General features: G+C 44.5%; 1 protein-coding gene across 16 annotated transcripts; it reads right to left on the bottom strand.

The window, feature by feature from the left end:
- Positions 1–21,542: 21,542 nt before the first annotated feature.
- Ikzf1 (IKAROS family zinc finger 1) lies at positions 21,543–110,269 on the bottom strand. Of its 16 annotated transcripts, none has more exons than XM_052198064.1 (8): positions 110,100–110,269; positions 93,921–93,974; positions 86,125–86,244; positions 44,901–45,161; positions 39,883–40,050; positions 35,148–35,270; positions 32,097–32,231; positions 21,543–25,485 (listed from the first exon to the last, which is right to left on the bottom strand). In XM_052198064.1, exons 2-8 carry the CDS (start codon positions 93,958–93,960, stop codon positions 24,782–24,784), a joined length of 1,551 nt encoding a protein of 516 aa, XP_052054024.1. In that variant the 5' UTR covers positions 93,961–93,974; positions 110,100–110,269; the 3' UTR covers positions 21,543–24,781. The 16 variants fall into 16 exon arrangements, with proteins under 16 accessions (XP_052054024.1, XP_052054019.1, XP_052054017.1 ...); XM_052198059.1 differs by having other exon boundaries at positions 110,077–110,268; XM_052198057.1 differs by lacking the exon at positions 110,100–110,269 and adding an exon at positions 109,531–109,655.
- Positions 110,270–133,940: the final 23,671 nt, after the last annotated feature.

Genomic DNA, 133,940 nt, shown 5'->3' with positions numbered 1-133,940 from the left:
ACCTTGGATCCTTAGGTATTAATATGAAGGAGTTAAATATAATTTTTCTTATCTGGAGTTAATTCTCTTTAGAGACCATTTCAATACTCTTGGTTCTTAAAGTTTCCATGGTGTTGTAGACAGTTACTAACTGACCATTGGTGTTTTGATATTTTTCTATTATTTGATACTTTGATTGTTTGTTTGTTTGCTTACTTGCTTGCTTGCTTTTTCAAGACAGGGTTTCTCTGTGTAGCCATGGCTATCCAGGAACTCATTTTATAGATCAGGATGGTCTTGAACTTGGAGATCTGCCTGCCTCTGCCTCCTGAGTGCTGGGATTAAGGCATGTGCCACCATCACCCAGCTGATTTCATTTAACGGTCTTAATTTTATAATTATTTTTATTTCCATCTACAACACCTGTCAATACCGACTTTTTACTATTAGTCACCAACCAGAGGCCATTCCCCTCTGTGAAGCTTAGTTTAGTTTGAGTCTGGGAGAAATATTGTTCAAATATGTCAAAAATATACACCAGAAAGAATAAAACAGCATTTTCAACAGTGGTGTGAGGAAAACTGATATATCCACATACAGAGGATGTTCTTCTCATTCTGCACAAAACTCTAAATGGACTAAGGACAACGTAAGACCTGAGACCCCCAAACTGCTTTTAAAAAAAGACATGCTTCAATTTATAAGCATAGGTAAACAATTTCTGAATGAGAATTCCAGAGGCACAGGAAATAAAGTTTAACAATCAATACATGAGATTTAATGAGAAAAAAAAAAGCTTCTGTTCAGTATAGAGGATTGTAGATTAGCAGTCCACAGAATGGAAAGATGAGTGTAAATGTGTTACAATACCAGAAAAGGGAAGAAAGATTGGTCTTGTGTCTTAGGTGTTTCTGTATTGGATTGTTGGAGTTCCCAGACTATACTTGTTGTCTGCCTGTGGAAAGGCCAGCTGAGATAAGTCTCATAGGGCTCAGGCAGCAGAGCAGGCAGTGGCAGTCTTCAATGAAGAAATTGCAGAAACTGGACCTGCAGAGTTCATAGTCCACTAAGATCCATTAGGAAGTGGAGCTCCCTACATGAGAGTGATTTACAGTAGTCTGTTTTTTTTGTGAGCCTGTGACCTAAAAAGTGAGTTCATGCTGCCACTTTATTCCTTATTTGGCAAAACAGTGAGTTTCAGGATACTTAAGAGTTTAGTTCTGTTTTTACTTTGAAACTTGTTTATTAATTCATTTTTCAAGACCAAAACTCCCTACAGTCTATGAAGAGAAGTCTTTTCTCTACATCCCTCTCACTAGCACATAGGGGCAATTACTTGGGCCCACATGTTCACCTCACAGTTAACATACGTTCACTGCTGAGCAAGCGAAAGACACTGTAAGCAGTGTTAACCCATGCCATTTTAAAGTATAAATTGATTTGTGTCCCCTATAAGAAAATGCTCCAATGGTTTTTCCATTGAAATGAAAATAAAATTCCAATTGTCCCTAGCCTCAAATATTTTATTCTTTCCTACTTTGCTGCATTCCTTTGGCCAGATGTGATGGCACATGCCTTTATTCTCCTAGCATTACCCTGGAGGCAAAGGTAAGCAGATTGACTTAGATGCTACCCTGATCTACATATAAGTTTCTAGGATGGCCAGACCTAAATAGAGTGTCTCCAAAAAAAAAAAAAATGTTTCTTGAGGAAGAATAGTGGACAGAATTCTGAAAATGTACCAAAATCCTTACACCAAATTCCAACACAGATCTAGGTACTGCTGGAAAGGGCTTTGCAGGTACAGTTTTAGTGGACCTAAAGATAGAAAAATTATTCTGAATTATTTATATCAAACCAATCTAGTTCCATGAATCCTTAAAGTAGATGTTTCCTGGTTGGTGGGGAAAGAGATAGGTCGATTCTAAGCTCACTCCACAGTGTAAAGCCAGGGTTTGAGAGAGGCCTCAGAGCTGACCATAGGTCTTACACTCAAAACAAAACTAAACAATACCTCAGGCCTAAAATGTGATGCTTAAGGCAATACTTTCAGCTACCTCCAGTGACTGTAGACTAGTTTAAAGCAGAGAAAGCAACAGAGCTACCAGTATTGTGTTTTGCAGAACTGCAGAACTGAGATAGCACTGTGTTGTGCAATGTACTAGACTTGTGGTAATTTCTTAGAGCAGTATAGTGTTAATGAAAATGTCCCTCATAGGGTAAGATGTTTGAATTCTTGGTCCCCAATTGGTGCTGTTTGGGGAGGCTTAGGAGGTACTGCCTTGTTGAAGGAATTATGTCATTGAAAGTGAGCTTTGAGTTAAAAAAGTCTATATCGTATCCATTTCTGTCTGGCTTGCAATTTACAGACACAAGCTCTCAGCTTACTGTTCTAATCTTCCTTGCTTCCACTCTGCCATCATGAATTCTTATCCCTTTGAAACCATAAGCCAAAATAAATTCTTTAGTTGTCTTGGTCATTCTATTTTATCATAGCAACAAAAAATGTAATACTTGTAATTGTGAGAATAACAACTAACAGGCACCAACTCCCAGAATCAAGGGAGGGTCAGAAGTGTTTATAATTTCTTTTATGTGTGTGCGTTGTGAATGATTGCTGCCAAAAATGATCATCCTTCTCTCCAACTCTGTTAGCAGATCTTGGAAACTGCCTTTGTAGTTAGCACTTCACCACCCTTTCATTTCGTGAGGCCAGGGCCATTGAGGAGACATTTAATGTACACAGTGAGAAATACATATATAATTTAAAATTTTCTAGGTGCCACATGAACAAGTAAAAAGAAAGAGGTAAAATTAGCATGCCAATGATTTCAGCAGACAGTGAATATAAAAACAACTTACACAATACGGGATCTTTTCCTAATTCTGGGTATTAGAAGCACAGTGAATGCTTACATTTCCAGAGCATCCTCATCGTAAGTCACTCTGTTTTAGGCACTCCTTCATCTGCATATTGGCCAGGGTGGCCAAAAACTTACCAGCAGGAGCTGGAGAGGTGACTCACTGGGTAAGGGCCACTGGTTGGTAGTTCAGAGTGTTCAGGTTTGATCCCTAGCACCCACATGACTGCGAATACTATCAGCAATTCCAGTTCCAGGGGAACCCTGGCCTCTTGGCAGTATTAGGCAGGCAAGTGGTACAGACATACATGAAAGCAAAACATCCATATCCATCTAAAGCAACCCCCCCCCCAAAAAAAACCCAGTATTTATAAATGAGGCAAAGTGGTTTCCTTTTGTTTCACTTACAGTGAGGCAGTCTTTTTGAGGAAGAGTTAGAGGGACATAGTCAATAAAGAAAGTGAGATGGTCATTGCTTATTCCCAGAGGGCATTGCAAAGAAAAATGGTGAGTAGGCATGGGCTGGTAGTGGGGATCCAAACAGGACCAATAGAGGAAAGGGGAGAATCCAAGGGTATACAGTATCTAACCCAGCTGGGTGTGGTGGTGCACTGCACACCTTTAGTCTCTGAGGGTGCAGGCAGGTGGATCCTTAAGTTTGAGGCCAGGGCAGTTAACAGAAAAACCCTGTCTCAAACAAAAGCCAAAAACAACCCCAAACCAAACCAAACAACTTCTCCCTTGTAACCATCCAACCCAGAGTCAGTTTACTAAACTTGTAGTCTGAAGGCCCCACCCTCCTGGAAGAGAAAAACCTTTGTTGTTATCCAGTAGTCTCCTGGTTTTAGCAGACATTCATTCATTCAGTTGTTTGTCCATCCCAAAAAGTGAGCTTGGGGATTCCTAGGGGATCTCTATCACCATACCCTGTTACATTCAACTAAGAAATCATTTTTGGACCTATGAAGTGCAAGTTCGGATACTTCTCTCTAGAACTGAACTTCACGGGAACAGGCCGGCTTCTGCAGAGCTGCCTCATGTCAGAAGGCTCTCCATCTTGGCATTTCTACAGAGTTGGGCACTGACATTTAAAATTTAGCCACCATCATTAAGCGCTGGGCTGCAGCCGGGGTGCATTTTATACTAGACTAAGATTATGAGGCAACAGGAGTGGTACAGGCCTTGAATCTAAGCACTAGGGAGTCAGTATTTGGGTTTACACATACAGTGTAGTTATTGTTCACAATGGTAATGCACCCCATTTAATTTAAAAAGAAAACAACACAAGGTTGTTTTTAAGCCATTGGACATAAATAATTATTTTTTAAAATGAAAGGCATTGAATGTTGATACGTAAGGGAAAAGTGAGGTTGAAGTGAGCATCCTGTCAGAAATTTCTCTTAGAAAACATTTCACATTACATATAGGAAACAGGGCTGAAAAAATGATGACCAAAGTCAAGATGAATCTTTTTTAAAAACAGGTTAAAAGTCTCCATGTTTTGCACATATATACTATTGTCTTTCAGAGTAAACCTCAGAATCAGAATCCATAGCAAAAAGTCATTCATCCAGTTCCAAACCGAACAAAGCAATCAAAATCAAACCCACTTTAAAAAGTAGCTGTGAGGCAAATATGGATTTCATCTGCATTTTAAGAAATTGAATGTTCACAAACCCATTTTACAAAGGAATCTTTGAGCAAGCAACATATATGCATAACATTACATCTGTGACTACAGAAGTGGATAAATTCTATTTCATCCAAGTTTGGGTACCGATTTCTGTGAGCTCTCACGCCTCTAAGAAATGTCTTGACTGTATGCACGCTTCTGACCCAGAGCAACAACACGATCCCTAATGCATGATAAGTATCTGTGTACATAATTTCACAGAATATCAAAAATTGCTATAAAACGAGGGCATTATTACAATTTAAAGGAAATGATGCAGATAAATCTATTTTAATGGATAAGCTTAGGAGATGCAAAATAAGTATGTCAGTGCTTCATTATTTATTCCTCTCAACTTGACAAAATTAGAGTGGAAAAATTCACACTATCTACCCTAACATTGTATACAAAGAAGTGAAAAGTGAACAATTGTTTTCCTAGCCATGCTTTACCTTGGAAAAGCAGTCCTATGTGTAGCTGATTTCAAAGGCTCTGTTGTATTCCTTTAGTCGTGCCACAGAATCTCATCTATTGTAAGGTGAATCAAAGGCACCATAGGAGTCCCCCATGATGGCTACCAAGGAATCCAGCAGCATTCTTAGTAAAACTCCCAAAATGGAAATTTCAAAATAATTTAATCCCAGACATCTTAAAGTTTAAAATAGCTTTATCAAGATAAAATGGAAGTACAATAATCACACATATTTGGAGTATACAATTTAATTACTTTTTAAAAAAGATTTATTTATTTATTTATTTATTTATTTATTTATATGAGTACACTGCAGCTGTCTTCAGACACACCGGAAGAAGGCATCAGATCCCATTACAGATGATTGTGAGCCACCATGTGGTTGCTGGGAATTGAACTCAGGTCCTCTAGAAGAGCAGTCAGTGCTCTTAACTTCTCCAGCCCAATTTAATTACTTTTAATAGATGTATACGTAGCCAATGAAAGAAATAGTCTCACTTTCAATGAATAAAAGATACTGTTTATTCTAGAGGCAAATATGAATGAATGACTGGGAACATAATAAACTTGATCCCTCCAAATACCATGAACTTTTTACAATAATTAAAGAAAGCCATACATGAAGGCACATCAATACATTAGTAGGTACATCAGGTAGGGGTCTTATAGCAAGGTGGGAGAATGCTGCTATAGGTCATGAAATTGATCTGATAATGCTTTTAACCCTTTGAGTGCTCGAGTGTTAAAGATCACCCAGGAAAAATTGTCATCAGCATTTACAAATAGCAAAAAGTCTAATTTCTTCACACCATTTAGATTTTATCCAGTCAATCAGCCTTTGCAGACTTTCTTCCCAGTAGGATTTCTTTTGTAGGAATTCTCACACACACACTAGTCAGACTGCCTGTCACTGTGACCAGATACCTGCACATGAAAGATTTATTTTGATAATAGTTTCAGACATCTCTACTGTGGCAGCAAGGACACCGTGAAGAGCAGGTCATCTTGTGGTGGCCAGGATGCAGAGAGAAGGAATACCTGCAAAGCAGCTTTTTTTCTCCTGGCCCCTAGCCTATCCATCCACCGTTCAGGGGTGGCTTGACCCCTCTTTGTTTATATCTTGGACATGCCTTCAAAGATGCACCAAGAAGTGTTTGTTCATCATTAATCTCTTAAATGATTCTAAATCCAGTCAAGCTAACAGTTATATCACCACAGTGTCTTAACTCTGAAAACACCATTGTCTTCTTTTGTGATTCTACATACTGTACCTGACCCTCAAGCAACACCAGGGAACTACTGAATTGCCTTTTTAAAAAAAAAAAAAAAAAACCATAAATACTAGTTTGCATTTGCTAGAATTCTCATAAACCACCCATTGTAATCTCTTAGTTGATTTCATCAAGGGAATGTAACTACTTACTGTGTTGGTGCAAATGTAGTAGGGATTTTTCTTTCTTTTTTAGTATCCATGATATGAATATACCACAGTGGGTTTTTTTGTTGTTGTTTTTAATCCATCCACATTTAAAGGATATTTGGAGTTTTCTAGCTTGCAAACATAACTGGTAAACATAGAGCTGAACAGTTAGTGTTAATTTAGGGGCCGATTCAAAAAAATGCACAAACCCAGCAATGGGTTGAGCTTTGATTCACAGAGACATGACGTGAAAATGCTTCTAGCACATAGGTCGGTATTATATATCCATGTGGATGTTCATTTTCTTCATAGCTCTGAGTCTGTCTCACAGTGAAGTTAATCTTGATAGCTAGATGGCAGGCTCTAAACAGGGCCGAGGCTGTGTGTGTGTTTGTGTGTGTGTGTGTGTGAGAGATAGGACCTCAGGGACTTCTGGAAGGTATCTACCTCATCTAAGATTTGCTCACTTGGAATTTGAGCTCAGATCTGTTAACATCTCGTCATTTTCTGTCATTCTCATGAGTTGGTCAGTGTCACTGACCCCAGTGTGGTGAGCAGCCAGCTCTTAGAATTTGCATTCTGAGCTAAGTTTTTGAGGTAGGGAGGCTCCACCTGTTCTGACCAGCAGAGGTCAGGAGTGTCCATTGGAGCAGCTGGAGGGTTCTGGGCTTCAGAGTGAGGGCGTCCCCATAGTCCTTGTGGGCTTAGCAGTAACAGTATTTATACAAGAATTGGTTTCAGTAGGCATAGTCGTTGAGTTCTTAAGGCCAATTTAAAAAGCAAGGTTTTAATTTCAAAATTAACCCACAAGTAAAGGACACTAACAAAGCATATTTAACTAGGTGGTAAGCCTGTGCCAGGCCTTAGCCCGCCGCTGCTTTCCCAGCCTCCCTTTAAGACCAGTGAAATCCACTTCCCTATCTTGCCTTCTGTTGCCACTAGGGGGCGAGCGCCTCTCAGATTTTCCTCGGGGCTTCCCCAAGGACTCTATCCTGTGGAAAAAAGTTTGAGTTTTCGTACCCTTGCAAAGAATTCCAACCTAGATGTTAGAAATTTTCAGACTATTGATTTGCTAAAAAAGCTCAGGTTTGAGGGTTGTTTTGTATTTTAACAACGATTTTAGGTGCTTAAAAACTCTCATAACTTTTTAAAAATGATAATTTTATCCTTTCAAAATTTTATACTTTTAAATAATGCATTTTAATCATATCGATCTACCGTTACCACCCTCCACTCTCCCAGAGGCCTTTACCCCATCACCCTACTCCTTTTTTATTTTTTGACAGCATCCGAGTCCACTTAATGTTGTCCAAATGTAATGGGTATGGGTCTGTAGACGGTTTCTACCCTCAGGAGCCATCAACTGCAAATAACTTCTCTGCTAATGGGACCTGCAAGGGGGGGGGGGCGTCTTCCTCATTCACGCTGGAAGTTTTACTGGCTTAATCTTGGGCAGGTCTTGCACAGTGTACACAGCTGCTGTGAGTCTATGTGTTTGGCAGCCGTGCGTGGCATGTCCAAAAGCTAACATCTCACAGCTCACCCAGCAACTCTTACATTCTCTCTGTTCACTCTTCTGTGCTGGTTCCTGAGCCTTGGATGGAGGAGGCTGAGATAGACGTTCATCCGCAGCTGAGCCTGAGTTCATCATCCTTGGCACTTGGACGAGAGCTTTCACTCACTACTACTTACTGCATAAAAAAATCGAAGTTGAGAGCACTGCAGATCTATGGGTCTCGGATTGTGTCCTCTTGATTCTTTTGTTCTTTAATGAGTGTGGAGTGGCCCTCCTTATCTGACTAGATTTGGTTTGAGGTCCTTTTGTCAAATAAAAGAATAGTGTGCCTATGTTTCTTAGTTCTATTTCCTTGGAATTCCCCTTTCCATAAATAAATTGCTTTATTCTATGGTACTGTTGTCCACCTCCTACCTGCCTGAGACAGGGCTTCTCTGTGTAGCCCTGCCTGTCCTAAAACTCTTTGTAGACCAGGATGGCCTCCAACTGGGATAGCCTCCACCTTTTGCCTCCTGAGCACTACAGTTAAGGGCATGTGCTCCCACACTCAGCTTGAGACTGTTTTTACTTGATGGTAAGATGCATTTATTGGACTACAGTATTCCTCCCAGTACCCTTTGCAGAGCTGGTTTTGTGATCATGTCTTCCTTTAAAATGTTTTTATCAGCCAGGCAGTGGTGGTGCACGCCTTTAATCCCTACTTGGGAGGCAGTGGCCAGCCTGGTCTACAGAGTGAGTTCTAACCAACCAACTAAACAAACAAACAAACAAACAAACAAACAAAAGCCATATATATGCTCTTATTATAGAAAGTTTTAGAAAGTATTTTATATTCTTTAATTAGCTTATAAACTAGTGGACTTCCCTAAGGTTTCCTCATGCATCCTTCTCCCCTCTCCCTGATCTCCCCATCACCCTCTTCCCATCCCCACGAAAAATGTTAACCTGGAATATCCGCCTGTTCTCTTATGCTATCCTAGGCTTATTATCTCTCTGATTATATATATTTTTTTCTTTTTGAAATAGGATCTCACTATGGAGCCTTAGCTGGCCTAGAACTTGTTATACAGACCAGGCTGGCCAAACACTCACACAGATCCTCCTATCCCTAACCCTAACCTAACCCCTAACCCTAACCCTAACCCTAACCTAATCTAGCCTCCCAAGGGCTAGATTAAATGTATGCACCATCACACTGGGCTTAATGGTATTTTTTTCACTTGACTCGTAAAGTCACAGATTTCCATATGGCTTTTTCATTCATCCTTCATTTTGGTGAATGTTTAAGTGTCTGGTGACATAGGCCTGTAATTACAGTTGCTTGTTAGGCTTGAGGCAGAGTGACTGCTTCACCTATGACAATACAGCTCAGGTAATAAGATGCTTAAAGCCTAAAACCACACTCCTTGTGTTTGCTGGGTGTGAGACTTCCCGCAGATGGGCTTCCTCTGCAGGTTGTCTCTATAGCTGTGACATGTGCTTTGAATCCAGCCTGAGTAAACTGTTCTCTACCAGGTCCAAGGGGTATAGTGGGATTGTGGAGATAGGGGAGGGAGGGAGTGGCCAGCTCATTCAGCAAACACAAGTTTAAGGGCTCTGTGGAAGCATAGTCCTCAGCACAGAGAAACTTCACTGCATTACCCTTGCTGGGTACTTTACCAGCACTTCCTTCACACCTGAGAGCTGGAAGGATCCTATTCTCCATAGCCTGACTGTATTCAGTGTGTTTTGGTCCATGAAAGAGGTGAGGGTTTTATTAGTTACACAGGTACTCCCTGCAGACCACAGGCTATCCAGGCTTGGGGTTAGGGAACAGACTCTACTGAGGTGTACTGAGTGTGAGGATGGCTTTGACTTTCTCAAATCCCTTTGCTACAGGGACCCTGAGAAACCAGTGGCACTCGGGACTGTGCAGCGTGGCCATACTAGGAGGGCTTGGGCCTTAGGATGGATGCTTCCAAAGCTCCTTCCTGTCCACCTCTGCAGTCCAGTGGAGCTAGAATGCTCTGGAAGGACCTGCTGACTGCAGTTAGTGTGAGTTGCTCTTGGTTTCTGTCATCAAGCAGAGAGCTTCCGGGGACAGCTGAAGTTGCTGGGACAGAGGAGAGTGGAAATGCAAATACCTCTGGGAGGCCCGTGGAGTCCACAGAGTTTGAATGTGTGGAAATAGTGGCTTTCACAAGGAACATTTCTCTAGCTGCAGAGGAAATTAGGCAAGCAGTTTCTTTAGGAGAAGCAGAAGCAAGTGGAAAGTGATTTGCCTTCCTTTCCTCTTTCTCTCCTGGGAGGAGGATGATCCTGCAAGAACTGGCTAAGAGGGCGTTGCTCGTCCTTCCCTATTTCTAGATATCCCACCCCCTGCCTGCTGTCCCTTAGAGTTTCTGTTTTGCAGGTTGCTTGCTGGTGGGAGGGACCAGAGGTCACAGGAACCCACCAGGGCTCAAACTTAAAGGGAGATGCAGCACTCTGAGCTACCAGGCTCACCTCCACCATCAGCACTTTGAATGAGATCAGTGTGAACACTCTGGCTGAGGCAGAGGATCTTAATTAAGCAAATGCTATTTTCCTCCCAGGCAGAGTGAAAGGTCTGTTCATACACAGAAGTGAAAGTTGCTGCACCCTTAAACAATGCTTTAGGATTAAAACATTTGGATCCAGTAGTCCAGCATGGCTTTCTGGGAATCTTATCATTGCGAGGGTGTGGTTTACTTTGGGAGAAAAGTCAGGCTTGACGGGTACACACCTTCTGTGCCCTGTACTGTGCTAGACACTGGGGAGTCCCAAGGAACAAGGCAAACAGCTGCCGATCAGCTCTACCTCACAGAACTTGCTACATGGATGGGAATGCTCCTGGTTTGTGTGATCCAATATGGATGGCATCCAGAGCCAGAGCCAGAGCCAAATCCAGCTTATTGAATATCCAGAATGTTTGCAACCAAGAGGTTGAATTTCCCATTCTAATTAATTTTAATTAAGTTTAAATAGCTATACTTAGTTTATTGCCTATAGCACAGCATTGTTAAAAAAATTTCTATGAGGGGAATGAAATAAATGTTGTTCCCTGTCCTTCTGGCTGGCATCCCACGTTACAGTGATTGGATGCATAGCCTCCCTGTCTCCCAGCATGAAGTAAACAAGTAGGACTGCTGTTTGCTTCTGCCAGCTGAGTCTTACTGAGCTCTCTATATTTTATTTTTCCATGGCCTCAGACTATCCCAGAGGGCATGTGTATACCTTGTATGTACTATTGTTATGGTGAGATTTATCACTCCTCCCCCTTTTAATGCTCAGTATAGTCCTGCTGATATTATCCTGTGTCAGGCTGCTCACTGAGTCCTTGGGGTGGTGAAAGGTGTAGCTTCCACTAGATGGGTGATCTCAGGTGTGATCCACTTTTCTCTAAGGAGCAAGGGTAATAACTCCTTTGTCAGATGTTATTGTCATCACAACAATATTACATTGTTCTCTGTGCTTGTCCCATGCAAATGTTCCTTGAGGACTGCATATCTGTGTTCTTGAGGAAGCATTCTGATCCTTCAGAGGATAAGAGCCAGTTGATCCCTGGGTAAGGCTCTATAAGGAAGGTGAGGCAGTGACAAAGGCTGAGTGGTCACTTGTAGCAGAGGTCAGGCAGTTGGCTTTTTCCCATCATGAACGGTAGGGCAAAATCTGTCTGGTCCTCAGTATGACTTTGTTTGCAGCCACACTTTTTAGTACACAACATTGAGACTAACAGAAAAACCAATTCTAGGATATGATTTAGGAAACACTGATAGCAATTTTATTCTGTATAAAGCTGAAGTCAGGTGTAATGGCTTACAAGGACACAGGGAAGAATTCTGGTGTCTTTGTGGTTCCGAACAAGTTTGAAAGTTGAAGTATGTTTTGACTTGTGATTGACACATAGGACTTGTACCTGTTGATAGGATGCAGTATGACATTCTAGTGCATGTATAACCCATATAAGGATCAGAGTAGGCTTCAGACACTTGTCACATCTGTTCTGGGACCATTCAAACTGCTCTTTACTGGCTATCTTGAAATGGTCACATTTGTATGATTTTTACAGTGTGGATGTTGTCATGAGCAGAAGAGAACTAGTTTTATCCTAAGGTTAGGTAAAAGGTTTTATTTAATATAATGTAGGCCTTTTCAAAGAAATTGCTCCTTAAATTTCTGAACCTTACTTCAATGGGAAGATGAATTCTTGACATCTTGTGCTGTATTTCATTTGATACTTGGCTGAGACTTCAAACATAGTCACTGTAGTCTAACAAATATAGTAGTGCTAAAGCTTCTCTGTGTTGTTTTTCCATCTAAAACATTGCTTCTACTCTATCTGGTGTTCCATCTGAGTGATCACTGTCAGTTTGCCTTTGGTTGTTAGGACAAACATGAGGACAAAATTCAACTGGAGTGGGGAGAGGCCTTATCTGGCTTCTACATCCTTATCATAGGCAGTTGTTAATGGGAGTCAGGGCAAGAACTCAAGACCACAGTCTGGAGGCAGGGACCAAAGTGGTGGAGGTGAGGAGCACTGTTTACTGGCTGCCTCTGGGGCTTACCCAGTTAGCTTTTTTAGATAACCTAGATGCACAGGGTTCGCACCAACCACAGTGGATTGGTCCCTCTCACGGTCAATCACTCATCAAGAACATGCCCGACAGACTTGTTTACAGGCCAGTCTGACTGAGGCATTTTCTTATTGAGATTCTCTCTTCCCAGACAACAGCAGTTTGTGTCAAGTTGACTAAAAACTAGCCAGTACACCCGTCCTTACCTCTCAGCGCTTTCCTCCTTCATCTGTTAAAGCTCAGACACACACTACACACTATGTAAACACATCGCCCAACCCAGTCACAGGGCATAGGTATCTGGGACACTTCTCATGTAGAAACACACAATTCTTTACCATGTTTCTGTTTCCCTGGACCAGTCTGTTCTCCCCTGCTGCAACTCTCACACATACAGTATTGTAAGTAGGCTTGGCACCATCCAAGTGAAACGGTTTTGAGGATTCATCTTCATGATTTGAAACCATTAACTCTACATTAACTCTGCTGCTACAACTAAACCCAAACACTCACTCAAGGCATCAAGTTATAAGGAATAGTATTTGAAAAAGAGAAAAGTGATTGGCACAGCTGATACTGTTTGTTCTCTAAATGTAACTTTAGAGATACCATTTATATCTTAATACCATCTCAGTGCTGATATACTGGCTTTTTGTTTGTTTGCTTTTCTTTTTGTTATTATAAATGGTATTACCTTGACTATCAAGGAGTCTCTGTTGGGGGGAAATAGCTTGTCCTGTCTGAGCCTTATAAGCCCATTTGTAAGTGAGTAAAATAAATTCTTATGGATAGGTTCCAGCCTGGTGCAGCTCTTCATTTTATTCTAATCTCTAAGCATATCTAATGATAGTCTCACTAAGTGTAGACTAGAAGACGTATGTAGAGATGGTATGTTGGTGCTTCTTGTGGCCAGCTCGGATAATTAAAATTTAGATCTGTTTTGAGCTAGTCAATCCCTAGGTCAGGTCTTCAGTTTCAATGGCAAGTCCACATATAGGTACGCTCCATCTCTTATTTCCTGTCATAAGGAGAACCAACCTTAGGAGCTTCCCAGTGGATATTGTCTCAGCTTTGAACTATCCCAGCTTTCTCACTGTGGGCTGACAAATGGGCCCTAGAAAGCAGGAGGCAGGTACATCTTGAACCACTTGAGAACAGAAATGTCAAGTGGCCTACAGATAGTAAGTAAGTCAAGGGTAATTTGGCCTTACCCCACCATTGGCCAAGCCATTCTTTGAACAGAACCTATCTTCATTCATGATTTAGGGCCTGGTGCTCCAGAAAAGGAGCAGCAGTGGGGTGCATGATGGGAGGGGGAAATCTATGTCCTGAGGGCAGCAGTGTAGGACTATGCCAGGCTTGGGAGAGTTGGGGTCAGGCTGCTTTTAGTTTGTCATAGATCAGGGCTCTTCCTCTAGGGCCCCATTTACCTCAGTTGTTTCCTGCCTATAGTGACATACATGTTGAAAACAATTTAAAAAACGGTCTTAGGGACTTTTCAGGTTAGAAACATTTGTGGAAGGCTGCATTACTATGTCAGTCCGTTCTCCTCAGGCTTTCACAGGGACATGTGGAGCTCTATGAGGGACAAGAGTGTAGGACTTTTCCTGAGACATTTGGCCTCATTCCTCTTTTTTTTTTTTTTTTGTATTGTGCATAATGAACTTTAGGAAATGTGGCTTGAGGGCGACTCCCTGTGACCTTGACCAAGGCTCTCCTCTTCCGTGGCCTTAGTTTCACTACCTGAAATCAGAGACCACACCCATTTCCACCCTTACTCAGGGGTTGGGGAGGTGGGGGGTGAAGGGGAGGGGGTGGGGAATTGGGGAGGTGGGGGGTGAGGGTGAGGGGGTGAGGGGGTTGGGGAGGGGAGGGGAGGCTGTGCCTGCCAGAGCAAAACAACTGTCAGGGGCCCATCTTTGTCTGGGATGCTAATAGGAGCTGCTGTAGCTGAGTGGTGGCTACCTCTTCTGGTCTTGTCAGTAGCACCGAGCAAGGCTGGCAGGCCTGGGACTGGGATGTGTACCTGCTCCAACTCTCCTCCCTTGTTTACTGCAGTGCCATAGTCCAGGTCCAAGCGGAGAGGTCCAGGTTCTTGCTGGCCCCTCTGCCTAAAAGTTTCTCACCATCTTTCTTTGCCTAAGTTATTCTTATTTTTCAGATTAACTACATCCTTAGTGACTTTCTGGCTTCTTAATCTGTTACTTCTTTATAAGAAAAAGATTTGAGTTGGGTGGTGGTGGCACACACCTTTACTCCCAGTGCCAGGGAGGTAGAGTCAGGTAGATCTCTGAGTTCAAGGCCAGCCTGGTCTGAGGAGCTAATACCAGGACAGCCAAGGCTACACAAAGAAACTCTGTCTCAAAACAAAACAAATGCGTGTAGTTGTGGCACATGCCTTTAATCCCAGCACTTGGGAGGCAGAGGCAGGTGGATTTCTGAGTTCAAGGCCAACTTGGTCTACAGAGTGAGTTCCAGGACAGCCAGGGCTACACAGAGAAACCCTGTCTTGAAAACCCAAATCGAACCAAACCAAACCAACCAACAAACAAAATAACAGCAAATCAAACATGTTCAAACAATGCTCACCCCCACAAAACCATTTCCTTTTCTTTTTTCCTTTAGTGTGTGTATGTGTGTGTGTGTGTGTGTGTGTTTTCTTCTTCTATTAAGTGGGTGGCTGGGATGGAATTCAGTTCCAGATAGATCCTCAGACTTGGCAGTGGGGAGCTGAGCCATCTTGCTGACCTATATTTTTTATAGAAGGCATGAGAAATAGTTTATGTATTTTTGTTTTCTATTATGTATTTTGAGGATCTGTTGCAAGGCATATACATATTCAGGACTGTTACATTTTCTAGAAGTGTTGACTACCTGTTCATTACATAATGCCCCTCCCAACTCCCAATATCTTGCCTGACTCTGAAGTTAGCTCTTTATGACATTAATGTAATTACTCTTGCTTTTCATTTATGTTTTCAAATTAACATCATCATCCTCTCTCTTTTGAGAGCCCATGCTTTTATTAACAAGTAGAAGGTACAGTGAAAATGAACATGCTAACATGACTGAGCTGAATTAACGCAAAGGTCTAATACATTGCTGTGATGCTCTCTAGCTTTTGATGTTCTAATGTATATAGGATTTTATTAGCTTAAGGTCAACACCTTTCTTTTAAAATTTGAATGCTTTCCTTTTTATCATGTATTCATTCACAACTCTAAGTACTGTGTTCATATTTGTACTTCATATTTCCCTTGTTTTCTTCTTACTCCCTCTCAGTCACTCAACCCCTTTGTTCACAACAAGTCCTCCTATTTTCATGGCTTCTCTGCGCCATGAAAATGTATGCGTGATCCCTGCATTTCATTAGGGTTGCTTGCACAGACATAGGTGGGGATTGTCAACTTGAGCAAGGGCGATTTAGAGGGTACACCACCGAGAAACATGACTCCCCCTCTCTTGGCAATCATTAATTGCCTATTGTTCCTCAGGGAGAGAGGGGCCTTATGAGCCCTCCCGACTCCATGTCAGGAGCAGCTCTTGTGCAGGTTAAGCACTACTTCAATAGCCCTGATATTCCAGAAGAGAGTTTCATAGCACTCCTCTGCAGTGTGCGAAGACTTTCAACAGGTGGGTTGGGAACAGTACTGTCATGGAGGGAATGCTTTTTACCTGTAGACACCCGCACTTCATGGTCCATGGGGCCATGGGATTGAACTCATAGGAAAGTTTGCTTTACTTTTGTATTCTGAGATATATTAAATTAAATTAAATGTTTAAAAAACGGAGTGAGGAAAGACAAGAAGTCCATTTTAACACATTTAAACCCACACTGAAGTCAGCAGCTGCAACAAGAAAAGAGGCTTCAGTTTAGAACTGAAGCATCTGTGTGTGCTGAGCCGCCATCGAGGCCATTTCACATTTTGCTTTTGGAACCAGCCAACCAGGAAGAGGGCGAAGCCCGCTCTAGACCTAACCTTCTGTCATAGGCTGTGCCTTTTTCACATTGTCCTGTCCATATTGATATAAAGCACACTGGTTACTGTGTGTGTGTGTGTGTGTGTGTGTGTATGTGTGTGCTTTAACAACAGTCTGGCTATCTTTCTGGTGGCTTAGGGAATTTTTCTCAGGCTAGTCTTTCCTTTGACTAGCATCTGTACAGATCTACGCATGGTTTATTTTAGAGTATTTGTCACCTAAAATTTGGTAACAGTATCAGTGGATATAAATGCACAATGGCCTTCCTGTGAGGTATTATAAAACTAATGATAAAAATAGCTCCTGATGCTTGAAGAAGTGGGAATTTATGGGGGCAATAGGGAGTCCCTGGAAGGGTTAGAGAAGGGCTGTGCCTCTGTGGGTGGGAATCAGGGTGGTACCACGAAAGGAGCCCTGAAAGGGGAATGAAACTGGGGAGCCCTGAAACCACACACCCTTTGTGCTCTGGGACTGGTCCACCCTCTGCCCACAGAAAGCCACAGGGATAATGTCAATGAGGAAGCTCAGGCAGGCTCTAGGGAAGCAGAAGAGTGAGGTAGCATTGGTCAAGAACACCAGCAGAGAGGCAGATGACCACCAATGTTTGTAAATCTGGAATACCACATGGTTGTGTGCAGGGTAAGAACATTTCGGTGACCTCACATGGCATGTGCCTGGGAGAGGTCTCTGAGAGAGCTCAGAAACTCACTTTGGCACAAGGGAGTGATAGGACTGACATATGAAGGGAGACAATAATAAAAATAAAACAACACCCCCAAACCTTTGGACAAGACGCACATGCTACCTCATATTTAGTTGGTGTGAGAAAACATGGGAAAGAAGAAGTGAAATTTGTTGAACTATACCGAGATCCATGCAGTTCACTTCAGGGGACAGTTTTGGTACCAAATTATCCCTATTATGCAAATGTCTTCCTCTAGTGGCTGGTTCCTGGTTGTGCCTGAGGACCATGGCGAGCACATCTGCTTCCCTTGGTGCCGATTGACTGAGTCTCCAGGGCTCATCTGCTCTGCCCCAGGTCAAGGGCCTACTGCAAATGGAATATGGGCCAGGGACTCATTGTTGTACAAGGAGCCACCAGACTTGTTCTTTGAGCTGGAGCTTAAGACATCCTGCAATAAGCAGCCCTCACCCGAGACATGCAGAGTCTGTAGTCATTGGAGGAGTCAGAGGCCAAAGGATGTCCACTTTGCTCTTGCTCTTAGCCTTGTCAAAAAGTGGAAAAAGCCAAGAGACATATCAATGAGGGTCTTCTTCCTTTTTTTGTATAATCTGGCCAAGAACTTGAGACCAGCTGAACTTTGGCACTGTGTTGCTGAAGCCCGTGTCTTCTCTTAGGTAGGCCTGAGGTCAGAAAAGCCTACCTCTGCTGTATGACCTCTTCCTACTCATGATTGACCTTCAAGGTCATTGGGAGCAACCTAGATATCAGGCTCAGAGGCTTTCTTCAGTTGCCTTCCTCATCTGGCCTTTTTTGGACTTGTAATTGGTCTCTTATTTTGTAGATAAAAATTGGGATGCCTGCTCAGCTGGCTTTCCTTCCTTCATGCACACATATTGTCTTTTCCTTTGCCAGCTCTTCTTGTTCCTCTTCCCTCTCCACGAACTGTGTTTTCTACCCCACAGAGCAGCTACAGTACAGCTCACAGCTTCCATTAAGTCTTGGGTGGACAATGCTGCCCAAGCCCACTTACCATGCACTGGGCTCTAGAGTTATCCACAGCTGTCATATTTAAACAAGATCTGGCTCCCTACGCTTGGCTCTACCCATGTCCTTTTTTCCTATTTGGCTCTGGATCCTGGCCCTGTGTTACTTGCCTTGTTGCTCTGGGGCAAGTCTTGGGAATAGTGACTCTTTGTGAGGGCAAGGCTGAGAAACTGATGTGACATGCAACCTGTGGATCAATATGGCAATGACCAGGCTGAGGGTTGCTTTGAAGGCAGGCTTATAGGTACAGGTATTTTCCTCCCTTTCTGAGAGTGACACTGTAGCTCAAGAGGATCATATCCACTTTTCCTCAAAAGGAACATTCCAGAATGAAGCAGGAGCCAAGTGAAGAAGGGGCCTAGGCCAGGGCCTACAGCCGTATCTACCTCTGTGCAGCACCATCTTTTTGTGGGATTTGGCCTCCCAGGTGCTGTCTTTCATGTGTCCAATGGGGCATGATCCTGCAGCTCCCAGGGAAATTGTCAAGGTTGGGGACTTATCAGCGTGGCTGGTGTTACAAGGGAGGAGAGCTTGCTGCTTCCCCACTACAGCTATCTGGTCTCTGAGATGGGAATACAGATGAACTGCTGGCTTGCCTGGTTGTCATAGAGATAAAATAGGAGAGGATAGTATATGTATAAAAAGAAAGAATGGAATAATTGAATGAACCAGGCCCAGTGCTCACATTTTATCAGATGTTACTAGCTTTAGCCTCCAGCTCTCCAGCCATCAGTGATGGGAAAAGGGGTCTTGGAAAGGTTAGGCCACAGTAATGAGGAAAGGTGTCTTGGAAAGGTTAGATCACGGTTCCACTGTTGCATACCTTTAGAGTGTAATGCATACATTCAAACACAGACTTAGTGGTCCCCAGAATCCTGTTCTTAAGGACTAGACCATACTTTTAGGAGCATGCCCAGAGGGACACCTTCTGAGGCAAAGCAACCTCAACCCCCATGTTCTCAGTTGAGGAAACTATACTCTGCTTTGAAACTTCAGTGCAACAACTGATGATCTGTGGGTAAAGACAGTAACTTGATCAGGTCCCATTTTCACAAATCACTTTTGAAACCCCAAAATGGTTGGGCCATAGTAACAGGACTCAGGAAGCAGGAGGCCTGCAAGGACAGTCACAGAAAAATCACATCGTCTACAATGGAGTCGCTAGGGAAACCCACTGTGGTTGGCATATGGCCTTCTTCTGTCTTTGTAGTGTACATAAGCCAGGTAGAATGTCAAAGCTGTTCACCAGAGGAACTGCTGAGGAACTGAGGGTTAGCCTATGTGAGGGGAACTGCTGAGGTACTGAGGGTTAGGCTATGTGCATCTTTCATTGTGGTTGCTTTTGCAGGGGGGGGGGGGGTCACACGTGGAAGCTGGCCTTTTGAGAGTAGCAAAATGAACATCTCAACTTCTCACCTGATTCCTTTGTCTGTGTCTAAGCTGTTTTAGACCATTTGTGGGAAGACACTGTTCCTCTATCCAGACAACTGTGAGCCCAGGCTCAGGAGTGTCACAGATCTAACTGGCCCTCAGTGAACTAGCATTGACTGATGATTTGCTTCATGTACTGGAGGGACTGGTCACACATGGCTGGGGGGGTTGTCCCATGAATTCTTTATACTCCAGAATATTCAGTAAGTGACCTGTGGAAGCTGCAACTGAACAATAGGGGTGAGATAGGGTGGAGCTTGAGATGCTTCTGAAATACCAGTTCTGGGACACAGTCCTGATACCCCGCAGGGCTGTAGTTGATGAACTGGAGGCTGGGCCTCTTGTGTGCCAATGCCAGAGTGGGTTTGCTCAGGGTGGAGGTTAATAGTGGAATAGAGAAACCAAAGGGTTTGGGGTTGCTAAAAGCAGTGCTATTCTAGGGGCCATGGGTAACACTTTGGGTTTCCCGAGAGGTGGTATGTGTGCTGGGTGGAGGGAGTAGCCTGGGAAAAGATACAAGTGGCGGATGCTATGTGTGGCAACAGCAACACTTGACCTCCCCTCTGCATGGGGGATGTGCCAGCTGCTTGCTGCTTTGGGTACTGGTGCAGAGAAAGAGCCAAAAGTTTCCAGAATGATGGAGGAACATGGAGTTCCCACTTTGGTCATCTGAGAACTTCCTCCGAGCCTTTCACTAATTGCTCAATTTTCTATCTCTCTTGCTCCTAGCTCTGTGTCTTAGTTGAAGCCATGGCAAAAGGCAACTTTCAGAAACGGCCAAAGTTGTTTTTTTTTTTTTTCTTTCTTTTTATGAAATAGGGTGTCAGGTATCCAAGGCTGCTCTTGAACTCCCTGTGGAGCCAAAGACCTTCAACTCCTCCCTCTTCCTCAAAATACTAAGATTATAAGTATTGCTACCACGCCCAGTGTGTGGGGATTGCACCCCAGGGCATTGGGCATTTGAGATGAACACTCTACCAGCTGAGCCAGATCTGTAGTGCCCAAAGCTTTGTTTCTTGAGAATTGGAATGGGTTCAAAGACGGCAAGGAGGCTTAACGAGGAGTCACAGAGCTTCCACGTCATTTTCTGCTGGTAGATATCTGAGTTCTGTTTGTCAAAATATGACTGGGAAATACTGGAAATGGGGTTGGGGACCTCGGGCCTCCCTCCTATCACTCAATGCTCGTTCCAGGCTCACGTGGGAAACAGAGCCAAGTGTTTACATTTACAGACTCCTTAGAAGTGAAGTCTGCAGCAGTTTTCTGGCAATCTCTTCCAAACTGAAGCAGATAAATGAATAAGAAAGCCTTGCTCCACGATGTCAGAAAATCATGCTGAAAATAATTCTTGTGCTTATTTAAATGGAAAGGAATAAAAGGCAGGGCATGAAAGCTGTCACTTCACCCACCATTTTGTCTTTGATGCTCCTCTTCTGCCACTGCTTCACCATGATGCTGACATCCAGAGGCTTACCAGTGACTCCCTAGCTGGCCAGCTGAGCTAACCTGCTGTGCCCCTTCCTGTGTATCTGCTCACACTTCTTGTATTAAGACCTGAGCTCCTCACCTCCCGGTCTCAGAGAGGCTACAGCAGACTCTGACACTAGCTGGGGCTTATTTTATGCTTGTGTTTGGACTTCACTAGATGGGGCAGACAGAGTATTTGTAGAATTTATTTGTTCTGTAATGATCTTCTGTAGTGATCTAAGGCAAATTGTGTACAAAAGGATTCTCTGTGCTCCCAGTGGAAACCACTTGTGCTTAGCTAAACAAAGCAGTTAACATCATGCTAGAGTCAGGGCTGCAGAGATGGCTGCATTTTCTTACTCACACTTCCACGTACCTGTCAGCAAAGAGGTGAATATCTGAAGTGGTAGTGATATAGGAAGATTTAACCACACACAACATCGTAAAAAAGTGTATTAGAAAGGACTGGAAACAATATAGCATGTTAATATCTGGTCACACTTATTCACAGTGAGTGCCGTAGCACGAGATGCACATGAGCTTCCTGAATGGCTCTACGTCTCAAGTCTAGTTGTGGCTCACCATAAAAAAGAACCATAGAAAGAACATGGATGTTCAATGTGGGAGATCTGGATTTTAGAGCTTATCCAATCTTATTGCTATAACTGATGGCGAAATAGATGGTACGTCATGATATGTCTGCATAAAATCAATTCAATTTTTTTTTGTCAAGATGATGTTACAATTCAGTCAAAACCAAACAAAAGAAAAGAGCATAAAATGTGACAAAGGCTAAGCCTCATCTTTATAACAAGCACCCCTGTTTCTTCCTGAAGACTCCAACGTTTTATTATGTGGTTGTATGTAAACTGGAAACAGAGCATGTTGGTATCTGAAGCAACTGGTGCTAGGCCATGCTCTTGGCGATAATGTAATGGTAACATAGCGATGCTCCTGACTCACCAGGACAGATGCACACGCACACTGAGGCACGAATTACAGAAGGGACCTGGGACAGGAAGCCGGGGTAATGGGGGAGAAGGAATGAGAAGTGGTGACTGCCAGCTGTCACCAACAGGCCAGCCTGCTCTTAGGAACTATCTCTTGCCTCTCTGATAGCTACTTAAAACACAACTTGAGGGCAGGTTCAGCACGATTATCACACAGCAGTACTCAAGACACACATCATATAACAGAACAAACCACAGAACAAAAAGTGAGATCATGCAAAACCCTACTTTACCAACTAAAGAAAAACATCATCAACTTTTGATACAGAATATAGCCACCTTCAAACATAATTTAATTACTTGTGGACATAATATGAAACCTTATCTTAAATACAATAGTTTCAAAAAATGCTGTTACAATATAAAACCACAACAAAAGGTGTGCAAATAGACATTTATATTGACTAAAAAAGGCAGCGAGAAGAAGGGGCAAAGCATTCTAAAAAAGAACTCCTGAAGCCACTATTTACAATTCCTCCAGTGGCAGGGGTGGGGTGGGGTGGGGGTGGAGCCATCTTCCTTGGATCATACTTAATGGCTCTCATGGCTAAGGAAAAGAGTGAGCAAAAGCTTCCAGCAAACTGTAGGCTTGGAAGGTTGTCACCTGGAATATATGAATTTGGGTAAGGCCAGTAAGATCTGTAATTTCATATTGAGCAAAAGATCTTCACAGCTATAGCTCCTCAAATTCTCCTCTCAGTGTAAATCCTTATATTTGTAATTTTACTTTCACTTTGAAAATGCTACACTGTTTAAGAAACAAAGAAACACACACTTAAGAGTGAAGCTGTCCCTGCACTTGAACTCAGTATTTGAAGTGTGTTTGCGAATGCTGATCTATAGAATTTATCAACATTGCAAAGACACAAGTACAACTTGAAGCTGCTGACTGGGAAAGACTTGAAGTGCTTTTTATTCTTAGAAAAATGCCATACTTTCCAGTGGTTTAGAGTTTAGATCAGTGGTTTGCTCCCATGGAACACCTGGGAAAGACAGTTTTGGGTATCAGCTAGAATGTTCTTGGCATCTACTGGGGTAGTACTAAGCAATTCACAGAACAGTCCCCACCAGCCATGATCAAGCCCTATATGTCAGAAGAGCTGAGACTAAGAACCCCATTTTTAGCTCAAGAGCTGTTATAGACAATCTCCCCTCCAGTTCTTTGGAATCACCTCGGAAAGTTTCTGTGAAGACAGTGCTGTAAACATTTACAATTATAAGCTTTTTGTTTTGTTGAGGTGGTGGAGGGTAACAACCCTAATACTGATTCTTACGAGAGGCCTTCCTGTGGAAAATCTCGAGCTAACTGACCTGGCTTCAGCGTGACAACCCTGTCTTGGTCTGGCTATACCAGATCTCACCTCTGCCTCTCTGAGATACATGGTAGGCATTCCTCTCTGGGGACCTAAACTAGTCACGCTGTGTCTCCAAGCATTATAGCATTCTAATGCCTCTACTTGATAAAGGTTGTATGGCCCTGTGTCCTATTTATGTGAAAACACATGCTACTTGGTGTTTATACTAGAGAACTTCGGAATATTTAAACATTTTGTTTAAAAGCATGGATATTTTGTGTTTTAGCCACTGAGATGCTGGGCTCATATATTTCTTCCATCTAAAAATGGTTATTCTTAATAATGGTTTTAGGTTTTCAGACAAAATAACATACATCGAGAATAGGGAAAGACATTTATCAAGATAGCCAAGTCCATATCTATAACCAGAACAGAGATTCAATTGAAGTGACGGATGGGTTGTGCTTTTGTGGAATGACAGGTCCTGGTACTATCAGCCCATGGAAGAACAGGAACCAAGATAACTGAGGATGGGGCTTGGAAGAAGGCTTTGACTTCCAAGAAGTTTTACAGTATCAGAACTTTAAAATAAGGTCTCAATTTCAGGATTGGGTTCTAAAATGCAGTGATGAGCTTTGGGGCCATTAATGGCATTGAAATGATAAGAGAAAAATGATCACAAGAGCACTGAGCTCATCTTACTGGGCAACAGACCCTCAGGAGGCTGGACTGATCAGGCAAATGAAGAAAAGTCTGCAAGGCTCTCCAAGCCCTTCCTTTCAGAACCTTGCACAACTTGTCCAGACACCATACTGCCATGCAACATATGACGTCATAGTCTCTCAAAGTTCGACCTTTGGCCATGGTCTCTGCACTGGCTGATGTCCCTGCTCCTCCCAGATGCCCTATATTTGGTCCTCTGGCTCACCTGCAGAGCTCCCTGAGATGGCTCAACCCCAGTGGCTGTGCTGTTTAGGAGGATTTGGAGAATCTTTATGGTATAAACTCTGCTTAGATCAAGAGCCACCTTACTCCTACTTGGATAATTGTTTTATTCATTTCTCTGAGGAGTCAGGCTTTGTTCTGGGGGTGGAGAGGGTGGGGAGAGTTTTAGAAAGCCACATATCAGGGAAATCTCAGGTATCAGTCAACAAAACCAGCTAGAAGAATGGATGCTCTGAATGTTCCTGATCCAATGCAATCCTGTAGCTAACATTAAAAACTTGTCTTCCAAACCCAAATCAAACGCCAAACAACCAACATAAAAGAACAAATGCTGCCTGCAAATCCACTCCCAACATTGCCCGCCATGGGTCCAGCTGCTGGGAAGGAGGCATACCCAGCTATCTGTGCTTCACTGGGGCCTGGCTGGGCTTAGCTCAGGTGGTAGCGATGCTCTCCCCTTGTGATATGGGATGAGAACTCGTACCTGTCCTGGCTGTGGTAACCACACATGTTACACTCAAAGGGATCCCGGAAGCCATGGCAGCCCATGTGGATTGTATACATGACGTGATCCAGGAAGAGCACACGGCAGTGTTCGCACTTGTACACCTTCAGCTGCTCGCCACTCGTGCTGACCACACGGAAGGCGTCCTGCGAGTTCTCTGAGGCTGCCCTCAGCACCTCGTAGGCACGCTGCTCCTCCTTGAGAGCCAGCCCGTTGCGCGCATGCGGGGTGATGTGGTTGGTTAGGTAGATGAGGCCGCTACGCTGTTCCTCGGCGTTGCTCTCTGTATCCGTGGAGTCTTGGCAGCTGTTGCTCGGGGAGGCCTCCCGCTCTGATGACACAGACTTGGCCTTGGACAACAGCAGCAAGTTCTCCACGGCGCTGTCCTGTGCTGAATGGTTGGACCGTGGGGGGCCGTCTGAGGGGGGCTTGTGCAGCTGGTACATGGAACTGATGACCGGCACCACCTCGGAGCTACCGGGGGGTGTCTGCACCAATGGGCGCAGGGACTCAGCCCCAAGGTAGTTGATGGCATTGTTGATGGCCTGATCCATCACGTGGGATGTCATCATATCCTCCTTCTCATAGCTGGCACTGTCATAGGACATGTCTGACAGGCACTTGTCTCCTGTGGGAAATAGATGGCCATGAGTGAAATATACACCCAGGGATGTTTTAGTGTCACAGAAGACAGGACACATCTGCCAGGGCTCAGGAAGGATAAGGGGCCATCCTGCCCAGGGACTTACTATGGTAGGCTCTTGGGGAAGTTCGATTTACCCATTAATGAATAAGAAACTAAAGATCATCCATGTCAACTTAAACAGGGCATTTTTCACAGGGGTAAATCCCATCTTTCATTAAGTATGATAAAGTTAATACAATTATATTTAATTTAAATATTTTAAAAGAATATTCTAAATATATACTGTTTCATTTATCCTAAAATTATGTAATAAACATACAAAGCCATGAATTAATGATATTTAATAAATTTAAGATACTATATTACATTTATCATTTTAATAATCTAAAAAATGTACTCAAAACATGATTACATATTATTTATAATAAAATATATATTTTGTATAAATATTATGAAAGTGGATGGGTACCAATGCGTGATGAAGTAGAAGGAATACTTAAACATAATTGTATGTACCCTTTCTTCTTAGCAGTAGTGAATTAGCTCAGCAGAAACAGGAAGCAGGAAACAGAGAAGGTCTATTTGAGCAGACTGGGAGGTGGGCACCATTCACTGTTTAAAAACACATCTAATACTAAAGATGAACAGAACTAGAGTTCAGTAGTGACCAGACCTGGGACTCAAGAAACTTATGGTCTTGTATGATTAGCTTGTAAGACTACATGAACTGTGCTACTGTCTGGACCTTCGATGTCCCCAAAGGCCCATGTTTTTAGCTATTGTCCGACCTGTGGCTAGTAAACCAGATGTATCCCAGGATAGCCATGACTGTGGCCGAACCCCTTTGTAGATAACAATGTCTTATCTCAATGTCAAAGAATGTTAGTGTCTACCCAGGGACATATTGTTGGGAAGTACTGGACTCTTTAGGGAAGAAGGGCCTAATGGGAAGATCTTGGATTTGGGGGGAACTATATTCTTAAAGGGGATCCTGGAACTCTGACCCCCATATATTCCCCTTCTGCTTCACAGCCACAGACAAACATTTCTACTCTGCACCTTCTTGTGCTGCCTCGCCACAGAGTCAGCACAACAGGGCCAATCAATCATGGAGAGGGATCCCCCAAGGCTGTAAGTAAAAACTCTTCTGTTTTACAAATTGCACTTCTCAGATATTTCTCTATCATAACGGAAAATCTGGCTAATACAAATCTTCCCTGGCACTGGTAGAAGATGAGACTAGATTTGGCTTCAGATAATTAGTTTTGGAGTAAAATGTTTTATAATGAAACAAAATGAATTTCCTTAAAGATTTATTTCTGAAATACACTGGTGTGAAGTATAACATGAAATCATGACCCAGACAAGAAATTCATTCAGTAAATCGATAGTTTATATTCCTATTGGCAGTGGTAGTCACTGAGTACCCTCTGAGTGATAAGAGGGCTCAAGGCAGCCTACCACATCAGATGCACTTTTACGGCTCCCCTCCCACAATGCCTGCTTCTTCTCTTCAATAGTCTGGCTACAGTGGGACTACAGGGAAAGCCAGTGAGAACGGATATGTGTCCTTGGATACACAGAGCTAGCAAGGGAGATACACACTAAGTGGTGACAGCAGACTCCATCCCTATCTATGAAATCCCATGAGCACAGGAAGGCTTGCTACCAGAGCAATAGGTTTCTCATCTCATAAGAGCCAGCTGGGGCTTTTTGTATCTTACTGTAGGAGACAGAAACAGTGAAGATCCTGAGGGGTCAGAGAGCCTGGAGCTTTGGTGACAATGTGATGGTCCAGGGGACAGAGCTCTTGGGGGTATAGGGAATGTACAAGTGCAGCTTGGATCATATATTGGAACCTTAGACTAAACTGACTTTATTCAGATAAAAAGGGGCACTGGTGAAGGGTCTGAAGAAAGTGAACTACCAGCCACAGTGAGACAACAGACTGAGTTACAAGGGCGATGGGCTGCTCCAGTCAGGTGGTACCTGATGGGGTGGTGCTAGAAGACGACCCCAGTGTCTTTCATGGCAGCACTGAGGTCAGCACTTCCCCCAAACTTTATCTACAGTAGGAAGGGTATTCCACAATTCATAAATCTACACATAGTCTTGAAAAAAAAAGTCAGTGACTATTAATAGTAGCCCTGGAATACATTCCTCCAAACTTAGTCTCTTCCTTTGCATTTCGTCTTCTTCATCTTCCTGGGTGTGCACCACACAATGGCTTGATTTCATCTACTCGTGTCAGAACCAACACATACTCTGGTAATGACATACAGTGATCCTCAGACTATAGAAAGAAAACTTGTTAATGTCTAGTTACACACTCTTAGGAACTGGACACAGCAAAAGCCGCATGTAGTGGATGGTAGAAACAAAGAAGGGATTTATTTCTCTCTCCATTCCAGGGGGAAAGGTTTTTTTTTTTTTTTGCCTTCTCTTTTGTTTTGTTTGCTTATTTTGTGATAACCTATCTTGTTACATGGGCACGAGGAACTCATTCTTGAACTTGCATCTCATTCACTACCAAACCCTAGCAATGGAGGAGGGTGTGGTCTGCTGCCCATTTCTGTTAGCTTTACAAGTGTGTGTTCTCTCACCAAAGGTGGTACTTTCCTGTTTCTCCCCAGAGGTGTGGTTCTGTGGTTTTCTAAGCAACCACTGAAGCTTGTTGTTTTAACAAGTGGGTGTTGCAAAGAAAGCAATATACATTCTAGATGAGTACAGTGTGACAAATCTATCTGTAGAATTTGTCTACTAATATGTGAAAAATTAAAAGCTGCAAAAGTCCCCAGTGCCCCAGTGAAATCTATAATCTATTCTCTCTATCTCTCTATCTCTATCTATCTATCTATCTATCTATCTATCTATCTATCTATCCATCCATCCATTTTCTACTTATTTCTACTTTACATTCATCTATATATGACCAAGAAAAGGAGCAGAAAATTCTTGCCTGAGACTTGAAAAAGCTTTGGGTAATATCACTTCTAGAAACAAATGGGATCAATAACATTTTCAGCATTCTCTCCCAACCCTCACACTGACAGAAAGTTGGAATGGGCTGAATTTCTGCCCTCCTCATTTTGATCATGAAGCTGAAAGTCCCACTTGCAGGCAGCACATGACGTCAGAGACCTTAGCATGTGGGCTGGCTCTCCTGCCCAGAAGCAAAGGCCTTGATGAGTTGTACTTCAGGGAAAGTGAAGCCCTGAGATGTCCCTTATGGAGACAGAAGGCATCGTCTGCTGGTTTAGAGCTTTAACCAAATCTGAAAACTCTGAAAACTGTGAGAGCACTCTCAAAGGGGACATTGTAAACAAGAACTGTACTTGGCCTCACCTGACCCTCCCAACACTGTCCTTGTTGGCATTCCTTCAGGATTTAAAACTCACAGTTCTCATAGTCCCAGATACAATGGGAAGAAGGCTGAAATGTCAGTCAAGCCACAGTAGACCAAGAAGAATGAGCACGATGGAAAGAAACGCCATGGTTACAGGGAAAATATTTTTTGGCAAGAAAGGAAGTAAGACAAACCAGAAAGTCGATCCTAGGGGAAAAAAGAAACTTGATTCCAGGAAGAGGAGAAATGAAGCATAATTACTTCATGACTTGGAGTAAAAAACTTTTTTTTTCAAGTTTTAGCTATTTTAATTTTTAGAATATGCAAGCCGTCAAATTTTGAAGATATTCAAAGGCAATACTTAAAAAAAAAAAAAACAGGGAGATTTTAGTCTCAGGAACTGAAACAAAAGCCAATCCAATACATACTTAATACATGAGTTAAAAATAGCAAACACTAGAATAAAAACTGCTAGGAACTCAATTAAATCAGGAAAAATATAAACTAACAGTAAGTAAATTTAAAAAGATAAAGAAATTAAAATAGCAAAATGCTAATAGACACGGAAGACGATTTATCCAATCTAAGGAAAACCAGCACTCTTGAATAGAGGCCACAATAGATAGAACAATTGGTATTTATGTAAAGGAATGTTTCCAAAAGACAAGGAAGAAGAAGAAAGGAACCTCTCAGTTATAAAGACTACACTTCATCTAGACTGTAAAACACCAAAGAGCTTCTTGCTCATGATGGTTGACTTAGGATCAAGGAAAGAACACTACATATTTTAGGAGAAAAGTAATATTATTAAAAAAAGAAAATGAGGTTGGACTTGGCACCCACATCATTCAACAAGCATTGCCATCAATGTCAGAGAAGGAAGAGTGGCCCAAGTCCACAGGTGACATTCTCAAACTCAAAGCAGAGATGAAGACAGAATGTCTACAGAGTGCTTGAATGTAAAGTCAGTGAAGGGATTAATCGAAATAAACGGAAATGGTCCTAAGAGACCTGGGTCTGATTCTTTAACCTGTTAAATTATATAGTGATGGATATCTAAATTTTGCAAGAATAATGATTTCTGAATAGAATGTGAATAAAGATGCACAATGTAAAAATAAAAACAAAAATGATTTTTTAAAAATATTTTTATAATAATTTTTTTCTGATAGTAATTCTTTTTAAAAAGTCGAGTCCCTTTGGGAGTAAATATTTATTTGAGGATCCGTTATCTCTTAAGACATGTTGAATATGCTGTGGTCACTGTGAACTTATTTTCTAGAAATGCATGGGAAGAGGGGAAGCAAACCAAGAAAGAACAGCTGCAGTCTTTCTGAGGTGGCACATTCCGGAACTTAAAAGGCATTTACTCCACATCTCTATATTGTAGTCCACCTATCCCTGTCCACTGAAATATATATGATATATATACAATGATGTTCTTCTAATTTAATACTGGTAATTTCTGGATGTTGCATTTGGTTATCTGAAAAACATGAAATACTTCTACCAAAACTCTTACTATCTATCATCTCAGGAACATAATAGAATATTATCCTAAATGTGGAGAGCAATATTTGAGGTCCATCTCTCTTCCTTTTAGGGTGACACAGTAGAAAGGGTGGACAGGAATGTCGTCACATAGCCCTGAGAGGACAGCAGCCGTGAGAGCAGGAAGAAGCACTGGCTAGTCCGTGAACTGCCAGTCAGCCCTTCCTCACACACATCGCTTCTGCTGTCCTGGCCCTCCTGTTCCCTTCCCACAAGGCCACTTCCTCCTGTGTTTAACCTCTCCCCTGGAGACTGCTCTCCCCTCCCAGCGTTGCTTCACCAGTGTTGTGGATCGCGTTCACACCGAGCGTGTGAATCAAGACAGTGCCATTCGGTGCCTGAAGCTTAAGGGCACCGCAGATGCTCATTACTAAAGCATGCCATGCAGCATTCTTCAGGTTCCTAACTGGAAAGAGGAAGTCACACCCTGCCTCTGAGGTCACTTACTCTTCACACACTTGCTGCTTCATTCTGCCAGTCTCCCAGATATTTCACCAGACTCTCTCCATGGTCCCTGTCCTCTGTGCATCCTCAGGGAGCAGACAGGGCCCTGAGCCTCACACTATCTAAAGCCCCAGCCACCCAACAGCTGGCTCCTTGACCAAGATTCCCTCTTTCTTTGATCAGGAAATGAAGTCTCCTTCATTCTTTTGGTTCAAAGGCTTCAGAGAGACAAGTCTATGAACAATATTGCCAGTAAGTGGTTTCTGTTTTGTTTTCTTTTTTTTTAATTTCTTTTTTTATTAGATGTATTTTTTATTTACATTTCAAAATGATTTCCCCTTTTCTGCCCCCCCCCACTCCCCAAAAGTCACATAAGCCCCCTTCCCTCCCCCTGCTCTCCCATCCACCCCTTCCCACTTCCCTGTTCTGGTTTTGCCCTATACTGCTACACCGAGTCTTTCCAGAACCAGGGGCCACTCCTCAATTCTTCTTGTACCTCATTTGATGTGTGGATTATGTTTTGGGTATTCCAGTTTTCCAGGCTAATATCCACTTATTAGTGAGTGCATACCATGATTGATCTTTTGAGACTGGGTTACCTCACTTAGTATGATGTTCTCCAGCTCCATCCATTTGTCTAAGAATTTCATGAATTCATTGTTTCTAATGGCTGAATAGTACTCCATTGTGTATATATATCATATTTTTTTTGCATCCATTCTTCTGTTGAGGGATACCTGGGTTCTTTCCAGCTTCTGGCTATTATAAATAGGGCTGCTATGAACATAGTGGAACATGTGTCCTTATTACATGTTAAGGAATCCTCTGGGTATGCAAATCAAAACAACCTTGAGATTTCACCTTACACCAGTCAGAATGGCTAAGATTAAAATTGTGGAGAAAGAGGAACACTCCTCCACTGCTGGTGGGGTTGCAAATTGGTACAACCACTCTGGAAATCAGTCTGGTGGTTCCTCAGAAAACTGGCACGTCACTTCCGGAAGATCTGTTTTGTTTTCTAATGGTCTTTCTTTCCAACTTTTAGATCCTAACCTCTGTCTTTCTGCCTCAATGTAAAAGGTTTGTCAGTTTGAAGAAAATTATTAAAATTTCTTTACAGTATTTAAGAAATATTAAGCTTTTTTTCCAAAAGGGAGATTTTTTTTGTTTTCCTCTACTTTCAAATAATTTTTATTTGTCTAGAACACCCACAGACTTGTATGTTAAGAGACAGCAAACATTTAACTCTTACCAAGAAATTTCTGAGGCATAGAGCTCTTACGTTTGGCGACGTTGCTTGCCAGCCTGTCCAGAACGAGGGACCTCTCTGCTCCTATCTTGCACAGGTCTTCTGCCATCTCGCTGTGGTTAGTTTCTTCCTTAATGACTAAAGTCAAAGACAGAGAGAGGCTAGTTTAGAAATGCTTGCACTTTAAGATCCTCCTGTATCCAGTGTTAATGGCACATTTGTAAAGTGCCAACAAGAGCTGCCTTCTCATCCTCCAGGCCCTGGCAGAACCAGCTGCAGCCATGCCAATGGCTGGCTACCTGCTAGGACCCCATCCTCCACCTGTTCAACCCACATTATCCCTAAGACCAAAATAACAAGCTGTTTGTCTACCACCCAACACTGGACCATAGTGAATTAACTGTGTTACTTTGGAGGGTCCTTTGTCAAGATTGCCTTAACCAAATTGAACAACAACCATGAGAATCAAATATCATCAGGTCCAGAAATGAACAAAGGGTCTAAAATCATGGCTGCATAGGGAACAGTCTCCAACCACACAGCAAATGTCTAATGACCATGCAGCAGTTGCACAAGGTGGGAAGGTAGGAAGCCAAGCAGTCATTAAGGTAAACAAACGCAGACGTACAGGTTAGCTCAACCCATCTCCTTTTCTATACCAGATCTCCCTGACCATAAGTGAAGACACAAGCTTGTCTCCTGCATAGTCTCCTCTACCCTGACACCTAGCTTGCAAGGCAAGGATTTCTAAAATGATTCCCCAGAAGCTTGGAGTGTAAAGTGATCAGCTTCTATTTTTTAACCAGCTCTTCCAATACTGCTTCTGTCTTGTGTGTCTCCCTTCTCAGGCCATTAATTTACCATAGCTTCAACTGGTTCTATCTAGTTTATCTTCATGCTCCTCAAAGAGTTCCTTGAGCCGTGGCTACATCTTCATGTAACCCAAGCCCTGTCAATATTTTAATTTACTTTTTTTCTGATAGATTTTTACAATAAATGGTTATCAAATGTTAACAAGATACACAAAATATTTTGTGTAAAACCATGCTTAGATTTGGGTGGATATTCACGATGGCCAGTCTTCGTTCGCTCCATCGCCTTCTACATTTCCCCCCTGCCCAGGAAGACCTAGTAGTTTCTGCCCCTTATTCTGTACCCTACATACCCACACAATCCATTACGCATTTTATGTCGTCACTTTAAAACCTGCATTTCTAGTCAGGCATATTCTGACATATTCTGTTAACAGTGAATTATGAGGGTGTCTTGTTAAATAGCTCAACATTCAGCCCACTCTGATTAATAGGAGGAAATACAGAAATCTTATACTAGAAGTCATTCATTCATGTGATTTATCAAGCTAATTTACATATCTTCCCATCTCTCAGGTGACACCACACCACCCCTCTGAGCGCAATACATGTGAGGCTCAGGAGATAGTTCCTTATCCTATGAAGATATCAGCAAAGTGTAATTGGTCCCCTCAACCTTTTTACTAAAGAAAATCACGTTCAGAGAAACAAAACTTTTCTTACTTCTCTTGAGCTTACATCTCTTGAGTTAGAGAGTTTTTAACTAATGGACCCAACCTAAATAGGTCTGTGGGGTAATGAGGTGACCTGAGGGAGATGGAAGGTCAGGGTCAGGAGATGAATGAGAATGCACAGGCTTATTGGCAGGATGGACAGTAAAGTTCATTTCTGGAGCCTCAATGCCATGTTCCCTAACCTTGTGCTCATTATATATTTATAAGGCAGGTGTTGCAGGGGTGAAATAGTGAACTAAGACATGACCTAGGCAGCTACAGTTTGCAACTGGAGTGTCCCCTGCAGGCCCACATGTTGGAGGCCTTGGCTCTAGGATGATCCAAGTAAAAGTTGCTGGAAACCTTGAGGGGTGGAGTCTTGGGGAAGGTCCTTAAGTCATTGGGACCTGCTCTCAACACAGAGCATAGGTCTCTGGCCTTCTCTCTCTCTCTCTCTCTCTCTCTCTCTCTCTCTCTCCCTCCCTCCCTGGCTTATGAGGGTCTCTCTGGCAGGAGATTTCAGTGTACCTGTGCTCCCAGCATGGCATGGCCAAAGCAATGTGGCCAACCAACCATGGGCTGAAACCCATGTTTCAAAACAAGTTCCAAAACAGAATTGCCTTCCTTTTATTACTGGTTGTCTCAGATACTCATCACAGTGATGGAAGTTGGCTGGCACTGGCTTGGGGGCCTCTGTGATGATCATCTGTGTATCTTAATGTGCCACGAGGCAGAGGCAGGTCCGATCGCTGCTTCTTGCAAGAGTAATTTCTCACTTCTTGAGAAAGAACTGGAGCATGAAGCCATCACTGCAGTGCTCTGAGTCACCGGACACCAGGCAGGACAAACTAGAAACTGATTCTCACTACAAATTAGCGCTCAGTAGACATCCTGCACTCTTCTTCAGACTCAGAGCCAGTGCCTGCCAGGTCTCCCAGCAAGTTCTGCCCTCTCCCCAAGTGCGGATGCTCAAAGCTCAGTCTAAACCAATGTTTAGTCCTGGCCCAACAGTTCTTCTTTGAAGACCTTGAGTAATTAGTTGTTTTTTTTTTTTTTAAGACTCACATTTTATTTGGACTTTGAACCACAAAGAAGCAATCATGAACGACACTACTTTAGCTTGGTTATTTTATTTTCACACTTGTGGTGCTGGAGATCAAACTCAGGGCCTCTTGCACACCAGGCAAGCACTTTCATCACTTAGCCAATTGTCTTGGTTTAAATCCCCACGCCACCCCCAACTCAAAAAAAAAAAAGAAAGAAAAGAAAACCAAACAACAACAACAAAATACCCCACAACACAGAATCTTAAAAGGGTCGCTACTGTTACGAAGGTCTTAAGTCGGGCTATGACTGTTCAACAGAGCTTGGGAAGTTTGGCAAGTTTGGGAAGAACGATCAATCTGTCCCTAGTGTAGCTGCAGGGCTACTGGACAAAAAGTTCCTCCTGTGGCTGAACCGGGCCACAGAGCCGCGTCTGGAGCCAGGTGTGGGGGAGGGGTGCGGCTCGGCAGGGGGCCTCAGCTTACCTGGGTACATGCCCGGAACACCCATGCTTTCCAAGTAGTTGTGGCATCGCTCTTTATGCTCCTCTAAAGAGCTTCGCTGTTTATAGCTCCGGCCACAATATCCACATTTGTGAGGCTTACCAACTGCAGAAAACACAATCGAGTTTAAGACTCCAAGTAAATATTGGCCTTCTGGGTAATGGGGACACAAGCAATACATTTATAACCAAAAAAAAATAATAATAATAATAATAATTAAAGGAAAAAATAAAAGGAAAAAAAGGTAAAAAAAAAATGTACTCTCTATTGAGCTATGACTATTATGGACTTTGTCAAAATTAATGAGTTTTAAAAATGTTAATGCCCAGGTGACTCACTGATTGTACCAAGAATCCACCAGTCTTTGTTCATCTTAACCTGTGGCACTGAGTATCAAGTTCTTTTCTAAATCACTGAAGTGTGTCCTTTACTGGGAAAAAGTAAACAATCCCCTGGTTCCTGGGTGGGCAGTGAAGAGGGGAGTACGGATTTGCTGTCAGGGCGGGCCTCTCCCCAGGCTGACCCCTCACTGGGCAACCGCTAATGAATAAGGTGAAAGGTCACGTGGCCAAACGAGGATGCTCAAGTCTCTAAGAAATCATGGCAGGTAAAGGCTGTAATGAAATGAGTATTTCTAAATTGTATCTTTCTATATAATACAAATATATTTTACACTGTGGTACATACTATCTCGTTTAAGAATATATAATATATAAACACAAAATGAAAAGGGATATGGATTAAACTGAATTCATTTTCACATACACAGAGAATATACAATGTGTTTTGCATAGGAAGAGCATATGAAAAGCCTCTGTTTTCTCCCCAAGGAATACAGATGATGAAACTTGCAGATCAGTCTGCCCATTAGAACTCAGCTCTAAGAGGTCGCTGCATGCCTGTTCAGGGTGGGATTCAGTGTATTGTTCAATGTGGTAGCCACCAGCCATGTGGAGATTCTAAGTTTGGCTAGAGGACTAACATTTTAGTTTTGTTTAATTTTAATTCACTAAAACTTAAGTTCCACTTGGCCAGTGGCTTTTATGTGAGGCAATGCTATTCTACAGGAGTTGAGTCTTTCCTGGTTTTTTTTTTTTTTTTTTTTTTTATTTATTTTTTGAGAGGTATTTTAGGAGAAGAATAGCAAAGGGTCCATGTGATATCTGTTTTTTAAAGACTTAAATAAAGACCCTTTTTAGAGAAGGTGTTCTTCAATTACTTTATGAGGAATATAGATCTTTACCTCAACATAACATTGTATTGCTCATGCTAAGTATGATATAAAGCCATCCAAACAAGAATGCTTGGTAACTGGTCTAATGCAATGTTACTTCAATCTCTTTCCTGAGTGACCAGATGCTATGAAGATGTTCTTATGGAAACCAAAGCTTCATCTACAGAATCGAACATATATTTCTATTTTACTTAATTTCATAGGTATGGGTGTTTCGCCTGCATGCAATGTCTGTACATCACTTGCTTGTGTGGTGCCTGCCTGTGAAGAGGGAGTTGGATCCCCTGGAACTGGAGTTACAGATAATTATGAATAGCTACGTGGGTGCTGGGACTCAAAACGTGACTCCTCTGGAAAAGCAGCCAGTGCTCCAACTGCTGAGCCATCTTTGCCGTCCTTATGTAGTTTTTGTCTAGAGACAGTGATGTACCACAAATGATGAAATATGGAACAAATGTTGCATATAGTTGCACATTTACATTCTATTGTCATAGAAATTAATACAACATAAGTATTATTTTTTCCTGAAAAAATGTAATTTTAGTGATTTCATGAATCAAATTGCCCACCATATAAATGGTATGGTGCCCCAGCATGCAATAAAGACACATACTCCACAATGTTCATAGCAGCCTTATTTATAATAGCCAGAAGCTGGAAAGAACCCAGATATCCCTCAATGGAGGAATGGATACAGAAAATGTGGTATATATACACAATGGAGTACTATTCAGCAATTAAAAACAATGAATTCATGAATTTTTAGGCAAATGGTTGGAACTGGAAAATATCATCCTAAGCGAGGTAACACAATCACAAAAGAATACACATGGAATCCAATCATTGATAAGTGGATATTAATTAGCCCTGAAGCTCTGAATACTGAAGATACAATTAGCATATCAAATGATTCCCATGAAGAAGGAAGAAGAGGGCCCTAATCCTGGAAAGGCTTGATCCAGCATTGTAGAGGATTACCAGGACAGAGAAAAGGGAGGGGAAAAGATAGGAGAATGGGTGGAGAGAAGAGGACTTATGGGACACATGGGGAGGGGAACTGGGAAAGGGGAAAGCTTTTGGAATGTAAACAAAGAATATAGAAAATAAAAATATATATAAAAAAATAAATGGTATGGTGCCTGATTTTTCTCAACATATGATTGACTTTAATGCTAGAACACAAGAACCAAACTGTCTCTAACAAAGCTGTTCCAAAAGAATACCAATCCTGATATTAGCACAAACTCCATTACCACAGAGGAGTCTAGAACCTCAGACCACCACCAGATGCTAGAGAAAGCTATGGGTGGCCCTAGCCTTTAATGGAATGTGGGCATGGTCATTCATGCAGTGAGAGAATACACTACCCTGGGCTTTGCAGACAAGGACTGAAGTCCTGTCATTCTGGTAAAATTGCTTTGAAGACGAAAACACAGTGTTTCTTTTCTCCCAGGGCTGTGTTTGTTAAGGGAATTTTCAGACACTAGAGTCACCAACACCCCAGGTCTATCTATGTTGGACATCTCTACCAGCTTATTGGTGACACTGTGGCAGAAACAACTGTCAGGAGCCCTCTGCCTGTTCTACATACTCAAGTTATTAGTCCCACCAAGAGGAGGACACCACCATGCCTTAAATGCAATGAGCAAGCACGTAGGCAAAATGTAAAACCCCACACTGATTGCTATCTTACAGTGGAAGGATGGACATGCAGGGAAGAGTTATATTGTAAACCTGTAATTAGAAGGTGATAATGCTGTAGCTGTATCCCTAAAAGTGGGTCTTGGAATTTTCCACTGGCCTGGGAAGCTGCACTTGCCACCAATCTGAGGGCCTGCCAATTGTGTTTATGTGCCTTTCTCCTACGTCACCCGCCTCCTACACGGGCCTGTATGTCACTCCCTGCCTTGCCCCGCCTTCACTTGTGGATCATGTACATACAGACAGTGTCACCTCCAGGAAGCCTTGGTTCTCCTCATTCCTTGTAGAAAACACCTCCCAGGTCTGAGCTAGTGTCCCACCTAGGACAGGGAGGTTTCTGCTCTCCCACGACACATTCTGACTCACACACTGCCTGAGAGGGCAGCTCCTCAACAGAGGGCACCACCTTTCTTGGCAGCGCCAAGAAACTTGCCCAAGTCACAACTTTCTGCTGTACACTTTGGGGAGTCTCCTGACTGTTCACTGTCTGTCAGACAGGGGAGTAGAGTACAGGGGAGATGGCTCACAACATAAGTTCCTTTCTTTCTCTAAAGCTGTCCATGTGGAGGTGACCACTAACCAGAAAATCCAGCTCTGGACAGCACCTAAGCTGCACTGTCGTAACGCTTCGCTCTCATTGGTTTAGAGGTCCTCTAAAGCGAACCGGCTTGAGCTGACCATGCCCTCCTGCTGCGAGGATCTCCCCTGATCCTCCAAACAGGACAGACTGTGTTTTTTTTCTGCTCCTATAGGACCCCTAGCACTCTACCCTGCCACACACACATAGGATGCTGTCCAGGGGCTTAGGAAATATGGGGCAAAGAGATAGATAACTTGAGATGCATCTGTCCTGTTTGGGAAGATGAGCTGAGGGCCTTTCTTCTGCCACTGAGCAATGACAGAGTGATGGCTGGCTATGACAGGACACTCTTGGAGGGCAGGGGCAAGGCCCATCAACCTAGTGCTCCTAAAGCCAGTGCAGCACATGACAGCACACATGACAGCACAGAATGGAAGCAACATGGTATGTTACACATACTACATTGCAAGCAAACATAGCACACAGTTGCTGGACAAAACTCCTACATCTCAGACCTGGAGGCTTGTGGGGCTACCGGATAAGATTCCACCCAGGAGGCAGATGTGATCTACCTAAAGATGAGTCTGGGTGATAGGTTGGCAACATTCTGACAACTGTCCAGCGTTTATGTAGATCGTGTTCTGAGACTACAGAGTATGTGGGGCATCCTTACAGGGAAATTTTGCTGACAACTCTAAACCAATCAGTCCCATCAAAGCGCCTGTTGGTTTCCGGCCTGGGAGTTACTCTCTGTTGGGACAGTGTGTCCTGGGCTGGCAGGGTTATAATCTGACCAACCTACCTGTGTCCTCTCTGCAAGGAAAATTATGTTTATTACTGCTATTCAATATATTCCACATGAGCCAGTGATGTGTGGCACTGCAGTTGATGTAAAAGGATGTGTTTGGGAAGCTAAGGGCACGGGCAGTGCCCTTCGGAAAAATACCCACTTACCTGACACGGTGGGAGGGGAAAGCTCTTCTAAAATACACCAAGGAGGCGGGGTTTCCTCATGTGTGCCCCTCCCACCCATTTCCTCTGGTTCAGTAGGGATAACATCACCAAGGAGGCCAACAGCCCAGAGGGTTGTGGGCCAGGTGGATTGGAAGGGCAGTGGCTGGGAACACGGAACACATGATCTGGGTGGGGCCCTACACAGAGACGTCAGGGCCTGGCATCCCTGCCACGCCCAGCGAACCTACCGGAGTGCGTCCTCAGGTGGCCGGTGAGGGCATCCCTCCGGCGGCAGGCATAGTTGCAGAGATGGCATTTGAAGGGCTTCTCGCCCGAGTGCAGCTTGATGTGCCGCAGGAGGTTGCCTTTCTGGGTAAAGGAGGCCCCGCACTGGTTGCACTGGAAAGGCCGTTCACCTGGGCGAGAAGGGAAGAGGGTAGCCTGGTAAGTATTGTGCGGGAGGCTGCACGGGAGGACGGCCACAAGAAAGTTGTTCCCCGTGGGCTTGGTGACTTCCACCGGCTGCAGGTTTGATAGAACACGAGGCTTTCTGACTAAACCTGCCAGCTGCTTAACGCTTCACTGGCTGGGTCAATTTGATCTGAAAATCTAATTTTTTTCCCCTAAATCAGAATGGCACATCACAATGCAAATTCAAACTCATTTAAATAAAGTGACTGCAACATTTTGTGATGAAGAGTCACTCTTCCTGATCAGCAGTTTTGGAATAAACCAATATCCAATTTTGCGTGTTGTGGCATTTGGTGGGGTTTTTAATGTGGCTTTTTTCAAAGGGTCTTTAAAATATGCCACTGAAGCAGCAAAATAAAAAGGAAACTCATTAAAAATGCATTTCAGGATCACAAGTTCATTTCAGCGTTACATTCTTATATTTAAATGAAAGGCACTTCATTATAACAGTTATAATAACTTCTTTTCATTTACATTTTCCCTGTATTTTCCCTTTCAATTTCTTCTCCATTACCTGTCTGTCCCTAAGCAGGCAAATCAGGAGAGAGACAGACAGAGAAAGTGTGAGCGTGAGAGGGAGAGACTGGAGAAAGACTGAATAAAATAGAAGTTCAGGAACAGGACAGCGAGGCCTGCCCTCCTGAGGGAACCCCTGGCGAGTTGCCTGAGACGTCCTGCCTTCCCTTTTCCTCACAACTCGGAATTCAGTTTTGTGTCCACAGTAGACAAGTCGTGTTCCAGGTACAGATCTTGCTGCCACTGAAGGCATTCCCAAGGTTACTTGGTTTGTGACTGAGCCAGCCCAGGGCTCTTGCAGTGTGTGTGGGTCTGGAGAAGGTGCAGGAGCTCCTTGTGAGTGAGGAGTGACCGTCCTGCTGGGTGGACACTCACTGAGCCTTTAACTCTCATCAACGTTCCTTAGGAACGCTGTTCTTGAGGAACAGATCCTTCATTTAAACGACAATTATGTATGAAAACCCCCATCTCGAGACGTCTCTCTTCAGGATGAACAATGTGTTAAAAATACCCAAGTCACATTTCTCCAACTGGGAAATGGAGGAGAAGCAGAGAGTTTTTATCATAGCTCAGGTGGTGCTGTTAAAACCCTACCTACTGGGTTAAGCTTTAAAGTGCATGCTGGTGCTTGAATGTCCTAAGTACCTCTAAGTCCTTTTCCACTGGGCATTGCAAACACAAAAGCTAGAACTAATTTACAATGATATCTAATGGCCAGACAGAGGGCTCTTGATACTAACCAGTATGTTTCCAATGTTCCCTAAAATTCCTGTTTGGATTAGACCCAGCTGAATGTGAAGACACTATTTAAAGTGAAGGGGTGACAGAGAGTGAAAACTTTGGGTATCAGCATGGGAAGCCCTCGCTGGAGAAGCGGACCAAGCCTCAGAGAGGCTGGCCCTCAGGCTGTGTGGGAAGGCCTGTGGTGTATCAGGTTCAGGATCCCTTCCTGAGCTGGGAGGTGCTCCAGGAGGTGCTCCAGGGCTAGGTCTCCCTGCTGTGATCTGAGCCAGCGTTCTGGCCACTGGCAGGCAGACAGGACTGATAATTCAAAGCATGTAGCTCCTCTACAGGAAGGGGAGAGAGGCATTCTTTGGGGACTGAGCCCCCTCACTGCTTGCCTGGTGTCTCAGTCCTTGCCACAAAGCAAGGTAACACAGAGTTAACTGCAGATCTACTGATTTCCAATTGCTTGTGTGGGCACGAATGTACAGCCCATGGTGGGGAGTCTTAAAGACCACATTTCTAAGATGGAGCATACGGCATTTCACTCGATGCAGGTGTTACACACAAGGGGGCGGTGTCCGAAGAGCTGGATCACAGGACACAGCCCACTGTTTCCGTTGCCAGTGTCCATGACCTGTGTCCTGGAGGACAGGAAACTTAGTGTGTAGGTAAGTTAAGGTTCTCTAAGCTTGTATCTACCTACATTTAACTGGGATGAGACATTAGATATTGAAAATTCTAAATTTAATTTGCATCCCAGGCAGTATGCACGTTTTATTCAGTCACAATAAAGAATATCTTCTTCTTTAAAAACAAACAAACAAACAAAGCCTGGTAGAATAGAACATCTGAGGGCCTGTCTGCAGAAGGTAGATTTTGAAAAGCCTGGCATACAAGAATAGATGTGTAACACCATGCCTGTGGCAGCAGCTGCTAGGCGGGAGACCACAGGAAGCCAGCCCTTTGTTCTGCTCAGGCCACTTCCTGGTCTTTACTATTGAGAATACTGCTGTTACAGGTGCCCCCTCCCCCCTGCACTTCCTGCCACTTTCCTAGCGCCCCAGGGTAATCCTCAGACGCATCCTGAGTTGTTGGTGGCTGTGTCGGGGGTTGTTGACACTGGAATCAAACATGAAACCAACTGAGCACCCAAGGGGAAGTGACACACAGGTGCCCACAAGCCATTTAGAAAATGGCAGCAGTGGAATGCGACCCAGTGAGAGGACCAGAAGCTGGGCTGGGCTATGCCCTTCAGATCTCTGTTTACTAGAAAGGCGCTGCGAAGCCATGAGCCTGGTCAATTGGATCATGGGCAGTGAGTGAGAAGAGAGGCTCCCATGCACATCCTAGCTCGTCCACTGGGGCAACACATCAGTTCCTCAGAGGCCGCTGGGATGGCTCTGCTTATTGTCCTGTCCTTAACAGCATGTCCCCAGAGGCTCATCGTGCTCCAGGTTCCACGCCCAGCAGTCTTGGGGACTTCTTAGGAATGCTGACTCTCCAGATTCTGCCAGGGTCTGAATTAGGACCTGCATTTTCTCAAGATTCCAAGTGATCCACAGCTCCTTTGGCAGGGGTAGGGTGGAGGGTAGTATTCTCACTACCTGCTATGACTGTAGGAATGTGGAGCCCGATACACTGGAGGAGGCACATTCCACCCAGGCTTCCTGGAAGATAAAACCTGTCTGTCCTGTCTAGTTATTCAAACCAAGTTGGCTAAAGGGGATTTTTATTTCTACCTGGGAATTTGTGTATTCACATATACAAAGATACACTGTGGAGTTGGCCATGACCAAACTTTGTGTGTGTGTGTGTGTGTGTGTGTGTGTGTGTGTGTAGTCGCTTTCTGTTTCCTCTTTCTGTAAGTTATCTGCTCCATAATTGAAAAGCTTAGCATATTGGGGTAGATATGATACTTAGTCACTTTTTATTGAGGAAAATATGTAGCAAATATCAGGTACCCTTCCAGATCTGTTGATGACAGGTTTAATCATTACATGTAATTTTTCTTCTTCTTTTTTTAAAATCAAGGCAGGCAGTCATATGTTGGCAATTTAGTACACCAGAATTTGATTCATTTGTCAAATATCTATCTAAGGGGATCTTCACTGTACAGACAGAGGTTTGCTCCCATCCGCAATGGTTTGCTACAGGTCCTAGACTGGCTGAGCATGAGACAGGAAGTCTTCACGCTAATTTCCACCTCCTCACAGAAGGCAAGAGCAAGGTTACCCTCACATTTGGTTTTCTCAGGGCTGGGTATGCCAGGTCTATTTCAATGGGTAGCTTGAGAACTAAAGGGTCCCCTCAGAAAAGCCAAATTTGCCTAATTTTAAAGCTAAACTTTTGTTGAAGACATGCATTTATTAAAACATCATCTTATAAATCACGTCTACATATGCTATACATGGAATATGTAATTTTGGAAACTGTTTCTGCTCATATGTAAAACCATAACCTTGGAAACCCCTGCATTCCTTGATGATGGCATTACTGCTCCATACACGTCCCAGCTCCTGGTTACTTTTTGGATAAGGTACATTTGTTGGGTCCCATGTAAGAAACAGACAAGGCTGCCATTTTCAAGCCATGTTCCTTAGCTTTCTGAGATGTGTCCTAAAACAGGCTGTCACTCACTTGTGCTTGTTTTCCGTCTCCCTCCTGGATACTGCAGTAGCAGGTGCCGGCCTTCTCATGCCCCAGTGCCAGGGGTAAGCACGGCTCTTGAACAGTCACTTAGTTTTGAATAGACTATTGCCTTCTCTTTTTCTCCCAAGGCCTGTGTAAACCTTCTACCATAACAGGAGTTTGGCCTAACGTTCCCTACCTCTCTGGGATGAAAACTTGTAGCAATGTGGTGAGCTGACCCAGAGACTCAGACTGTAGGGTGAGCCACTTTATGCTGACCTGCACCCTTTCCAAAACAAACAAACAAGACAAAACAAAACAAAACAAAACCATTTTACTGCTAGGCTACTAATCACTAATGCCTCTGAACAGAGAGTCCCAAGTGTCAACAAGATTAAAACAAGTATTTTATGGATAGTTTCTCAATGGGAAATTTGTGAAGTCAGTTTTGGTGTATCTCTAAAAGTATCTCTAGCTTTTGAACTGTCTTGTGAAGGATGGATGCTTTGGACATGAAAGGGATCTTTTTTTTTTTTTTTCTTTTTTCTTTTTCCTAGTGAGTATAATATCAGAGTCTCAGAAGCTGACACACATATGCTGTTAGCCTTCTCTTTCGTTCAGAGAGTTGATTAGGCACTTTCTAAGAAGACCTTTCAAATACTGCCCCAGAATAAGAAAGCTTTGCCTTAGTGCTACTTGGGAGCTATTTATGTGCACCAGCCACCCTGCTAGTCAATGGGAAACAAGCTCTGAGACCACATTCCTTTCCCCACCCTCCTCCTGCACTTTGAACTCAGGGACTTGTGTGTGCTAGGCAGGTGCTCTACAATCCTAAGCTGCATCCCCAGCCCTTGACAGTACATTTTGCTCCTTCAGCCCACACAGGACCTCAGGAGACACTCAAGGAAAAACTCTCAGGCCTTACCAGTATGACTTCTTTTGTGAACCATGAGCACATTGGGCCCGATGCAAACGATCCCACAGATATCACACTTTAGTTTTCCGTTAGGAAGTCGAATGCCTCCAACTCCTGACAGAGCCGAGCTGCCTTGGTCCCTGTGGGAGCCATTCATTTTCTCTCCCGAGGCATCAAGCATTCGTAAATCCTCTGCACATTCTTCCCCATTCATTTCACAGGCACGCCCATTCTCTTCATCACTCTGAGCCTCTACTTTAACATTACTGGCTGAAAGAGACAACACAGGAGGCCACTCAGTGTCACTGCAAAAATAAGTCACAAGACAGCAACACAGCAGCAACAAAGCATCAAATAGACAGTTGGAGCTTCGGAGCCTGTACCTCGGGATGGGCAGCCTGAGAGGTGCATGTGCCAAGCTTCCAGACAGCGTGGGTGGCACCTGCAGGATGCACTTTGCAGGGACAGAGGCAGGTCTGAACTGGGAGCATCTGGGAGAGCAGGAAGGGGCTGCTGTGGAGATCATACTGCAGTGGGGGCTTGTGGTACCTGGGAGGGTGGCAGGGGACCGGGAACTGGATCCTTACGCGGTCACATAGCAGTAGGTAGTGACTGGTCACACAGTCAACCTCCCCAGGACTGGTGAACAAACAGCACAACCTAGAAGTATTTTCTTACACAGATCTACAAGGAAGTTGGAACAGCTCTTTGCTGTTTGGAGCACTGATTCCAACTCCCTCGTCCAAGTTCCATTTTCTTAGCAACTAACTGGCTTTCTTTTTTTTTTTTTTAATCTTATAGCGGCATAACCTCAGCCCGTGCCCTGGGGTAGGGGTGTCCTGACATCTCCTTCATTTGCTAAGAGGTTAGCTGGAATAGTTTATGAATGCAGCAGGTGGCAGTCTTTCAAACAGAAAGATGCTTATAGGTTAACAAAGGTAAGCACTGCCATCGGCTCTGCTGCAATCCTGCAAGCAGTTTTTATTCCCCTGTTCATTTTAAAAGAAAATACAACACATTGCATAACCACGCTCCTGAAACACTAATGGAACAGTGATGGATCCCACATGTAATGGCCAGTAGAAACTGAATTTTTGTTTTTTGTTTTTTGTTTTGGCTCATAAGAGCTAGGGAGGTATGTTTTTCTAAATAAAATAATCAGGGATAATGAAGAGAGAGTTACTTTTTGCTTTTCCTTTGTGTGGGAGTGTGTGCTCGTATGTACAGCCCTGTGCAGCTTTGTGGAACTAGAGTTACAGGCTTTTGTGAACCACCAAATTTGAGTGCTTAGAACTAAATCTGGGTCCTCTGAAAGAAAGATGGTCAATTACTATTAACCACTGACCCATATCTCCAGCCTCTATTTGACATTACTTCTGCGGAGCATTTTTTGGCCAAGGATCCTCAAAGTTTGGTCCCCAGGGCAGCACCCAGGACATGACCCAAGAGGATGTGTGAAGCGTGCACTCCTGGGTTTCCCCAACTCTGCTGGTTCCCAAATTCCGGGGTGAATTCAGCCGTGTGTTTGAATACACTCTTAGACCTTGGGTGGGATCCACAGTCACTTTACAATGGAGAATATTCAATTAAAGTAGCCCACTTGTTTCACAGCCCGAGAGATGATCTTATTTACAAAATTTCTCTTGACTGGGACATTCGAGGTCCAGATACCAAGGGAAAAATGGCTGGCCTGGAGGCTTGGCACCTTTATTTAAAGGCACAGCGATCTTGGTAGGCCATCTAACTTCTCTATGCCTTGATTCCTCATCTGTAAATGCAAGGACTATCATAGCCCTGGCCAGCCTGGGGCAGCTGAGAGGACTGAGGACGCCTGGAGCTGGGACTGGGGCACACAGCAAGTGACACCCACACAAGGCTCTGCCTGTCCCTAACAGTGTTTATTGTACTTACCTCACACAAGACCTCTGGTACCTTATTGGCACTTGCCATTTAACCTCACGAGAACTCAGAAGGGGCCAGCCATTATCAGCCTATATTTTGTAGTGGTGGAAGTACAGTTCAGTCAAAGAACTTGCTATGGTCACAGAGCTAGCAACCCCGCTAGCTCCAGATCTGGGAGGTGTCCACACAGAGGTCTCCAGTGCCTACTTACTGCTAACAGGATCCTGTCAGCTCTTTGCAGAAAACACTTCCTGACCTAGTAATGGGATGAGATGTACACACCAGAACAGGGGCTCTGAGGTCCTGGAAGTGAGAATGGACTCTGAGGCTGAATTCAGCACATGTGCAGGGACAACACTGAGAAATTTTGTAATGGGGAATTCTCAGAAAGCTTTTCCCTACAAGACTCTGATCCGAGACTTTGCAAATCAGCAGTCCTTACTTCCCTCAGAGGCCGGATCCTATCCATGTGGCAAGAGAGGAGAGGTCTGCGGTCACACAGTGGTGTTTGATGACAGTGGATTCTGGAGTGTCCGGATTCTTAGGCATCTTCGGGTAGACTCCAACTCACTAGAACCTGCACTCACGGGCTATGGCTTAGATGAACACTTCTCAAGGCTCATTCTGGGTGAGAGCCTGTTTTGAGGTGGGACCTGTGGGAACGTCCTTAGCAGGCTGGTGGCTGCCCCTCGGAAAGACTGTGGCACTCTATTCTCTGGGTCACTTTCTGCTTCCCAACTTCTGATGTGTGACTGCCTCTGACACATGCTCCCCTTCGTTATCATTGGCCACTCTCACCAAAGCCCACCCTGCTGTCTGCCCGGAACCTTCAGAGCCTTCTCTATAAACTCCTTGCCTTGGGTTTTCACTTGGCAATACAAAGCTGACTAAGAGGAAGACAGGCCTGTGCTAGAATAACAAGGCCCTTTCCAGATGTGGGCGCCACACTCAGCTTCTTACCCTCCACAACTACAAGCTCAACGAACTTCCATTGCTTATGTGTTAACTAGTCTGTGGGACTAGTTAACACAAAGACTACAGGTTAGTCTTGGGACTAACAGACCATAGACTACATCAAACTTGCTCTCTAGGAAGCACAGTAAAACTACAAAAACCTCAACCTTTGGTTATTTTTTCAATTACATCTCTTTTTTTTTTTCTCTAAGTGAAACTAGGTAGTCAAAGACTCCATAGAGAAAATCACAGCTGGTGTGGCAAGTTCTTAGCCACGACAGCTAAGACAGAACTGCAGCAAAGTGTAATAAACCAGAAGCATCCGCAGCTGGATAAAAGCCACCTTGTGGAAGAGCATGTGTTGGGATGATCCCCTTAGTGTGTTCCTGACTCCACTGGACTCCACTAAGGTAAAGGAGGCTGGGATCCTGCCTTCTTGAGCACACTGCCTGCAGGACAGAGAAGCACATGCCAGTCATAATCATTTTCCTGTATGAATAAAAACAGCAGAGTTCATGTGCAATCCTCTGGGGGATTTCTTGGCACATGTCACTAATGCCTATGTGGGTGCGTCTCAGAGAAGGCCAGGACAGCAGGGTGCATGGGCAGTAACCTTCAGGCTTCTCAGAGCAGGAGCAGCTCTACTCCAGCAGGCTGCTTTCAAAATGAGGGAGAGGGAAGAGGCAGGAGGAAGGTGCTACTTTGTAGGGCACTGGCTTCCTGAAAGCCACCAAGGGCCCACCACTAGGGCAACTGAAGGCAGGGCTTTGGCATTTCTGCCTTACAAGATGGTGCTGCCACCAGCTGTGACAGCCCCAAAAGAGAAATGTAGCTCAGGAGGCATGAGGGTTGTTTACAACCTGTTCCACGGTCAGTGTGGGTACCAGATACAATGGAGGTAAGAAATGTGTGTGGAAAAATAGGTGGACGGCTGTCAAGGCCATAGAGTATGAAGTTCAAACTACTTGATCGGACTTATAGTGGGGTTTTAATTATATATAATTGTGTGTGTGTGTGTGTGTGTGTGAGAGAGAGAGAGAGAGAGAGAGAGAGAGAGAGAGAGAGAGAGAGAGAGAAACAGAGAGAGAGAGAAACAGAGAGAGAGAGACAGAGAGACACAGAGAGAGGTTCAATGAATGTATAGTATGGGAAGGTTGACAATCAGAAAGTTAAAGCCTAAAAGTTTACGTTTCTGAGAAAGAAGAGAGCATCTGCGGATGGCTGTGGGTGTGGCCAAGCACCATAAGTAGTGGGACGGCAGCAGGTGCTCACAGCAGGTTGTGCACACATTCTGACAGTTCCACAGCAACCACTGAGCCGGGAGCTGCAGGCGTGATGCAGACACTCCCAGCCATGGTCTGAGCTGGGAGGTCTGTGACGTCTAACGGAGACTGAGTGACCGGAGAGAAGAGGATTTGGTGAGAAGCAGGTTACACTGTCAGCATTTAAGATTCCTGCCGTGTGGAGGGTTTCTATACGAAGATGGGGAAGGCGCTCATATCTCGGGGGGGGGGGGGGCAGGTAAATGCAGAGTGGGTGCTAAATAGAAGAAATCTCGGACAGATTTCTATTCAGTCAAAAAGCTTGTCCAGGACAAGGTCTGTGTAGACTCTTTCGCTGTGCTATGCCTTCAGGGACATGCCGGCTATAAGGAGGAGACTTACACATATTGTGTCAGCTCTATCCCTGTTCTACTACTTAGACCCCCGAGGAGCTGATGAAGTGCTTCACTGAGCTGATTAAATATAAAACGTGAATGGAGTCTTGTGAATGCCCCCCCTCCAACCCCCAGGCAATGGGTTCAACCTTCCACTCTTCCAGCAACCGGCAACCAACAGAGGAGGCCAATTTGAGCGTTTACAGAACACAGCTTACATTAACACGGTATTTTCATCGAGCCCCTTATAAAAGCTATCTTGCTTCTCAGTTGCTACTTAAAATGGAGAAAAACAAAACCTTTCTCATTATGTATTTTAGAGGTACACGGCCAGTGTAGTAACTCTGCTGTCCTAAGAGAATGCCCCTCCCGATCCCTGAGTGTGGCAAGGCCTCTAGCATCTAGGAAAAGGTTAGAATCAAGGAATCTGGAGAAGTGAAGGCACTCAGGCCAGCAGGGGCCGGGAGGCCTGGCTGCCAAGTGTGCTGTACCCTCGTGAATAATGGAACACTTTTAATGCAGAGGTGGACCGTGCACGGGCAGGCTCTGGCTCACAGATGTGATGTCTGCCTCGTCATTTCCCTTTCAGAATGCAGCTTAATATTTACTGGAAAAGTAGGATTTTCCCATTGGAAAATAATTCTGAAGTTTTCATTCTAGCATAGGTTTCAACCAGGGAAAGGAAATGTTCAATATTTTAAATGGAAACTGGGAGATGTGAATGTAAAGATGCACCTGTACAATAACTGTAGGTAATAAGCAAAGTGGAACAAAATATATAAGGTATATTTGATTTAATTGTGCTAATTCATGAAGACCTGAGACACATATGTACATGTAGATTGATGTTTCCTCTAAAGAGTTATAGAGCCAGCAGTGTGGTGCATACCTGTAATGCTAGCACCTGCGAGGCAGAGGCAAGGGGTTAGGAGTAACCAGGTCAACCTCCGTTAACGACCTGGGGACCTTGAAGCTATTCTGTGCTCCACCTTGTCTCAAAAAAATCAGAACAAATTGTAAGCATTAGTTAGAACAATTTGTATAACTTAATAACATTTAGAAATAGTTAAAGTAATAGGGCTTCTACCTAATCTAGTCTATTTTCAGAAATGAACTTACTTGATGTTTTGGCCTTCAAATACAATGAAGTCAGAGATAGAAATATGTCAGAAAATGGAAAATTATTAAAAAAGAAGAAGTTTAAGGCATATGTAATTTCTCAGGTATCTAGAGACTCAAAATGGGATAAAGATGGCAAAGGGGGCCAAAAGTTTGCTTTAACTTCAAGATGGAAGCCTGTAGGTCAGTTCTTCATCGTGACCACAAGGTGGCGATATTGGCCCAGAACAGTTTGGTTGCTGTTGGGCGGAGACTTGAGGCTCAACCAACCCTTTGTTCCAGAAAGATACAACTGAGGGGAAGAGGGAAAGAAAAGGAGATAGCAGTGCTATGAACTCATCTTTATAGGCAGACAGACATGGGATACGCGGAAACGTTAGCCATGTCTCAGAACATCTCTCACTGTCACTTTTCCCATCCTAAAACCTCACCCGTCTGTTTGCTGAGGCTGGGCTTTGCCTGCTCTTTGGCCTTAATGAAACCCTGTCTTAGAATGTGCTGTCTTACCATTAAGTGCACCTGGCTGACCAAAGCATTCCAGAGCTGTGATGAGCTGGCTCAAAATTAACATGCCCTGGTACATTCAGGGCTCACACATGAAAATGTGTATGTGTACATACATGCCTACGTGAAGAAGTCAATCTCGAATTCTTGTCTTCACATTAAACGGAAGGAATAACTAATAAGAGAAACAGCTTGACTAACTTCTTATATGCTGGAAGGCGACGTGTATCTGGTCTTTGAGCAGAAGCATCCCTAGATGGTCACTGCTAAATCCTGTACCTCCCAAGTGGTACCTGGTAACAGGACATCCTAAACCTAACGTTTCTGACACCTCAGTATTAAACATAGAGTTGTGAGATGCCAACGAGCTGCTCTTGGGGTGTGATTTGGTCGTAGAGCGCGCACTTCGGTTTCACCAGAAGCAGGACACACAGAAAAACCTCTCCTCAAAGTGATGCCAATGCACTCTGCTTTCTGCTGCTGCTTCACAGCAGTAAACATTTTGTTGATACAAGGTCTGAAGACTTAAGACCTAAGGGTTAATGACCTGTAACACTTCTGCACTAACTCCACTTGCATTTTTAAAAAGAAAAAAGCCTTCCCTATTCTTGAAAATACTCCTTATGGTTGCCCAAATATAGTTATCATTTTCAATACATTAAGAGATGAAATTACCATATAGTTTTTGGCATAGCAGCTCAGAGGAGAGCCGGCTAGCCTGCACGCACGCTAACAGGGTGCGCGCTGACGTGGCACGCCACCACAGAAGAACGGGCTGGAAACCCATGAGTTTTTCTTCTCTGTTCTGAGGTTAGCACTCCAGAGCACGGGAAAGAGGGTGCACCTTTTTTTTTTCCTGTCACAAAAAAATTGCACAAGTTATCTGAAAAGATGTTGGTTTGTTTGATGCTGACAGGAAGCACGGACCACAAAGTTGTTGATCGCACTTTTAATCGGGACCCTGCTGAGCAGCTCTCTGTGAGGTGCCCACTGTGGCTACATTAGCTCTTTCTCACCAGCTGTCTCACGTTCAAGCCCTCTACTCCTCTAATCCTCTCACTATTAGATAGATCCTTATTGGTGAGCCGGGGCGTGCTATACCTCCCTTCCAAGGAGGCAGAGGAAGGAGGGGAGGCAGGGGGAGAGGCAGGGGAGGGAAAGGAGAAGAGGTAGGGGGAGAGGCAGGGGCAGAGGCAGGGGAGAGACAGGGGGGAGAGGCAGGGGAGAGGCAGAGAGGCAGAGGCAGAGGCAGAGGCAGGAAGTGGGAGAGGCAGGAAGATCATTGCAAATTTAAGGTGAGTCTGGGCATCCCAGAGCAGTCTAGGCCAGCCAGGGCTAATAGGGAGACCCTGATTCATAAGCAAAACAGGAACCAATCAAGCAACCCCCTCACCCTTTGCCTTTGCACTTGACTGTATCAATGATGCACAGGATGATGGGTGTTTAATGATAGACTGGCAAACATTTAGCATATCATTTCTTTCAAGCTATAAAGGAAAGTGTTGATGGGAGAGAGAACATGCAAGTGGCGGTGTCTGTGGGATGGAGCTGACCATGAAATGATCATCTGTTTTCTAGAAGCCGAGCATATACTTACGAGAGAAAGATTTGGGAATTATTGCATGAAAATCCCTAAAGCCATCAGCCCCATATGCAACTGCAACAGAGAAGGCAAAAAGAAAGCCAGGTTGTAAAATCATCAGACACAAGAGTGTAGAAAGACAGTGCTGCTTATTAGCTAACCATGAGTTAGCTGCGAATTTGTTATTGTTGCTCTCATACATATAGAAAAGTCACTCCTCAGAGCAGGCCCTCTGAACTGTGAGCAAGCTCTGATGGGCTCGACAGCTTAGAACATTCTAGAACCAGGAGAAACCATTCAGGAGTACTGGCTACTACTGTGATCTCGGCCACATTACAACATCACACAGAAAACACACGTCTCCACAAACCAGTGTGCTTCCTCACAGGTAGACGGCCCTCAACTGATCATCATCTGCCTTTTTTTTTTGTCTTAGAAAGTATCCAGACAAAATTAAAATGTTTCCAATTAGCCTGTTGGATAGGGAATTGTTGCTCCAATAGGAGCAACCAGATTTCCGTAGGTACTGCTTAGCAGTCGGCATTATAAATGGCACCAATCCCCAGGCTTGTAGTCCTCTGCAGGCAGTTCCTAGTGAGTTCCAATTCCTAAGACCCCGTAGACTGTGCACGTGTGTGTGTGTGTGTGTGTGTGTGTGTGTGTGTGTGTGTACATGCATGCACACCGGGTGCACGCTCATATGGTTTCTTTCCAAAAACGTCAGCAAGAATTGTCTACACAAAGGACCCGGCTAAATCAAACTTCTGAGATCAACTACTGACTCAGCAGGAAAAAAAAAAGGCTGACGGGCTTGAGGAAAAAGACATATTTATCAAACTTTGCTTGAGTCATTGTTTCTCAAATTTGTTTGGCCACAGAACCGTCCCTTTTTCCCTGTGAAAAACTTTATATATGTGGATAGTACATGTGCAGTTCTGTGGATATGTGTGTAGAGACATCAACATCTGATGTTTCCTCAATTTAAGATTTATTTATTTATTTAATGTATGAGTACACTGTAGTTGTCTTCAGGCACACCAGAAGAAGGCGCCAGGTACCATTACAGATGGCTGTGAGCCACCATGTGGTTGCTGGGATTTGAACTCAGGACGTGTAGAAGAACAGCCAGTGCTTCTAACTGTTGAGCTGTTCTCCGGCCCCCATCCTCATCTTTTGAGATAGGGCTTCTCACTGAATCTGTCCATCGCCAATCCAACTGCACTGGCTAGCCAGAAAGCTCGGGGATTCACCTGCCGCTCCCTCTGCCACGGGAGTAAATTTTTACTGCTCAATGTAAAGACCGTGATGCTGTACCATGAAATGTTGAGCCCCTCCCAAAAGAATTCATCCTTCGTCTGTGGTAACTCAAGCCAGTCTGTTAATTTTCATTCTTAATCAAAAAAAAAAAAAAAATCTACCAAAAGCTTAAAAGCAAAATATAGCTCCGGTTACTAAGTTCTGTCTAGTATAGCTGAGCTGAACTGTTTATACAATGGCCTGAACTTAGAGAAAGACTTCTAAGGTGTTCTAAGTGGGTAGGAAATACAGCAGGCAGCAAACCCCTGATCTATACTTAAATCCAGTCTCACAGCAGCAACTCAGTGGGGCTCTATGAAGGTCAGGTGCACACAAACCGCTTTCCACAGAAAGCGTCCAAGCCTTCGCCGTGGGCCTTCGAGCTAGATACCAGCGCTGTTTTGGCAGTAAGGGATCCTGGGCTCAAAGGAAGGCCTATACTTTGCATTAAGCATAGTGTTTAGCATGTAAATGTGAAAAGTTAAGGTTTTGGTGTTTAGCATAGATATATGAAAATTTAAGGTCATAGCTAGCTATATGACAGTTATATCTCACAAAGACACACTTTCGCAAGCAGCCTTCTTTTGGGTGGTTGTAAGGCACTGGGAAGTGTGTAAGTTTTGCAGCTGCACACGCATTCACACACTTAAGTAATACACCCCATGCCTATGTGTATCCTTGCCTGTATATGGTCACACCGAGTGACAGTGCATTTACAACAGAGTTTCCCAAAGGACAAGCATGTGGCCAGGTAACCTGCAGGGTGTTGCAGATACAACTGCCGAGTTGTGAGCGCTCTATGGTCCTCACAGCTAAGCCTGGCATCGTCATGTACACACTGAGGAGGGAAGCTCAGAGGTCACGGAGAGCGCCTTGGAGAACATTCCCAGCTTGCCTCCAGCATCTCTGAACCTGGCCCAGTCATGGGCTGCTTGCTCTTTGGCAGCCGTCTTCAGGTGCAAGCTTGTTGCCCTGTGATAGCCTGTGAAGCCTCCATTCTCTCCCATCAGAAGCAGCTCACCCCACGCTGGGACCTAAGGAGCCATGTGCTCTTCTGGCTGTGTCCTCATATCTCAAGTCTACCCTCAGCTTTAAGCCACTGTTTTATGAAATGACACAGACAAAAAAAAATTTTTTTTTGTGAGACAAGATCACACTGTGAAGCCCTGGCTGTCTTGGAACTTGCTAGGTAGACTGGGCAGGCCTTGGACGCACAGAAGCCATCTGCCTCTGCTTCTTGAATGCTAGCATTAATGGTGTCTGCCTTTACTCCTGGCTGCACTGAGAATTTGTAGTCATCTTTTAAGAATCACAAAATACACCTCTATGAAGCTTCTCTGCTAGGGACTTCTGATTTCCAAATTCTTGTGATCACACTACCATGTAACATGCTGAAATCCCCTCTGATTCTGAACCCTGTCTGAACTACCAAATCTGTGCACATTATGGGCTGACATCCCAGAAACCACACTCTTTGGTCTGTATTAGCTGCGTATCTCCTGAGTGACTCCCGATGCTGCACCTATGGGAGAGGCTGAACACTATTTGAGATTTTCAGAAGGAGAGGACCTCCGCTCCACTTCCAGGTCTAAGACGGTCAATGGCCATCTCCTGTGGAAGGTAATGTGGCTCAGATTTGTATTTACAAGAATGCAGGAATACATTGTAGCTTGGTTTTACATCCCATGCTTTAGGCCATGCTAATTCTTCAGTCACAGCAAAGTCATCAGTCCATTATTAACATGCCTACAGTTCACAGTGACCCTTGTATTCCTCACACTATGGGTGTGGTTGAGTCAGCAGGAGTAACAGGGATAGGACTGCAGCGGGCAGGTAGAGAAGAGGACCAGGTCCCCACCGACATCTTAGGTATACTCTACAGGAGGGTAGGGTGAAGCCAGAGGCAGGTCCTCTTTGAGAACCAGTATACTTTATAAGCCTCCCTGTTGGCTAGGTGGCTCTGGGTTTTCTCACGGGAAGAGGACACTAGCTAGACAACATCACACATAGAGTATGTTGTGGTTCTGGCCTTGCACAGAGACAGCTAAGATACCTAGAAGCCCCATGTCCCGCCTGTGAACATAGTGGAGAGGCGTGTTGGTGTGCGGTCTTACACCTACTCAAGTGACTTCCACCGCTCACCCAGATGCAGGGTCAGAAGAGCTGTGAGGCTGTCCCACGTTTCTTTCAACTGGTAACAATCTCCTCTTGTTGGGCCATCAGGGGACCTTCTGTGTAGGCTACGGTGCTCTGCATGACTCCAGGCATGCACGTATAAGGAAGAGAGGGAAGCAGAACTATGCCAGGGCCCAGAAAACAGGATGCACCCCCTCCTGCCTGCCACTGCTGTGCCCTTCAGGCACCCGTCAGCCACCCATCTCCAAACCCACCCTTTCCCCCACGCTTAGCTTCCTTCCTACATCTCCATGTGTGTCAGTGAACAAGGTTCTAGCCAAGGAATCCACCAGAGCTCCTCCACGGCCACCCGCAAAGTCCAATGATCATCCCAGCTTCTTTGAGGAGCCTCAGTTTCCCTGTTGTGCTCCAGTCATACCCCTGCCACTACCCAGCCCAAGCCGGGTCTGTGTCACCTCCTGCCTGTGCTTCCTGCTCACCATTGTGCACCTGCCTGGGTGGTGTGTGCACTGTGGGCTGTGACATGGCCCCACCAGTCTACAGTGCCATGTGAGAGGAGATCTGAAAACCTTGTGTCAAAATTTCTACGTCTAGCAACTGCTATCATAGATCTCTGCTATTCAATAAATAAAGGGATGGACCTTAGGAAAATGCTAAAACAAGTAACAACCAAAGGTTGCAAATTACCCATGTTCACAAATGCTGTGGTTTCCATTTAACCATGCACACTCTTGTTCTATAGCACCTCCCCCCACCAGCCACCATTTGCACATGTCTTCCTAGCTTTAGTGGCTTTCTGGATCCTGGATAGAGACACCCAGATCATATCTTCCCTAGAACCAGACGTTCTACTCTCTGGACTCCTTGTGCTTGATCCTCACAGTATCATGGAGGTGTAGGGCCTGCTTGGTGATCCTAGCCTGGAAATGTTTCTTCAGAAGATGCCTCCCCCACCCTTGGTCTTCACATGAGCCTGTTCCAGACAAATGCCCAGCTCTGAAAGCTCATGTGGTGTGACCATAGCCATGCTCAGAGAGAGGCCATGACTGACTAACACTCAGTGTCACTTGGTGGTCTGCACACGAGGTACAGGTATCTGTGACACAGCTCATCTAGAAAGCTCTCTACTGAATAACCACAATAGCTGGATAGTTTCAGAAATCCACTTCCAGTAACTGAGAAGTGTCAGAGCACATGGCATAACGCATTGGCTTTCGCATGGAGTTCCCAGATGCATGTATGTTTAGAGCAAAGTCAACAATGGGGAAAGTAATTTTTGACGTTAATTTCATTCAGTGTCATACATCACTGCAGTCTGTGTCTATCAGCTCTCCAATCAAATGGACCTCCTGGCTTCCACTGGTTCTGGATGTTCTTCAACTTGGACATTTGTAAGTCTCGCACAAACAAGGGTGGCTGTGATCTCATGGAAGGAAGAGGCAGCTGACATGTGTAGGTCAGTGGAGGCATCTGATGCTGGGCTCTCTCTCCTGGCTGGAAAATGCATCATGTACTGACTATCTGAGCTCACTTTCCTTATCCACAGAGCGGGAATAATCCCATCTGTTCTGCCAGGTTTGTGTGCCGAACCACGATAATACTCCACGGGCCTGGCCGCCACACTGAGAGGACAAGTAGTTAGCCTTGTGCTCAGCACAAAGCCACAGGCTGGGAAGATAACGCCTTATCTTCTTGTCCACAAAGAATCCTATGGGCCTATGACACTGGCTACACCCAACTACAGTTTGTCACCTTCTTCAAATGGGAACAGCAGCAGGAAGAGGGCTTGGCAGCCCACTCAGGACAGTGGGCCAGGGTAGAGGATGCCAGGCCAGCACTGACCATGCTAACGGTGTTCTTCTGGTCCAGTATTCTGATAGGGACCCATTCCCTCTGTGGTATGTTTTAGGTGATCTTCCCTGTGGGTTAGGCTGTTAGGGAGACAGACGTTGGGGTTGTTCCCAGTGTCACTTTGTCTTGACCCCAGGTCCACCTGTCAGTTTTGCATCCAGAGCAGACAATGTGGAGGACACAGTGGAAGAGGGCAGTGGCTCCCTTTTTCTTGATGTAGCACACCCAGGTTTTCCCTTCAGTGCTGAAGACAGAATTCAGTGCTGTGAAGACATGAGGCAAGTGCCTTCCCAGTAAACCACACCGCCAACCCCTGTCATACTGTTGTCTATATTTTACAACAAACACAATGCTAAATTGTCACAGAGAATAAATTAGATTAGAAAAAAAGCAATGTATGACTTAGAAAGACAGAGATGGATTCGGAATTTCCTTTAGAGAGGACAAGAAAAGAGCAGAAAGCAACAACGATGGCTCTAGTCATATTTATAGGAGACGCCACGAGTCGTCACCATGGGGCCGTTTGTAATTCCCCCAGGTTCTGACACTGAGGTGTTCTTATGCAGTTCACGTCAAATAGGTCAGTGCTCTGTGTCCGTACAGAGCCACAGTTTGGAAGGTTAAATCTGGTTGGCTGCGAGGGAAAAGTTCAGAGATATTTTATGAATGTTTTAAGTTTCTTGCTCTTTTTTTTTGACGTTTTTTTTAAAAAGAAGTGCTACATTTTCAGCAAAAGCATTACTTCTTTCCTTGTGTGGTGTAAAGTATGCAGGATTGACAGGAGGAGGCTCCTAAGCGGCACCTATAAGACCAGTGATTCAAAAGGAACCATGTAAGCATGAGAAGATTAAAACAATAGCGAAAGAAAGTTTTAAAGACAGAGAGAGGCCTTACTCTGATGAGTAAGGCGAACACGGCGTGGGCAGAGGGGAGATCATTATTAGAAAGGTGTGTGTCGTGTGTCTCACAGTAGGGTGACAGCATTTGAGATCTTGGATCTGAATTAAAAGTTGAGATATTTACTTCCCGTTTCATTTGAAATTCGGTGCCAGTGAGAGACATCTTTCCTAGACCACAGGAGGCAGTCTCCTGAGGATGGAGTACACATTAGAATCTTGCTGGACAAGCAGACCATGCGCCAGAGCACTAACTGCAGATGCCAGAAGGGACACCAGGAGGCTTCTGTGGTTATCTTCCAAAACCCAGGTTCTAGAAGGGCCGGGCAGACATAGCCAGAGGCGCCCACTAAAAAGAGGTGGCTGCGCTCACCAGAGAAGGGCAGGCCTTCCCAGCAACACACTTCCAAGAGCAACAAGTTAAACTGTCCGCTAATGCCACCAGCAACTGACAAAATGAAGGCCTGAAGACAGTATGCTGACTGTTGCAGTAGACCTGGCTTCCTAAGTATAGTTCGGAAGCGTGCGGCTCTCCTATGGGTGAGCTGCAGGGTATGCTGGTCCTTGAAACGAGGGGAACACGTGCAGAATGGAGCTAAGCACTCTAAGTCCCAGGGTGCTCGGGCAAAGAGAACACCTGAGGGGCGCTAGCTCTTTGAGGCTCTCCATTCACTCGTGGCCATTCCCTCCCATCCCCAGAACTGGCTTCGTGTCAGCCCCAACAATTCCAGAAGCCCAGGCTGAGCTTCAGGGTGGCTGAAGATAATGTAATCTCTCCTGGGACACACAGAGGGTGGATCCTCTGCTGTCCCTCCCTTCCAGAAGCCCAACGGGCTCCTGTCAGAATTCCAAGCAAAGAGTGACTCAGCAAAGAAGGGGGAAGGACGGAGGTCTTTCTGCAGCTCTCTTCACAGCCACAAGCCCAGGTGTGGGCTTGCAGTGTGTGCCTTTGTCTGTAGAGAGGCACTCAGGCATGCTCAGGCTGAGGAGTCAGGACTGGGGTGGTCGGTAGGCTTTTGACAACTTCACACACTGCAGGAGGCAGCGACACCCTAGTTCTGCTGTGGTTATTTCTCCATGTGCTCCTCCCAGGAAACCCGTTTCTCAGGCGCCAGCTCAGATGGTGAGGAGCAGAGAGGCTATCTGCAAGAGGTGGCCATGTGCACAGGAGCGTGAGCGTGGGTCAGTGGCTGGGATGCCAGGGTGCTCATGGGGATGGATATACTTGGCTGGCCTGGTGTACCAGAGCACAAAGGTATGTGTGTATAGGGGTCATCACAGGAGTGCTTAGTACAGCTGTGTGGCACATAAAGATCACAAAGACAGCTCAGTTAGTGGATGAGCACCCGTATTTACAAGGACATTTCCATGTAGGATGAGAGCAGTCCAGACAGGGACCCATCACTACTGTTCTGAACATGAGCTTATCCCCATGCTAACACAGTCTCCAGAATGCTGGCTCTGGGGGCAGGAACCTGATGATAGTCAGGGGATGAACTGGGCTGCTGCAGTATTTAGAAGTCAAAATGAACTCATGTTCCTTCTCTTTCTTTCTTTCTTTCTTTCTTTCTTTCTTTCTTTCTTTCTTTCTTTCTTTCTTTCTTTCTTTCTTTCTTTCTTCCTTTCTTTCCTCTTTCCTTTCTTTCTTTTCTTCCTTCCTTCCTCTCTTTCTTCTTTCCTTCCTTCCTTCCTTCCTTCCTTTCTTTCTTTCTTTTGTTCTTTCGTTCCTTTTTCTTCCTTCCTTCCTTCCTTCCTTCCTTCCTTCCTTCCTTCCTTCCTTCCTTCCTTCCTTCCTTCCTTCCTTCCTTCCTTCCTTCTCTCTTTCTAAATCTGAAATATGATTTAATTTTATAATGAGACATATCCATATTTCCAAAAGTAGGAACTGAGATGCACATGATGTCGTTGCATGTGTGATAAACTCCTGTAAAAGCTTTACTAGCATAAAATATTAATGGCTTTATATAGTTAAGGCATAAGGCATATCAATTATGTTGAAAATGGAAGATCCAACTAATTAAAAGTCACATGTGGCAGGCGAGAGCTCCCTCTACATCTGAACAGAAACACATTCCCATAGAGCAGTGGCTCTCAACCTGTGGGCTGTGACCCCTTTGGGGGGGCAAGCAACCCTTTTAATGTGGGTCACCTAAGACCATTGAAAACATAGATATTTACATTGTGATTCCTAACAGTAGCAAAATTATAGCAATGAAGTAGCAATAAAAATAATTTCATGGTTGGGGGTCACTACGACAAGAGGAACTATATTAAAGGGTTGCAGCATTAGGAAGGTTGAGAACCAGTGTCAAGAGGGATTGGCCAAGGAACAGCAGCTGGTGGCAGAATTCGATTTGGGGGTTGCTAATTCACACCGGGAGAAGGCAGGTTGTGCTGGGAGTTCAAGCCCTTCACCATCTAGGGGCAACTTACTGCTAACCTCGGCACAGCAAAGCCTTTGCATGGGATGCTTCTTTTTGCAGGGAGGTCTTCAAGGTTCATTGTCCCTTTCATTATTCTCCTTCCTTTCCTCTCTTGCTCTCTGTTCTAGACCCCCATTACAAGAGGCGAGCGTTACAAATGCTAACCACATTCTATCTTGGTTGGCCATCATAGCGAAGCTCTCTGGTGTTAGCCATGACCACCGTCCTAACATCTGGCCTCCAAACTCTGGAACCTGCCATGGAAAATGGGCCCACAGGGGCGAGCTCTATGCAGGCCTCATCCCTACATCTTCATTTCTGAGGGACTGAGGAGTCCCATGACATCACCAAGCTTTAACTTCCTCACAAGGAAATCCAGGAAAACACCTGTCTCCTGGCTCCACATGGTCTGAGCGACCAGAGAAGACATCCTGCACCCAGGAACTGCCTGCTGCCCTTGGTTCAGGTGCCATTACCTTCCTCTGAGCTCAGCTCCTTACTCAGAAACCCCTAGCTTACTGGCACTTTCATCAAAATGTCACATCTCTTGGGAAGAACCTTCAAATACCACTTGTTTTTCCTAGTAGGGACCAGCCGTTTCTTACCATCGGGCCATCTCAAAAAGTCCTGTCCTTATCATTAGCATTTCTTTGAAATGAGAGAATTTCTTTCTTCTTTTCCTGTTTTTCTCATTGTATGATTCAGTAGCACTTTATTGGGAAATGTATAGAAATGAGTAGTTCAAGTCATGTGCTCTTCCCAGTTAAAAATGAGACGTATTAAGCACTTGGCATCTAGGTCAAGGCCGTCGCCTCCTCCACGGTCCCCATCGTAGCCTGCGAGCTTTCTCTAGGTGAGGGAACTGTGTTGCACATCTACCACATATTTACTTCTTTAATTCCTGGGGAACTCTTATAAACACTGCCCTTCCCAATTTTACCAGAGACAGAAGCAAGACTCACAGACAATAGAGATGCCCAAGTTACCAGTGAGACTCAGCAAGCTATGAATACACCCCAAGTTCATGGTACTTCATAGCCAATAACTCTCAGGTAATGCCCTACATCCTGACATGTTTTGTTTTAAATAAACTTTCTGCTTCTAGTAGATTTTGAAACAAGACCTTTCCAACAAGCCAAACATACCATTAGAAGAATGTATCCATTCCAAAAATATGCTTATAACCCCACCACCCCAAAGGGAGTCACTTGAGAACATTGTAGGAGAAAGATGTGTCTCTGGCTCAGGAGTCTTTAGCTTGGCAGTAGTATACGAATACAGCACACACATGTCCACTGCCTAAGAGCCATTGTGGAGTACCGGAAGAAATGGACCACGGGCCCTTGGGTTCCTAGGGGGGCTTGTTAGACATCATGTTGGTGAATGTAGCCAGGAAGAGAACTGTAGTGGGCGTGTAGGTGACCCTCTGCCTGCCCAGAGTTATGGAGACAGTGTTCTGAAATCCAGGGGTGGGGGTAGGGAATGATAGGCTGGGAGCCATCCTAGGGCCCTCTGGAAGCTGGAACTTAGACAAGAGGAACTGTGTGAGGTGCTTGCTCATCTGGTCACATGGTAGGAACTGGCTTTGGGATGGAGACACTTCCAAGGAGGGGAGGAGACCACAGCACCCCACAGGCAGAAACAGGGAAGCTGGGGGCGAAACAGAACAGGCATTGTGGAGGAAAAGCAGGATCGAGAGGCAGTGACTGAGAGGCCCTAGCCCCAAGGCAGATGTGTGAACCCCAACTGCCACTGTAGGAAACGACGGAATGGTCTACTTTGCTCGACACGCTTCTGGAATAGCAGCTATGCAGCAGGACGTCCTGGGCTTCCAGAGGCAAACTTCTCTATTCTGTCCTTGTCCCTCTCCTACCCCGTCCCCAGGAGGTGGGGCCGTGCCCAGTGGTTGTGACACTGTGCTGTGTGACATATTGTAACTGGGTTTCCACATCCTCCTGGCTGTATGGCAAGAGCTTGTGAAGAGGAACGAGGGTGAACGCTGAAGTACAGGGATGCAGGGAAAGAGGAAGCTGCTCGAGGCAGCAGCCCAACTGAAATCAAAGAAGCATGGAGGACTGACAGAAAGGGAAGTAAGAGTAGGGAATCACAATCACGCTGGGGGCTTAGCAGAGAGCGTGGGTCACACTCAATACACACAGGCACACAGACACACAAATACAGGTCCATGCGCAGATCCCGGCACATACATCCTACACACTCAGACACAAGGAGATGCAGACATAGGTACAGACACGGGCACAGGAAAATACTTATACCCAGCCCACACACAAACACACATACACACCTCCTTCACACACACATAATAGGCACGTGCACACAAGACTGAACAACAGCAAACATGCCATCAGACCTATACAGATACAAAACCAAAAGACACACACACACACACACACACACACACACACACATGTCTTCTCACATACAGGCATGTGCACATGTGTCTACCCACATAGTTTTCCTTGAACTTAAAATGAGAGTGTGAGCTCTGTATCCATCCTCTCTAAGAACAGTATGGTGGGCCACCCTAGTCTTGTGGGCCGAGAGGGACTGCCCAACTGTGCCCTGCACATTTGACTCTATCTGCTATTTGATCCTAAAATCTAGGAACTCTTGATACTTCCGGTAGACCACTCGGTTATTTTTCTCTTGTATTTAAACAGCCAGAGTAAAAACCACAATAAGATTTCCTTACATTATAATAAAAATCCAGTGTTAGGACTGAGGTAAAATCAAGCAAGCACACAACACAAATAGACTATGAAACAGAAAATATAAGTATATTTAGAGAGGGCACATTTAGAAACCTCTACGGGCTGAGCAGTGGTGGCGCTCGCCTTTAATCCCAGAACTTGGGAGGCAGAGGCAGGCGGATTTTTGAGTTCGAGGCCAGCCTGGTCTACAGAGTGAGTTCCAGGACAGCCAGGGCTATTCAGAGAAATCCTGTCTCTAAAAACAAAAACAAAAACAAACAAACAACAACAACAAAAAGAAACCTCTACGACTCATTTTTTTTGAGTGGACAGAACAGAGGAAAGAGAATATCCTAACAGAATGAGGAAAATTCCAAATCAGCACGTTAGTCGGTGGCACTGTTTGTGGAGATAATCAAGCGAGCACAGGGTTGAGTCACCCTGTGGGTTTAGGCAGCCCACCGGTAGAGTGTGGACACCACGAAGAAAAAAGCCCTTATCTAACATGTCACAGCCTAGTAGCAGAGCCGGCAGGCCCCACTGAGGAGGCCAGAGAAGAAGTCTCGCAAATGGAAGGCACCCTCACCTACACAGGGATTAAAGCTCACACAGCGCTGTGCTATCCCAAATGTCTCACTGCTCTCGAGAATCACCAGCCACCTCAGACCCACTGTTGTTCTCACAACAAACTGATGTCCACAGAGACTTCCTATGCCAGTAGCTCTGAGAAACTGGTCTTATTTGTTTATTGTCTTGCAATCTAGCATCTGAAAACCTTGGAGGGACTCTCTACGAGAAAGCCTTGGGTTGGAAAGCCTTGGGTTGACTGAGAAAGGTTTGGAAGCTTTGACCTCAAGACTCGTGGCTCAGAGCACTGGGTGGTGTGCGCGCATCTGTGTGGTTTGTTTTCCAGCCCTGGGAAGGCCATGCGCTGAGTGGGTGAGGGCTCCTCTGTGCTCACACGTGCTCTGAGCGTTCTCCTCAGAAGACATTCCTACTCAGACACTGCCGTGTTCAGCCCTACGCTGGGTCCCAGGTGATACACTGCACAAGGTACCTGTCTACCTGTATGTGTCAGGTGTGTTTCTTTGTAAAGGAAGTTCAGATGGCTCAGGCCTTCCCTGGAAAATGGAACCTGGGGAAGATTCCCCTAATGGAGGATGGTGGGCAGGACGATGTAGAAGAGAGACTCAAGACCCTTGTGTCCACCTTCCACAGAATCCCACGCCTGTCCTCTGCCTGTCACACTGTCTCCAAGGCTTCTGATGGGCACTGTAATGGCCAGAGGCTCTAAATGTTTTTTTTACTCTATAGCACATATATAAACCATCATATTTTTGACCTCCAAGTATACACGTAAGTGGGCAACGCCAGGTAAAAGAGCAGAAATGCTAGAGAATATGTAAAAATCCACCACGCCTGTAGGCTTCTGACATTCTATTTCCCTCTTGAGTTCCGACCAAAAAAATTTTTCATTTCTAAATGTTGCTCTTTTGTTCTATGTAGATGTGTAACATGATGCTAGCGATGGGTGCCTGGGTGCTGTGTCCCCTGCTTTTCTGGTCCCTTCCAGGCCACACTCAGAATGAGCAGCCCAAAATGGTCACCTCCAGCTTGTCATCTGCTTTCTGGGATGCATTCATCAGGCTGAGGAAAGGGCTGTGCGCACACACATGCAGCTAGGGAAAAGAGGTTGCCCAACTCTTCCATGCCACCCTGAGAGCAATAAGCCGGGTAGCACAGTGGTCATCGCACACCCTTTACAGTGTCGTCCTCTCTGTCCTCTTCCCTTGATCCCCAGGAGCACCGGCTGCTCACCGCACAGGAGAGCTGATTAATATCTACACAAACACACAGAAGGCAGACACAGTCCTCTAACTCTCACGTGGCAGAAGGATTCAGCAGAGTCCAGGAAACAGTGCCCTTCAAACAGGTGTCAGGGATTCTGCCTTCTCTGTATCCTCCCCCACACCCTAGCTCAGTGCCAGACTGGGTCTCAGAGTAAACGGTCCTGGGTGTAGGGTTATCTGGGACACTGTTCCCTGAAGAAGTCAGGTCAAGGTTGTGGAACATGGAAGGTCTTGGGGGAGAAAGACTAAGAGGTTTGTTGAAATGCTGTAACAAGTGAAATGTTAGTAACTCACTGATAATTTAGATACTGATGGAAATAAACACAAAAATAATAAAAGCAATAGAGTAGAAAGCTAATATTGGGGCAAAAGCCATATCAACCATGCCATTGGCCATCCCTCTGCCACCACAGTCTCTGGGACCCCACTGATGACCGAAGCTCAGGTGGGGATGCTGATCTTGGTTGCCTGTGCCATATACCTGTGTATCAGAACAGATGTATCTGTGCCATTTGTTACCAGAATGCCCCAGCTGTCATGTAGATGCCTGACCTTGTATCACTGGATGTAGTCACATGACATACGGATGTCCTACCTGTGTCATGTCACCAACATCACCAGGATAGCATCACTTGTGCCTAGGGTCACTTAATCTGTGTCTCCAGAGACTGCCCTAGATAGTCAGCTATGCCATGCAGTGACATCCATAGTGAGCTGGGAGAGGTGGCAAAGTGTCACTGCCAGTGATGGGGGAAGGGCAGAGGTCTGGAAGATGCGGGCCTGTCAGTCCAGCTGCCTGGGACATCCTGAATGGAAACCTGCTGGTGCAGGAATGCACTCTCCCCAGAGCCTGGCCCGCTGCAGCCTCCAGGACAATGCTCATCCTTTTCTTGTCTCACAATCTTATGAAGCAATATGACTGTGGCAGCAAGGCAAGGCTGTACACCAAGTGAGCACCATCTCATCCTCCAGAAACAAGGTTTAAACAACCCGAAACAGTTGACAGAAACAGGCACTGCACGGAATTTGCAAAGGTGCACTCTACAGTGACGAAACATTCATGCCTCCATTACTGATGCTGCCAAGTGACGCCAAGGCAGGGTTCCAAGTAAAACTCACTCTCTCTCTCTCCCCTCTCTCTTCTCCCTCTTCTCTCTCTCTCTCTCTCTCTCTCTCTGACAGGTTTATTTATTTATTTTATGTATATGAGCACACTATTGCTTTCTTCAGACACACCAGAAGAGGGCATCTGATCCCATTACAGATGGTTGTGAGCCACCATGTGGTTGCTAGGAATTGAACTCAGGACCTCTGGAAGAGCAGTCAGTGCTCTTAACCCCCGAGCCATCTCTCCAGCCCCCGTAAAATACACCCTTAACAAATACAGAAATATATTTGGGCATCAGCTGAGGAGGTGCTAGCATTTCATATCAACTTGGAGGCTTCTGTCACTTTTAAGTGACAGAACTACAACAGACACTGAACAAGGAGGAATCCAGACAGCAGAGCTGGAAAGTGACAGCCTCGTGGACTGATGATGCTAAGTTAACTTGTGTAGCCAGAGAAGAGCAGCAGCCCAGTAGCTGGCTCTCTGCTCACCCAGTAGTTCATGGCCGTCTGCACCTTGCTGTGAAAAGGGTCCCAGGATGGGGAAGAGAGGACAGCAAAACCCCAAACAAGCAAAGTTCTGAACTGAAACTCATGCATTTCCTGGCAAATTCCCGAGACACCCACTCTGAGGACGAGGACCCTGCTTTACACACTGTGGTGGGGGAAGACAGTTTCTTATCTAATCTTCAGCAGCCTAATGGAGGAAGAGACAGAGCTCAATATGAGAACAGAGAGGACAATTCAGAGCCAGATTGCTCAGGCAAAGCAACCCATTTTTGGTGGTGCGCAGGACCAGTGGGTTAACAAACATAAGCATGTTTCCTGTCCCCAGGGTCCTAACCATCTGAAGCCTGAACAGGTCTCTTCCCCATCCTGGGACCTTTTTCACTGAAAGGGGCAGTAGGCGTGAACTACTGCGTGAGCTGCTGGTGTAGGGCCAGCCTCCGAGCTGCTGCTCCTCTCTAGAGTGTACAAGCTTAGCATCGTTAGGTCAATACCCCTGGTACATGGGAGACAAGGAAAAGGCTTGCTGAAGGAGTAAGTAAAAGAATGGAGGCGTGGAAGCATGGCTTAGTAGACTACCACATGCCAAGCGTGTGCTGGTCTCAGTCAACATCATTATCAACAACAACGTACACACACACACACACACCTTTAAAGACTGTTGGGGGCAGGAGGTATCAAGCACATTTAATGAGAATTCTTTACACACAGTGGTTCAAGTGCACTGGAAATAAAATGGAGCAAGATTAAGTAGATTAGGAGCTTTGGTCTTGAGCAACACATCCACCTCAGTGACAGATTAAAGAGACTCCGTGGTCTATAGGGAGCACGAGAGCTGGTGTGTCAGACATGGCACAACAGTGCCGTGGTGACGAGCTGGACGAGTGGCTATGGCACCAGACACCTGGGGAACAGCCAGCCCTGTCCACAGATCTGTGAAAAGATAGCTTAGAACGGATGGCAGCTATGTGCAAAGCGCACACATGCCAGGGGGGCAAGAGTGTGAGGCTGACTTCCAGAGCCGCGCGGCTGGGAGAGTAGATGTGGAGCAAGCCCAGCATAACCTGAGATTAAAAACAGGAAATGGGTGAGCTGAGTGCCCCTTCTGGGAAATGATGAAATGAAATGGGTTTCAACCTTAAGGTGTCACCACCATAGGCTGAGTTCAGTCAAGGCTGCTAAGCTGTGAGCTAGGACAGCCTTTTAAAAGCAAAAGCCTAATTGTTAACTACGGTTCGACCCACTCCTCCGGTATCATAAGAATATACTGGCGAAGCCCACAAGCCGTTCACCACATCACAAGAAGGGTACAGATCCTGAACAGCTGCAGAGGGCTGGATCATTCAGGGTTCCTCAGCCTGACCTCGCACAGTTCATTAACAGGCAGTGTCTATGATGCTATCGAGAGGCGTTAACACATACCGATTAATTGAACAACTGGGGATCTGAGAGCGAATGCCTTAGTCCAGAAGCAGTGTTTACATTTACAAAGCAGGTTCGAGACATGTAAATTACAAACGAGTGCACACTGTGTTTTCCACCCCTGGCTCCAGGCCAGCTGCCTAGGACACCACCTGGGACGCCCTTGCATTCAGCAGGCGTAGATGAGGACCAGATACAAGCCCACCCAGCAGGGCTCTCCTACAGACTGACATCAGGACAGTTGGACAAATCACACCCAAGATCTACATTTATGAGTAACCATGCAAATGAGAGGGATTGAAAGAAAGAAATGATGGGAAGCCTAACAGCATAAATATTTTCACACTTCGGTGACACATTTCTAACGGTCAGGAGTGAGCACAGCGCTCTGTGGGCAAGGTTAGCACCTCGGGGCAGCGGTGAGCAGCTTTCAGTTCCTGAGGGTCTGCAGTGCCCCCACCCCCATGCACAGCAGACACCCTTCAAAGAGCAGGGTAGAGAGGTGGGAGCTGCTTCTGCTTTGGCGAATTAGGTTTCTAGGAGGGTGCACACCAAAGCTTGCCAAGCTACGGCAGCAGCCAAAGGGCCCGGACCAGTGGTGAGGAGGAAGGTTCATGGGTCTTTGCACAGTATCAGGGACCAGATTCGAAACTCAAGGAGACAAAGTACAGAATACATCATGGCTTCCTCTGGCCAAGTATCCCACGGTTTCAGACCTGAGTTCTGAGACTAGTGCCACAGCTGTTACTCAGAGCAACCAACCCTCTCCAAGTCCACCCCAGGGCAGCCATTTTCTATGTTACAAGATCCCTGTAGCTGATGAAGTACTTCTTGTTGGGGAATCACTTTGCCTTTTCAAATTGGCTTCTTTTATTTCACATCGATTCTTCTAACCCTGTGGCTCTCTGAACACCCTTAGAAACTGAAACAGGCCCTCTTGTTTTGAGAGCCTAGACTCAAATTGTACCTGGATGCTCCTCAAATGGCCTGTGCTTATTTCCAGCCAATGCCATAACATACCTACTCTTCATGTTTTCACAGCAGTGGGGATTGAACCCAGGGCCTTGCACAAGCTAGACCAGTGCTCTACCATTGAGCCACGCCTTTAGTCACTCAAAGATGTTAACATGTAAGAATCAGGACTTTCAATATGACAGTTTCTCTACTCCTTTTCGAGACAGGGTCTTGCTATGTAGCTGGCTTTGAAATCACAATCCTCCTGCCTCAGCCTAGCCACAAGTAGTTTATAATAAGGATGAGTCATGCTCTAAGCTTTCTTGGAAAGGGCCGTGACAGAACAAATGCCTTAAACTAGGGATCATTTGATCATGAGAAAGCCACCCAAGTCACTCTCAACTATGTATCCTGGGTGCCTAGGCGTTGATACCCAAGGAAGACTATCTCTGGGCTTTCAGTCACCCCCAAGCCAAAGCCGGCAAGCCAGTCTCCGCCATATTTGAAGACACATAATATGCCATTATCATCTAAAGACCGTACATATGTTTCATCAAATTGATTTCTCTCCTTGCTTGTTGTGTGCGCTGTGGTTTTTTGTTTTGTTTTGTTTTTAATATCCTGCCCCCTCAGAAAAACTCAGGTTCATCTCATTCACCTTCATTTTCCTCATTATATGCCTGGCAAGTATGTACCAAACAAAGTTAGACTACATGGCAGATACCCGGCCTTAGAATGGCATTTAACAAGTATTTGTTCTCTGGCTAGCAACAAAGGTTATAAGCACTAGACTTAAAGGAAGAGTCAGTGAAGTGACAGCCTCAAGGATTAGAAAACTTGGATCCACAGTCCTGCAAGATCCGAAGATCAGAAAACTAAGCCCTTAAGCTAACCATCCAGGTAAGCAAACATGGCATCTGGCAACTCTATTGGGCATGTGCTGGACTCTACCAGTCTCCGGCACACAGGCAAGGTTTCCTATGGCAACCCTGTCCCACACGCCCCATGTACTCCCCGTACTTAGCTGTACATTGCTCAGACTGTCCTATCCTAGCTTTTGAGAGTAGTTCAGGACATTTTGCTGAGAGACTTGACATCTACTAAAAGCTGTTAAACGTAACAACTGCTCATTGGAGCTGCTTCACCCTATCTCATTTATTTTACTGCATAGCTACCTACAGACACTTTGCCGCCTGCAACCGTATCTGGAATAGTGGTCTGGTTGGTTTATTCTTGAAACACAGTGGTGGCCCAGCTTATTGCTGCAGTGAGTAGGGCCCTGCTTGCTGTGGGTGATGCCCACACTCTTCAAAAGCACTTCACTCTCTTCAAGTCTTCACGCCATAGTGTTGGGGAAGCAGCCCCTTCTCAAGGTGCTTCACCTCGAAGAATATGTCCCAGAAAACTTTCTGAGCATGCACACCCTGTTCCTGTTTTCTTTCCTGAAGTGGGATTTTTTACTAGCAGCCCAGTTATGGGGCTTCTCTGGCCAGCAAACCTCCTATCCTGCCTGGGACACATGTGGGTCCGAAGAGATTGTGTGGTACCTCTGGATGCAATAGTCTGAGACCTTAACTTTCCTGAAAAACACAACCAACTTCTGTCAGCATTTATCAGTGTGGAGGTGTGAGTGGCAGATGAGAAATGAAGGGCCTTATTGTCTTGGAAATGCCCCTGGCATACAGACAGCAGGAAAATCTTGGAATTTATGTGATTCTTTTTAAACCCAAAGCTAAATATTGATATCTTGATTATAGCAAAACATTCCACCTTTCTGGCCAGCTCCCATTTCTTTCCATCGAGCTTCCCTGGCCTGAAGAATGGGTGAGGAATTCCATGAGCACCAAGGGCACATCACCTAACACAAGCCAGGAGGGCTGTACTAACAGCCATGGCCACCTCTCCACTCACCATTATTACCAAGCTTTCTTTCTACCTGGTTCCTCCTTCGCTTAACCTTGCTAAGAACCCTGTGCATCGATAGTAAACCATCTGCTCTGGAGTGATTGGACACACCATGTAGCACGGGATCAAACCTTTCAACGGACTCTCAGAAAACACGGATTCCAGGAGAAAATGAATTTGCCAAAGTAAAAGAGAAACACCTTTCTCTTGTTTATTATATTCCAAGGAAAGGAATTATTAGAAGAAAGTGTATTTAGCGCATGCCTTATGGTGGTAGAGCTCTTGCTGCTGAGGAAATGTTGTAGACAGAAGCAATGGACTCCAGATGCACAGACTTAGCTCAGTGCTTGATGTCTCATCCCCCGTGCTGCCAGCACCTACAGTGACTGACCTGCCTGCTGAAGGCTTTAAACGGACTGCTGACTCCACCTGGGGTCTGGGTGGCCTTTTACGCAGTGTGTTTCATGGGAATAGGGACCTTTCAGCACAGCAGCAACATGATGTTGCTCACAAGCTGTGCTTGTGTTTGCCTTGGCCTGTGGGTAAGGGGCATGGGAGAAAAGCATTAACATTAAAGCCAACGGTGTATATTCACTGTCTGTTTCATGCACGTCTGGACAGAAGCTATTACATTAATGCATCGCTTAATAACATGGATATTCTTGAAGAAGAAATGCATCCTGAGGTGGTTTCAGTCCCCATGTGATCATCCAGTGTGTTAAGTACAGATGCAGACAGCTATGATATACTAGCAGATACCATCAATGGGACCGTCACAATGTGGTCCACCGGTGACTCAAATGGCATTTTCTAATTCATGACACTTTTTTTCATCTTTCCCAGGACAATAGTCATACTACCATCAGAGAATTCAATAAAATGAACTTCACTACACCTAGGTAACTATTTCATAAATATTTAAGTGAACTTTAAGTATCTAAAACCAAAAGAATAGTTTGTGGCACAAACTATGTTCTTCCATATTTTATTTCTCACCTTTCTCTTGTTATTTTCTTGCCTCTCTATCCCTGCGCCTTTCCTCTTTTCTATCAAAGGGTAAATTCTGTGATCTCATCTTACTTGGTGGCTTCAGTCTAACAGGGTGCCTGGACAAGTGTCTGTCTTAATAGTACCTTCAGTTGTCCCGTGAGCTCTAGAATGCTCAAGCCATACAAAACACATTCCCCCATTAGCTCCAAGGCTGAAGATCATCCAGAGGCAAGACATGGTGTACACGTGACTCTTTAAAGGACCAGGTTCATGTCTGCCTGTGACACTCACGACACTCCAGGGCTGGAGGGAGGTGCGATGGCAGTATTGTCAAGATTACACAGCCTTGAGGAAAATGTCAAGTAATCATTCCAACTTTCTTTTGGTTTTCTCAACTAAGTAGGATAGAACAAATCTACTTCTTCAAACTTTGCTACAGTAAAGCTTGGTTCATAATCTGGAGCAGTCAACAAAGTCAGGACTCTCATGTGCTCAGAAGCCCTGCTTCCATTCCATACCTATCCATCAACACTGCGTGGTAAGCTTTCTGTGATACAACCGGCTAGACATAGTTCACTACACTCAATCCTGAGTGGGAAATGCCCCACTAACTCATTTAACAGGAAGCAAAATCCAAGAGCTATGACCTTGAAATATGTGCCTATGACTCTGCTAGTTACTGACAATAGGCTCCTAAAGATGCTTCAGGTTACTCAGGACAACCAGGCTGTCCCTGATGAGCCTGCCTGTGCCTCTTGAGCAGAGTACTGAGGGTGGCCTATGCAATATAATCAACCCATCTCTTGGTTCTTTGATCCATGCAAGCAACCAAATTTGGATGACAATGTATCTATGATCAAATGAAGGAATGGAGGAAAGAAGAGGAGGAGATGGGAGAGGAAGAGAAAGAAGAAAAGGAGGAGGAAGAAGAAGAAAGGAAAGAAAGAATAAAGGAGGGATGGAGGGAGGGAAGGGAATTAGATGCAGAATGAGGAAGGGGGAAGGGTAAAAGAAAAGGAGGGAAATAATGAGAAAGAAGGGTGAGCATGAGGGAGAGGAGGGGAAAGAATGAAGGGGAGGGAGGGAAAGAGAACAGAGAAGAAGACGGAGAGAGAAAATGAAAAGACTAGGGTGGAAGGGTGGGAAGGGCGGGGGAGAGGGAGGGAGGGAGGGAGGGAGGGAGGGAGAATCATAAGACAATAACAATACAAAGCCACAATGACAGATCCTATCTCTGTGCTCTGGATCCTAGCCTGCTCAGGAAACCCAGCAGTCACAGTGCACAGGGACACACCCTGTCTCCTGAACTGTAGGAAGTGCAGTGGGCAGACATCTGCCAGGGCGGGAGCGGGGTATAAGATGTGCCCAGGTGTGGGAGTGAAGCCTCAGGGGCGGGAACCACAGTGGATACTGAGGCAATCCCAGGCTTCATAAAGCTCCCAGGAGCTGGCTTCTATTTCTCCCTTAACAATCCTTCCCAACACCCCTTCCTCCCTGCTGCCTATCAGGTTGCAGCAGTGTTAGTTTTGTAGGAAGCAGCAAGAGGACTCAGTGGCCACCATTTCCACAGCAGTCATAGTGTGTCTCTGAGGCTGGGTTTGGAGAATGCAGGAGCCTGTGGTGTTCTTCTGGAAAGTGCTTTGTTTATGAATCAACTGTCATGTGTTGAAGATATTTCGTTAAACGAATAGGCTCACAGCAAGACACGGGCCCCTGCTAAAAACGTGGATGCCAAGTGGAACTCAACAGTCCAAACAGGACAGGACTGAGACTGAGGAAAATATGGGAGAACTAGATGATGCAACTCAGCAAGCATTCACATCATATTTTTCTATGATGTAATTAGATGCTTTTCTCAGGAACTGTCAAGATCCACCTGCCCGAGGGCTGGGGTGCTGGAGCTCAGCACTGGAAAAAAAATCAGCCCCCTCCAAATAGCTGGCTTCAACGCCAACTGAGATGTGATGCCAGCATCAAATACACACTGGGCTCAGACACTCAGTCCAAGAGAAAAGTACAAGGTTTCAAAAAACAAACAAAACAAGACAAAAACTATAGCGAGTACATATTTGTAATACTGTTTGGGTATATTGACTAACTAAAAATATTAACATTAATTTTACCTGTGGGATTTTTTTCCTTTTTGTGGAAAAAAATTCCTTTCTCTAGGGAATTCAGAAGCATCTAGCACCTAGATGACTGCATTTCCAGCCTAATGTGCTCCACTAAGACAGCCGCGTGTGGCATAGATGTATTCCAGAAACACTGGCTATCTAGCACTCATCTGACTCTCCTGATCCAGACAGGGACTGCTCAAGGTTGAGGCACTTCAAAGGCTTGAGCTAAAGATGAGCCTGTCTGTCTGTCTGTCCAGGGGATGACAGCAAGTATGAGCATGCGTGTGGTAGTAGGCACAGTGCAGGTTGTGCTAAAGGTGAATATTCAAGAGGCAGTCCACCAGTAACAAAAGTAGTTGGTGAAATTAAAAAATATACTGAGAAATGCAAACCCATAACAGATACTTTCGTGCCCACAGGCACAAAGTCAGAGTTACAGGACCCCAGAGAAGTAACACTCCTCCAAAACTGGAAGTAAACGCTCGTGGCTTTACGGCGGCCCAACATCATTTTCTTAGGATTAAAATCCCTGCACTTAAGTCTCAGCCTTCTCTCCCCAACACTGAGTTCACCAAAGGCTGTTCCAACTGTCATACACATATCAAACAAGTGGCTACCACGCCAGGCAATGGTTCATTGTCATTATTACACATTGGGGTGCAAACAGAAGCCAAGAGAAGTGTTCCGGGGTCACTGCTGATTCTTATTTTTATTGCCACCAAGTTCAAGCAGAGTGTGGAGACACTGTGAGAGCAGTCAGCGTTTGCCAGGTTCTAAAAATAATAATAACAATAATCACATGACTGCCTGCAGGGCTGTCATAAAAGTCCTTTTCTCATTTCAACAGGGTTTCACATCTAGGGTAACGGTCTCTCATTTGGAAAAAGTCAATGTCCACAATTGCCTGGGCCCTGCCGGCAGGGCAGCAGGAGTCAGCCTGGATGCCATCCACGGATCACATGATCACACCTCATACCCTGCTGGATGGGGAAGATGCTGGACGGACATTCAGTGTTTCCCCGGAATCCGTGGCCTGGTGACTTCAGTGGAAATGGACAGCCTGCAGCCACATCCCCTGTGGGGAAGTACTCTCCTGGCAGTCCGTCTTCCAATGACACACCCCACTCCTGTGCCCGAGATGCCTGCCTCGCCCTTATTCCTAACAGGTACCACGAATGGCTCTTTTACCACAGAAGTGAATTCTGGCAAGTGGGGCGCTCAGGGTCCCCAGGAGTCCAGGGTCCCTCCCTGGTAAGGTGAGCTTTTGACCATTCTCTTCTGCATTTGCACACTGCTAAGTCTTACTGAGAAAGTGTCATCACAGGTGCAGGGAGCGGCGAGGGAGTCACCCCTTAGATCTGTCTGTTGTCCTGGTGTGTCGCTGATGAATTCAACACAAGTGCTCGCTCTCCATGACCAGGCAGTTGATGCAGGAGGCCCCATTTGTGATACCAATGGCAGAGAGCCGCTGGGAGCCAATTCTTGTGAGTCAAATTTGGCCTTTACTGCACCAATAGCTATCCAAAAAATGCCCCCCACACTTCCGTGTTATGATATGAAAACCGTATCAAGCCAGCTCTCAAATCCCAAACCAAACTCAAACAAAACCGAGAAGCCCCAACTTGTGGCATTGGCCAAGTGTCTGTGGTGTCATTACTTCAAACCACGGTGGACTTCATGCTGTTCACGAACAGTCTGACAGCATGAATGGATCTACTGAGGTCAGCTCACTCCCTGCCAACTGGAGCATACATTTTGAATTATTTCTTATATCAAAAATAAAACAAAACAAAACAAACCCCAAAAAACAAAAACAAAAAACAACAACAAAAAACCTTAACAAAAGGTTTAAGATTCTGAGCAGATCTGTGATCTGTTGAGCTTCCCTGGCAGAGATCAGAAGCTGGACTCAGGCAGTCAGGGCCCAGGGAGGAGAGCTCCACACCCTTCCCCTCCCCCAGCAGGCATCTGCACAGGGCTCAACTGCTTCTGTGCAAACTTGAAGGGTGATGGGTAGAGCCTGGTGTCTCTACTTAAACCTTTCTACTTTTGCATAAAAGGAAGGGAAGCTTTTTTTTTTCTTCTGGGTTATATTTATACTTCCCAAATCAGAAAAATGTCCCAGCCAGACAGGAGGACAGGTGGCAACTGGCAACCACAGCACAAAACCTGTTTTTTTTTTTTCCATTTCTTTCTGAAACCCCATGCCGAAGGAAAGTTAACGGAATGTCAGTTGGTTGACTGCTCTACATACAGAGTCACCGACTCTTTCAACACACAGAGAACAAAGCAGAGAATAACACTGAGACCAAACCCCGGAAACAGAAAGTGGTGTTTGCCTATCTGTCCCAGAGCCCTTTAATCTTGGACTCCTCCTCATTTCTCTCAGTAAATGAAGGGAGCACAATGCGATTTTTGAATTTCAGCGGTCAGAGTACAGTGAAGATAAGATTAATGTTGGCTTTTATTTATAGACACGACAGCTTTGCACGGTTAACCTGTATCTTTGGAGACACAGAGAGAAAAAAGCCAGCAGAAGGGCCCCACATTCAGGGTGGGGCTTGAGCACCCTTTTTGGCCCGAATTCTCTATAGTATACTTTTAATTTCTAATGTTGGCTTCTGGAGCATTACTGATCACGATAAAGGCTCAGCCAGCTGAAGATGTCCCGTGTGAACTCGAAAGCTCTCTCTAGAGGGTGGGAGATGCGAGGGAAGTGTACTGACATTTGAGTCAGTGTCTCACCTGGGAGCTCTACAGGGACATGTGGACCTGGGTGGTGTAGCACTTCTGGTCAATGCAGCAGGGACAGGCCTTCTGCAAAGGCGCTGTCCCTCTGCCCCAAGCAGCGGCTGTGCTACTGTGAATCAGTGTCCTTAAACAGGGGAAATTCTGAGCAACAGATCTTGCTCTTGTAATCCTCCTGCCTGTCCGGTCCTCTCCCTTTCCATTGTCAATAAGGCAACACCATCATTCCATCCATACTGCTGGGACACTGCTCCACCCTAGGGGAAGCCCTGTGCTCAGGATCCCTCAGGGAGAGAATCCAGGCCAACTCAATCTATGGGATGATGGAGAAAAAAAACTAAAGGGTCCAGGAAGCTCTGTTGTGGGTCAAGCTTTCTGAAGAGAGACCCCAAGAGAGGAAGAAAAGCATCATGGGAACCACCCTGCTTGCTTCCCAGGTCTCTTCTTAGCTTAGTCTGTCGTTCTCCAGTCCTTCCTATTTCCTGCATTTTTATTTATTATTTATTTATTTATTTATTTATTTATTTATTTATTTATTTATTTATTTATTTTGGGCGGGGTTTCTCTGTGTAGTCCTGGCTGTCCTGGGAATTCCTCTGTAGGCCAGGCTGGCCTCCTACTGAGAGATCCTCCAGCTTCTGCAATTAAAGGCGTGTGTCACCACCCTGGCCTCTTCCTACTTCCTAAATAGTCTCACCCTAAGGCATCAGCCTGGAAATCTCCCCTTCAGCTAGCACCTCTCTCAGCTCAAGCTGCCGCCCCTTCTGACCTGTCCTCCTCCCTCATGGCCCCCTCCCACTCCCTGTTCAGCAGCCTGCATCCCTTGCCAGTCTGGTTTCCACCTGCAACTTGTGCTACTTTTGGCAAATACACAACTGTCCCAAAATCTCCCTGGAGGGCACTCACTAAGCTCTCTTTGACCTTTCTCACTTTTGTCATGTGTCTTTTCTGTGGCTTCCATCCTACAATCCTGATAAATTTCATCTGAACCATGGGATTTGGTTCTCTTACCCTCTACCCTTTTTCTCTAGAGTTCTCTAGGGTACTGTGTGCCTGAGGTACCCTTCCTCATCTCATCTAGCTGACTCCGTGCACAGATGGAACTTCAGCCTCTTCCATCCCTACATTCCAGCTAGAACTATCACAAGTCTATCTTAATCAGCGTTGAATGACTATCACCTGCCTTCTCCTTACCCACACTGCCTGCTGGCACAGGTTCAAACACCCTTCTCTGAGACCAAGAGTTGCTATTGTGAGGACAAACTCCACTGGAGCAGCTAGAGCTATCACCTGGCCCAGTATCCCCCCCACCCCCCCCACCCCCTCACCCCCCCCACCCCTGCCAGCACTGCTGCTCACACCCCAGACCTGCCAGCACCGCTGCTCACACTCCAGACCAAGGTGCCAGGCTGGTTCCCCTGGTGCTTCTAGTCTTCTGTGTCTAAGCATTCTTCCCTATTTCCTCAACTCTTCCTACAGTCAAAATAGACCTGGCTTCGTCTCATACTCCCAAGCATACCAGCTATTCCACGAATCTGAACCCCTCTGTGAACCCCAACCCTCAGCCCAATTAGGACAAACTATTCCTTGAATATATTCTCTACAAAAAACTCATATTCTTCTGAGCTTATCGTCATGTCATTGTAACACAGCCACCACAGCTTGCTTTAGTTGTCAAGGTTTCCAAGGCAGCTGGGAGCCCATCTTATCCACCAAAGGGCTCTAGGAACAGTTCTGGGATGAGTTTCCCTCATCTCTGAGGTCCAGAAAACCTAAACAAGGCTGGGAGCTGACCCAAACAACATCTACACAAACACTAAAATGAATTTATCAGGGGTTGGGGCAGGGCTGTGCTTTACACGACACTGGCTCAGTTTTGGGTCAGATACTGAAGAAATTTCAGGATTTCATGGTCAGTTCTACAAATACAAGGCAGAGAGTGGGTTGTAGAGTGCCCTTTGTGTACAGGAAGAGCTAGCCCAAAGTGCGTGGCCGTGCTCTCCCCGCCCACCCATTAGCATATTTGTCTCTATTCTCTCTCCACCAGGCCCTGGCAGAGCTGACTTAGGCCTCTCATGCCCAGGGGTTCCAGTTGATGGTTCAGATAGGAAGTTTATACAGAGACCTGGAGCTGTCCTCTGTTGGGACCCAGCATGTGATTTCATGTCAGACTTAGTGTCCAGACTTCTGCCCTGTGTCACTTGCTAATGGAATCCCAACTGAGATGACACGTAACTTTTGTCATTGGCACAGCATGAGTTATTGACATTAACGTCCTGGGTGTTGGCTGGGGTGAACTCCACACCAGGGTATCACTTGCATGTATTGCTTAGGTAAGGTGAACCCCTCATTTCCTAGATGCAGAGACGGTAGTCACTGCAGAGCTGGGGAGATTGGGACACCCCAGAACCAGGGACTCTAACTATTTGTAAAACATCTAGCTGAAAGTCAGACTCTCCAAGAACACTGTCAAGATCCACACATTTGAGCTAGTGAGATAGCTCAGTAGGGAAAGTGCTTTCTACAAAGCCTAATGACCTGACTTCTGTCCCTGGGACCCACTTGGTGGAAGAAGAGAACTGACTTCTGAGAGCTGTCTTCTGATGGCTACACATGCTGGCACATGCAGAGTGCACCTTCAGATACGCGAACATAACTGCGGTAAGTAGAGAAAAGCAACAGCCACATGTTTATCTTGCAACACACAGCACACATACACATAACCATACATGCCACAACACACATGCCACACTGTGCGCAACATACTACTACACAAATTGTACAACTACACATAAATACCACATACATACACACCACACAAAGCTCCCTGCACACCATACACAAATCACACATACCACACATATGTACACCACATATATACCCCATATATAAACACTACACTCAAGACACAGACATACATAATATCATATATATTACACAACTCACACATACCACCCACAAGCCACACACATGTATACATACCACATATGGCACAAACATACATACCACATAATTCACACATACCAAATATATACCAGGCACACTACTCACACATTGCTACATATCAAATACTCAGATTCATCACAGATACACACTATAAACTTGCCACACACATACACTCTGTATATATATATACACACAATATCATAAATATACTACACACATATCATAACAAATATGCATATACACATGCCACACAGATATACATATATACCACATATTGCACACATACTATATACCATATGTATACATAGCATGTATAAACATACCATAAATACACAGCACATATATATGTCTACACATTCTTTACATATCTCACACATTCATACCATATATGCACCATACATATTTACATATTAAACACATGTGTATAAAAATATTACATATCTATATGCACATATACTATACATGCCACACAGATATACATATATACCACATATCGCACACATACTATATACCATATGTATACATAGCATGTATAAACACACCATAAATACACAGCACATATATATGTCTACACATTATTTACATATCTCACACATTCATACCATATATGCACCATACATATTTACGTATTAAACACATATGTATAAAAATATTATATATCTATATGCACATATACTATACATGCCACACAGATATACATATATACCACATATTGCACACATACTATATACCATATGTATACATAGCATGTACAAACACACCATAAATACACAGCACATATATATGTCTACACATTCTTTACATATCTTACACATTCATACCATATATGCACCATACATATTTACATATTAAACACACATGTATAAAAATATTACATATCTATATGCACATATACTATACATGTGCACGAATATACACATATATGCACATGCCACATTCAGGAACACATAAACTAGCACATACATATCTGTCATGCACATAAACACATCCATCCATCACACACACAACCATAATGCCCACATGCATGCACACACAGGTGCTGACTAACACATTTGAGTTTCTCTTTCCTCCAAGGAAGGGCTTTAAATTCCTGCTGCTTGGTCTCCCTGTGTACAGTCAAGCCCAATCCACATGACAGGTGATATACAGAGCCCTTCGAAGTTCAAAAATAACCGTTAGGATGTTCTGTGAAGATCGTTGTGATTCCTACTGGTTGACAGATTAGGGGGATGCAGAAGGCCAAAGGCTTGGGTGGCAGCCTGCAGTTCTCATTCCTCTGATGGAAAGAGAAAGAGGGTGGGGAAACAGTTTTTATACCACTGCTTGCTGTCTCATGTTTTGAGAAATCCGTGGAGAAGGGATACTTCTCTGCTGGCTTAGCTATGCCTATGGCAGAGTACAGTGGCTTTTACAAGCATCCCAAGGCAGAGACAGTAAGTTACATTATGAACACTATAGAATTTGACACATCTGTTCTGCTATATTCAGCTCTAAAGAAGGGCAAGGAAGGGAGGACAAGAAATCAAGGCACACATGGAGCCAACCTACATACTTCAGTCATCCCCAGAAAAGAGAAACTGGCGGCGGCGGCGGCAGCACCTTCTGAGGCTGGAGACACGGCCTGCTAGCACCTCTGGTCCCTATACTTGCTGCAGCTGCTCAGATGCTGCTAGATAATGCTTCTTCCAGGCTGAAGTGGGGCTATCGCTTCAGAAGAGATGCATTTCACTGATAAAACAACTTCCTCTGGCTGCTGATTAGATAACTGGGCTCACATCCGTACTTGAAGCCAGCTGCCCACTCACCAGTCAGTGTCTCTCTTTCACTCCTGAAATACCCCCTCCCCCAGCCCCTCTTCTCTCTCCTAGGCCTAGAATCCTCACAGCTGCCACCTACCCTGAGGACCATCCTTGACCGCCTAAAGCTGACCATGGAGCCAGGAGCCAGGCAAGGAAAGGTAGTGATGGGGCGGATAAGCCTGGTGCCACAGCGTGCTTAAAAATGCCACAGTGAAGCCCAGATTTTGTATGCCAACCAAAACTTACTGCAACCCACATGCACACACAGGAGAGGACACTGGCACTGGACAATTAGTTGAAAAATATGTGACTATATGTTTTTAAATGCTCTCATGTGACACAGTAACATGTACACTACCTATATGCAACGAGAACTTAAAATGATTGCTTATAGTTCCTGCTTCAGCCCTGCCCTCATGGCTGAGTCAATGTAATGAATTCAGAAGAAGGAGAAGGAGGAGGAGGAAGAAGAGAAGGAGGAGAGGAGGAGGGGAAGGAAAGAAGATGAGGAAGAGAAGAAAGGAAAAGGAGGAGGAGAAGAGAAGGAAGGAGGAGAAGAGAAGGAAGGAGGAGGAGAAAGAGGAGGAGGAAGAAGAGAAAGATGAAGAGGAGGAGGTGGAGCAAAAGGAGGAAGAGGAGGAGTCAGCCAAACAAAATAAAAACCAAGATCAGTATTTTTATATACTTCATTATTTCAGGATTCCTAGCAGAATGAAAAATGTAGATTTTCTTTTGTATCTATTTTCTCTTCTTCCATCTAAACTAAGGAGAGTAAAAGTCTGATGTAAGCACCCACTGAGAAACTGTACAGGGTCAGGCTCTATCGGAGCTGGTAGGTGAATATCAGACTGAGATACACTCAAAGGAAGGCTGAAACATAAGTATCCTAAAATGCACCCTCTCAGAGTTGAATCCCATCTCCTCTGTCTGGGTTCTTCACAGGTTGTCCCGTGCTCAGTCATGGGCCTAGCATCCCCTGCTTAGCCTTGGGCAGGCCTAGCCTTCTATTGGCTTTTCCCCTGCACTCTGCTAAGCCCCATGTTGGTTTGGCTTTCTCTGGGTCTTTGTGCATTTAGCCTGGAACTCCACCTTGCATTCCGGGTTTCCTTCTCCATCTGCCCAGCTTCCCTATGGTCGCATCCAATACAGAGCTTGCCAGTTGGGGGGGACAGCACAGCTCTGTTCCCTTCTAGGCCACAAGCAGAAAGAGCAAACCCAAACCAGGGGGAAACTCACGAGAAAGAAGGAGGAGGTGTGACTACTGAGCTAAGGAATGGAGTATTGAGCTGTCACCTTTCTTTACAGTTGTCCATCAGCTTGGACACTGCCCCACTAGAAGGCTCTCACAAGTCCTAGAGCTCTGTGTCAGTTCTGTGTCAGCTCTGTCCTCCCTCCAACAGACAACCGAGACTTGGTAAACTCAGGTTTGCCAGAAGAGGTCAATGAGTGCTTCTTCAGCTTCAAATGGTTTCAGACACAACCACTTCAGAGAGCTGAGAGTTCTCTCATTATTAAAGAGACCACTTCAGAAGAACAAGCCACAGAGCCATTAAGTAGACCACTCCCATGACTAAATCCCTGCTTTCCAGAAAGTTCTCCTTTGGGTCTGACTTAAATTCTTCAGTCAACACTTCAAATCTTTTTTTTTTTTTATTTTTATTCTTATTCAGACTTTGAAGGAAATGGAGACCCATTAATGGTGCCTGTATCGCTCTTCCTCTGGCTGTCATTTATACATAGATCTATGGTGTCTTTTCAGCATTATTACAGAAAGCAGCAGCATGTGAAACACTAACTTTTCAAATCCTGGGAATGAACCACTAAACAGTCAGGGGCTGGTTTCTTGTGTCTCTCACCATTGGTTTTCTAACTTGGTCTGTCCTTGTCTGGTCCAGAGCCTCCTGGTATGGGTTACAGCTGTCAGCAGCAGGCCCATCTCTCTCCACTGAGTGACCCAAGCTGTTGCGACCTCACTCCAAAGGCTGGAGCTCTCAATTTGAAGTCGGTCTCCTCTTTGGCACTGTCCTGCTCTCTAACACACTTTTCTCTCCTGGCTGTTTTCAGTGTGCGTGTTTTATGGGTCTGATTCTCATGAATGGACGCATCTCCTTCTAATGCTCTGCTGTCCGTCCTCGGCCCACTGCTGAAGCCACACGGATCCCCTTTCTCTAGGACTGTAAACCCTGCGATGCACAACACGCGCTTTCTCTGTCTTCTCGTCTCTGTCTGCCATTGCCCTCTGCTCTGTTTATCTGGCCCACAAAGCCACTCTGGGGCATGCTGCAGCTGCTCTTACTCATACGGGGAAACTGAGGCTCAGAGAAGATGAGAAGTTCTGCCCCGAGGGTTACAGCCGCGGACCAGAATCTTGTATATGTACCTTCGGAGACTTGCCCTCCTGAATGAGCACATCACTCTTACTGACTCCCTGTTTCCATGGTGACCCTTGCTCCCCACCCCCACCCCCTGTTGCCCTTTGCTCCTGACTCAGACTCTCCTGGCTCTTGGTCCCCTGTCCTTTTTAATCCGTGATTCTCATGAGCCACTCCATAAGTCAACTTTATTTCCTGTAATTTGTGAATATCCTCTACACATTACCCTACTCGATTTAATGTTATATTCTACACGTTATAAAACTTACAGCCTGTGTATAGCCCACATGTGGAAATGGGTGAATTTCCTTCAACAGTCACACAGGACAAGGAGGCCACCACGCAGTGTGGTGGGGCTGTTTCTACGGTGGGTCCTCTCACCCCTTTCCCATATACTGTCTGTCCTCTGGGCATTTGCTCTCAGCTTTTCTAGCAAGTGATTCATTGGCTTCTAGTTATCCACAAGAGACTTTGCTCTCTTTGTGAGGCTCACATCAAATAGCCTCCACCTGCCTTCATGGCCAAGTCAACTGCTACTGCCAAATCGGGCAAAATGTTGACCAGGGCATTTTAATTCTTCAAGTTTGAAATTACTACTTTCTAAACTTCATCTTGAAAAGAAACTGAACTGAAAATTGTACATGGTGACCGTCAGGGAGCGAGGATCCTGGAAGCTGCAAGTCCACGGAATTCCCATACCAAGAGCACCCGGGACTGAGCGCTTGACTCAGGATGCGAAGGTCTGTGAGGGAGCCGGGCAGCAGTGCCAGCCAAGACTGCTCCCTGCTCACACGACATGGCCAAAGGAACAAGGTGCCCACAGCATTTTGTGGGCACTTGTGACCTATTCATCTGTAACACGTGAAATACACGTCTTCCCTGCTCTCCAGGAACCAGCCTTGTTTTCAGTTCCTTAAATCATACCTACAGCACGATGATTCTACAGAGGCTCCACAACAGTTGTGGAGTTTCAGGGCAAGCCCACCTCTTTCTCCACAAGAACTAAGGCATTAGCCTGACTCTGAAATAGGGGCTCTCCCTGTGTGGCGTTGTCAAAGGACAGTTTCTTCTGTTTCCCAGAATGAGCCTCTCGCTTTGTGATGAGAACTACAGGCAGGTTGTGACCATCTATTTATGTTTTGAAAACAACCCCTATCATACAGGGTGCTTTCAGGACTAAGCAAAGGGGACCTATATGCTCCAACACTGGCCAAATCACCTTTAAATTAATAGAAATGTATTTCATATAGTTCCATGTAGTTCAGCACATGGTAAGACCAAGATCACTTGTAGTCAACAGAAAACCGCCTTAAAAATAAACACATCAATTAAAACAGATTACCGAAGTCCCAACTTGAGGAAACTGTGTTATGTGACTGACCTCAGAGGACAAGAAGGAATGAACCCACCTACCTTACCCTACACAGCAGCCATTTCCTAACTGCACATGCTGCAGCCTACAGGACAGCAGGGTGACCCACTTACCCATGCCTCGCTCACTCTTGGAGTTCTGCTGTGCTCCAGAGGTGGTGGACAGGTCCTCGGGGACAGGCATGGGCTCATCCCCTTCATCTGGAGTGTCACTGACTGGGGGGCTCTCCTTTCCTGCAGACACAAATCAAGGCTTGAGTTTCTGGTGGGTATCGTCAGCTGCTAGGAAGATCTCAGTGTCTGGGCTTCACCTAGATGGCACTAGGACAGCATGAAGGGGTACCTGCTCGAAATCAATGCTTCTCTGTTAGGACAAAAACGCAGTTCTCTTTCTAGGAATGAATATCATTGACAAGCACTAAGTAGACATCAGAGAAGAGAACAAAGATTTACAAAAGGAAAACACCAACAAAAAGCAAAACAACATCTATGACCTTAGCTATTCCTGGTACTAAATTACTACATAAATATGATATATTATAGGGGCCTATGTGGTGATGTTTTTCAAAGAAAACTGGCTTTTAGATATTTTCAATACACATTGTTGATACAGACCTATTTGTACAATTTTATTTATAGGAGGTAACGGGGAATTGGTTACATTGTTTTGCTTCTTTTGACTCTCTATATTGTTTTTCTGTATCTTATACTTTCAAGCAATTTTGTGCTGAACCGCCTATCGGCCAATTTTGAGCATACCCTTAAAGATCATCATTGTATACATCTCTGGAAGTGTTACTGCTGGGCTAATGGTGGCTGTATTTCTGAGGTTCTTCTCCTGCTTTGACAAACTCAAGAGAATACAAAGATAAAAGTTTGTTACACTTCATAAATTAGAGTTCCCCCACCTCTCTTTCTCCCTCCCTCTCCCTTTCTTCTTTCTTTGTTGTTATCTGACAATCTCATACATGTATATAGAGTCTTTTTTTGTCCCTCCCCCTCTCCCCCTCCCTCTGGCCCCTCCCTTCTGTGTTATTATTTGATAATCTCATACACATGTATACAACTTTTGGGCCATTTCCACTTCCAGCTGCCCTCTCACTCCCCTCCTCATCCCAACTCCCTAGCAACTGTTGGCTGGGTTAGAATGACGTTTGTCTGGCTGGATTAGAAAGATGTTTGCTTGACTCCAGGATGGAGAAACTGAGATCAACACAGTGACACTGTCGCTGGTAGAAATGCTATTTTTCTCACCGAGGCTGGAGCTCTGACAGGGTCCACCTTTCCGGAGATGATTTAAAGGGATTAACAGACACAAACTGCATAGGAGAAACAGTTAGTGAGGCCTGAATCTATGCTAACTGACCCACCATAGCTACTTGAAAAAGAAAGTCTGGCTCAAGATCCTGAAGGTAGGCTACCAGAGCCCCAATCCACCAGACATGTGCCTGCTAAGGTGGCAACTTGGCCCAACAGGCAAAATGACCTCCCAACAGAAGCCCAGACTTTCAGAAGCATTATGTAGACAAACATCAATGAGTAAACCGAGACCACAACCAGACATGGTGTAAAGACTGGATCAACTCACAAGAACGGCACCAATACTTTTAGGAGCCAGGAAAGATCAGTAAAATAAGTCCATGAGGCAAGCTTTACTGGAATCTTTAAAATAGAATCTGCACAGGCACCAGAGACATGCTTTGGGGAATAGTGTTACAATCTCTAAGAAAGAGACATCACAATGTACTATCCCAGGTTAGCTGTGATTAGAGCAACTGGCATATTTTCAGAAAGAGCATTATTGGGTAAATTTGGATAGCTGATACAAGATAAATAGTTAAAGATGGGGTAAGATTATAATAATTTCCCAAAGAAAACCAAAAAGCCCAAGAGGCTGACTGGAAGTGTTCACATTGTGCTAGAGTCTCTGCGCAGTAGTCAGCACTGTCTCCCTCACTCTAAATAGAAGAACTTTACAGTGATGGTGGCAGGGCCTGTGGCTCTGCCTCTCATCTTTGTAATAAGCAAGGAAAGCCTCTAACAGGGGAGCATGCAGAAGGCATGCAAACAATTTGACAGCCCTTACAGTCATGCGGAGTCACGGCCCAGAATGAAGGTGCTCGAAGTTTGAGCATGTTAGGGTATGTTAGTATGTTGAGTATGTTATTCAAAGATAACAACCACACGGAAATCTGATTAAACAGATCTTCCTTGTAATGTAGAGACATTGACGTGGGAAGGCTGGGTGAGCAGAGAGCCACACCACTTGCCTTCTGAGAGGCCAGTAAAGAGCCCCCAAGAGCAAAGGGAAGAGGAAAATGAAAGTTACAGCTTCAAAAAATAAAAAGAAATAATCATAAAAAGAACCTCCATGAGGTTGGGAGTGGGCCCTGGCAACAAAGCCAAGGCCTAAGAGATAAATAGTTAAAGGTGGGGTAAGATTATAATAATTTCCCAAAGAAAACCAAAAAGCCCAAGAGGCTGACTGGAAGTGTTCACATTGTGCTAGAGTCAGTACACGAGTTGGCACATACAGAGTTAGTGGAGCCGTGGGGACCTGTGAGCCACCAGCTGGCGTTAACATTGAGTGGTAATGGGAGATGGAGAAATGGCACTGCTTTGACTTGTTTTATTGTGATGGTCTTCCATATAATAACTTTGGTGTCATCCGTGGGAGTTCTGGGCACATAGACATGCCATGCCACACTAGAGCTTGGGGGAGGAGTATGTGTGATAAAGATCTAGGTTTAGTCAATAAAGGAATGCCACACGTTCAGTCCAATTCACGCTGAATTAATTGCATGCAAAAAGATCCATAGTTACCCAGTTTTAAAAGTGTGGCAGATCCATCTTTGAAAGGACAAAGATCAACCCTGTTACTAAGAACCCTGTCTTACGGACGATGTTCATAGTAACAGCTGGACTTCTTAAGAGGCATGGCTGGCTAAAGTTATACACTAAAAGGCCATCTCACCAGTGTCCCCATCTTATATCTCAGTACTTTTTTTTTCCTACACGGAGGACAAGGGAAATGAAAACAGTAGGTATCGTGATTCTAAAATGCTGTGGGTCAGACAGATCAATAGGAACTCTCAGAGCAGAAGAAACCACACAGGGAGAAAGAAGAACAACAGATCAGTCCCCATGTGTATAGGGTATAGAGTACAAGATCAGACCAGAAGGAACAAAACCGGATGAACTCACGTGGCAGCCAAGAGCATGGCATTAATTCAACCCTGCCTCACCCCGGCTCACTGATGGTTTTTAAGAGGTCCTCTGATTTGCCTAAAAGCCCCCCAGTGTGAGCTCTGTGGCAGAGACATCCATCAGCTTCATACCCTAGGACCTACGCATTCTTTTACTGCTGGGAGGTCTTCCTGCAGAAAATTTACCATTTCATGAAAACCTTTCTGATAGGCCAAATCATTGTGCATATTGGCTTTTGCCCCACTAACTATTTGAATCATTACTTTAAAAAAAAAAACAAACAAGTGCTAGATAAAGCCAACACAACCCAATTATGAATATAATGATTGATCTGGGTTATATGTCTAATTAAAGCAATTGGAGAGCTGATGGGAAGGAGAGATGGCCACTGCTTTAGAATTCTCTCTAACAAGAGTATAACAAGAGTCTAAAATTCATGATTTGGGCATAGTTTGGCTGGTCATGATGAAAATTAATCATAAGCATGAACACAAACTTGTTAAGTAAATTCTTGGTAACCTGTAGTACACCACAGAAGCATTGGCTACGTGGTACCTTTATCAGGTAGCACAAGCAATGTGGAGAACGCAAGACAGCACGTGCTTAATGAATAGGATGGAATGACTCTGAAGAGGCAGGTAAAAATTCACTTACTTAGAAAACAATACTTCTGGCGAAATTATAATCACACCAATTTATACTTAATTTACCAGTTGCCTGTGTGTCAAGTATATCTTTGAGAAGTTTCCATGGTCAAATTAAAGAAACTGTGCCCTTAATCTGAAACTAAAAGTAAATGAGTTCTCAAGTACATTATAACTTGCCCAGCTCCCCAGCAAATCTCTAGAATTCCCTCCCAAAGGCATGCATCTTTACTATACAGAGGGGCTTAAGGGAGCACAATACCAGAGGGTAATAGATGCACCTACTTCAGAACCACCACTTGAGGAGAGTAAGTTGCTTCTAGCCTAGGGCTGAAGTAGGCTCATACTGTCTGGTTCCCTATGGGACTTCCTGTCAATTTCTTATAGGCTGAGTCTTAGCTTCCTGCAACTTGGAGGTAACTACATCCTCCTTCAGTGGGTTTTTATAAGGCAAAAATGAGAAAATGCTTAGGATGTTATTTGGGTAATTCCAAGTGCTCCATCAATGTGATTTACTATGATGAACTAGGTAGGATCCTTCTGTTATTTAATATATATGAGGCTCCTCTTCCCTGCACAGATTATGTATGTCTACGGGGCGTACTCCTTGTGTGCACGTTCCAACAAGCACATTACAAACAGCATTAAGAAAATGTCAAATACATAGTTCAGGTGATGTGAGCCAGAGGAGCCTCAGAGATTCCCTGGCCGGAGGCCCTGCTGCTCTAGGAGACACGGTTCAGGAGGCAAGAGCATTGGCTTGGGTCCCACAGCTGCAGTCAGAAATGGGTGTGGACTTGGCCTTTCAACTCCCACAAAGCTTCTTACCAGAGACCGCCTCTTTCTTTAGAAGGCAGACACAAACGTAATTCAATGCATGAGTAGTCTGAAAATTCTGATGAAGGAAAGACCAGGGAACTAGTTTCCATCAGAAAGTTAGTGACGGTGCTCCCAAGGAAGCACCTCAGTGTGATCTCTATAGAAGACAGTGTAATGAGGCTGGACACACGTGCAAGTTAGGGTCAGGTCCTATCAGTAAGCTTTCCCCAATTAAAGGGCTCAAGTCAGTGAGTGTGATCTGCAATGACCATCAACCTCTAGGACTGATGCTGTAGGTGACATCAATCAGCACAGTCCATATTTAGAGTACACCCCAGGGGAAAAAATACAAGGGCCGTGAAGACAGGGGTCTAGTGAATAATGTGTTTCTAAAGTATTGCACATGTTAAGGGGAATCTTATGAAACTGCTAGGTGTGAACATTTTATGAAAAAGAAATGACTCAGTAACATATTCCTCAATTTCTTATGAAGGAAGCTAACTCTAAAGCTAGAATATAGGCTAGAAATATCCCTCGGTGGCTTGTCCTGAATGAATAAAGTCTTGGGTTCCACCCCCTGGGCTGCAAGAGAAACAAAAGAAGGAAAAAAAAAAACAAAACAAAATAACAAGTCAACCTTCCTACATGAATCCTTCCTACTTTCTTCCAATCTTAGCCGACAAAGGAAGAAAACATTGCTTTGAATTGGGAGATTATCAAATGTAAAGGAGTGCAAAAGTAGTGTGCAATTCTTTCCCAAGTGTGACACACTCTGTGGTGCTCTAGTCATTGTTCAGAAAGCTCAAGGCTGAAGAGAACTCAGGAGCTGCATCTCAGTGGGTGAGGGGCTCATTCTTTGCAAAGGGCATACAGAGAAAATTTCAGACCGAAATCTTTTCAGACAAAAAAGGAAAGTGAAGGGGGTTTTCAGGCTGTTTGCTGTCCCTGCCGCCAACAGTCCTCTCTTCCAGAGCAGCCGAAGTTCAAGAAACTAAGGCTTTTGGAAACTTTGGGATCAAAATGGAAAAATGAAAATATTGACTATCCATCAGTTAACATTTTAGAGGTAGTTTTCAAGGCCTGGGGAAGTTGTATCTTTATTGTTTTAAATTTGTCATTGATGTCCTATGATTGCTCATGTTTATGTGGTATAATGTGGTGTCTGAGATTTCAGTCATGCATATAGTGTGTGACCTTCGAATCTCTATGTGTGGGTGGCATATCCACCCACCCAGACTATTCATTTATAAGAGCAAATTCAGAAGAAGCAGAGTGTGTGCACGCCATTGGTCTTTAGAACCTGGGCCCCTTTCACTTAACTCAATGTTCTTCTAGTGTATCCATGCTGTCCTAAATGATTTAGTTATAGACACACACCACATGTTTCCCATTTATTCACTGATGGGCATCTGGGTTGGCTTCATCTCTAGCCTAATGTTTTGACATTAGGACATCAGGAAGCAGGCAACGCGTGGACCAAGAGTGTGGACCACTGAGTGCATCTTGTAACATATAAACTCAGAACTCATCTGAGGTCAAAGCAGCAAAGCAGATGGGATTCTTCCTGTCCTGGGAGTTTCTCCACATCCCTGTTTCTGTGGCATTCAAACACAATCCTGCTATAAGAGACAGGCCAGTAGGGAGATCTTCCAAGAGCAGAGCCCATCAGCCTATAACTGGGCTTAGCACACAGTGTTTTCCCGGGTTTTGAGGGATGGCACGGGAAGCTAAATAGAAAGCTTCAGCAAGCTAAACAGCATCTTTTCATTTAACACATTTGCCTAAGAAGCATAAAAGAAAATGAGGTTAAATAACTACAGAAAGTACAAGAAAAAAGCAATGTCTTCCTCCTCCCCATCAGCGCACCAGTATTTCTTCTAACATTCAGCTTTGGGGGAAGTCCAGGTTAAGTTACACTCTAGAATCACTGTAACTGTTCACACACACACATGCAGAAGATGTGCACACGTGTGTGTAATTTATATTTCCACATGGAATCATACTCTGTATCTTTTCCATTGTGATATACACTTCAGATTTCTTTCCATATCTGCATATTCATATCCCCCTCCTTTTTAAGATCTGAGGGAACAGGCTTGTGCACACACCACAGTTTTTAAGTATTAATGACAATACCACAGTGACCATGTGCTTAAATGTTTTGTCTACCTGTAAGAGTTTATTTTTAAGATGAATTCCTTAAACTGAAGTGGGCAGATTGGATAACACGAACAAGATTTGTTTGCATAGTGAAGAGACCACTTTCATTACTTTCAACTACGAAAGCTTAAAAGTGGCCATTCATTACTTTTGTAATACATACAATACTTTGTATTGTGGGACATTTAAGTCTGAAGCCTTTCAATGGAAAGAAAGAGCTGAGAGAGCACGGGAGAAACATGTGACTTGCTGTAAGCCCATCTCCAGAGGGGCAGGTCATCCAGTGAGCCGGGCAGCACCACGTATTAAGGGCAGGTCCCGTCAAGAGCACCCACCTGGACCAAAATGCAAACTTACAAACAAATCAACAACTCTTCAAAGCCTGAGGAGGCAGCGTAGCCAAGGCATTGATGGTAGACTGGCCAGTGCCATAGAGTCCAGGCTTCTGGGACTGGGAAATTGCCTGGAGGCTCTGAAACAGAAATACTGACTAAACCTCCAAGTCCAGGAAGTCTGCTTCCAGGTACTGTCCAGATACAGGGCCAGGCAGTACCGGACGTCATCCACTCATGCGTGTGGGAGCAGGGCAGGGTGGACTGGATGGGCCGCCCTCAGTGCCGCCCACCTTTCTATAAGCCGGAGTGTTTTACTTTCTAGGCCTGGTAGGAAGCCTGGGCAGCAGGGATCTGCTATTCTCCTCACGTGCCAAGTTCTCCCACTCTGAACTGGGTTGAGCTGAACTCTGAACTTTGGGATTGGCTGTGCTTTCTCCTCATGCTGCTGTGACCCCCTCTTCTTCTCTCATCCTTTATCTTTTACACGCCACCCTTGGCATGTGCTTTGTATGTTTGGTAGACAAATCCATTATAACTGTTTCCGAAAGTCCAGCACTTACTGAAGACTTTTCGAATTGCTGTGAGAGTTCACACTAACTAATCTCACTTGGGAGGTTTTTATGTTCAAGTTCTCTAAACAAGGACACATGTGGCTCTGGGCCTTTTCTGTTGTGGCAGCCTTGCTAGCTCCCCCGAGTACAGCTAGCACAACTTCTGGACATACAACTGTCACCCAAGGTCTCACCTGAAACTTGGGACATGTCTTGACCCTCATCAACATCCATTGTCTTCAGGTTATCTGAGAAAGAGAAGAGAGAAATGAATTTTACTTTAAAGCAAAAATACAGAAAGAGAGAGAGAGAGAGAGAGAGAGAGAGAGAATGCTTATGCTATTTAACAACAAGGCTATCTAGCAAGAATAATGCATTTTCCTCTTCACATACTTGCTGGGGTATCAGCCTAGCACAGACCTTGATCCTTTAAAAAACAGCATTACAAAGATTTATAAAAATATCATTACAAGCACAGGAGGACCAAATTTGTTATTTATTGTTAATTTCCTACTGCATAATAACCCAAAATGCAAACTGACTGCAACAAAATTAAGCAGAAAATTAAATGGCCCTGGGTCATTGTAGGCACAGAATTCATTCTCTTGGCTGATCCATAGTTATGTTCTTTCTAATTTACTGAGCATGCATCGATGAACCTTGAGTCAGCTTGGTGACACGCGTACAATCAGCAATCAAAAAACGAAGCAATTTGCTGAAGAATGTCTCATTTACCCAGGCAGGCTGCATATCTGAACAGCAACGCACTACCTCCATCAATAATGAATACACCTCCAGCCTGGCAGATGGGCAACACACGCTCTGTCCTTGTCCCCCAGTCCTCAGCTCTAGCTGCAGACTCCACCAGCGCTCCCTCACAGACAGAGATGACAGAACAAGCCAGGAGAGGGCTCAAACTTCCTGCTTCGCGGGCCTGTGGCTGGCTCCTCATCTTGGTTTGAATGGAAAACCCCCGTAGGAAGAGGCTGTCTTATAGTGGCCATGGTGAGTGCTCCATAGACTGTACACAGACTACCACAAATACCAGGGAGGGAGGGACCCAGAGACAGAGGGAGAGAAATGAATGTGACGGACTTGGCTCCTGGGGCACACCTCAGAGCACTCAGGTGCCCTTAGAATATGTGTTATTAGTATTGAACAGTCAGTAGCTCTATAAGAAATCTATGTCCAGCAGAATACTCTGGTGACTTCACTAAATTCGCTCACCATGGTCTGCTACACATCCATCTCTGTCAGCAGACTCAGGTTATCTGCTGAATCTAAGTGAGGTCCCTTTGGTTTTCTTCCCCCTGGGTACCACTGTCTCTTTGGTTCAGCTCTGGGGCTGAGGCTTGCTTTTAAAAGAAACCTGGACACTGGTGGGGGATTCCAGTCATTTGGGAAACTCCTATGTAAGACATGGTACATGGACATGTAGTTTTATATTAATGCATGAAAGTATTGTTATTTTATATATGTATACATACACATGTCATATAGCTATACAAGTAGTTTTGTGATAATATCTATATAATTAAAACTTTATATATCTTTTTTATTATTAATATATTTTATGGTATATATGGTTGGAGTATGTTTTTTTTTTCAAGAATATTGAGATTCTGCCTCACACCAGTCAGAATGACAAAGAGCAAAAACTCAGGTGACAGCAGATGTCAGCGGGGATATGGAGAAAGGGACAATCCTCTATTGCTGGTGGGATTGCAAGCTGGTACAACCACTCTGGAAATCAGTCTGGCGGTTCCTCAGAAAATTGAACATAATATTACCTCAGGAACCAGATATACCATTCCTGGGCATATACCCAAAAGATTCTCCAACATATATATAACAAGGACACATGTTCCACTATGTTCATAGCTACCTTATGTATAATAGCCGGAAGCTGTAAAGAACCCAGATGTTCCTCAACAGAGGAATGGATACAGAAAATGTGGTACATTTACACAATGGAGTTCATGAAATTCTTAGGCAAATGTATGGACCTAGAAAATATCATCCTGAGTGAGGTAACCCAATCACAAAAGAACACACATGGTATGCACTCACTGATAAGTGGATATTATTCCAGAAGCTCAGAATAACCAAGATACAACTCACAGACCACATGAAGCTGAAGAAAAAGGAAGACTAAAGTGTGAGTGCTTTGGTCCTTCTTAGAAAGGGAAACAAAATACTCATGGGAGCAAATATGGAGACAAAGTGTGGAGCAGAGACTGAAGGAGAGACCATTCAGAGACTGTCCCATTTGGGGATTCAACCCAGATATAGTCACCAAACCCTAACACTATTGTGAATGCTAAAAAAGGCTTGCTGAAATGAGCCTGATATAGCTGTCTCCTGAGAGGCCCTGCTAGGGTCTTACAAATACAGAGTCAGATGCTCTTAGTCAACCATTACAATCAGTGCCAAGTCCCCAATGGAGAAGTTAGAGAAAGGACTTAAGGGGCTGAAAGGGTTTGCAACCTCATAGGAAGAACAACAATATCAACCAACCAGAGCCCCCCCCCCCCCCAGAGCTCCCAGGGACTAAGCCACCAACCAAGGGGTACACATGGCTCTAGCTGCATATGTAGCAGAGGATTGCCTTGTCAGGCATCAATGGGAGGAGAGGTGCTTGGTTCTACGAAGGTTCAACAGATGCCCCAGTGTAGGGAAATCGAGGGTAAGGAGGTGGGAGTGGGTGGGTGGAGGAACACCCTCATAGAAGCAGGGAGAGGGGGCATGGAATACGGGGTTTCCAGGAAGGGGGACGGGTAAGGGGATAACACTTGAAATGTAAATAAATTAAAAATAAATAAATGAATAAATAAAATTTTAAAAAAGAATATTGTTAGTCATGGGTAGGCATAAGCAGCAGCCCTGCTTTCTGGATGGAGAAGGATTTCATCTATTTCTGAAAGGTGCTTTACTCGTCTCTGTCATGAGGATTTCCAAGGCTGATACAGAACTTAGGAGAGCAGCGGGACCACAGGGGGACACAAGCCTTGCCACAGTACACATATGCTCAGACCCCTACGGAAGGAAGGTCGAGCCACCACTGAAATGAGACACATCAGCCCCAGAGAAGATAGCCAGCCAGGATCAGAGTAGCCAGAAGCTCTGTGCCCAGAGTCCCACAGTCTTTCAGTGCAGAAAGGAACTGCCAAAAACAGGGACAAAGAAGGACTTAGAGGCGAGACCTGTGTGGTGGGCTGGGCTGCACAAGTGTGAGCTGAGACCTTATTCCTGTGTCTTTCTGGCCTTAAACCCATTGATTTATGAAGCTTTGAGTCGTTCTAATGTTGGCTGGTGAAACAGAACTTAGTAACTTCAACACAAAATGTTGAGAATGAACTTATTGTGATATGAATGTTCTTTCTTTCTTTCTTTCTTTCTTTCTTTCTTTCTTTCTTTCTTTCTTTCTTTCTTTCTTTCTTTCTTCCTTCCTTCCTTCCTTCCTTCCTTCCTTCCTTTCTTTTTTTCTTTCTTTCTTTCTTCTTCCTTCCTTCTTTTATGGGGGTAAGAAACTCATGCATGTTCTACCACTTAGGACCAATCAGCTTTTCTCTCCGTGTGTTCCTATGCTTTTCATAAAATAAGACACTAAACAGATCCAGAGACATTGCTAAAACGTTTAATTTAACTACCATACAGTGCCACTCTTGTATTTTAATGACTGTGCATTAAAGGCTTGACTCACTACATGATAGCAATGATAGCCCTGATAATACACCCACGCTACTTCCAAGTCAAATAAAAACAAATGTTTTCTCAGGCCCGCGAGTATGAGTGCCTGCCCTTCTCCAAACAGCCATCTCATGGACAAAGGAGTCAGCTGTCATGCATCTGGGGGACAGACGACTTTGAGGCCGCTGACAGTGCCTGGAGCACGTCCCCGTGGGCACTGTGGAAATCCAGGTGCATGCCAGGATCCCAGGAGCTCACCTCTGCACATGGCTGCTCTGTGGGGTCACTTACATTTGCATGTACATTTTCAACCCCACCCTCTCTGGACTTGTGACTAGTACAGTTGCCAGCAGGGTCCCTTGTTTCATTTAAAGTTCAACTATCACCAACAGTTTCAGATACTTGATAATTTTTAAGCTAAGGGCTGGAGTTAGTCTATACTCTGTCCTATGAATTCTCCAGAGCCTCCATAAGCCCCTCAAACAGCCCCAAACCTAAGATCTGCATCTTTTTTGGGTAAAGACTAAAGAAGTGATCTACCAATGCAGAGTGAGGGGGAAATGCATTTGGCTTCTTTCAAGGCAAAGTTTACAAAGGCCATCCCTAAGTGGCCTGAAGGAGTCTCACCCATCCTGGGTATGCTGACCACCAGGTACCACCTACAAAGTATCTCTTCTGCCATGTGAAAGCAATACAGGGAATCTGAGGGGAAAGGGTGGGGTAAAGGGTCAGAGAGGCGGCTCAAAAGACAATGGTGATGCCCTCAAATCCAGCAACCTGAGTTTGATTCCTAGGAGCCATGTGGCAGAAGAAACCTGATTCTCACAGGCTATCCTCTGACTTCCACGTGCCCGTGCGCACACACTCCCACACAGACACACTTGCACACACTTCGCCCCCCCGCCCCCCCGTGTGTGTGTGTGTGTGTGTGTGTGTGTGTGTGTGTGAGAGAGAGAGAGAGAGAGAGAGAGAGAGAGAGAGAGAGAGAGAGAGAGAGAGAGAGAGATCAGTTATGTTACAGTCTCAGCTTCACTAAAAGGAGTTCATCACCCAAGCTAATCATTAGCATCTTCCGGTCTGGGCAGGGGTGTCAGAAGGAATAGGCCTGTCACAGAAACATGCTGTGGTGGTCCACATCGCATGAGATGAGCAAGCAGTCTCAGATACGAGGCAACCCACCAGAGAGCATAGCACGATGTCAGTAAACTAGCTCTCACCTGGGCAGTTCTTCTAAACCTGAATGCTTTTATTGTTTCTTTGGAGCAGGCAGTTCTGAATCTTGCACAAGGGGAAATAGATGCAGAGATAAGTGCAGGCCAGCATGACAGAGGCTGCCCAAGGCTGGCTTTTAGGACAGTGAGCAGTGAGGCCTTCCTCACAACCCAACCAGCCCTCAGAATCTCTTTGCATCTCCTGTCTTCTTCATCCAACTCTCTTCTCATCTCTATTTCTGTGTCTCCCTCCTGTCCCTCTCCTTTTCTGTTTCTCTTTTCTTCTGATTAAAGAGGGATTCAGACAGAAGGATTCAACACTTCGCTAACATTAGAGAAAAGGCGCGAAACACAGGAGAATGGGTGCTGCGAAGGAAGGACCCCACTGCTCCGGGGACTGGGCAGGAAGCACAGATTCAAAACTTCTGCACACCCCGGGAGTCTTCCTGGGAGGCCAGGAACCTTTCCTCTTGCCACACAGAGGCCTTTGCCACCAGACTGGCTGGCTCCTGGGAGAAGCATCCAACAGCCCTGGGCAGTTGCTGTCTCCAGGTAAGCTGTCAGGCCAGCTCTTCCTTAGTGCTGGCCCATTTCTGACTTGCAAGGCCCAGAGGAAGGCTTTGTAGAGCCCAGAACCTCAACAAGTCCTCAAGGGGGTACTGGCAAATCTTCCTTCAGCAAGCTCCTGTCCCTGTGGTGCTTTATGTCATAACCCAGTCCCTTTTCCAGAATTTTCACAAGCTGAGCCTAGATTTATTAAATCAAAATGAACAAAACAAAACAAAACAAAACTAGAGGTCAGTCAGAAACCACAAACATCTTTCTTTTCAAGTTACCCAAACAGCATGGCTATCAAGAGAATTGCTAAGCACACGGCACGCAGAGCTTGTTGTAGGCAGGAGTGGAGGTGAGAAGGTATTCGTCTGGTACCTGGCCTGTATTGTACTTCCACAAGCTTTGAAAAATGTCCTGAGATTTAAAAGCAGTGTACATTAGCTTTTGTATTTATTTTTAAGGCAAATGCCCTTTCCTCTCCCGAGACTCCTCGGTTATCTCTCTGTGCAGTGATGACTTTATGAGGACCCTTGAGAACATGTCTATAGCAAGAAAAGGAGGAGCACAGGTACTTCTGAGGCAGCCCATTGCACGTGAGGCATTTGAGAGCTAAAGTCAATAAGCCTCCTGCAACTGTGAGCATTCTGCCTTGTCCCGCCCCAGAGTCCAGGATAGAGCTCGCACCTAATACTGATTTGTCAGTGGAACCTGCTACATCATTTCCATTTTACAGTAGAGAAGACAGAGGCTTTCAGGAGAGTCATGAAGCAACAGTTGCCTCCCCAAGGCTACAGCCAACAAATAGCAGAGCTGAGCTCCAAACTCCAAGTCATCTGATGACGGTATCTGCCTTTCCTTCCTGCTCTAAGAACTCCATAAACACACCACCATGGAGACAAGATCCAAACGTCTGACAGAGAAAGGTACCCCTCATATTTGGCTAGAATATAAACTCACTCTTTGCAATAGCCTGAAACCTAGACAAACTTCTTCATAACAGAACTTGTACACCAACTAAATTCTGGTCATACAGTTACACACATGTGCCTGGTGGTTTTCTTTCTTGCTGGTGAAAATGTTCCAGGGAGACTTGGAACTATCCATCTAATACTCAAAATCCTTCTCTGAAGGCAGGGAGGAAGTCAATGTATATGTGGGGGACAGGGTTGAGTCCAGGACTATCACAGACCTCTTTAATAAAACACATTATTCTGTGAGAGACATGTCTTTTCATCTCTACACTGAAGATTCCACTTTTTGCAAATTTATCACATCGCTGTGAATTACACTGTACTTTTCAAACTGGATGCTACAAGAGAAAGGGCAGCAATATGCAATGTCTTCTAGGTTTGTGTAACAATTTGACAAAACAGGTTGGGAGAACATAAAAACTTCTGAGCACTCCTAGTTCATCTCTGATTCTTTTCATTTTTCAAAAATTAGCTGCCAATCTACACATTTTCATGGTTATTTCCCAGAGCTTTGCTGGGATAACTAACAATGAAAAACAAGAATTAAACAGGAGCATAAGGAATCCAATTTAGTGTTCACCACGCCCCTCCTCCCACAGTCAGCCAAGCCGCAGAAGGCTCCGGCAGTTTGTTCTATGAACCTTCATCTCCAGGGCAAATCACTCAGATGTGCATGCCCGGCTTCATGTTTTTCCCTCTGTGGGCAGAAACTGATATGCAAAAGAAGAAGGGTCAAAGGGAAATGAGGAAGTCTGTTAAAAATACAGCCAAGGGGCTACAGGAATTCCTCCATCAGGACGTGCTTGCCAGACAAATGTGAGGCCCTGAGCTTAATCCCAGCAACCCTCAGAGAAGGCCTTACAAGGCAACCGTAATTCCAGTGCTGGGGAGGTGGGGACAAAAGACCCGTGAGGCTAGATTGACAGCCAATTGAGCCAGTCAGGGGCAGACTCTGGCCTGGAACTATAAGGGGGGGGGGAGATTGAGGGAGATTCTCCATTTTGACCTCTAGCCTCTACACTACACATGCACACTGTTACACACTGGTACACATACACATGAACATGTAGACACACACACACACACACACACACACACACACACATACACAGGAGGGGTAGAGGGAGAGAGAGAACAAAATAAAGATTGCTTCCTAATTAGAAGCCATGACTGAGCACCTGTTCTCTGACACATAATAGAAAATGGTGGAATCAGGCACTGTAGCTCACCCTTGTAATCCCAGGACTAGCAGCCTAGGCTACGGATGAGTTTATGAGTCTCAGGCTAGCCTGGGCATCAGGGTGAGTCCCTAGGTTAGAGTCAAAAAAGGAAAGATGGCGGATTTTATAGAAGAAAGACAGTGGAATTGGAGGCAAGAGGCTCACACGTGTGTGACCCGAAAGCCAGTGGGGCCTTGGCTCTCTCCTCCCTCAGGCAAGCCATGCTCACACAACGAAGTTGTGTCTCCTCTCTCTCCTCCATCCTGGCCACCCACTCACAGGCTCTGAGGAGAAGCAGGCAGGTGCAATGAACCTGCTTTCTGCGTTGGACCATCAACACTGGTCACTTCGTAAGTAGCTTCCTCAAATGTAAGTGGCTTTTCACACTTCATCATTTAAGGGGGGGAATCTAAGTTGAGAAGTATTGTCTTCTGCCCTCTTACTGTGGAAGACCATCATGCATGGCCCAGAGTAGTGTGATAGAAGGGACGTGAGGCTCAAATGAGATTTTTATCTTTAAAATACAGCAACGGCTTCCACAAGACAATCCATACAGAAGAGTCCGGAAGTGCTGATAGTTTGTAATTGTTACAAAAAGATGGTAGAACCTGGTTCTCCCAATTTCCTATTTGCTCTAGTTTAAGAGATAAGTACAAACTTACATTTTTTTTAATTAGTAAGAGAAAGTGGTATCACAAAAAATACAATATCGCATTGTAACTTTTGGCAGTGAAATTAGACAAACAAGTAAATTCTATCAAGTGGACACTTAAAAACACAACCTTAAAGCTGTATGTGGTGGTGGTGGGGGAACCACAACATTAAGAAAGTACACCTCTGATGTGGGTGTTTCTACAATGTTAGTCTACTTTAGCTAAAAGGGCCAGGTTGTTTGCCAAAGGTCTTTATTTTGTTTGGGCCTAAAGACGTTAAGCTATAACCGGGTAGTGATGGTGCACACCTTTAATCCCAGCACTTGGGAGGCAGAGGCAGGCAGATTTCTGAGTTCGAGACCAGCCTGGTCTACAAAGTGAATTCCAGGACAGCCAGGGCTACACAGAGAAACCCTGTCTCGAAGAACCAAAAAGAAAAAAGAAAAGAAGTTAAGCCATGCCCTGCAGAACTTCATGGAGGTATCCTATTGTCTGGAAGTCCTTCCATGCAGACTGACCCAATGGAACTGAGAAGGTGCTCTGACTTGACTGTTCACTGTGAGATTAAGAAGGACTTCCTAGGTCCCAGCATACATTGCTTTTCGTGTTACTAATCAGACACTGCTCATGCCCCAGGTCAGGACCATCACTGAGATCCTCATGACATTCCCTGGCCTTTTAGTTTTTAAATACAAAAGTCCACTTAGGCACACCAGCCTTACTAAGGAGCATCTGGTCTTTGCTCCAGAGGGGAACATGAATTGCTGATGGCCTGCTCATTGTCACTTGGCTGTCACTTAGGCAGGCCACATGGCCTCTGTGGCCATTTTCCCCAAAGTACTGAAACTGATGTTGCTGTTACTGACAGCACCTATAAAAATCAACTATCATCACTTAAAATGAAATAACTTTTTAATAAAAACTAGTAAAATATTAATTTGTGAATTATAATTATGTTCTTTTTTTTCAAAACTATGTCCACAGTGTCACAATTTAGATTGTAGCATCAATAGAAGGAAAATCAGTTATATGATAACAACTATGGACAATAAACTGAACAATGACAAAAAAATGCCACTTGACTATCTGCATTGGCCTTCCAGTTAGATCCTGAGGAACGTCTACATTTCTTTAAAAAATATATATTATGATTTGGCTCAGTAGCAGGGTCCCCTGTCCCAGACCAGGGAGCATCCTCAAGACAGTCATGCCAACACCACACATCATGAAGAAGATTGAGGCTCACATGTAGCATCTGTCCACCTGACCCAGGCTATCTAGAAGGTTTTATAATCAATCCTTCACCTTCAGCCTACAAAGTCCTCCTCATGCAAACCCAGGAGACCAGGGTCATCAGCGGAACCTCACGGAACCTCACAACTTCCTCATTTGTACAGTTACAAAAAATCGGCGTGTCTATTTATAATAGGGCAGAAACTGCTCTTTAGAAAGCCAAACACAGAGAAGCTTGGTTTTAATGCCTGCTTAGATGGTACTGCAGTGTCCTAACAGACACCATCAATGAGTTTTCAATACTCCAAGTCTTTTTCAGAAAAGTTCATTACTTTGACAAAAGTCCTGGATGCTCTTAATTCAAGTGGAAAATCCTTTAAATTCGATCAAATAGATATAATCTCATGATAAAGCACTAACACATTCTTGGTGAAGAAGAACTCGAACTTTCCAAGCTGTGTTTCGAAAAGTAACTGCCAACCTTGGCTTTAAGGACCACACTTAGCCGCTGGCTTCCATTGGATGAAGCAAGAGACACAGTTTACCTGTTTTTACAACGCGTCTCTATCACTTTAGTTTTCTATTCTACCCAAAACTCAGCACAAAGGAGAAAAGGTCACTTTTTTTTTCAGCCTAAAAGTGGGGCTCACGCTAGGGGGTCGATGGCTTTCTCTAGTTTCCATTAAGAGCAATGGGGCACATTTTAAGAGTGTCTCCTGTAAGCTTACAAAAGGTCAACTCCTCATTTCCATGTCTCTTAAAGATGAAAAGGAACAATCTTGTGGAATTTTATTTGCTCCAAATTTACCAGTGAGAATGTGACACAACTGAAAATTATCTAAACCTGCTAAGTTGGTCCTCACGGAATGCCTAGCTCTGGCAAAAGGATATTCCAAACCACGCTGTTTATCTTCTAACTGTCTGAGCATAACAGAAAATGTCATAAAGTGTAAATCAGCATGGAATCTCAAAAACACAACACACACACATACAGACACACATGCACACACCACACACACACATACACACACCACATATTTCATATATACAAGTTTAAAGAACACTCTTCATTAATTGGTTGTTTGAATGATTTAGCCAAAATGCCATATACAGCAGAAAGAAAGAAAGAAAGAAAGAAAGAAAGAAAGAAAGAAAGAAAGAAAGAAAGAAAGAAAGAAAGAAAGAGAAGGGAAGAGACTGTGAGAAAGTAAGGAAGACAGCCTACAGCTTGAGATACAGGGCAAGATTTCTCATCAGACTCTGTAGTCCATTATACGTAACCCTCCACCCATCATCTTAAACTTTGCTTTTGAAAATGGCGGCAAGTGTCAGATTTGCTGCTGAGGTGAGCTGCTTTAAAAAAAAAAAAAAAAAACAACAACCAAAAAACGAATCACTGCACACTCGATTGAGAGAAGATGAAGAAAGCTCTTTTGCTCTAATTAGGGCCCATTTTAAGCAATTTGTTAAGCCATGGCCCCGTGCCACAAGCCATCAGGAGGTGGGGCACGGGTCTAACTTGAGAGCAGAACACACAGACGGAGCCTAATGATGCTCTCCATCACCCCGAGACAGGGAGCTGGGCAGGGGTGACAGGGAGGCACTCTGGATGATGGCTGCTCACCAAAACCCCCAGCAGGAGATGGAAGGAACACAGGTTAGCTCAAGCCAAGCAAGCACAAGAAGCCAAACCATGTGACACTCACCAACAGGCTTGTGCCTCCCCACAGCCAAACGAGAGCTGCCTCTCTCTGACACACCAGTGCAGACTTGGTCTGAGACCCCTCTGAGTAGCCACTTGGGAAGGACCCTGGTCCCTGGATGAGCCTCAGATCCCGCTTCCTCTTCCTCCAAGGTCCCAGTCTGGCCTTCGCACTCCACTGGGGTTCAGAGAAAGGTAGAAGCAGTCGCCAAGTATGCAAAGAAGGAGGGAAGCTAGTTTTCTCTCAGGGAAGCACACAGGAAGGGAGCCTGTGCTTCCTGTCTTAACCAAAATGAGTTCAGAAATCATTCGGATGTCTGATTTGTCAGACACAGGGTGGGAAGGGGTGTTCTTTTTGTCAACGGGAATTATGACTTCCCCCTGGCAAGTCGTGGTTATGGGAGAAAAGCAGCCCTGCTAGGACAGCAAACAAGGACAAGGGCTCCATGCCTGAGACTTGGGCTTTTTAAATCTTTTTTTAAAAACCTTAAAAAAAAAAAAAACCCAAACAAAAACATTTTTTTTTACCAGCTGGTTGTCTGAAGACACCTTGGCATCTACTTATTACAGTCTAGCATGAAAATGGGAAAATTCCAGTGAAAATCATTTGCCAGTTGTCTTTAGATTGTGTCTCAGCCAGCTGTGTGTCCCTTTGAGACTTTTCCCATGAAGAACTAAAAAGATATCCCCCAAACCAGGACAGATATCTATTTTTCTCCCTTTAGAAATATTTTGCAAATCATATTTTCGTTGGCCGATGGAGTTCACGTATAACAGGTTACTACCTGTTTTAACTGTATAACCTGTACTGTGCGTAAAAATGCTTGCAAATGTTTTAAAATAACTGTTATATTGCCATCCAGATGCTAAGGGATATATCAAACAAACACTACTGAAGAGAGAGTACTGAAATTCTAAGGACAGAAGCATATATTCCAGCAAGGGGACAAAGTACCCTGAGGTTTAAAGTCATTTACTAAATCAACAGGAATGTGAGGGAGCACTGCTTTACATGGAGAACACCAGGGCGAGCCTTTCATCAGCACCACAGCCAGCCATCCCAAAACCTAGATTTTTTTTTAAAGTGCAGTTTTTTTTGAAAAAAAAAAAAGGATCTCTCTCAAGATGTGAAAGGGATTTCTGTTTCTCTCCCTGTATTCCCAAGAGAGATCACTTGTTACAGTCACATGCCGTGTGTTTTCCTGTGAAATGTAAGGATCACATAGCAAAGCTATGAAATGAAGTAAGGCGAGAGAGCTCCAGCAGAGAAAGCAGTCCCAGTCACAGGTTTTTGGCCAGAGAAGGAGCTGTTAGAGCTAAAAGGAGGAACCACGGTGTCCCAAGATATTTGTCTGTCTTAAAAACAGGCATCGGCAGCTAATGGTTCCCGAGGAACTCAGAGGTTCTTGGTGCGCCTTTAGAGGCTGAAATCACATCCCATTTTCCTGAGAACACGGCAAGCACCGCTGACTTTATGGAGAGACTGTTTTGAATTGTCAAGTATTTCAGGGGACATGATACTCTTCACGCTAGTGTTGATGAATCTTGACTAACTGCAGTTAACAGTCCATGAATGTGCAAAATTTGGTAACCACTCAAAATTACTTAATATTATAAAACTAACATTATCTATGCCCTGACATGCCATTGCAGAGAAACCATTTTATTTTGTATTTTTTAAAAAAGTAAAAAGTAAATGAGATGAAGGAAATGAGTCCCCCATCATTTAATGTTAAAACCTCTCTCATTGCTACCTCAAGCCTCGCTCACAACATACAATGTGTGTGATCTGTGCATGTGCAAGCAGGTGTGTGCACATATGTATACATGTAATCTATTTCCTATATATTAATATAAATAATCTGGACCTGTCTGTCTGTCTGTCTGCCTGTCTGTCTGTCTGTCTATGATCTATCTAGCTATGATCCTGTCAGATTTCAGAAGTTCTGACATTCTTCTGAACAATGTGCTGTTATATTAACTAAATATGAAGCACACAAATTCAAATCAAGGAAAAAACTTCCTCAAACCCAAGAAACATCATTCTTACACTTAAGCCTCTAGTGAGGTAAAGAGAATGCCAGGGGGCCTATGGCTTTGCTGGGCTTTAGATCTCTGGGGCAGTAAATTAACCATGTTCTTAATTTTTCAACAATGGTAATGCTACAAAAACAACCACCATTTGCTTTCTCTTTAGGAGACAGGACACAAACTTCTCAAGGGAGTCAAACGTCACACTTGTCCACACAGGCAGCCCCTGTCCCCTTATGAGGCCACCATGGTTGAGATGGCTTCTAAATTTGTGGAGAAATTTGGAGTTTGGCCCTTCAATTAAACCACCAATGAATTAAACAAACAAGTTCTTTGGAATTTCTTAACTCTAGGTTTCAATGATCACCATGAACAAAAAACCAAAAGCCATCCGACTCAAAAGCCCGGTCTTCAGTTCTAGTGCATTGTATGTCTGGGAAGAATATTTTATTCTATGATAAAAAAGGAACACCATGTATGTTTGTGGGGAAAGTTGAAATTATTCATGTTTTATTAAACGACCTGCATACTCTGTGGAGTGCCATTTATGTGGATGTAGTTGCTTATCCTCAACATGATCTGTGCATTACAGGTGCTGATCCAAGGGAATAGGTGGGTCTTTTGTCATGGATATCTGTCCCCTTTTAAATTTTGAGTCATATACCAAGTAATCTGATTTGTCAAACAATTTGGACATGTACTAACATACTATAAATAATGTTCAAATTGTTACTTTGAAAATCTCATAAAATAGAATGAATTCAATCTCACAGAACAAATATCTTCAAACAAAGAAACTGAAGCAGGCTCTGGGATTTTCTTACTGACTTCACCCCCCTCTCAATTCATAACCCAAACGAACCAATTGTTAAAAGCATTTCAATATCTATGAAAAATATTATATATATATTATATATTTTCAGCATTTAAAAAATTCTTCTACAGGGAGGCTGGGCCAGTAATGGGCTATTTCCCTAACACCACTTTGGTTCTGTAAGTTTAAAACAAGGCAGCTCAAAGATAAAATAGGTTGTTGGCAGCAGGGAGAGAAATTATGTGTGAGTTACTTGAGCAAAACTGCCCGTTAAAATTCACTCTGGGTGGGCTCCTACCCGAAAGAAAATAGAAAATGTTTCTGGCTCAGACCTTTTGAATTGATACCCCTTTGGGTCACCAGATGCTATATCCTGCACTCTCAAATTAGAAGGAAATCAAAGGCTCATAAGATTCCTTGGGAATCACCAGCGATGCTTGGCAATTTTAAAAAGCACATTTCAAATAATTTGCAAGCGTCCTGATGCCTATTTTGATAACAGGGTCTTCCTGCGATAGTTTCATGACCTGGCATCAGACAGTGCGATGAGAAAAAGTATGTGTTTCGATACTCAGATACTCAGATCATTTCTGTTTTGCACAAAGCAAACTCAGACAGGATCTTATCAGTAAAGCAAATAGCTTTTGCATCAAAAATAAGGAAAGTCTTTACTCAGGACTTTGAAAACGCTGGCTTCTGTAATCTCGCTAGATATGCCGATATAAGCCTAAACATAAAAGCAGGACATGCTCTTCGTGGGACCCTGGGCTACTCAGAAGTGCCTCAACTGGCCTGGTCTCGCACCTGCAGTCCCAGCCAAAAAAGGCAGAGGCTTTGACCTGAGTCAAAGCTCTCACAGTCCTCAGAAAGAAAAAAGATAGACGTGAGCGACACGGACACTATGGATTTCGAATGACTTTCCTTTCTTTCCTAACTCCTAATTGGAAAAACAAAAATCCGCCAGTTATCCCAAGTTTTCCTACTGAAATTTAATTCGAAAACACTCACGTGGATTTGTGCGCCGCGCTTTGGGGGCCAAGAATGATCCTGGGGCGCGAAGAGCAGCCGGGGATCTGGGGGCTCCTGCACCCCGCGGGACCTACCCGGTCTCCGCCTGCTGCGGCCGAGAGTCCCGGGATGGGCTGCACTGAGCCGGGCTGCCGCTGTCGCCCGCCCGGGCGCGGCCGCGCAGGCACTTGTTAGAGTGCCCTGCTAAGTTGGCCGCGGAGCAATTCCCAGCTTTCTTTCACAATGACTTCCTCAAGTTGCTCACTCGCATTGTTCCCCATTTCTCGCCACACTCCCCGCCCCCCGCGGGCTCCGACCGGGCTCCGAGCCCCCGGCCGCCCGGCAGTCCCGCACGACAGCGCCGCCCCACTGTCTGCGCACCTGACCCGGGCTCCCCGCGCCGCCACCTGCGGCCGCCCGGAGCGCGCGCCCCTCGTCCCGCACCGTGCAAACTTTGGGCTGGCGCTCGCGACCCGCCTCCCGCTCGGCTTGTCCCAGAGCCCACCCGGTCCGCGCACGCCACGCGGCTTCGGGACCCTGGCGGGGACGCGGAGTCCAGTAGAGGGAGGCACCGTCCCCTCCCGCGCCCGCCCTCGGGTCCCGCTTGCAGACGGCAACTCCGAGACCCGCCAAGCCGCGCACACAAAGTTTGCAGCCGCATGGGGCTCGGGCCCGGCCGCCGAGGGTCGCCGGGCGGCGGCGGGCACCGGCCGTACCTGCTGGCGCCGCCGGCGGCTGCAGCCCGCTCGCCCGCGCCGGGCCCGCTCGGCGCGCCGCCGCCACCCCCGCGCGCAGCGCGCCCGGGCCCTCCCCTCGGCGCCAAGCTTCCTCATTCCAGCGCAGCATCGCGCCGCTGCCCCGCGCGGGATGCGGCGGCCCGCGCTTTGCCCGCGGGCTGGTCCAGCTCAACCGCGCCACCGCGGGACCCGCGCTCGACCCGCAGGGGTGCGGCACGTGCGGGGCCCGCGGGGAGGGGGAGGGGCCTCCCGGCCGCAGCGCCACGCGCGGGACAGCCGGGCGGTCGCGACACAGGCTCAGTCGCCTAGTCGGGGGACACGGGACACTGTAAGGCACTTTTCCCAGTGTCTAAGAGCAACCGCTGCGTGTGCACAGCCGAGTGCCCTGAAACTGGGATCCCTGGGCTCCCGCGTTCGGGCTCAGACCCGGAGGTACTGATGCCCACCCTAGGGGGGTGGGAAAAGTTGATCCTGTGCGAGTGAGGAGAAGGTGCAGTTCATTTTCCCAGACAACCAATGGAATACCTCTCGCGTCTCTTCCCTCCCACCTGCTCACAGCAGAAGTTAGGATGGTGCCTTCCATCCCGGCCCGTGTGCACGCGCCAGCGTGGAAGGGGTCTGTGGGCAGAGGTGGGAGCAAGGCAATCCTACGCCACGCTCCAAGGCTCCGCAGACCTCTCCCTGGCGTGTCAGACACGGAGTGCCTACGTAGACAGGACTGCAGCCTCTGAGGGTGCTCACACTCTACAAAGAGCCCATCATCCTTCTGATTAGCTGGGCCACACCCGAAGGGGGCCAGACAGGCGTTAACCTTGAGTACAGAGGGAGAATCTTGAATTCCATACGCACAGTAGTGCCCCTGCCTGGGTGGGGGTGGGGATGGTCTTGCCTCACCACTTTTCAAAACCACTTAGTAAGGCACAAAATAAAACTCTGGAGTACTCTTGAGAGGAGGGCAGAAGGCAGCTATAGTGGCTGTGAGGAAGGCTCTGGGCCTCAAAGGGATAGGTTGTGCAGGCTTCCCAGGTGGCAAGAGGAGTGAGCCACAGGGACAGGCAGAAAAATGTGACTCCGGGGCAGCTGAGTGTGGTCAGGGACACAGCTGTCCAGATAGTTGTGGTCTGGCTGCCCTAACAGGACCCATGCACCTCAGTGACACACTTGGCCTCTACTATTCTTTAGAGAAGTCCTTTCAACACATAGACAAAGTTTTCTTGGACGGCTTAGACAACATCTACCAGTTTGTTTTTGGAGATGTGCCACCGAATAGAGATCCTGAGCCAAGTCAAGGGTCAAGCCCCAGGGATGCCAGATGTGTAAAGCACCTTTGGTCTTCTCCTGGCTTTCTCTTTTCCTGTGATCTTTTGTGTTTCAAACTCTGGCTGTCTTCCTTGTATCTAGGAGTTGGCCCTAGGAGATTCACTGAAGCTGTAACCATAAACTGTAAGGTGCAAGAGGGTCGAGGCTAGACTGGTGGTTAGGAAGGGGCCTTGGATATCTCTAGCTGTTAGATGCTCAAGCACCCTTAGACACAGACATGTATGTCCCTTTAAATGCTTGCCTAGTCCCAGGGAATAGATTTAGACACAGTCATCCTGGAAAGGTATGTTCTTCTAAGTCTACAAGTCCAGATACCCTGGGCTTTCTGCTATCATCTATGGCTTTACATCCTCCAGGCCTGTTTCCTCACCATACTTGAGGGTAATAATAAAATCTCCCCCAAGGGATCGTTTGAGAGTTGAAAAGGATCTATATGGAAGATGCCGCCGTAGTGCCGGAAGAGTGGAAGTATCAGTGAATGTTACTTATTATTCAGCCATTAACCACCAACATCTCTGTGGTGGAGGCCATACTGCAGAGTTAGGGTCTAGGGTCCACTTCTCTCACTCCTCCACATGCAGGTGGAGCTAAAGTAAAATGGTTGTAATTTGGGGGTCTCTAGATGGATATCAAGAGACCAGTTGATGTCTTTAGAGATAAAAAAAAATGATATTTTGTATGCCAGTCACTCTGTTTATGACTTAATAACATGTATTGCTACTTTCCAAATGTTAAGGGTATTAATGCTTAATGTGTTCAGGAGTAATCACTGAATTACCAGTTCTTTGGTTTGCAAGGTTTTTGTCGAAAGAATCAACACCACCTGTGGAATTAACCCCTGGCTCCTTATTCAGAACTTTGTACCATAAGGACTCAGCTGGGGACTTTGTTCTGGAAAGGGCTGGAAGACACTTTGAGGGAGAGTGAATTTTGCAGAGTAAAAGGGTGTCTGAGAAACTGTGATTCAGCTGACAAGTCGTCAGGTTTCCGAAGTTGCCTAACCTTGTGTCTTCGGTGGACCTCCTCTACAGGGGTGTTGATACTTCGGTGAAACTTGATGAAATAGGGCAAGTGCTTTCATTTTAAAAGTTGTGTCCATCCTGTCCATCTGTCCTTCCTTCCAGACAGATTGCATGTATCCCAGACCAGCCTCAAACTTATTATGTAACAGAAGATGACATTGAATTCCTCATCCTCCTGTCTCCACCTCTCTCTCTCTCAGCATCACAGGTATGCTGCCATGTTCCCTATGCATTGTCCAGGCAAGTATAGGTTTCTTCCGGTTTAAAGAACCTGCTAAAACATCAGTCTAACAGGCATTTGCTTTCCTCCAGGCATTGGGAAACAACCACATTTTTTAAATAATGGGAAAAGCATTTTTTGGCATATAATTTCTCTATAAAGTTAGCTCAAGAGAACTTTGCTAATGTATTTGAGAAGGAACAGGAGCAGGATGAAGGAACTGAGGAGTTGTGTGAAACTGTTGTGACAACGCCCAATCCTTTGGTTTCTTTTTCCCAGTTTTCATGACTTCCAGCTTCTGCTTCTTTATCTTTGAACACCAGTGGTGGCTGCTGGGCTGTGTGACGTCTGTCCTGGATCCTGGGTTTAGGTTCCCATCCTGGTTTCCTTCCTTTTAGTCACCGACCACAGGCTACCACCTCTTGCTGAAGTGAAGGAACAGAGGACCAAGGGGTCAGGTGAGGGTCCCCTTGGCAGTGGCTGGCTGGCAGGCACCAGGAGCCCAGCAGAAGTCCCCTTGGTGAGCTCCTTTGGCAACCTGGCCAACGTCCTGTCCTCTGCTTCTGACGCACAGAGATTCTCATGCCAGGCTCAGACTTGTTAGCACTCACATCCCATCAAAGTGTGCCACAGCTCACAACCACCTTCCATTTCTTCTCAGAAATCTCTTTACCTTATTATTTTTGGATATGTAAGAGTTGGTTCTCAGATGTTTAAAAATAATCAGTTTTTAAAAAATCAGCATTATTTGCTTAGATTGGAAATTAAACTTAGAAACAGTGATTTGGGAACAAGAGGTTTATATAAAAAAGTTTTCTGATGAAAACTTCTGAAAATGTTTTGAGTAAATACAGATACATAGATATTCCTCTTCCCTGAGAAGGCCAGACACCAACCAGGCTTGTGGGAAAGTGACTTTATTAGACAAGAAAGATTTGGGATGCTGTTTTTGAAAATATAAATACCCAGGTAGCATGTAACAACTCAGTTGTTCAGAAAGTATTATTTATTATTTTAGGCAGTGTTTGATACTCAGGGTATCGTAATAAGGCATGAAGATATGCTCTTATTCCTTACGGGCTTAGAATCTAGTGCAGCAGAAGAACAGTTAGATAACTTCATTTCAGCTCAAAATGTGTCCTGTTAAATTCCTCTTGGAACACAAAAGGTGCAACTCAGAGGTTTCTGGAGCCCGGAAGCTTCATGGGCACAGAAGAGGGGCTTAGGGGAGAGGATGCAGGGCCAGAGGAGGTGCTTTCTTCTCCACAACTAGGCAGAACCCCTTAAAAACTCCCCTCTCAAACAACAAAACCAATCCAATAAAACCCAAACGTAAAATGACAAAACCTACCCCCAAAATTATAGCAGGTTATGATGTCCTCTCTGAGCCTGACTCAGTGATCTGATGTTTACCACCTATGATCTGATGCCCAGGCCTACCACCTATCCCAGAAGCAGCAGTGCCATCCATTTTATATAACATTGAGGTCAGAGAGGGTCACTCACCTGGGGTTGAGAAAAAGCAGAGACCTTCAGCTGAGTGACAGAAGCCTGAGCAAGCTATTTGGGTGATCTATAGGTACTTGGCTTCTCTACACCTTAGTTCAGCTTTGGAAAACAGGAAATACAGCTGGGCGATGGTGGCGCTCACCTTTAATCTCTGCACTGGTGAAGCAGAGACAGGCAAATCTCTGAGTTCAAGCACACACAGCCTGGTCTATAGAGTAAGTTTCAGGACAGCCAAGCCTACACAGAGAAACCCTGTCTTGAAAAACCAAAGTGAATAAAACAAAACAAAACAAAATAATAAAGGGACATATAGAAACAGATAAAGGAACATAATCATCATGATACCTATAGCAACAATACCTTGCTCAGAAATGTTTTGGGATCTAGATGAATTGGTACAACCTAACTTTCCTGCAGTAGCTTCTAAGCATGTGCAAGTGCTTAATCTTTTTGAGAATGTAGTTTTTAAGGCGTTGGAAGACAATATCTTGTCCATCCATGTCTTCAACCACAAGCTTTTCTTTCTCTTTCCATTCACCTTTCAATCCAAGAAGCCCCTTCCTGTGGTCCCTTCCTGTTTGCCCCTCCCTGTCCAAAACCTTTCAAGTGGCCTCTTCCTCTGTGGCCCTCACAATTCCCCTGCTTGGAGGAGCTTCTGATCTGAAGCCTCTAGCATCTGAAGATTCTTAAGATGCTAGCCTAACAGACAGAAGGTAAAGAAAGCACGTGTCTGGAAGATGCTCCCAAGTTCTCCATACTAAGTTGGAAGCATAGCATCTGTCTCTGTCTCTGTCTCTGTCTCTGTCTCTCCCTCCCTCCCTCCCTCCCTCCCTCCCTCCCTCCCTCCCTCCCTTTCCCTCCCTCCCTCCCTCCTTCCCTCCCTCCCTCCTTCCCTCTCTCTTCCTGAGGAGAGCTGGAAAAAAAATCTGTCAGGGGACCAAGTGTGACTTGTCTCAAGGGTAGCAAGAGAATACTTATTTATGTATTATAAAGCTCGCTCCCCTAAAAACTTACACAAACTTTTCATATTATTTCAGTGAGTGAAATGTTTCAGGGTCCTGTGTCCCTGTTTTTTCTCCTATGCTGCTGGCAACTGAGCCTTCTTCCCAAAACACTGGCACTATGCAACGAGGCCCTGTCCAGGTTCCTCTTAGTGGTCAGTGACTTGAAGGCCTCTCCAGTGTCAGAGTTCAGTATATTCTCTGTACTGTTGATACTTATCTTTACATCTTTGGACCTCTTTCTCACATCAAGCTTTGTATATTTTACTATCCCTTGACACCTCTCCCTGGAGTCTAATGTGCACCTCTTCTGTATCACAGATGGTCCCTCCCCACACTTCTCTTTACGTCTTGCCTTCCTCGTCTCCAGACACGGCCTACTCATTTCTCAGTTATTCTCCCTTCTCTGGTGTGCAGTCTGTCAGAGGCTCCAGTTGGATGTGCTCACGGTGGGGACTTGAAACCCTTTTTCCTATCCTCCCCGTGGCCACTCTGACCACCTCTGTCCTGCTCCTCAGAGGGCAGAGATGCCCAGAAAGATGTTGTGCCAGCCTGGATTGCTTTTTTACAGAAGTCTATGCCAGCTCTCCCAAGTCAAACCCTGGTCCTAGGACACACAGGACACTTCCCTCTTTTTGGCCTCTCCCCCCACGACCTCTACTGTTTAGCTATTCTCTCCTTCGTCTCTACTTGCTGCCACTTGGTCCAGGTTAGTCCTCCTCAAATATTCCACACTGGTTATGGTGTGCACTTACAGTTCGGTCTCCTAGAATGTTATCGTGGATATCTGCCTGCCCCATTTCCTGCCTTACGTCTTCCTCAGTTGCCACTATCACACAGAGAATGTCACTAGTTCTCTCTGACACCACAGCACACCTGCTTCTTCCCTTTTCTCTGTTCTTTTTATAGTGCATAGTATTTCCCAATATCCTAATTAACATTTGCTTTGTAATTTCATTACATTAAAGAAACCACATTTCTTTAACACAGGCACACACACATGCAGAGGAGAGACAGAGACAGACAGACAGAGAGAGAGAGAGAGAGAGAGAGAGAGAGAGAGAGAGAGAGAGATGTCCTCAATGCCTTAAACATTTAACAGACACTGAACAAGTTTGCATTTAATGCTGCTGTGTTTTGAAGGATTTACAAGACTCTTCCAACGCAGGAAACACATTTTGCTTGCACACCGTGGCAGACTGGGCACGTTAATTTTGCAGTGTGTATTTGTACATGGTGGCTATGTTCTCCTAACCTTGCAGCTAGAAGGGGCTCCCTCTCTTCCCATCCTCCTGTCCTCTCTGGTCTCCAAGTTTAGGTTGGTTGGACTAGTTCTTCCTGACTTACTTAATTATCCTAGAGGAAAAGATTTTAGCAAAGAATATTCCAAATCTCTTTCCATCTTGGGAACACAGAAAAGTCAGTTGCATCCATTCTGCTCTTACCTGTGCAGTACTCTGTTCATTTTCCTTCTGTTTTTTTAAGAGAGGAAGCAAAGAATGATTTTTAAATACAACCTTTAATCATAATGACTTTTTAAAACCTAGCTCTTGTTGTTTTAGGGAGTATCATAAAAGTACTGATAAGTTTTTATTTCTGTAGGAATGACTATGGATATACTGCATACTTCTTTGTTTGAGTTGGATGGTTTAAAAGTATTTTACAAATATTGTGCATTCTGTGGCTACACACAGCCCAATGGTAATGTGCCCCATTAATACGTACTCATAATATTCCTATTACTCTCAGATATGTTGTTCTAATGAAGAAAAAGAACTCATTTTCTATGATATGCTTCTCAGATAGTAGCAACTTTGTTTCCACTTCAGAGCTCAAATTCACAATTTTCTTGAGCTTACACACTGGGTTGCAATTAGGCTGAAGGGTTGACTTCTCATTTGAACATCCCTTATTTTCTATGATTATATCTTATAAACATTTTCTGCCAGGCACAGTGTTTCAAGTTGTAACCAATGACCCTGAAGTCCAGGAGAAGGAATAGTTCAAATTTATAGGGGAACAGCAAAGGCTACTATTGAGAAGAGATTTTTACAGAATGAAGATCCCATGTTTTGCCACAATTTGAAAGAGACATGTAAATATTCAAAAGAGAGTTGACTGCAGTTGGGGATATTTTCTGAGGCCGTGAAAAGAGGGCAAGCCAAGTGAATACCTTTGGGGTAGAACTGGGACTTTGGTTCCGCTGGTGAAGCTGAGGAGCAAAGATGTGGTTATGGCCGTGTGATGCTCAGAACCTACGTACTGCTTTACCTATCTCTTCATCAGACTGCTGTCAGCTAAGCAAAAGGCAGTTCCATCTTTCCAGCAGTGCTCCAGTCTTTGGAGAGCCCATTGCTCACCTCTGAGGGCAGCGTTTTTGGCCCCTTAGATTCCAATGCCATTAAGCCCATAAGACACAGCATTGCACCTAATGATTGATGTCATCTGAGTGGACTACTTGATGCAGCAGTTCTCACAGCAGATCCAAATGTAGCGGTCGATAATCACACACTTAGCTGCCGCCCTCTAGCACTGACTGCAGTGTACTTCATAATCGCCATGGAAACGCTCTGGACCATCTCTCCTGCTACATATTTCTTCTCCAGTCCTGGAGCTAGCTCCTCTTGATGGCAGTGAAAGCTCCCGGCGCCTAAGGTAGAATACGGCAACCTGCATAGCACTCAGAGATTGATACTTGCAGGGCTTTTGAGCTAATCAGCAGAAAGCTCTCCCGAGTCTCCTCCCTGGGAAGTTGAACTGCATCACTAGTCTTACTGTGTGGATGAGGAAACTAAAGTTCAGCAGCCTCCCAAGCCATGACAGGTTCTTGTTTTTTAAGTGCAGGAATACACTTTCTTCTTTATGCCCCAAACTAATGCTTCACAGATGATTGCCCAACAGGTAATAGTAAGCATTTTGCTTATTCATTAAAAACCACATTGGATAGGGAGACTCAGGCCAGTGGGAAATGCTACCACTCCACTGTTACAATCTGTATATATGTATATGTGTGCGTGTGGTGTGTATACACATAGTTTTGTTAAGTTAAGTTGACTGATGTACAAAGGCAGATGAGACTGAGTTCTTGCTCAGCTCCTCCTTATCAATGTCCACAAAGAAGAGCTCAACGGTCACTGCCCATGTGCTTGCCTAAATTGGCTTCTTTATAATGATAGTAGGAGGCAACAGTTCTCATTGAAGGATACACTGCATGCCTCAATTCTTTGCTTCTTGTGAGATAGGATAGTGCTAGAATCCTTTCCTAGGTATAATAAATTTAGGAGCCTCCCACAGTGCAACTGACAGCAAAGGCAAAGACTGTCAACCCGCCCCCTCCCCCCGTGATGGGAAACTTCTCAAGGTTTTCCCAGCAGTGCATTAGGCAGCGCTGTAAGAACCCACTGTTGTGCGCGTTTTGAGACTTCATGCCTTCCATTAACCAATTCTCAGACAGAAGACCAGTGTCTTCATTTCCCATGTTGTTGAAGTACTTTACATAGACTTTAACCCAGTTGCTAAATTGCTTGAATTTGTTAAATGTACAAAAGGGCCTACTCCCCGTTGATGGAGGGAAAGTAGATGTTTGATTAAGTAGATAGCGAGATGTGCTTCTCCCCCACCATCTGGATGTGTTAAGGGGGTATGTTTGAAACTTAGCACTCAGTTCATGCCTTTCAGAAGGGGAGGGAAGAGGGTATTTAACAAGGTTAATAATGACAGAAAGAGGAATTGACACCACAAAAGAAAAAGAATCATTCTAGCATTTCATGACAGTTCAAAGACAGATGTCGTTGGCTAAGTGAGAATCTCGTAGACATGGGGGTAATATACACCTTATATGCATATGGATTAGTGAAAGCAGACTGTCAAGTCGGGGAGCATAAGATTGTCAAATATGAGACATAGCTGCAGAAAACCTGGAAAACTACTTACTATTTATTTCTTCACTTAAAGACCCAGTCCTGTTGTCTTTTCGCAGACAAAAGATCAAGTTCTTACGGGCTGAGGCCGGTCAAGGGTGGGATGTGACCGATACTTCGTTTGAGGACCTTCTGAGGACATCAGGGCTAGAGGTCTTTTCTCTTCTAAAATCTATTGTTCACCTGAGCCTTATGCTCACATTTGACTTTGTTTCTGCAGATGTTAGCTTTCAACAGGGCCACACCTTGTTGGTATCCCTGGTGTAGAATGGTAGCATGTGTGACCTCATGTTGAACACGTTATAATGGAAGTCTCTGGAAATTAGTGTGACAATTGCAGTCAACACCTCTCTGAGTTGATTTTAGGTTTTACTATGAGACAAGATGCCCTCAAGAGGCAATGCTGGCCTGCCATGCTTGGGCAAAAGGTTTGGTGCTGTAGAGTACTACTAACCACAGGTGTTCTGGCTTGGTTTGGTGCGAGGAAGAGTCAGAAGAGCTGCTTATGCTATTGATTTTCAACCTTGATCAAACCAATCAGCTCACCTAAGCTGTGATGTCTCTATGAGGGATATTGTCTATTAATTCTTTCAACTAATAATCCATGCGTTAGTTTTGACCTAGGCAATCCATTTTTATGAAGATGGTATGGAATTGGAAACAGCTTGTGTGAAAAGCTTGGTAGTATTTGCCATGTTATCTCTTAGTGCATCTCCTACCACTGTTTTTTTTTTATTTATTTTTAATTTTTTTTTAAATTTTTTTATGTTATGGCACTCCAGATGGCTCTAAGATCTGAGAAGTAGCTATGCCCAATCAGTCAAAATATGTTGTGCTCTCAAAAATACATGGTTACAGTCACTAAGTGCCATTTATGAACTGATCGTGAATAAACATGGTTATGGTTCAAATGTGAGATGCCCTTCCCCTCCAGGCTCATATCTTGGATGCTTATTTTACCAGATGATGGTGCTATTCTGGCTTGGTATGCCAGCTTTAGGAAGTGGGCTATAGATGGTGAGCGGAAGTCATGCTCCCTGGCTGCTGTGATGTGAACAGCCTCTTTTACATTGTCTGGCCATGTGAACTAACTGTTCCACTATGCCTTCTTTGCTATGATGGGTGAAAACCCTCTGAAGTCATGAGCGAAAAGAAATCTTTTCCTTCGTGCGTTATTTCTGTCAGATACTATGGTTATGGTGTTGCAAGAATACAGCTTAAGTACAGTACTGTGTGAGTGATCCTGGGCAAAACAGATTCTCCTAACCTGAAGCATTTGTAAAGCACATGAAGACCTACTTGACATCTGACTGTGCAGAGCCATCACAGACAAATCGGACATGCCTTGTTCGCGGCATGATTTTCCTGGGAAAGTCCTCCTGAGTGAAAGAAGACAGACAGCTGGTGAAGGCAGAGTTCTGGGAAAGCTGCTTGCTGCATAGGCAAAGGGAGATTTAATGAGGGTGAGCTAATACTGCACTCAAATAAGTGTATTGATCTGGGGGAAACCCTGAGGTTGGCTGTGAGTTGGGTCGTTGTGGTAAGTGGGAAATACTTTGGGGAAAACCCATAACTTCCCCAAATGCCTATGTAAATGCCCACAGCATGGAAAATTAGCAGGAAGAACTTGTGATTTCAGCATGTACTGTCATTTAAATTGGAAACACAGAGCTCCTAGGAAAACAATGAAGGTTAGAATGACAACTGACTTCAGGTTCAAAAACCTTTCATCACTTAGACCTTGTAGAAAACAACTAAATGAAGGAATAAAAACTTTGTGATAATAGAGTTTGATAATGAATATTGTGGAAATGTGTCTCAGAACCTATGAAAAGTAAATGAAGCAAGTTTCAGATAATATTCTCTAGAGCAAAATTTACCAGGGGATTCGGAAGGGACAGATGATATACAAAGATGGTAGTTTCTTGGTATTGAAGGTGAATAGGTTGGGAAAGGGTGTGAATATAGTTGTCACAGTATCCTTATAGTTATATATATATATATATATATATATATATATATATATATGATGGGTTGTACGTAAAATGACTTCACAGTAAAGAAGACTTCACAGATAAAGCCAAGTTGCTAAAATCTTTGCAATTTTTGATGACAGGATATTTGTATAATTATCTCTACTTTTATGCAACAATTAGATGCTTTCTGCAGTAAGAAGAAAAATATGATTTAAATATAAATATTTTTGAGATTATATTTGCAATAAATATGAAAAATACTACATTTCCTAATATACAAAATCTCTTAAAATTAATGAAAAAGAGCAAAAAATGAAACATAACACAATTTAAAAGAAAATATACAGAACTGAATACAAAGAAAACATTAAAAAATGAAAAAAATTATGAGCTTTGACTGTTGCATATTAAAGACTGACACTGAAAGTGGAGACCGGAGTCTGATAATCACATTTATAGGAGACTTCAGTGGGCTTACCCACTAGTATAAGTCAGTGTAGAAAGTCAGAGACAAGTGATTGGGTAATATTGTTCCTTAGAATAAAGTTCCCAGAAAAAAAATGGAAAAATCCTTCAATGTTCACTATAAATAGGACAATGTATGTAAAAGTGAATGTTATGAGGATTTCAAAATAAATGCTGTATTTTCTTTAATTGAGTAAAAATACAAGCAATAATTCATACCTATATCTGAAGTCTCACTAATACACAAACATTACTTGTGGGTAAGACGCTCCTGAGTGGTTTATAGTCTCCTGATATTATTTTATGTTCCTTGAGTACTATGTTATCATTTATCAGTAATTCTATCCAAGCTCTTTGGAGAAACAAAACAAAGAACACGTGTATATACATGGAAAGAGATTCACGAGGCTCAAGAAAATGGATGGAGTATTTCCAGACCAAACAAACAAACAAAAAAACCCTAAAACATGAGTACCAAAGTTTAATGGCAGGAAAAGACAGATGTTCCAAATCAGGCAAAGAGAAAAAAATCTGTCCTTCTTCCTCCTCTTTTTCCTTCAGACTGTCCCATCGCATTGGTGAGAGGGTTTGAGTCTAGAACTCAAGAGCTAATCTATCCCAAAATGCCCCTCATCCCACGTACATACACAGAAAAAGCAGCTTATAAGGAGTTCTTCAACTCAGTCATAGAGACACCTGGAATTAATAGTCCTAGTAAAAATGCTCTCACTAAAGTTATGCAAGTTAAAAATGTACTTGAGATAACTTAATTCATTTTCTTCATACAAATAAAAATTCAACAACTTAAATTGGGTCAAGATTATGTCAGAAACTACTGTATGATAATTGATTCATGTTTTAAATGGAAATAAAGTACATATCACACAATGATTGTAGAAATGTATTGAAACTGAAGAGATAAATTAATTCAAGGGTAAAAGATGAATATATTTTGATAGGTTGTTACATTTATAAAGAAATGTAAAGACTAGGTTTCTTGGAAAATGGTGACTGCAACCTGACACAGATGATACTTAGGACACATCCACATACCTCCCAAAGTATCTATAATAAACTCACCCTACAAGCTCTCCTACCTGTAAGCTTGAGCTAGCACCTACGAAGAGCATGTATCATGACACCTGTAAGGCTTTAAGCAAATTGCTTTTCCCTATCACATTTATGCAGCAGGTTGTCTGGGGTGTGGCTTAACTCTATGATCTACCAGTTCTCCTAGGCTGAGGATCTCAAAACTGTTTGCTTAACCAGTTCTCCATGTTGATGATATGATGTCCACTTTCAGGGATCCAGTCCTTGAGAACTACTCTGAAACAGTAGTGGGAAACCCCAACTAGAGCATTTGTGAAGAGGCATTTGAGGGGTTTTGTGGACACTTTCTCCTCACCTAAAATGTTGCAGGGGTGTAGAATCTTCCTTTCTTGATCATACACAACTAATGTAACTGATGAATTCAGGAAAATGAGCTCCTCAGATAGAGATCTGAGAACAACAACTACTTCTAATAATAACCACAGCAACAGCAAAATGGACACAAATACAAAAACTGAATACTAATTAAAAAAAGTTGCCAACAAACCAATTACACACCTCCTTCCTAACATGGCCAGAGCATCTGCACTGAGGTGAGCTCTGGGAGTTCCTTCCAATGACCCATCTCCTGACCCACTGCCTGCTCACTTTCTTCAGGACTAGACATTGATAACTATCCATTTCAGTTACGTATTTCCTGAGCCCTTTCAGCATTTTATCCAACTGTCCAACATGCTGGTCACCACTCTAGGTAGATTTTCACCATAGTGACAACATTCCTTCACAAACCATTTAACAGAAGGAATAATTTATTTTGGCTCCTGTTTCTGGTTTGTCGGGTGGCAAGGGCCTGGTGGAGCAGGAGTAACTGACTTCAGGGAAACCAGGAAGCGAAGATAGAGAGTGGCTGATTGAGCAGGCTTTTTGTCTTTTATCCCAAGTCAGCCTGAGGCTTTTGGGGTGGTGTTGGTCAAATTCAGGGCAGCCCTTCTTGCATAGTTAATCCTCTCTGGTAACCCTTCCCCATAAAGATGTGTCCAGAGATCTAATCATTAATAACCATCACCCCAAACCCTGAAGGGGATTTGAGAGCTTCTGGTTTCTCTGAAGGATATCCCACAATAGTGTTGTGGAGTTGGGAGGGGGATGGGAAAGGGAAAGAAACTGTAGGTGAAACAGTAATGCACTGGCCATCAACTGTGGGAGATCAGGGCTCACTGAGAGACTGTACAGCACACACTATTGTATTGTTATGCCCTCCCTTCCCTGAGGATTGAGAAAGAATCCTGACTTTTGTCTACCATTAAGAGAGGTATGCTTCTCAAGGGATGTTAATATTCTTGTATTCTTCTTCATGTGTGTGTGTGTGTGTGTGTGTGTGTGTGGTAGAGATAGAGACAGATACAGAGAGACAGAAAGAGAGACACAGACAGAGAGAGGCAGAGAGACTATTCCTGCAAAGGGGCACTGGCAGTTTAAGAGGTAGAAGGAGGACCTCCATATTACTCTGCTACTGTTTCTTTCTAGAAGGCTAACAATAATATTTCCATAGAAATAAAAAGTGAGTGCTTTGAGGTCTGATTCTGACAGAAATTATCTTCCTATTAATCTGGTTATTGGTGCCTGGAAATTCCCTTACCTGGAATTTTCCAAATTAAGGATGAAAACTATTAAAAAATGCAATGAAAATCTTGAGCAGACAGGAGTAGACCCTAATAATCAATATAGGTCTCTGAGCTCCTAAAGCCAATTTAGTCAATGCCTCAGTTTTTGCATAGAGACACAGGGGAGGATGCATTTCCCTGGGGTGTGCTATATATTACTTTTAGAAGTGTCAGGATAGGTCTATAACAAACCCAGTCAACTGCCCTTTCTTGTCCCTATCAATGTTAGGAAGCAAAGGGTTAATACAGTACAATGTAGTGCATCCAACAGGAGCAAATGGACACTATCAGAGGCGACTGATGCTTGAGTGGATAAAGGGGGCCCAAAGCAGGAGCAAAGGCTGTAGAAACTACCATGAAACTCAAAACATTTGGTCTTGAGAGAAGCCAGACGACAGCTTCCTGTTCTTACTTTGTTTGGTCTAGGAGATTGCACATATTCATGGACAGTGCCACAGCATAGATGCACACCAGTACTTCTGACCGGGAGCACTGCACTGTTCCTGCTGCTAAGGAGCCTCGTTCCTTCCCCCCTTCCTTCCCTCCGCTCTTCACTGCTTCCCTTCATCATTTTCCTTTCAACATTCATTCCTAATTATTTCCCACTTCCTATCATTTATCCATACATGCAATGCCAATTGTTTTGTTATTATATGCCAGGCCCTGGACCAGGCTCTATGTATATGAAATGCTAAGCTATAATATCTTCATTCAGGAACTCCAATGTCTAGTGATTAAGACAGATAAGGCATGAATTGATGCCATTCAGGTGATAATATTATGTAATGATTGTACTGAAAGCTACAAGGAAGTGGGAAATTTCTTTAAGAACTGATATATAATTAAGATATTGAAATCTGGACATCATTATAACTTGACATCTTGCCTGTCACCTGCATTAATACCCTTCTGCATTTCATCCTCATAAAGCTGATATGGAGTGCATGCTTTCGAGGCTGTGAGATTTCCTTCCTACAAGTGGCAGATGGTGGTTGGCCCTCCTGGCCGATTTATATGTGTAGCAACACATATTGGGCATAGGTTTACTAGCATCAAACCTGTGAAGGGACTGTGGACCAGCTAGCGATCTACGCACAGTTGCTACTGCGTGGGATCAATGGATTCACTTGTGACCTAAGCCATGATCCAGGAATGCAGTGACAGGATGCAGGCTATGTGGACCCCACCACTGGAAGGTCAGGATTACTCAGAGCCCTCCCTCTCACTGAGGCATAATCCTAGCAAAAGTAAAGAATGTGGTGTCTAGCCTCTCCTCTTCCTCCTCCTGAGAAGGAATTGGGATGGAAATGAAAGGGAAACTGAGGTGCCTGGCCCAGTGTCCCTAGTTTGAAAGTCTGAAAAGGCATTTTCTGAGCTTCACTCCTACAGGAAGCCTCTCGTTCCCTATTAGAAAACAAAAGTTTGGTTGATATGAGGCCACTTAAGTGGGATTTCCAAAGTAGAACTTTGAATTGAGTCATTCTTTCTACAAGTGACCTGTTCTTGACTTCCTTTGGGCCAGCATGGAGATTTTCAGAAATAAAGTAAGCATTTAGTTTCTTCGTGGACAGCATGCCAAAGGGGAGAGGACCTTTGGTTGCTCATGCCCGCTGCCCCAGATTGTGCACATCATAGTTGTATAGAAGGGAAGGAGCAGGTTCCTGCTCCACAGTCTGGCCAGCCCTGGGGACATATTGCTTGCTTCCAGGATCTATTTTTACTATACCTATTATGATTGGATCTTTGAGAGGTACCTTCCCCCCCCCCATAATCTCCAGGGTCCCTACACTCAAGGGAGCTCCCCAGTATGGCTATTGGGGAATGAGTGACTCAGAGAGAAAGGCTGAAACCAAGCAGGAAGTTGGAAAAAGTGAAATGTACGTCACATTTCCCTGTCCTCCTCTTGTCTCTATTTCCCTGGCCAGGATTCATCCTGAGAGACTATTTTTACCCTGTTCCTGACCCAGCGAAACCTTGAGGTTCTGCAAATCTTACCAGATTTAGATTCCATTTGTGTTTTCTCTAGAACCTCTTATTTCTGGGAAAGGGAGCCCATCACAAAGAACAGATTTAGCCCGTCTTACTTACTGGACTTGTTCACATGGAGGGACCCTTGTCTTTTTTAGGGGGACTCTATAGAGAGCCTCGAGCAGCTTCACAAGGGGAGAAACCTGTGACAATGTTGAAAAAAAAACAGGGAACTGTACATCGTTTCTCCCAAGGGCTGTGGGGTATCACACATACCCTTTCCTTGTGTCTTGAGGCCCTCACTTTGGGGACTTCTCAGCTGAGTGAGAAGTGGGTTGTCTACTGAAGTGGGTTGTATACTATGCATTCTCACCGCAGTTCCAGAAGTGGTCTTGAAACTGCATCAGACCCTCCTCCAGTCTATACCTCCTGCTGTCATCTGGGGAGGAGGTTGCCCACTTCAGACTCTCAAAATGTTGAAGAAATGACATCTCCCACACAGCATTTCCCACCATCAGCATACAGGGCCAGGAGAAGCCAAGAGACAAGAGTCCCAGCAGAGTGGAAATCACAAGACGGGCTTATAGCTGTGGGAAGCACTAGTCTGAGTTTCGAACCTATCCCAAGTCACTGTAGAGTCAACAGAGGAATTTGAGTGGAAGGGAAAAATAATTTTCGAGCAGGGGAATGGTTCCTGTGTATGCCCCCTTCCCCTCTCCTCTCTCAGAACATGTTGCTTTGTCTGAACTGAGAGTGAGACCTGGGGTCTATTTCTGGTTCTGCCAACTGACTCCTCGGTGACCTCAGTCACTTCCTCTCATAGAGTGTTCAGAGTTCCTCTCTCCGAAAAGAACTTTAAAAGAGTCTTCCATCCAGAGATCTAGTCTGAGAACCTAGCATATGAAATTGACAAGGGGCCGTTGATTGCCACCTGCAGAATCTCCATAAAACTGATTTAGTCAGGGTCAATAACGTTCAAGCAGAATATTCTCTCTTCATTTTCTTCTGGCCAAGATGTGGCCAAGTGCAGCAGGCTGCTCTGCATATTTTGTCTGACCTCACCCAAAGTCTGTGGGTGAGCAGCTGGTTCCATCCAAAGCTCGCGATGAAAGACCCCAGACAGAAGGGCTGGCCTGGGCTAAGATCAGGTGCAAAAATCGACTTTGAGAAAATGTCAACCAGAGAAAAAACCTAAGGGTGTTTATTAGATTTGTGCTTTAACTGCACATGGGAAAGCCAGTAAAACAATACAAATGAAGTGTGTGTGTGTGTGTGTGTGTATACATGTGTATAGATCTCTGAATTCAGGAGCAAGGAAAACACTGAATCAAAAGGGAGGCGAGAAAGGAGTGGGGGAAAAAAAAGAAAAATCAAAAGTACAAATAGAAAACATGAGATCAGGTGCTGGAGATACATCATGATGATACCTCATGAGCTAAGACCAATCCCAATAGATTAATCTCCCTGACTGAGACTGAACTGGATGTCTAGCATGAACAATTTCCAAGAAATCAAGGACGGAGCTGAAAAGCATGTAACAGCTAAATAAAGATTAAGATGCAGACAGGTGGGCAGAGGTGGTTACATCCTTACTAATAAAGAAGAAGATGAAGGAGATTCTGAGAAAGCAACGTGGCCAAAACTGTCAGAAAAATACAGTAGTTCCAAAAATTTAAACTAAGAAATGATAACTTCACAATGGAGAAACATAAAGACACTCAGAGGCCCAGAAAGAAGACTGAATAAACCTGCCAGTGCCTACCCAACGGGAAGATACACCATGTTCATGGATAGACCGGCCTCAGGGCTCTCTAAATATGCCTAAAAACATCTAAAGACGCCTGGAGAATGCAGCTTAAGCCCAAACAAAGCTTCACTTGTGTGTTTTTAAACACAGCTTGACACGATGATTTTTATTGTTTTGTGAAATGGCTCCAAGGGTTAAGAATAGCTAAGCAAAGAGACTGACCAGTGGAACAGGTAAGAAATGCCCAAAGCCAACTTATATATATGTAAAAATTTAGTTCATAAGCGAGCTGGAATTGGAACTGAGAAAAAAGGAAAAAAAATCCCTTTGTTATAATTGGAAACTAATTCGTTATCCACATAAGGAAAGAAGTGAAAATTAATCCTCTCTTCAATCATTTCCTCTACAATCAAGTCACTAAGGTAAAATTTTGAACTACTAAACTTTTGTTTTAGAAGAAAATATACCCTGCAAGTAAGATTGTTTACATTAATAATAAAGTAAATAGCAAAATAAGCAAAAGGCTTGAAGAGGTAGGTACCCATAAGAGAAGAATATGACCTATAAACATATGAAAAGACCCCCAATCTCAATGACTAGGGAAATGCAAAATTAAAACCACATTATCCTATCACCAGAATGGTAAAAATTAGAATATTCAAGACTATTCACAGGAATACTCTTTGTAATAACAAAAGCTTTAAGAAACCAGGAGGTCCATGGGGAAGTGAGTATTTTATAAAGTGTGATGTGTGCTTACAAAGGGATGCCACAAAGCTGGTAAAGGGGCTAACTGTGTGCTACATGGCAGTGCGGATGAATGCATCAATTAACTCTTCAACGGAAGAAGCAAACTACAAAAGAATATAAAAATTATTCTTTCTCATGGGATCAAAAGACATAAAAACTCTTCAAAATATATTATTGACCTGTTCCTGGAAAACGGAAAACGATCTTTCTAAGAACCCATAGGGCTGTGCCGTCTGATATGGGACAGTGAATAATCTGAGCAGGGTTGGAAAGGGCGAAGCTGGGGACAATCTCGGTTTTCCTCAGGTAGTGAGTCACAGCTGATGGAAGACTGGGCGTTCCATTCTGTGAATTGTTTATATTATAGTATTTATTCAAGATTTGAGAAAATATGATATCATTGACAGGTTTTCAATTTCAAACATTTGTAACTTGAAACATATCATCATTTAAATAAAAAACTTCCTCATATGTATACATCGTTTCTTTAACCTAATCATTTTTTTCTGTTGACACAAGATTGTTATTGTTTCCTAATATGGAAGATCCTCATGTTAAATAATTTCAAGGTACATCTTAATGAATTTTCTCAAAGAAAGAAAGGGTCCTTATCACTGAAAAATAAGCACAGCTTGCTCTGCTGTTCTGCCATGAAAGGATTAGAGCTAAGTTCATCAGTGTGGTCAAAGCAGGCAGTCACCTCATGTGTAATGGAGAGAGAGGAGCTACTTTTCCTATGGACACGGAAGGGACGGGAGGGGGCAGAAGGGAGAGGAGTGGGTCTCTCCCAAGGCTGACCCACATTCTGAAGTGTGGCACTGAAGACTTGTCTGCCTCAGTAGTAAAATCTTCATTTGGCTAAGCTTGCTTTTCATTTCTTGCCCTAATCCGTCTCCCCCTTATATGAAATTCTTATATACAAACTGGGTATTATGATTTTTCTCTTTGTAAAATTCGTAAGTTAATGATGAGAATAACTACAAAATATAAGACTAAGGTGTAGATATATAGAGGAATGAGAAAGAGGAGGAAGGAAGGAGGAAGGGAGGAAGGAAGGGAGGAAGGGAGGGAGGGAGGGAGGGAGAGAGGGAGGGAGGGAGGGAGGGAGGGAGGGAGGGAGAAAGGGAGGAAGGGAGGAAGGAAGGGAGGAAGGGTCCTTTGCCATCTTTCTCTGCCAGCACATCAGGGGAAGGCACTGGTGAGTCTCAGGCATACGGCTACTATCACTTTTCTGATGTTTAACCAATGTTTGTTGATTATTCAATTTACTGACTAATAAATAATTTATTTACTTTTAAACGAATTATTTTAAAATGAATTATTTTACGAGAGATAACTCTATTTTAAAAAATATGTTATGGCAAAGATGGCCAAACTCACTATTTTAAATACAGATGTAGTAAGTAATGGATCACAGAAACCAGGAGCACAATATTCAAGCAATTTAATGACGATTTAGGAATAAGATCTCTATTAGACACGCCTGGAATTAGAGTATACTGTTTTACTGCTTTCCAACAAGAGGACTTCTAAATTCCCAATTTAAAGCTGATATATTTAAGCACATGAATTAGTTAGAGTGGGTATCTGTGTAAAAGAATAAATTGGGCCAGAGACGTAGCCATTGTAGTAGTGGTGTGCAAACCTGATTGCTGGCTTATTAAAAATTCTGGGCTAATGTTCTGGAAAGAATGAATTTGCTGTTATAAAATCTTCCTGCCTCATGATGCCTGTGCAGCTGAAACACCATGTCTAAATTTAGCACATGCTTGAACAAGGAGATTAATTGAATTAAGAAGTATTTATTAAAGAAGAAATAAATAGCTCTTACCAATTAATGAGATCAATCAGTGCAACCACTAAAGAGAGGCAGGGAGGTGTGGCAGTGGTGTGGGCATGGCAGATATGGAGGCCAATAGGCAGGACTCCAGAGCCTGTGGACCCATTCATGAGCTGTATAAATTTAGTGAGGGAGGAAATGAAGCGTAAAGAGAGTAATTGAGCCATCGCATGATCAGATTAGAGGAACGCATCACCTCCGACTTACCTTCTCTTTCTCGTTCTTCCTCCATCCACCAGGCATTTCACTTACATATTCTTCTATATTGACTGTTAAATCTCTTCTGTATGCACAGTGATAGATAGTTGCCACATAGTGACATTCGCCACAGTTTGTCACTCTCTGGGCTGTAGCAATATGTGGATAATGTGTCCCTTCTGTTTGGAACAGTCATGTCCCGTTTAGACATCCTGGAGATGCACAAAGCCTTGCGGTCATTTCCTGAAAATGTCAGTCTGACACTGAGATGCTTTCTTCACGACCCTAATACTTTTTGGAAAGTTGTTATTTCTGCAATTTGCAGGAATGGAGGGAACACTCATTTGCTGCATCTAATATATCAACTTCTTGCTTCATGGGCTATAAATAAAGCGAAGAAACTGTCCCCCCAGAGCATTACTTCCTATATATGCAGTACAGGTTAGATGGTCCCCACCCCCCATGACCATCATTAGGATAATCGGATTGATTGATGGGACATAGGCTAAGCCAGGGGGACCTCGAGGAGCTATCTGGTAACATTCCTGTGTCCTCCTAGGACAGCCTCCGTGCCTGCATTTTCATGAGAACCTGGTAATTTCTTCCTTATGGCTAGGGATGTACCTGGGTCTCTCACAGGATGAATGTTGCCTGGTCCTGTCTCCATGAAGGAACGACCCAAGCTGTTCAAATGGCTAGCATTTTCTGTAAACCAATTGTGAACTCGACACAGTTACTCATGCATCTCTGAATTCTCTTAACACCTTCTTCAAAAGCACGTCCTCTGTAAAGGCGGATAAAGCTGAAGCCTCTGGTGCTGGTTATTTGTGAAGTCAGGTAATTACATCTTGACATACTTACTGTCTCCTCCTCCACAACCTCTCTCCCTTTGCCCTTTCAGCCCAGCAGAAGGCAGTACCACTGCCCCTCCGATGACTGTTAACACAAGAGGTGCTTACCCGGCAGGCCCTCCCAACCCTTGCTCCACTAACTCTTGCTGCTTCTGCTCCTAGGTGAGGAAGGGATGGGAGTTAAGAATATGGTGTTATGCTTGGACTGGGATCTTTCCTCTTGCTCTACTTCCTTGGACAGATTATTTAGCCTCTCTGATTTTTAGTTTTCTTATATGTAAAATGGTAGTAGTGATCATGTCTTTCCATATGATTGTGGAGAAGACCAAATGATCTAGAGTTTATAAGGTATTTAAATGCATGCATGGCTCTCAGATCTAAGTCAGTGGGCTTGTGGTGGTACAATGGGCATGTAAAGGAACTGGAATGGCATCTGGCTTATGTCAGACTCTCAACTGAATGTGGTATTTTCTAAGAGTTTAATATGTTCATCCTACACAACTAGTCCTGTGTTTCCTCTGACTTCAAAGATTAGTGTCTTTAAACTTGGCAAGAGTTAAGTTTTCAAAAAATCTCTTGGGGAGACCACAATCCTTTATGTGACTTTGTGACTTTCAGGATTCTTTTTTTTTGGGGGGGGGTGTTTCGAGACAGGGTTTCTCTGTGTAGCCCTGGCTCTCCTGGAACTCACTCTGTAGACCAAGCTGGCCTCAAACTCAGAAATCTGCCTGCCTCTGCCTCCTAAGTGCTGGGATTAAAGGTATGCGCCATCACTACCCAGCATGTGGTATGTTTTCAAGGACAGGATCCTAAAGTTATATATGTATGTGCACATGTGTTGACTCCACAACAGGTCTTTAATAAATGGTTCCTTGACAAATAAGGAAAGTCTTGGTCCCTATCCCCAAAATGTATTCAGTTCTGAAGTGGAGACTGGGAAGCTGCCACGAGGCTGCTTGTGGGTAGGAAGGGCCTGTGGGACCATCTCTCCACGGTCCTGCACTTTAGGAGGGCTGCCCTTCTTCAGTGCGCAGCAGCTTGTGGCTGCAAGAGTACTCCGGCTTTGCAGCAAAGGGGGATAACTAGAGACTGTTAAATCTTTCCATTCACTGCAATGCAAGCATGCCACGAACCATGGCATCACATAGGAAACATTCCACAGCAACTTCACAGTTCTGCAGACAAAAGAGAAGGCTTGGTATCATGGCCCTGTGGTTCCCAATTAAGGAGAGGGGTTATATTGGACACAATAAAATCACTGGAGTATACCCAGATAGCAAGTAATATAAACCATCACTCATATTTCCATGTAGCTTAAAAAATTGGAAATCCTACAATGTATCTATGTAGATAGTACACTGGGCAGACAGTGATACTCAGGGAAACTGTACAGGCAATGCTGCTTTCCTGGTCCTTCTGATTCTTGTTATAAGACCAGAGAAAAGCTTGGCGTAAACTTGAATGTGAGCAGTTGTCATGGCGAGTCCCGATATGTGGTCCATCTAGGCTGCATTCTTGCTGTGGTCTACCAGATTTGCACTACTACTGATAACAAAAGCTAAAGTGACGTTTCATCCCATGTATGAAAATAGCTAGTGGGTTCACAGTCTATGTCTGAGGCCATCCTTTGATCCTTTGGTTGGAGCCCTGGTAAGACACACAAAGTGTGTAACTGAAGAGATGACACGGAGTATTTTGATTTTCTTTTTGGTCAGTGTCTTGATTCCTAGGGTTTCCTGTGTTGTTGGAGTGTTGTGGCTCCTGCCCAGCTCTTCTCCACCACAAGGGATATTCTTCTCTTGTGCAAAGTTTCATCCCAACTTAAATGGAATCCCGGTGTCTGTTACTACATGCAGCTGCATTTAGCAGGGTCGAACTCCTGTATCTACACGGCTTTGGTTGCTGCTGAATTGAAGGGAACTGTTTTTCTTACGGAGTAACCTTTCTAGAACATTCCAGCAGTTTTCTTCAGACTTGGCTGTGACTTTCTTGCTTCTGTTTGAAGGCATTATCTCCACAGGATTTAGTATGAAGAGAAACAAGGTTCTTACCACGGCACATTCTACCCACTGTAGATGTGGTTCTCCATTCCACATTGACTTTGTCTACCCCCACCTACAGCAGCTGCAGACCTTTGAGGTTTTGCTGTTTAACCCCTTCACGCCCACTGAAGGTACTGTTTAGACCATGTTTCACCAAATGAATGGGACGTGAAGATGATACACATGTTGGAACACAGCTTAGGACCTCTTCCGACGAATTTATTTTAGAAGCAAGCACTTTTTTTTTTTAAAAAAAAAAGATAATTCAAGGCTTCCAGGTGTGGCTGTGGGCTGTTTGCATATGAGGTATACTCCTGGGAGTCAATTCTGCAGCCTGTGATGGTTTTCAGATTGGGCTTTTTAATAGCAGAGGCTGAACAGTGGCAATACTTCCTTTACTTAATTCTATGCTCATTTTTAGCACACACACAGACAGCCCAGCTCGTTATACATTTATTACTCTGCAATGCATTTGGCAACACACACAAGATTCCCATAGCTGTCCATAACAGGGAACTCACACTACTTGAACCAGACCTGTCTCATCCCCTCTGCAGTCCCATTAAGTTAAAGAGTAAATTATTAATAATGCTGACTAAAATCAAAGCTCTAAATGACACAAACAAAATTAACCAGCACTGGGAAAACAGAAGCATTTAAAACAAAAGAGAAACATTTGCTCCTACAGAAGAACGCGTCTTGACAGTTATCAGAAGGTATTACCATGGACCATCGTGAGAGGAGGAAATTACTACAGAGGCTGACAGCAGAGAGAAGGGAGCCTACTGAATTCATTAACTGGCTGTGTAGCTTCATAAGCAGACAGTGATATCAGTGCAATGGTTT

Source organism: Apodemus sylvaticus, chromosome 11 (genome assembly GCF_947179515.1).
Source record: "Apodemus sylvaticus chromosome 11, mApoSyl1.1, whole genome shotgun sequence".
Taxonomy (NCBI): Eukaryota; Metazoa; Chordata; class Mammalia; order Rodentia; family Muridae; genus Apodemus; species Apodemus sylvaticus.
This window is presented reverse-complemented; position numbering and strand designations above follow the sequence as displayed.

Coding starts and splice junctions, on each gene's coding strand:
- Ikzf1 (XM_052198053.1), bottom strand. CDS start 109,475: ATGCGGCTGCAAACTTTGTGTGCGCGGCTTGGCGGGTCTCGGAGTTGC. Junction 86,245..93,920: donor AGACATGTCCCAAGTTTCAG/GTGAGACCTTGG, acceptor TTGTGTCTGCAG/GAAAGGAGAGCCCCCCAGTC. Junction 35,271..39,882: donor CCACCTGAGGACGCACTCCG/GTAGGTTCGCTG, acceptor TGTTTTCTGCAG/TTGGTAAGCCTCACAAATGT.